The sequence below is a fragment of the Lutra lutra genome, chromosome 5 (assembly GCF_902655055.1).
Source record: "Lutra lutra chromosome 5, mLutLut1.2, whole genome shotgun sequence".
NCBI classification, from domain to species: domain Eukaryota; kingdom Metazoa; phylum Chordata; class Mammalia; order Carnivora; family Mustelidae; genus Lutra; species Lutra lutra.
In genome coordinates, this window is record NC_062282.1 from 150,384,688 (window position 1) to 150,514,675 (window position 129,988).

Sequence of the window (129,988 nt, forward strand, 5' to 3'; positions counted from 1 at the left end):
TCACAGTATTTTAAATCTGTTTATAGGAAGAGCCAAGAAGGGCTGTTTTATTTTTATTTATTTTTATTTTTTTAAAAGATTTTATTTATTTATTTGACAGAGATCACAAGTAGGCAGAGAAGCAGGCAGAGAGGAGGAAGCTGAGCACAGAGCACGATGTGGGGCTCCATCCCAGGACCCTGGTATCATGACCCGAGCTAAAGGCAGAGGCTTTAACCCACTGAGCCACCCAGGCGCCCCAGAAGGGCTGTTTTAATGTCATTGCAATAATTATTTCATTGCAATTACGTTCTACTTATTTAAAACCCAGCATGGCTTTTCTTTCTTTTCCATTCAGATCATATATGGCCCCTCTGAGCCCGTGCTCAGTAAAGAAGTCCAATACGCATCCCTCTATCATATGGCCCCCAAAGATGACTCCTTGCCCCTGGCCATGGCCCAGATGATGCTCCATTTTAGATGGGCCTGGATGGAACTTGCCACCTCAGATGACATGAGAGATGAACAGTTTCTCTCAGCTTGGGGAGAAGAAATGTCCAGGAAAGGGATTGGGGTTGCCTTTTCAGAGACTGTATCTGTGAGTGCGAGAGGCCGTGAGGAGGCATTTGATAATTCATCAGTCGGAGCAACACAACCAGGAGCTCTGGTGGTTGTCATTCATGGAGGTACCACTACCCTGGCGATTGTGAGCTTTTCACAGCCCCTCATGCAAGAACAGCGAAGGTGTGGGTCGTCTGCCCTCACTGGGATGTTGCTCCGAGGCCCACGTTCCAGAGACGATTTGGTTTTCATGGGGCTCTGCTGTTTGCTCATCAGAGAGGAGGTATGCTGGAATCAGAAACATTCCTTGGGAGATTCCATTCTTCTAAATACCCAGAGAACATTTTTTCAGAAGAGTTTCCGGTATGCAGCTCTTGAGTCCTTGGAGGTGGTGGCACCCCTTGAGGAATATGAGTGCTCCCTGAATGATTCTTTGGACAGGATTCCAGTACAGTATTTTGAAGTGACCACATCTACGTATGGTTATATTGTCTACAGTGCTGTGCATGCCATGGCCCAGGCCTGGCATCTTCCTGATCAGATCGGAAGTAGGATCAGTAGAAGACCAAGTGAAGGATCCAATCCCCGGAAAGTAAGATTGGCTCAGAAATGGTGGGACAGGCACCAGACCTAGTTGGCTTACAACTGCATGAGTTCTTGTGGTTCATGATTTTTATTGTGGCAAAAACCACATGGCCTACATTGACCTGTGAACCATTTTAAAGCATGCAGTTCAGTAACATTAAATACGTTTATGTTGATACACAGGCTCAGTGGTGTAAGTGCATTTATACTCTTGCGTAGACATCACCACCGTCCGTCTCCAGAACTTTTTCATCTTCCCCAGCTGAAAAACTAATTCTCCATTGCTCTTCCTCCAGTCCCTGGAAACCACCATTATACTTTTAATTCTTGGGGGGATATGCCCAGAAGTGAAATTGGTAGGCCATATAGTAGTCTTATATTTAATTTTTTGAGGACCCACTATACCATTTTCCATGGGAATCATACCATTTTCCCAAGGCATCTGCCCCGCTTTATGTTCTTTCAGCAATGGACAAGAGTTTTCGATGTCTGCACAACTTCATCAACAATTGTTATATTCTGTTTTTTTTGTTCCTGTTTTTGGTAATAGCCATCTCTATTGGCCAGTGTTGCCAGAGAGGCAGAATCAACAAACCATATCCATAAAGAAGGATGTACTGTATGTAAAAAGATTTATTAAAAGGATCAGATCCTACCATCTTAACCATCTGTAAGATGGAGATCCGGGAAAGCCATTAGTGTAATTCTGAGAACAAGAGGGCTGATTCATGCATTCCCAAAAGACATAATTATTCACATCTACTATGTGCCAAGCACTGTGCTAAGTTCAGGGGACAATATGGGATGAAATGAGGTATGATGTCTAAGTTTAGGTACTTTCCCCTTTTGTAGAGATTGGTGTTAATCAAAGAACGCCACAGGTATGTAACCATAATACTGTGATGAGGGACATGAAGTGAATTACTGTACAGGGTACGATGAGGCCATAAAATAACACAGGTAAAATCACATGGATGTGTCTTTCTTGGCAGGGAATGCTTTTCTTTTAGGAAGTAACATTAAAATGAACTAAGTGGGAGCTACCTAAGTGAACCTTCTAGCTTCCCTGGGAGTGTTCCCAGCACAGGGATTAGCAGGTGTAAAAATCTGAAGGGTAGGTGGTGTGACTCTTCCAAGGAACTAGAAGCCTCTGCTGCAATAGAGGGAGGGCTGGAGAGTGGTACAGGGTGAGGCGGAAGAGACAGGCCAGTCCATGTCATTTAGGACCCTGGAGGGCATTATTAAGGCTTGGGAACTTTTTTCTAAAAGTCTGAAAGCCTCAGCTTTTTCTTTATGTAATTGGGATAATGGCGTTTAATGTAAAAAAAAAAAAAAAAACAACCAAACTAGGTGTGAGGGTTCAGGGAGTTAGTAAGTGTTTGACTCAAAGACTGTTAGAGAAGAGCTCGTATAAAACTCATCAGATCATGAAGTTTAGGAAAGTTGGCAAATCGATGGATTCATCTCCCTATGGAAAGCCATAAGAACAAATCCTTTTTGTAATTATTATTTATTTATTTAGAGTGCATGAGTGGGGGGAGGGGCAGAGGGCTAGGGAGAAGCAGACTCTATGCTGAGCAGGGAGCCCGATGCAGGACTTGATCCCATAACCCTGGAATTGTGACCTGAGCTGAAGGCAGACACCTAACCTACTGAGCCACCCAGGCGCCCTGAACCCATTCCTGCTGTACACCCTCCTATCCCTTTCAGACTTGGACCAGTACCCAAACGGGGAGAGACATCTGCTTCCCCTGGGCCACCACCTTCCTGGCCATGGCAGAACCCCTGGGAATGACCTGGGCCCGCGCAGTTATTTTCTTCTCTCTCCTCACAGCTCTGGTTCTGGGGGTCTTTGATGAAAGCCAACCATCAGTCTCTCAGCTTTATTCTCCTCATCGTCCTGAACCTTGGCTTCCTCTTCTTGCTCCTTGCTCTTTGCTGGCTGTCCTTCCACAGTGACCTGCCTCCTCCGACAAACAGAGGACTATAATTGGAGTTGTGTTCACGGTAGCTCTTCCCATCATTTTGGCAAAGACCCTCACCATGGATCTGGCCTTCATGGCCACGGGGCTGGGGAGCAGGGCCAGGCAGTGCATGGGGCCTGGAGCCTCTAACTCCTTTCTCATCTGCTCGCTGGTCCCAGGGATGCTCTGTGGAGTGTGACTGGTGGACTCTCCTTGCTTCCCAGACACAGACCTGTACCCCGAGCCTGGACTTGTCAGTGTAAAGTGTAACAAGGGCTCAGCCACCACCTTCTACTGGGTCCCAAGCTACATGAGCATCCTGACCTTGATCAGCTTCTCTATGTTTTGGCAGCCAGGGACCTCCCTGACACCTTCAGTGAGGCCAAGTCCTCATGTGCAGGACACTGGTGTGTTACAGTATCTGGGTGTCCTTCCGAGTATTTTGGGTGTAGCTAGAGGGATGGGTTTCTGTGTCGCCTGGATCTAAGTGTGGACAGAATGTGGATTCCAGTTTGGAGATAGAATTTTGGTCGAGCACCAGAGTGTGCAGTACCACAAAAGGACACTAGGTGGAGCTCCAGTCCCAAGGCTTACGGCAGCAACGGGAAGGCCGCAGTATCGCGGACAGACACCAGGGGGAGCCCCTGAGCAGAGGCTGGCTATCCTCTTCAGGTAGCTTGCTGGTTAGGAGCCCAGAGAAGATGTGAAGGGAGAAAGGCTTGAGGGGGCTTCAGAATCTCTAGCTGGGCTGGTTGGAGAAAGCACTCACACCATGAAACAGTACCACAAAGACTGGGAGAGAGGTCTGATTTTTTTCAGATGCCGAGTCTACCCTCCCACACTTCCAAGACACAGAAACATAGCCTATCCAAAGGAACAAATTAAATCTCCAGAAACCAATCCCAAAGAAATGGAAATATATAAATCCCCAGAGAATTCAAAATAACGGTCCTAAGGAGGCTCAGTTAATGAAAAAGAGAGCAGAGATAAACAACTAAACAAAATTAGGAAAATTGTTTGTCCAGGTCAAATTATTTTACAAAATATTTGCAGAGTACTTTGTTTTTCCTTTTTCTTTTTTTAGGAAAGAAAGTGAAGGCTAGGGTTGGATGCAGATGTTGGGGTGTGAAGGTTCAGCTCTCTACCACAGACCCATTAATCTATCCACTCTTCAATTCATTTAACAAATGCTTGCAGAGGCCCTACTACACAGGTACTGTGTTAGGCAGTGGATTACAGCATGGATTAGTTACCATTCCTGAGCACTCTCAGAGCTCCGTGTCCTCCATGTCTGTAATCTAGGTTTAGGTTAGACATCTTGGCTAGCAAGATATTTAGGATTTACAGGAGGAAGGGAAGGAATGTATTACAAACCTTTTTCCATGATCCACTTTACCTGGCACAGGGCAGCTCATGGGGACTTGCTCAAAGAGCACTTATGGGGGCGGAAGAACGCCTGGGTGGCTCAGTCGGTTAAGTGTCTGCCTTTGGCTCAGGTCGTCATCCCAGGGTCTTGGGATTGAGCCCCATTTTGGGCTCCCTGTTTGGTGGGGAGTCTGCTTCTGCTTTTGAGCTTCCCCTCTGCTCGTGCTTTCTCCCTCTCTCAAATGCATAAATATTTTTAAAAAGCACTTATTGAATAGAAGTTACTGTAGTAATGGAGGCCAGCTAAATGGACCACTTATTTTGCTGGGGTGATTTAACTGCCTGGCTAGAATTTAGATTAGATTTGCTTGTTTCTGAAGGACTTATACTGTCCATGTCCAGAAAAAATGAAGTGAGAGCTAAAATTGCAGACAGTCCAATGATCCATGGCCATCTCTTGGGTTGTGGTCTTAATCTGTTCAGTTCTTCCAATAGTGTGGAACTTTTAAAATGTTTAATGTCATCTGCCCACTGGGTTGTGGGTTACTTATATCTGGTGTTCAGTAAATGTGAGCTGGTTGCCTGAAAATGACTGATATTTCTGGTCCCAGCTCTCCTGCTCCATCTTTAAGGAGTGAGTTTATTTTGAATGAATTCTTCAGTTTTTTTCCCCCACCCTGACATTTTCCTCTTGATTGCATCACAGCTGTGCTTTTGTATTATGTATTAGTATTTCTGTGCCCATTATGGGAGGGAACCCTGTAGACTAAAAGAATCTCAAGGGACATGGGAACTGTATCACAGTATGTTGACATTATTTGGATTCTCATCCCCACAGGCATGTGAAAATAAAACAAAACATATTTATGAGACCGTGGAAAATGTGATCATTGATGTGATAATCGAGGAAATGAAGGACTTACTGTCCATTTCTTTTAGGTGCGACATGGTGTTGTGGTTAGGTTTCTTTTTTTAACATCACATTTAAGTATTGAAATACTTCAAATAGTCGATAAAAACAATACTGATAATACTCAATAATAGTCAATAATACAACACTGCATAAAAATAAGATAGTTGTGGTTAGGAAAAACTACCCAGTAGAGTCAAAAGATAACAGAAAAAATATTTTCAAAAAAACCCTGCTCCTCTCTAGATATAAAAAATTAAGAAAAAGACCAGCCTAATAGAAACCTAGACAAAGATTTGATCAGGAAGGTAAGTCTAACTGGCCCTGCAACATAGAAAAAAAAGCCAATGGTAATACAAATGCAAATTAGCACTGCTCACAGGGGGATTCAGGGAAGATGACAGTTGTGGCATAACTTTTGAATTATTCCAATTTCCTACCTGAAAACAGCAGCTAGAAAGTAAAGCCAAATAGGCGTGGTAACACACAACCCTATTAACCCAGAGGATCCTATCAATATTTGCAGAATACTTCAATCAACAACAGCAGAATCCTCGTTCTTTTCAAGTCCCGACAGAACACATACTAAGATAGACCAGCTCCTGGGCCATAAAACAAACTTCAACACACTTAAAGAACTGAATCATATATACACAGAGTGTGTTCTCTAACCTCAGTGAAATCAAACTACAGATCAGTAACAGAGAGACAACATAAGAATCGCCAACTCTTAGAAACTCAAAAACACATTTCTAAATGCCCCATTGGTCACAGAACAAGTCTCAAGGAAAGTAGAACATACATGAAGTAAAATTAAAATGCAACATAAGAGAATTTTTGAAGCACAACCACAGCAGTGGTGACAAGGAAATTTATAGCACTAAATTCATTCATTAGAAAAAGGGAAAATTCTCCAAATGATAATCTGCCACTTTAAGAATCTAGAATAAGAATAGCAGACTGAACCCAAAGGAAGCAGAAGAAATGGATAATAATGATAGCAGAAATAGGGGCGCCTGAGTGGCTCAGTCCATTGAGCATCTGCCTTTGGCTTAGATCATGATCTCCAGGTCCTGGGATCAAGCTCTGCATTGGGGTTCCTGCTCCATGGGAAGCCTGTTTCTCCCTCTCCCTCTGCTACTCCCCCTGTTTGTGCTCTCTCCTCTCTTTCTCAACTAAGTAAATAAATAAAATATTTTTAACTTGAAGAAGCTGAAAAGACAAGCTGCAAAGAGGGGGAAAATATTTTCACAAGACATATCCTATAGTGGACTAGTATTTACAATTCATAAAGAACTCTCAGCTCGTAAGAGTGAAAGCAAACACACCAGCTAGAAAATGGGCAAAAAACCTGAAGAGACATGTCACCAAAGAAGAAATACACATGGCAAATTAGCACATGAACAGATGTTCAACATCATTAGCTGGTTAGGACTGCAAACTGAAACAGCAGTGAGCTCTCACTACTTTGGGCTGATGTACAGAGGAGACCTCTGGTCAGAGGCCAGACCTGTCATGCAAAGCTCTGCTCAGGGCACATGGTCATGGCCTGGGCCAGCTGATGGCACCCACTGAAAGACTATCAGAAGCACTAAACTACAGACAGAGACAGCACAAAATGCTGGTGAGGACTCCGAGAAAGAGATTCACTCACGTACTGCTGGTGGGAACATAGAATGTTACAGCCATCTGGAAAGCAGTTGGGCAGTTTCTTTACAAAATTAAGCATGCAATTACCATACACTTAGGTGTTTCATTTCTGGGCATTTATCCTACATGACAACTTGTGTTTACACCAAAACCTGTAACTGAATGTTTATAGCAGTTTTGTTCATAAGAGCCCTAAGCTGCAAACAACCCAGATGTCCCAATGGGCAAAGGGTTGAACTGTGGCCCATCCATGTAGCAGAACAGTACTCAGCAATAAAAAGGAACAAATTAATGAGACACGCAAAAATCTCAGTGACTCCTGAGATTAAGGCTAGTGAAAAAAGCCAGCCCCCAGAAATTACATTCTGTATGATTATATATATATATTTCATATATATTTCATATATATGTATATGTATGCATATGTATATATGCATATGTATATGTGTGTATGTATATGCACACACACACACACACACACACACATATATATATATAATATACTATTCTTGAAATGACGAACAGAGAGAAATAGAGACTATCTCAGTGGTTGCCAGGAGTTAAGGAGACAGTGTGTGTGAGAGGGTCGTGCATATGCCCAGAAAAGGACAATACAAAGGATTCTAATGGTGATTCCAGATCCTGTTTGTAACCATGTCAACATCCCAGTTATGCTATTGTACTTTGGTTTTCTGAGATACTACCATTGTGGAAACCTGGATAAGGGTATGAAGGGTCTCTCTGGGACCCCTCTGTAGTAGTATTTGTCACAACTACATGTGGAACTATAATGATCTCAAAGTTTCCCTCAAGAAAAAGGAACACAAGAAATGTGGGGAAACAAATTGCACATACACAGTGATTATGCTGTGTGTGTGTGTTTGTGATATCCTAAAAATATCTCCTGAAGTAAGGAACATCAGCCTCCATTTATAATGGGAGGAACTTAAAGCTCAGAAGCAAAGGAAAGTGTGCTGAAAGTGTGATGGAGAGCATGGGGAGAGGATGATGGGTCCCAAGTCACTGGGCTGCCAACCTCCCTCCCTGCCCCTTGGCTTCTGTAATTCTGGGTCCCATCCAAGCCCCAAGCATAAGGCAGAGAGGGACAAGGTTCACAGTCATGCATTTAATTTGACATTTTATTTTTGTTACATTGGTCTGGGAAAGGAAGGAGTCATGAATGTGGAGAGTTGTGCTATTCCATTGTCTTTCCAATAAAATTGGGATCCAGGCTCAATTATCTTTAATTTTGAATCTGAATCCATGTCAAGGGAGTCCAGCCACAGATGCTGGGTGCTGGGGGCTGCAGGAAGAAAGGCAGGAAACAGGCATGGACTTGACCATGAAGGGTCATGTTTTAGGGCTCCCATCTGGGTACCTGAGGGTCCTTGACGGGGATCCCTTATATGTTGTGGAAGGACACAGCATCCTCTCAGAGGGATCCGGGATGGCACAGGTGTTGGGCTGGTACTTGGAGGTGGGAGGTCAACCACATCAGCACAGGGAGGAGGACCAGGAAGAGAAAAAGGCACATGGAGAACTCATGAGGATATCATCCACCGTTTCCCTGAATCTTTGCCTTTGACCTAGCCATGTCCAGAAGCCATATCCACTCCCAACAAGTCTAGGAGAAAAGTCGCCCAGGCCACAGCCTTAGGCACATTGTTGAGGAGCAAATAGGAGAGAGAAGCAGGTGGACGCTCCAAGCATTGAGTCCTTTGTCCTGTGTATAGAGGGAACATATATGCACAGGGGTGGTCTCCTTGTTCTGTCCTGCTCGGGACAGTGTGAGCGCTGAGCCAGCCGATTCCACTCATGAAAGGACTGTGAAGATGCAAATAGAAGAGACAAACCTGGGAAGACATTGTCTTCCCTTCTGTGTCCTGGGATCCGGTGAAGGGGCTCTCCATCAGAGCAGGACAAAGATTGGCTCCGTGGACTCTGGTTGGCTTCACAAACAATCCAGTAGGACATCTCACATGCTTAGGAACATCTGGAGACCTCATCACCAGCTTTTCTCTGGGCCCCTGTGCTTGGTACACTAGGCAGTTGCTATCTGTGCAATGTGATTCTTCCTCAACTATTTGCATTCAAGGAATCCCTGTTCTTTTTTTTTTTTAATGATTTTTAAAATTAATTATTTCTATTAATATATAATGTATTATTAGCCCCAGGGGTATAGGTCTGTGAATCGTCAGGCTTACACACTTCACAGCACTCACCATATCACATACCCTCCCCAATGTCCATAACACAACCACCCTCTCCCTACTCCCCACTCCCCAGCAACCCTCAGTTTGTTTTGTGAGATTAAGAGTCTCGTATGGTTTTTCTTCCTCCTGATCCCATCTTGTTTCATTTTTTTCCTTCCTTACCCCCCAAGTCCCTTGCCCTGCCTCTCAAATTCCTCATATCAGAGAGATCATATGATAATTGTCTTTCTCAGATTGACTTATTTTGCTCAGCATAATACCCTCTAGTTCCATCCACATCATTGCAAATGGCAAGATTTCATTTCTTTTGAGGGCTGCATAGTAAGGGAATCCCTGTTCTTTTTTTTTTTTTTAAGATTTTATTTATTTATTTGACACAGAGAGAGAGAGAGATTACAAGTAGGCAGAGAGGCAGGCAGAGAGAGAGAGAGAGGAGAAGCAGGCTCCCTACTGAGCAGAGAGCCTGATGCGGGCCTGATCCCAGGACCCTGAGATCATGACCTGAGCCGAAGGCAGAGGCTTAACCTGCTGAGCCACCCAGGCACCCCGGGAATCCCCATTCTTATAGGAAAGTGAATTTCATGGTCAACTCCAGTATCTGGCAAGGAGAGAGGAATATAGAGGCACTTGGGCACAGCTGGGATAACTTTTGAGGGTTTCCCAAAGACCCTCCCTGTATACCGACAAGCCCAAACAGGACTTTGTTCGGTTAGGGGGAGATATAAAACCTTAGGTGAGAAGTTCAGGGATTCAGCATCTGCCGGCATGTGAAGGACCAAACCACACCATCCCAGAGTCAGGTCAGGGAGTTTCTGAGAATCTGGTGGTTATTCACTTCCATAAATCATATGTCAGAGAATACTGGCAGGGCTTCGATGGTTCATTTACTGTCTGCGAGGGCTCTGCCCATGTGGGGTTCACCTCCCACCCCTAATGGGGCCTCCCACCTCAAGATGCCTCCATCATCGCTGGAGCTGTCCCCATCTGGGGCTTGGGGTGAGCACAGAAGGCTGGGGAAGATGAAGGAGGTGGATAGAAGGTTTTCTCTAGGGGCTCTGGGGTGGCTCGGTCGGTTGAGCATCTGATTCTTGGTTTTGGCTCAGGTCATGATCTCCCAGCCGTGAGACTGAGACCCATATTGGGCTCAGCATGGAGCCTGCTTTTCCTTCTCCCTTCTGCTCCTCCCCCAGCTTATGCTCTTTTCCTGTCTCTAAAATCAATCAATCAATCAATGAATCAAATCTCAAAAAAAAAAAAATGTTTTCTCTAAACGTGAACGAGAACATTGTAGCTGAGGCCTTTCCTGCTCTCTCAGTTTCTTTTTCATCCTTTACTTCCTGTTGTAATTTTCTAGTAAATTTTCTAGTAATTTCCATTGGAAGTCACTTTCCAGAAAAAACAAAAGAGGACTATTTACATAGTCAATCATCACTTAACGAATCAGGTGTGATTGATTCAATAATTAGCCAGTCACGGAATTAAAAATGAGAATCATTCTCAACTCCTAAGAACTGATCTAGAAAAAAATATATTCTACAATAATGAAGAATATCAGTTGCTATTAACCAAGACATTACTTCTAAACAAAGCAGAGTGCTCCCTTTTGTCACCCTTGCATTGAACACGTAAAAAGCCAGGGGAGTAGACCATGGACAACAGGACCATAGGACAGTGGTCTGGAAGGAGAAAAGTTCTACGATTACCCGGCTCAGAGCCTGTGGAGTTTCCAGACCTTAGAGCAAGGAGCAGGAATCCCAACAGAGTCTTGGGGTCCTGAGTTGAGAACTTGGCATGAAGATTCTGGAAATCAGTGGCACGTACAGGGTAAGAAAGCAACACAGAGAAAGGGAGAGAGAGCATGTGAGCTCTGGAGATCTACATGGAAGCCCCCCATGCATGAATGGGTGAGCCCATGAGAGGGTGGGGAAAAGCTTGGGCTCAAAAAGAACCAGGAAAGGAAGCAGGTTGGAAAATCCTGGGGTCACTCCAGACTTGGAAAGATCTGTGCCCCTAGCAGCTAGAGTGGAAAGACCCCTAATTCCAGGGGATTGAAACAGAGTGCTCAGAAAGCTATTGCCTCAACTGTGGGGCCAAATTATCCACAGCCCGAAGCCAATTCTGGTGTCAACAAAGTTTTCAGAGCCATCCCCGACAGGATCTGTACCTTTAGGGCACAGAACAAAGCCCGATCTTAGTTAAAGAAATACAGAATATCCAGCACCCACAAAACACTGACAAAACAGAAATACAAGTCACCACCAGCAGAAGAAAATCGGTCGGTAGACCCAGAAATGACACAGACAGTTGGATTAGTGGATAAAGAGTATAAAACAGGCATGAGAAATGGACCCCCTGTGGTGGAGCACAGAGAGGAAGCGGAAACATAAAGAGATAACAGGAAGACACACATGAGTTGAATGGAACTTCTAGAGATCAATTCCCAAAGCCGATGCACGATCCCCTTAAAATCGGGAATTTGAGAGCAATGCCATCAGGCAGGGAGAAGCACCGTTGAGGTCATGGACTCAGGAGCCACACTGCTGGGTTCTTACTCCCAGCTTAGAAAATAAGACCGTGGGTCCCTCCTCAAAGCGGTTACTGTACCATGGCTGGGGTGCCTTCTCTGTCAAAGGAGTAACATCAGCCATCTGCTTTGCAATGAGATGAATTAGATAAATTAATACTTGCATAGAGTGGAGAAGCAGGCGGGCAGGCGTTTTAACGCTCAGGAAAGAAAATGAGGTCCAACAATCCAGCCCTCCTCCCAGAAACACACCAGACCCGGTGTCTGTCCCAACTTACCTCCACTTTTGTTCCTGAGTTCTGTGACTTGTTTTGCTGTAGCCACATGACCTCATCCAGGGCTTGCTGACAACCAGCCCTTACCCTGTGCTGCTGGAATTCAGGAGAGCAGGAAGGCCCCGAGTATAGAAATGGGTGTGTTCCTCTAAGCTCCTGGGGGGCAGGCTCTGAACCCCATGGAGGTTCCGCCTTTACTGAAGGTCCTGGATGTGATCAAGTCAGATTCACCTGACCCACTCTTTTAAGATTAATGGAAGATTTCGTACTTCTTGGCATCTGCAGAAAAGGTCCTCATTGGATCAGCTATACTGGGGTTTGATTGATTAACTGGGACCAGGCTTAACTAGAGATCAAGAGGGCTGTGATTCGAAGGATCTGTAGACCCTCATGACCCCAAATGCAAAGTGAGAAGCCGTGACATTGCCACAGATGAGCCACCCTCCCCTCCACGAGTCAGTGTTAGGACTCAGCGAGGACCTTTGGGTTTGGCAGGAGGACTCTTGGGTTTGACTTTGGAGGGTGTTTGAATGGAGGGTTGGGGAGTCAGGCAGGCTTCAGCTGTTTGGGGGAGCACCGATTGTGGAGGCAGTGTGGGACCCACTTTGCAGATCTTTCAACCTTAGGTTGAAGAGCTTCTGGAGGCAAGGAGAAGGGGGTCAGAGCCTTTTTCTTTCTTTCTTTCTTTTTTTTTTTTTAAAGATTTTATTTATTTGACAGACAGAGATCACAAGTAGGCAGAGAGGCAGGCAGAGAGAGAAGGAGAAGCAGGCTCCCTGCTGAGCAGAGAGCCCGATTTGGGACTCGATCCTGGGACTCCAGGATCACGACCTGAGCCAAAGGCAGAGGCTTTAACCCACTGAGCCACCCAGGCGCCCCCAAAGCTTTTTTCTTAACAGGAGAACCGACTTGAGATTTGAACATGCCACATGAGGGACACAGGGTGGGAGAGAGTGAAGGGAGTGAAGAGATGCCCAGGGGCTGGTGGGGAAGACACAGGTTGGTCAGGAACACAAGCAGTATGACCCTGGCCTTGTCTTTCGACTTCAGGAACTCAGCTGCCTGGGAGGTTTCTGGACCCCACTCAGAATAAAAGTTGAGTCTTGGAGACCATCCACTCCAGTTGTCCATAGTCCTTCAGATTTCTGGCATCTATCTCAGGACGGCGTCTTGAGGAGGCAGGGAAGGGGGCTTTATAAGGAGGGGCAACTTAAGTTCAGGGTTTTCTAGCTCAAGAGGAATCCTGAAAACATCACAGGCTCTTCATTTCCATAGACAGATTCCAGGTCACCCTTTCCTGATGCCCAGATACCAGGGAATCCCCTAATGAGACACCGAAGCTCCCACTCCAGGCCCGTCCTATCCCCCCCACCCAGACTGCCGAAGGGACCATGTTAGACTAAACCCTGACCATGTTACCCCAAGCCCCTCCCCAGATGCTCCCAACAACCAAGTTTCCCTCTCCAGCTTAGCGCCCCTGTCATGCAGCAGGAAATCCAACTTTCAGGATCCCCTTGGCCTCCAAGCTCAGCGGGACCCCACTCAGAGTATCCTCCCCCGGCGTCGCCCTCGTCCCCTGTGATAGAGCCGAACCCCTGTTCAGGGCCCCTCCCTTTGGGTCGATGGGGACCTTCCGGGCTGTTTCCAGAGCAGAGCAAAAACAACTCCTGGATTCTGACCACCACACTCACCACTCTTCTCAAGCAGAAACCACGGACATCCCATCTTCTACTACATGTGCCATTAACTGTTTTGTTTTCCGACATGGGAATGAAAACAGTTCCACGCGCCAAGAGGATTTCCACAACCACAGACATTACATCTCCAGGCGATCCTGCTTCTGTTTGCCCCCGTGGGCCGCCCACCGTTCTGTGACTTTGCAGAACATCCTTCATTCCTTGTGCACCGGACAGCTTCAGGTCAGTCTGTGTGTCCTAATGCCGAGGCTCCGGCCACACTTAACTTCCCTGTTACTCTGTCCACGACTACCACTCTGTTTAGCAGAACTTCCTGGTCAAGTCTAGCTCAGGCCCCCCGTCTACAAATTCAGCAAACTCATGGATCTTTGTGGGCAAGTGAATTCACGTGTAAAACAGTGGCCCAGGCCTGATTCTGCAATGGAATCAACTGGAAGGCATTTCAAAGTCGATCCCTGTGGTTAAAAGTTAATCATCCTGGGCTGGGTCCCAGGCCTTGGTGTTTGTGGAGAGCTGCCTGGGGGAGTCCCATCTGCGGCCTGGGCTGCGATCTGCTGCCGCCTAGAGGAACATCGTGCCCTTTGCCGTGAGCCGCACCTGAGTCCTTGGTACTTCCCACCTACCCGTGCTCCAAAGGGCGGAGACTCTCCTAAAGTCTCAGGTGCTTCTAAGGCACTAGAGGGCAGGGAAACTCTTCTTAAAAAGGGTCCGGTGGACGGGGCCTTGCTGTTTGTTGTCGGAAAGGGAGCTAGCTGTTAGACGCTCTCTGGGGCAGGAGACTTGCGCTTAGTCTAGGAAAAATTTTCTGAGATTTCACGCTTTGAGGGGGCGGTGGGTGCTTTTGGACTTCTGAGGCATTGATTTCATAGAACTTTAGGCTTGCTTGTCTTTCTAAGGATAGGGAATCCTGAGTGTTGAATCCTAAACCTCTTACACCTTAGGGAAAATCTAATTTAGGGAAAACTGTCTCCTTGATCATGAAACATTGACTTACGAGCTCCCTGGATATATTTTTGAAACGGGAAGGGCAATGAGGGGAAATGGCAGGAGGGAAAGTAGCTGAGGGTAATGGAAGGGTGAAGAGGGTAGCGGGTGTTGGCGGGTGGAGGACGGCCTTCACCAAGGAGGGCAGAGATCGGGGTGGCCAAGTAGGGCAGTGGGAGATTATGTACCAAAGAAGAGACTGCCAAGTATTTTCACCTCAGGGACAAAATGGAGCCTCCTCTGGTTTGAGTGACAGGGAAAGTGGAAAAAAGCTCCCACATGGGAAACTAAAGAGAGCTTCGGTGTCCTGTGAGAAGGGAGATTGGGCAGCTGAAAAAAACGTGGGAGAATCTGGCAATCCTTACCTGAACAGTATCTTGGAAGTGTGAAGCAGGTGAAAGCAGTGGGAGCAGACGGGGGAGAAAACAGTGGTTCTCACCGTGCAGGGCAACCTATGCTTCTCAGGTCGAAGGGTCAGTGGGGTTGCAGGTACAGACAAAAGTTCAGTAGGGGTCTCCCGGTAAACATGGGGCCGAGCCTCCTGCCCTGGCCCAACGAAAGGGTCAACAGGAGTCCTGGAGAGGGAAGTGAGTTTCCCCAAGACTTAGCACTGCTGGCCTCCTCAAGGATCTGAGAAGACACTGTTTAGGGATAGAAAGCCACTGATTTTAAAATTCAAGACCAACATGAAGTACAGCTGAGGAAAACTTAGCTAAATCTTGGAGCTCTAGGGAATGGAAGTAAGGGAGAGGAACATGAGTAAAAGTGATGGGGGTTTCAGCAGGGATGGAGGGACAGCAGTGTGCCTGGGTGGAAAGTGCTGCCAACCAAAAGAAGTTGGAGAGAAAAAGAAGGGAATCGTGGGTGTGCGTGGGATCTACTGGGGGTTTCTGCCGAGCTCTGGGCTGGAATGAGCCAGGCATCAGAAGCTAACAGGGAGTCCTGGAAGGGTCTCTTAGAGACAAATACATCAAGGTGTTGGAAGCAGAGAATGGCAGGCCAGGAGAGGGCATTTATGATACTATTATTACCCAAAACCTGAGGGGAGAGGCCGATGGAATAGGTGAGACAAGAGAGCGCAGGGCAGAGGGATCCTCAACATGGTGGAGGAGGGGACCCCAGGTCCTCAGGCAGACACTGGCCACCACCCACAAGTGGCTCTAGGTACCAAGCTCTGGTTTTCTGTGCAAGTACTAAGTTCAAGCATTTCCACTGGCTCCGAACTTGGGCGTATCCTGCATTGAGTCCTGGTGTCTTCTATTGAACATGGGGCAGGAGGGGGGCGGTGTTCTGGGTGGATCAATCGATTAAGCATCTGACTGTTTTCTTGACGTGGGCTCAGGTCGTGGGGTTGAGCTCCCCACTCAGCGAGGAGTCCATTGGAGATTCTCCATCCTTCTTCTGCCCCTCCCCCCAGCTCACTCCCAGCCTTTCTCTAAATCAATCTTTTAAAAAAAGTGGGGGTGGGGGCTAGGTAAAAGGGGCTTAAATCTTACCTGTGACTGAGACAGGCTAGTCCAGCGTTCTCCTTGGAATTCATGTTAGGACTGGGACATGGATTTCATCTGCCTATCTCTTTGGCTTAACCTGAACTAGTATCTGATTGGATAACCGGGAGAAGGTGTGTCTGGCCTCCACTAGGGCAGTGATTAGAAAGGATTCTAGGCCTTAGACCCCCACCTGCACTATATTATCTCTTCACAAATGGCCACCCCTCACTTCTGGATCATTCTGTTTCCTTGAACGTCCTTGAGAGCTCCCATCAAACCATGAAACCATGGAATGACCTGGGTTTTCTTCCTTCTGGAATTAAAATAATCTGGCATTAAGGGCCTTTCCCATGGACCACAGCAAAAATGCATCCTCAGGGGGCGACCCTGTCTTGATTGTCCTTGGTGTTCAGATCAAACCTTACAGGGGTTAACTGGATAGAGAAGGTAGCTTGGGGGTGGGGGGAGGAATGGGCCTCTGATGCTAGGCTTGGTGGCGCTACAGTCCCTAGCAAGTCTGTATGTGTCCACAACGGTCTGACTGAGGTGGGCTGTCCACGTCAGTGAGTCCTAGTTCTATCCCCCGTGCCCAGGGCTTAACACAGAAAAAATGACTCTGCCTAGATCCTGCCCCCTGTAGTCTGCCCAGGGGTGAGATGATGGGGCTTGCTAGTTGACCCATTCACAGACTGAGCTCTCCTAAAGCTCATATTCTCCATGGGAAAGCAATATTAGGCTAGGGCCTGCTGTACTAGTAAATTTGGCTTATTTTAGTCCTTAGCAGAGAAGTGAAGAATAAGTTTGCATGTATGTTAACTAACAAGAACTGTTAGAGAGAGAGATGGGCGAGATTTGGGTCTACATGATAGAGCAGTCATGGTTTTATAAACTTGACCCAGGAAGTGTGGAGAAACAGGTTTGAGACCTAAGCCATTGGATCCTACTCACAAAAGGAAGTTCTGAAGGGAGGAGGGCATGAGGCCCAGACACAAGTAATAGGATTCAGCTCACACAGCCAGGAATGCTGATGGCAAGATACCACTCCACTGACTCCAATCTGCAAGATTGCCTTGAGGGTTAATTATTCTCAGGCAGCAAGACTGTTGCGGGGGTGTGGGTGGAGTGGGGTGGGGGGGGGAGGTGTGTGTGGTTACTAATCCCAAGTCACTAGGAAGCTCTGCTCTGTCCCTGCCCCTTGATGCTCTCCGTATTTTTGAGTTCCAGTCAAGCCCCAGCCACGAGCCAGAGCTAGGGGATCCTCCAGTTTGTTTTACCTTTTACTATCCTTCCACTGGGTTTTGGGAAAAGGAGTCTTGACATCCCTTGTCTTTCAAGTGGGGGTGAAATCCAGTTACAGTTCTGAATCTAGATCCAAGTCCGAGGTGGGCTGTGATGCGTGGGGCAGGGACTGCTTGGAGAAAGGCAGGAATTGAGCATGGAGACGCCATGGAAGGCTCAGGGCTCCCATCTAGGTCTTGACGAAGCTCCATGTAGACCACATGTTAGGGAGGCCAATGGCAGCAATTCCTGGATCCTCTCCCCTCCTTACTGATAGCAGACACAGCAGTAGAACCTCTTGAAATCCTAACAGCTAAATGGATTACAGGGAATTCTCTTCACGCTGGATCTCAAACAGTCCAGGCACTTGGGATCTCTTCCATGGACAGCAGCCGGGGCACCATAATGTACAGATCAAATCCCTTCCTAGGTTCAGGGCAGACACCCTTCATCCAATGTCTACTTGACTGCTTCAGATCAAGAGGACTTTCTCTTGATATCAAGACTTCAGCCACACCTACCCTTTCTCATTGTCTGACTACAGTGGATACAATTCTTTCTTGGGGACTCAGTTCCTCTGTGTGAAGTGCTCACTTTCCATCATCCCCAACTGCCGCTTCCAGTCGGCGAACGGGAGAAGAATGAGGCACAAACAAGTCAGCTACAAGAGAAAGGGAACAGGGGACAACAGTAGAAAAGACTGTTGCCAGTATATGTTTTTCTTAAGGCTATATCTAAATGTGCTTGGTAACTAGTAAAATTTCCCATGGGTTATATTTTAAGTAATACATTGCTCTGAGGGGCAGTTGCGTTTCTCTCTTTTTGTTTGTGAAGAAGTAGAAAAGCCGATTTTGCAGCTTCTTGATTCTTCAGTCGTTGGAGGGATTTTCGCCTGCATCTGAGGACTAAGCATAAAAAGATTATAGCAATAAAAAGAATAATCATTCCACCTATAACACCGAGACCAGTTTGTTTGATCCAAGTAAAAGGGTTTAAGTTAGACAGAATATCGTTAATTCTTTGAGTAAAACTCACTTCTGGAACTGATTATAATGGTGAGTAATACTTTGAATAGTATCTTGAAGTTGTCTAATATCTAAAGTTAGATTAACACCATAATGATTAGCAATATGCTGGTGAATTTTGCTCGAAGATATTTCTTTTTTTTTTAATTTTTTTAAATTATTTTTTTAAATTTTATTTTTTATAAACCTATTTTTATCCCCAGGGGTACAGGTCTGTGAATCGCCAGGTTTACACACTTCACAGCACTCACCATAGCACATACCCTCCCCAATATCCATAACCCCACCCCCCCTCTCCCAACCCCCCTCCCCCCATCAACCCTCAGTTTGTTTTGTGAGATTAAGAGTCACTTATGGTTTGTCTCCCTCCCAATCCCATCTTGTTTCATTTACTCTTCTCCTACCCCCTTAACCCCCCGTGTTGCATCTCCTCTCCCTCATATCAGGAGATCATATGATAGTTGTCTTTCTCTGATTGACTTATTTCGCTAAGCATGATACCCTCTAGTTCCATCCACGTCGTCACAAATGGCAAGATTTCATTTCTTTTGATGGCTGCATAGTATTCCATTGTGTATATATACCACATCTTCTTTATCCATTCGTCTGTTGATGGACATCTAGGTTCTTTCCATAGTTTGGCTATTGTAGACATTGTTGCTATAAACATTCGGGTGCACGTGCCCCTTTGGATCACTACGTTTGTATCTTTAGGGTAAATACCCAGCAGTGCAATTGCTGGGTCATAGGGTAGTTCTATTTTCAACATTTTGAGGAAGCTCCGTGCTGTTTTCCAGAGTGGTTGCACCAGCTTGCATTCCCACCAACAGTGTAGGAGGGTTCCCCTTTCTCCGCATCCTCGCCAGCATCTGTCATTTCCTGACTTGTTAATTTTAGCCATTCTGACTGGTGTGAGGTGATATCTCATGGTGGTTTTGATTTGTATTTCCCTGATGCCGAGTGATGTGGAGCACTTTTTCATGTGTCTGTTGGCCATCTGGATGTCTTCTTTGCAGAAATGTCTGTTCATGTCCTCTGCCCATTTCTTGATTGGATTATTTGTTCTTTGGGTGTTGAGTTTGCTAAGTTCTTTATAGATTTTGGACACTAGCCCTTTATCTGATATGTCGTTTGCAAATATCTTCTCCCATTCTGTCAGCTGTCTTTTGGTTTTGTTAACTGTTACTTTTGCTGTGCAAAAGCTTTTGATCTTGATAAAATCCCAATAGTTCACTTTTGCCCTTGCTTCCCTTGCCTTTGGTGATGTTCCTAGGAAGATGTTGCTGCGGCTGAGGTCGAAGAGGTTGCTGCCTGTGTTCTCCTCAAGGATTTTGATGGATTCCTTTCTCACATTGAGATCCTTCATCCATTTTGAGTCTATTTTCGTGTGTGGTGTAAGGAAATGATCCAATTTCATTTTTCTGCATGTGGCTGTCCAATTTTTCCAACACCATTTATTGAAGAGGCTGTCTTTTTTCCATTGGACATTCTTTCCTGCTTTGTCGAAGATGAGTTGACCATAGAGTTGAGGGTCTATTTCTGGGCTCTCTATTCTGTTCCATTGATCTATGTGTCTGTTTTTGTGCCAGTACCATGCTGTCTTGATGATGACAGCTTTGTAATAGAGCTTGAAGTCCGGAATTGTGATGCCACCAACTTTGGCTTTCTTTTTCAATATTCCTTTGGCTATTCAAGGTCTTTTCTGGTTCCATATAAATTTTAGGATTATCTGTTCCATTTCTTTGAAAAAAATGGATGGTACTTTGATAGGAATTGCATTAAATGTGTAGATTGCTTTAGGTAGCATAGACATTTTCACAATATTTATTCTTCCAATCCAGGAGCATGGAACATTTTTCCATTTCTTTGTGTCTTCCTCAATTTCTTTCATGAGTACTTTATAGTTTCCTGTGTATAGATTCTTAGTCTCTTTGGTTAAGTTTATTCCTAGGTATCTTATAGTTTTGGGTGCAATTGTAAATGGGATTGACTCCTTAATTTCTCTTCTGTCTTGTTGTTGGTGTAGAGAAATGCAACTGATTTCTGTGCATTGATTTTATATCCTGACACTTTACTGAATTCCTGTACAAGTTCTAGCAGTTTTGGAGTGGAGTCTTTTGGGTTTTCCACATATAGTATCATATCATCTGCAAAGAGTGATAGTTTGACTTCTTCTTTGCCGATTTGGGTGCCTTTAATTTCCTTTTGTTGTCTGATTGCTGAGGCTAGGACTTCTAGTACTATGTTGAATAGCAGTGGTGATAACGGACATCCCTGCCGTGTTCCTGACCTTAGCGGAAAAGCCTTCAGTTTTTCTCCATTGAGAATGATATTTGCGATGGGTTTTTCATAGATGGCTTTGATAATATTGAGGTATGTGCCCTCTATCCCTACACTTTGAAGAGTTTTGATCAGGAAGGGATGCTGTACTTTGTCAAAAGCTTTTTCAGCATCTATGGAGAGTATCATATGGTTCTTGTTCTTTCTTTTATTAATGTGTTGTATCACATTGATTTGCGGATGTTGAACCAACCTTGCAGCCCTGGAATAAATCCCACTTGGTCGTGGTGAATAATCCTTTTAATGTACTGTTGAATGCTATTGGCTAGTATTTTGGCGAGAATTTTTGCATCTGTGTTCATCAAGGATATTGGTCTGTAGTTCTCTTTTTTGATGGGATCCTTGTCTGGTTTTGGGATCAAGGTGATGCTGGCCTCATAAAATGAGTTTGGAAGTTTTCCTTCTATTTCTATTTTTTGGAACAGTTTCAGGAGAATAGGAATTAGTTCTTCTTTAAATGTTTGGTAGAATTCCCCCGGGAAGCCATCTGGCCCTGGGCTTTTGTTTGTTTGGAGATTTTTGATGACTGTTTCAATCTCCTTACTGGTTATGGGTCTGTTCAGGCTTTCCATTTCTTCCTGGTTCAGTTGTGGTAGTTTATATGTCTCTTGGAATGCATCCATTTCTTCCAGATTGTCAAATTTGTTGGCGTAGAGTTGCTCATAGTATGTTCTTATAATTGTCTGTATTTCTTTGGTGTTCGTTGTGATCTCTCCTTTCATTCGTGATTTTATTTATTTGGGTCCTTTCTCTTTTCTTTTTGATAAGTCTGGCCAGGGGTTTATCGATCTTATTAATTCTTTCAAAGAACCAGCTCCTAGTTTCGTTGATTTGTTCTATTGTTTTTTTGGTTTCTATTTCATTGATTTCTGCTCTGATCTTTATGATTTCTCTTCTCCTGCTGGGTTTAGGGTTTCTTTCTTGTTCTTTCTCCAGCTCCTTTAGGTATAGGGTTAGGTTGTGTACCTGAGACCTTTCTTGTTTCTTGAGAAAGGCTTGCACCGCTATATATTTTCCTCTCAGGACTGCCTTTGTTGTGTCCCACAGATTCTGAACCATTGTGTTTTCATTATCATTTGTTTCCATGGATTTTTTCAATTCTTCTTTAATTTCCTGGTTGACCCATTCATTCTTTAGAAGGATGCTGTTTAGTCTCCATGTATTTGGGTTCTTTCCAAATTTCCTCTTGTTATTGAGTTCTAGCTTCAGAGCATTGTGGTCTGAAAATATGCAGGGAATGATCCCAATCTTTTGATACTGGTTGAGACCTGATTTATGACCCAGGATGTGATCTATTCTGGAGAATGTTCCATGTGCACTAGAGAAGAATGTGTATTCTGTTATTTTGGGATGGAATGTTCTGAATATATCTGTGATGTCCATCTGGTCCAGTGTGTCTTTTAAGGCCTTTATTTCCAGGTTGACCTTTTGCTTAGATGATCTGTCCATTTCAGTGAGGGGAGTGTTAAAGTCTCCTACTATTATTGTATTATTTTTGATGTATTTCTTTGATTTTGTTATTAATTGGTTTATATAGTTGGCTGCTCTCACGTTAGGGGCATAGATATTTAAAATTGTTAGGTCTTCTTGTTGGACAGACCCTTAGAGTATGATATAGTGTCCTTCTTCATCTCTTATTATAGTCTTTGGCTTAAAATCTAATTGATCTGATATAAGGATTGCCACCCCAGCTTTCTTCTGATGTCCATTAGCATGGTACATTGTTTTCCACCCTCTCACTTTAAATCTAGAGGTGTCTTCGGGTCTAAAATGAGTTTCTTGTAGGCAGCATATTGATGGGTTTTGTTTTTTTATCCATTCTGATACCCTGTGTCTTTTGATTGGGGCATTTAGCCCATTAACATTCAGGGTAACTATTGAGAGATATGAATTTAGTGCCATTGTATTGCCTTGTAAGGTGACTGTTACTGTATATTGTCTCTGTTTCTCTCTGATCTACTACTTTTAGGGTCTTTCTTTGCTTAGAGGACCCCTTTCAATATTTCCTGTAGAGCTGGTTTGGTGTTTGCAAATTCTTTCAGTTTTTGTTTGTCCTGGAAGCTTTTTATCTCCCCTTCTATTTTCAATGATAGCCTAACTGGATATAGTATTCTTGGCTGCATGTTTTTCTCGTTTAGTGCTCTGAATATATCATGCCAGCTCTTTCTGGCCTGCCAGGTCTCTGTGGATAAGTCTGCTGCCAATCTAATGTTTTTACCCTTGTATGTTATAGACTTCTTTTCCCGGGCTGCTTTCAGGATTTTCTCTTTGTTGCTGACTTGTAAATTTTACTATCAGGTGACGGGGTGTGGACCTATTTTTATTGATTTTGAGGGACGTTCTTTGCATCTCCTGGATTTTGATGTTTGTTCCCTTTGCCATATTAAGGAAGTTCTCTACAATAATTCTCTCCAATATACCTTCTGCTCCCCTCTCTCTTTCTTCTTCTTCTGGAATCCCAATTATTCTAATGTTGTGTTGTCTTATGGTGTCACTTATCTTTTGAATTCTCTCCTCGTGGTCCAGTATTTGTTTTTCTCTCTTTTGCTCAGCTTCTTTATTCTCTGTCATTTGGTCTTCTATGTTACTAATTCTTTCTTCTGCCTCATTTATCCTAGCAGTAAGAGCCTCCGTTTTTGATTGCACCTCATTAATAGCTTTTTTTATTTCAACTTGGTTAGATTTTAGTTCTTTTACTTCTCCAGAAAGGGCTTTTATCTCTCCGGAGAGAGTTTCTCTAATATCTTCTATGCCTTTTTCGAGCCTAGCTAGAACCTGAGAATCGTCATTCTGAACTCTAGATCTGTCATATTACCAATGTCCATATTGATTAGGTCCCCAGCCTTCAGTACTGCCTCTTGTTCTTTTTTTTGTGATGAGTTTTTCTGCCTTGTCATTTTGTCCAGATAAGATTTGCTTTCTCCTCCCCTGGAATTCCGCTGTTCTCCTTGGAGAGTGAAGTTGGTCTTGGCTGGGTTTCTTGTTGATCTTCTGGGGGAAGGGCCTGTTGTAGTGATTCTCAAATGTCTTTGCCGGAGGTGGAATTGCACTGCCCTTACCAGGGTCAGGCTAAATAATCTGCCAGGTTTGCTTTTGGGAGCTTTTGTTCCCTGAGCACTTTCCGTAGGATTCCTGAGGACGGGAATGAAAATGGTAGCCTCCCAGTCTCTGGCCCAGAGCAGCTGAGAGCTCGGAGTCTCACTCCTCAGTGTGCCCTCAGAAAAAGCGCCCAACCGCCCCCGTCTCCCTGGCCTCTGGTCACGCTTGGAGAAAAGTGCTCAATTACTCCCACTTGGAGAAAAGCACTTGGTTGCTTCTGCCTCCCTGGCCTCCAGCCGTGTGCTTGGAGAAAAGTGCTCAGTCATTCCGTCTCCCTGGCTTTTGGCCGTGTTCTGAGCTCACCCAGCCTGTGCCCAGTTCAAGGTAACCCCAAGCTGAGAGCTCACTCCTCGGCTTTGTCGCTGTAGCCAGCTTCCCCGCTCTAATACCTGCTAGCTCTATGACACTCAGACACCCTCCGGTCCTTCTGTGACCCTGCGGGACCTGGGGTTATGCTGACCCCGCGTGGGCTTTCCCCTGGTTTAGCCTCTGGAGCGATGTCCCTCAGTGGAGCAGACTTTTAAAAGTTCTGATTTTGTGCTCCGTTGCTCCGCCGCTTGCCGGGAGCCCGCCCCTCTCCCCGCAGTCTATCTTCCTGTCACTTTGGATTCACTTCTCCGCAGGTCCTACCTTTCAGAAAGTGATCGATTTTCTGTTTCTAGAATTGTTGCTCTTCTTCTCTTCGATTTCCCGTTGGATTTGTAGGTGTTCGCAATGGTTAGATAAACTATCTAGCTCATCTCCTACTACCTGATGTCGTCTCAACCTGCTACTTCTCCGCCATCTTGACTCCTCCCCTTGCCTTGTTTTTTAATAGTCTTTCCTTCTGCTGTTAAGAGCCCTCTTTCTCTATAAATGGCTCTGTGGATGTGGGCTGTGGCAAAGGCGTACCTGCTATCAGTATAGATGTTTATCCACTTGCCTGTTCCCATTGTTAGTGCCTTGGTTAGCACAATCAGTTCTGCACGTTGGGCAGATGTCCCAGCCGCCAACAGTTCCGCCCAGACAGTCTCTGTCTCTGTGGTCACAGCTGCCCCCACATACCTGATTCCTTCCCAGACAAAGCTACTGGCATCTGTATACCAGGTGTCATCTGCATTCAGCAGCGGTTGGTCCTGGAGATCAGCTCTGACTCCATGCACCTGAGCCAGAATTTCTTGGCAGTCATGTGGGGAGGGGCTCCCCATCAGGGTTAGGGAGCAGTGTCGCTGGGTTTAGGGCTGTTGGTGCCTGGAACAAAATTCTAGTAGAGTTCAAAAGCAAGCTCTGGTAATGGGTCATTGCTGCTCCATTGGTCTGGGGGTTGAGTACCCCTTCAATGGCATGTGGAGTAGTGACATATAGTTCCTGCCCCATAGTCAGATTATCTGCTCTTTAACCATGGTGGCCACTGCAGCAATAATTTTTAAACATGGAGGCCATCCAGCGGCCACGACATCTAATTTCTTTGAGAGGTATGCCACTGGTCTCTTCCAGGGGCCCATGTATTGAATTAGGACTCCCTTTGCCACCCCTTCCTTTTCATCCACATAAAGATGGAAGGGCTTAGTCAGATCAGGCAGCTATCATTTGGAGCAAGTCCTTGGTGCCTTGTAGGCATGTTTTCTGGTCCTCTGCTGCCAACAGGATATCATCTACATATTGTAAGTCTTCGTGCAGTGCCTCGCCGAAGATGATGGGCAAATTCTTGATTCCTTGCGGTAGTCGAGTCCAGGTGAGTTGGCCATTGATGCCCTTCTCCGGGTCTGCCCATTCAAAAGCGAAGAGGTCTTGGCTCTTTGGGGCCAAGGGCAAGATGAAAAAGGCATCCTTTAGGTCTAGCACTGTATACCAAGTCTTGTCTGGGGGCAAGGTGGAGAGGAGGGTGTAGGGGTTTGGGACTGTAGGGTGCATGTCCATCACCCGTCGGTTAACTTCCCTCAAGTCCTGGACCAGTCTATAATCATTAGAGTGTGGCTTTCGTACTGGCAGCAGGGGAGTGTTCTATGCCAACTGACAAGGCCACAGTATGCCTGAGTCTAGCAGTCGCCGGATGTGTGGGGAGATCCCCATCCGTGCTGTGAGAGGCATGGGGTATTGGCGGACTCTGACTGGTTCTGCTCCTGGCTTTAGTTCAATGTATATTGCTGGCCAATGTTGGGCCAATCCCATTCCCCCGGTTTCTGCCTATGCTTGGGGAAACTCCTTCTCCTGAAGCCAGCTTCTTGAGACGTCTGTTTTTCATGTGGGTTATCCATGGTCATGGCCAGTAGGATCTTAGCCAGGTTCCGAGTCTGACGGTCACTTATCCTAGCCTGTTGCTCCTCCAGGGTCTCTCTGTTGTTGTAGACTCCTTCTGCCACCACTATCAGATCCTGAAGGCTCTTCTCTCCTAGTCTTTTTACCCTCTGTAATTTCCTTTTAATGTCCAGAGCGGCTTGGTTAACAAAAGTCATAACTATGGCAGCTTTGGTCTCTGGGGCCTCTGGATTCATAGGGGTGTACTGTCTGAACGCCTCTATGATCCTTTCTAGGAATGCTGCCGGACTCTCATCTTTACCCTGTCTTACATCATACACCTTGGCCAGATTGGTAGGCTTGCGTGCTACAGCCTCAAGACCTGCCATTAGAGTCTCGCGGTAGACCCGGAGCCTCTCCTTACCTTCTGCCGAGTTGTAGTCCCAAGCGGGGCAAGACAAGGGGAAAGCTGCATTTATGAGATGGGAGTTCTGAGTCGACTGTCTGTTGTCACCCAGGACAGACTTCAGGGCTTCCATCTGGATTCTCTTTCCTCGGTGGTAAAGAGAACCTGTAAGAGCTGCTGACCGTCATCCCAGGTGGGCTGATGGGTGAAAAGAACAGTATCCAAAAGACCAATCAGATCTTTTGTGTTATCGGAGAACTTTGCATGTTGGGTTCTCCAGTTGTATAAATCACTAGTAGAGAATGGCCAATATAACATTGGCTATACCCCTGTTTCATCGGGGGGTCCTATGGTGCAGAAGGGAAGGACAGTGGAATCGGCTGGTCCCAGGTTTGAGTTTGGGGCCACTCGATGGGTCCGTCCACGTATCCCTGCCGCCGGCCCATGCGTGGGGGTCCCTCCATCTGGGAGGGAGAGCAGCACTCCCTCGACAGCCCTGATGCCTCTGCTGGAGGGGCAGATGGGGGTGGGGAGACCTGGTAAGGCGGTGGAAAAATCAGGTCCTCCATGGGAGTGTCCTGGAAGACCAGGTAAAGTGGAGTCTTTGGTTCGGACTCTGCTTTCTTTTAGACTTAGGAGTTGGTTTCCGCAGGGCCAGGAACTTGGGTGTAGGTCCTGCTTCAGGAGGGAGAAAAGGTTTAAGACAGGAGGGAGGATTCTCTATCATGTCTTGCCAGACCAGTATATAAGGTATTTGGTCAGGGTGGCCGTGTGACTGCTGGTGACTGCTTAAGGGGACTCTAACCCCCTGAAATGGTGGGGGACTCAAACCCCCTGGTGACTGCCTAGGGGTACTCTAACCTCCTGAAGCGGTGGGGGACTCAAACCCCCTGCGGGGGCAAGGGACGTCTCCCAAGACCCCCTGTCAACGGCCCGCCACACGTCTGTTTGAGCCAATGTTGATCCAGATACAAGTTGGAATTCCTATGGGTAAAAATGCCGATTGGAACTCTCAAAGTATGCATGCAAATAGATAAAAATGAGTGCACTCACCAGCCAGCTCAAGACCCTCCGGTTTGGGGTCCCGGGAGTCTCCCAGATCTCGGTGCGACCTGCAAATGTTGTACCTGAGTGTTTCCATCCAAGAGATCACCAAAGAGCCAACACTGATGAATCACACGAGGGTTTATTTGACAAGCTTAAGCTTGGGCCCAAGTATACCCGACACAGCGGAGTAGGGACTTGGACTCCGAGCTTAGTTAAGGCAGGGGTATTTATGGGTTCCTGTTACTAAAGCAGGGTGGGGTTTCCTGTTACTAAAGCATGGTGGGGCTTCCTGTTACTAAAGCAGGGTGGGGGTCTCTGGAACTAAAGCAGGGTGGGGCTTCCTGTTACTAAAGCAGGGTGGGGGTCTCTGAAACCAATGCAGGGTGGGGGTCCTTAGAACTAAAGTAAAGTAGGGGAAAGTTCAGCCCTTGGGCACAGGGGTCTGAGATGGCTGCCGGAGCTAAGATGGTTATACTTATGCTAAGGCTAAACCTGAGGTGGGATAGCCTTAAATTTTCTGGGCCTGGGGCACCTGGGTGGCTCAGTGGGTTAAGCCGCTGCCTTCAGCTCAGGTCATGATCTCAGGGTCCTGGGATCGAGTTCCGAGTGGGGCTCTCTGCTCAGCAGGGAGCCTGCTTCCCTCTCTCTCTCTCTCTCTGCCTGCCTCTCTGTCTACTTGTGATCTCTCTCTGTCAAATAAATAAATAAAATCTTAAAAAAAAATTTTCTGGGCCTCCACACTGCCTCTTGACTCTTTCAGTAATTTAAAGGGAAATGGCCATGAATGGCTTCATAAACACCATTGGGATTGCTTGGATCACATCCTGGAGCTATATATTCCCTAATAGTAACTGGGAAATTAAAATATAAGAGATCTAGATCTCCTGCTCGTTCTGCCCTAATGAGGCCTTTTGAATGGCATTTCTTCCTCTTTTCATTACATGGCACTCTCTCACAAGATTGTGGAGTGGATGGCTGTGGCACAGTAACAATTGCTCCCTCCTTTTGCTCTATTATTGGAGGAGGTAGAGGAGGGAATTCCTCTTCTATAACTTCCTTTACAATAACCTTAGTAATCTCTCTTCCCTCTGGAATGGCATACTCAGTTTCTTCCTTCTTAGTTCCTCCTGAACATTCATTTTCACTGTCTGAATCAAGGGTTGGTAAGGGCTCCAGAATGGAGTGAATAAGGGTCCAAGTGGACCATATAGTAATTGGAATTGGTTTTCCTTTACCATGTAAAAGTTTCAACTCATGATCTACTTTTTCCCATGTTTGTAAGTCCAAAGTCCCTAATGTAGGGAACCAGGAGCAGTGCTCTTTGATTACCTTTAAAAGCTCCAAAAGTTGGCTCTCGCTGACTTTTGCTCCTCCTGACTTTAGGAGCTGTCTCAGTAAACATATGTAAGGGCAATATTGGTCTGTGCTCTCTAGATTTCCCATACCCTGAGAAAAGTACCCACAACTCAACAGCAGGAGTAAGACACGGCTGTGCAAAAACTCGCATCGGCGCTTCTTCTCCAGTTTTGATTCAGGTCCCTGTTCAGGCGCCACTTGCTGCTTCCTGACGGCGCATGGGAGAAGAATGAGGCACAAACAAGTCAGCAGCAAGAGAAAGGGAGCAGGGGTCGAGCGTTGAGAAGACTGTCTCCTATTTATTGGAAAATAGATAACAATTAACAAAGAAGCCAAAGTAGTTTGTACACTAACCATAAGTCTTGTAGATAAGAAGAAAGGGGGAATATACATTAACCATAAGTGTTATATGTAGGTAAGAAGAAAGGCAGAATATGCCTTGTCACATAGTGCATAACTTATAGTTGAGGAAGTACATTCAAAGGGATTATCTGATTAACTGCAGGTGATCTCTGGGGAAGGGCAGATAACAGAAAAATGAAGCAGGCAGTGTTTTGCCCTGAGCTGCCCGGGCATTCCCGGCTGCTGGGCTTCCATGACGTCTATCATCCTCTCCCCCAGAGGCCTGTTGCTAGTATGTTTTTCTTAAGGCTGTATTTAAGCATGCTTGCCTGACTAGTACAATTTCTCATGGGTTATATTTTAAGAAGTACATTGTTCTGAGGGACCCTCTTAACTTCTCAAACTCTTTCCCAGCCTGTGGACCCAGGGAACTCCCTATTGGATGAAGACACTCTTTATCCCCTCCATGGACTCCTTGTCCACTTGTGCTTCTGAAAGGAGCTGCACATGAGTGTCTTACTTCTTGGTCCAGCACTAAATCCAGGTCTAGCTCCCTTTCCTGACATGTTATGTTCCGTGTCCTGTGGTATACTAGTTGTGGATGACACACCATCTTTAATGACTTCTAGAATAATCTGCTTCTTGAGGTTTCTTTGCCAGATCCTTGTTATCAGACCAATATCCTTGATGAACACAGATGCAAAAATTCTCGCCCTCTGTCTTGGGGCAATTAGCCTTGCTGTAGATAGGGGCACTGGGGATGGCTGAGGAAGCACTCTCCTCCTCCTGGTCCACCATATGGCCCAGAAGGACCAGCTCATTCCTGTTCCCAGTGTGGCTCCTGGAGAGTAAACTCTGGGGCCCAGAAATGTTTTAAATTCCACCTTCTGTTCAGGATCCATATCTTACTGCATTTGCTCCTGTGGATTTTCCATCAGGTTCTCCCCACCCCCCATGCCCCTCATTCACTTTCCTAGAAATCCTACCTTAGACCATTGGAAGCAAAGCAAAATAGAATATTTTGAATTAATTGTGAAATGGGTCTCATTCACAGTCCTTAACTTCACCACAGAAGAAAGCCAGTGTTACTTAAAAAAACTACAGTGTCCAAGTCCGAACAAGCAAAAGGATGGATGGTGATTGTATCTAAATGAGCAGGCACATAACCCACTACAAGCAGACAATGGGAAATGACAGAGGAGGAAATCCGAGAAGGACTTGAAAGCATCTGATAAACAGACTATAAACAGACTGCTGTGGTGAAGCATTTAGGGAGAGTCTGAGCATAGAACATATGATAAGAACCATAATCAGGACCTAAATTCAATATTGGAGATGCACAATAGAATGAGGGAGCTCACAGATCAGAGCAGACACAAAGGCCCCTTAACATCAGGAGTGTTGCCAGAACAGCCCAGGAAGGCTTTCAGGAGCATCATGTAGCAGCCCCCTGCACTGGAGCCTGAGTGCTAAGTCTATTCCCAGCTCAGAATAGCAGCTGGATCAAGGAGGCCACCACTCTGCTCTGCCAATACTATCTAGAAGGCCTGTCTCAAGGATCCAATACTTCCCTATCTGTAAAATAGAAAACTGTATGGCATGTATTTCTCAGCTGGGAAAATGCTCGTGTAATGAAATGAAAGACCGTCTACTTTCCATTGAGGCTCAAGAAGCCGCCTCCTGGACTGGCCTCCTTTTTCATTCTTGAGTCTGCCTTTTAATCCATCTCTTGGCAGCAACTAGGCTGCATCCAGGACTCAGAGGTGGCAGTTCTCTGTTTTGCTGGAAGTTTGGGAGTAAGAAGGTCCCAAGTGTAGAAATGAGTTTATGGTCTTCTGTGTCTGGCTGTTTCTGATTCAAATGGACGTCTTGCCACTACTGAAAGGGCTTGGGTATGATTTAGACTTGTCCCACACAGAGTGGCCAATCAGCTCACAGGAGGACGATTCTCTCCAGAACCAGTGTCTTGTCCTGGGCATCAAGACCTCCATTCCAGTGAGAGGGTCTGCGATGAGTCTCAGCACTCCCACTTGCCCTGATCTGGGCCCTTCTTTACATTCTCCTGAGTCCTGGCATCTTGCACTGCAAAGGAAGAACACTTCTGTCTCACCCCCTTGATAGGGCAATCCAGGAATCATGTGGTTAATTTAAGGACTGAGGACTTGAGTTACATCTGGGGAAGAGATAGGAAATGGGTGTGGAAGTACCATGGAGGGCTGGGGGTGCAAGGTTCCTATTGGAGACCATAGGATGTTCCATGTGGATCACATTTCTGGGGCCCACAGCATCTCCTCCTAGGGAACAATTCCTGAACTCCCTTTATTCCTCTCACACAGTTTCAGCTTAAGCAGAAATCTTAATTCTGGATTATAAATACACGGAATGAGTGGGATGTTCTTTTCACACTAGAACAAAAAGTCCGAGCATGAAAGGTCACTCCCATGGAAAACCACTGTAGCATTCTGATGGGGAATCTATTTACATTGTCCTTGATATGCAGACCAAACCTATTTGGTCAGAACAGAGGTTTCTTCCATGTCTACTTAGTAGATCAGATCAGGCTGATGCTCTCCCCACCCTGCCCAATTCATGCTCCAGCCACATTTCTCTTCACCATCCTGAGAAATGGAGCATGATTTTCTTAGGAGGCTGATCCTTCTGTGATTGTTGCACATTTCCCTTCAGTGCTACTCATCCAGCTGGCTCCTACCCCTTACTAAGGTGTTAGTCACTTTGTGCGTGAAGCCCTTCCAGACCGTGCCCCTTATAGGTGCTGTCCCCTCGGTCTGTCTTTGCCCTCAGCCAACACATGGTAAAGCCTAGTGTAAGTCCTTGGTCAAGACCCCTTTCCAAGCTCCAGTGAACTCATCCAGCTCATGGATCATGTGTGCAAGTGAATTCAGTTGGCAGAACACTTTCCTAGCCCTGATGCTACACTACGCTTCTCTCAAAGGTCAGTCCCAGTGTTTGAGCTCTCAGAACATTTGGACAGAGGTCCAGGTTTTTTTTTTTTTTTAAAGATTTGTTTATTTATGTCACAGCCGGCGTGACAAATAGACCAGGAAACGTGAGAGTAAGAGGATGGTGAAAAGAAATTAAGAGATAAAGAGATGGGGGCAGGAGGGACACTGAGGATGATGTCCAACAGTGCCAATTTTATTCCACATCTTACAAGCATTTATAAGGCAGACCACAATAGAAGGAGTAATACATCAGTATCTAGTCAGATGACCGCAAGTTCCTGTAACAAGTTTACATTAACTACAAGCAAATCTCCTGATGTCAGGTAGTCACGGTTAATGCCATTAGCAAGACAATCAACCAGGGAGTGGGTTATGGGAGGTACAGGAACAACAAGGACCAACTAAGAATTCATGACCCTGATCACATTGTTCCCTTCTGTAGGGAGAGCGTGTGGGAAGTCACGTAGGCGAGTGCACGACACATAGCACAGAACCCTTTCTCAGTGTTACTCAACTTTCCCGTCCTTAACCCCTTGTCAAGGTGTCCGGACTTTAAAGGAGACACAAGTCAGGGCCTAGTTTGATCCACAACTCCAACTGTGCCATGGCCTCCAACATATTTATTTGACAGAGAGAGAGAGAGAGAACACAAGCAGGGGCAGAGGGAGAGGGAGAAGCAGGCTCCCCACTGATCAGGGAGCCCGATGCAGGGTTCGATCCCAGGTCCCTGGGACCATGACCTGAGCTGAAGGCAGAGACTTAACAACTGAGCCACCCAGGCGCCCCTGGGGTTTTATATTTTGATGTCTCTGGGTGATTTCAGTATTCAGCCTGGGTAGAGATCTACTCCCATAGAGTAATAGCATACACTGTCATAAGCTGCACCTGAAAATGGGGGCCTCTTGTCCTGAGCTGCTTTCAGGATTTTCTCTTTGTCTTTGAGATTTCTAAGTTTTACCATTAGATGATGGGGTGTTGACCTATTTTTATTGATTTTTGAGGGGGGTTATCTGTGCCTCCTGGATTTTGAAGCCTGTTTCCTTCCCCAAATTAAGGAAGTTCTCCTCCATCATTTGCTGCTCTGTACCTTCTGCCCCTCTTTCTTCTTCTGGGATCCCAATTATTCTAATAGTTCATCTTATGGTATCATTTATCTCTCCTTCTCCCCTCGTGATCCAGTAGTTGTTTCTTTTTCTCAGCCTCTTTATTCTCCATCGTTTGGTCTTCTATATCACTAATTCTCTATTCTGCCTCACTTATCCTAGCAGTAAGAGCCTCCATATTTGATTTCACCTTACTAATAGCCTTTTTGATTTAGACTTGATTAGATTTTAGTTAGTTCTTTTATTTCTCCAGAAAGGGATTCTCTAGTATCTTTTACTAAGATTTTATTTATTGGACAGAGATACAGTGAGAGAGGGAGCACAAGCAGGGAGAGTGGAAGAGGGAGAAGCAGGCTTCCTGCTGAGCAGGGAGCCTGATGCAGGGCCTGAACCTAGGACCCTGGGATCATGACCTGAGCCAAAGGCAGACACTTAACGACTGAGCCACCCAGGCACCCCCCAGTTAGTATCTTGATAATTGTCATTCCGAACTCTAGTTCCAACCTCTTACTAATGTCCGTGTTGATTGGGTCCCTGGCAGTCCATACTGCCTCTTTTTCTTTTCTTTTGACACAAGTTTCCATTTTGTCATTCTGTCCAGAGAAGAATAGATGAATGAGAGAACATAATACTAAAAGGGTAACAATGAGACCAGAAAAATACACAGTAAGCAAACCAGAAGAAACCCGAAACCAGGGGGAAAAGAAAGGAAAAAAAAAAAAAAAAAAGAATATGATCAGGCTGGTGAGCAGAACAAAGTCACACACTAGATTTTGGGTGTATTTTGTTAGAAGTACACCCAAATAACAATAGGTTATCCTGTTAGAAGAAACTGCCTCCCAAAATTTTAAAGAAAGAAAAAAACATATATGTACACATACACAAAAATAAGGGTAAATACAATGAAGGGATGGAATATGACTAAAGATGAAAATTAAAAGATTTTTAAAAAAGTAATTGATAAGATGTTGGTTGAAAAAGGAAAGAGGAAAAATGAGAAAAAATAAGAAGAAAAATTAAAAAATTTAACTTTGAAAGACTAAAGAATCATGGGGAAAAAGCCATGAATTCTATGTGCTACATTCCCCTGTCTCTGGAGTTCTGCAGTACTTTGATCAGTCAACTTGGTCTTGGCTGGATGTTCTTGCTGATCTTCTGGGTGAGGGGCCTGATGCCGTGTTTCTCAAATGTGTTTGCCCGGGTGGGAATTGCACCGCCCTTGCCAGGGGCTGGGCTAAGTAATCCGCTCGGGTTTGCTCTTGGAGCTTTTGTTCCCTGAATGCTTTCCGTAGAGCTCTGGAGGATGGGAATGAAGATGGTGGCTTCCCAATCTCCGGCCCAGAGGAGCCAAGAGCTCAGGGCGCCTGCTCCTCAGTGCACCCTCCGAGAAAAGCGCTCAATCCCTCCCGTCTCTCTGGTCTCCGGCCATGCTCTGAGCACACCCAGCCTGTGACTAAGTGTTTCTGTCTCTGGCACATGGCCCCGCCTGGAGTCTCCAAACCCAGCAGATTCCTGCCATGCGCTCCTGCCACTCCTCCTAGGAGGAAGATGAGTCTCCAGATCTGCCACTTGTAGGGTCCCTGCTTGAAGAGCAGTGGCCTGACTATGCCTTGGATCACGGTTTAAGGTTACCCCAAGCCGAGACCCCCCTCCTCGGCTCCATCTCTGTAGCCAGCTTCCCTACTCTGATACCTGGGAGCTCTGCTGCACTCAGGCACCTCCCATCTTTCTGTGACCCCACGGGTCCTGAGACCACACTGTCCCTGTGAGGGTTCTACCCCCCACTTAGCCTCTGGAGCGACGTCCCTTGGTGGAGCAGACTTTTAAAAGTTTCGATTTTGTGCTCTGCTGCTCCACTGCTTGCAGGGAGCTGGCCCCTCCCCCAGCGGCCTATCTTCCTGTAGCCTTGGATTCACTTCTCTGCACGTCCTACCTTCCAGAAAGTGGTTGCTTTTCTGTTCCAAGAATTGCTGCTCCTGTCTTCAATCTCTTGTTCAGTTTGTAGGTGTTCAGAATGGTTTGATAACTATCTAGCTGAACTCCTGTGACCCAATATTTAGGTCCCTTCTCCTCTGCCATCTTTCTCCTCCCCCTGCCATAGCATTCTTTTTTTTTTTTTTAAAGATTTTATTTATTTATTTATTTGTCAGAGAGAGAGAGGGAGAGAGAGCGAGCACAGGCAGACAGAATGGCAGGCAGAGGCAGAGGGAGAAGCAGGCTCCCTGATGAGCAAGGAGTGGGACTCGATCCCAGGATGCTGGGATCATGACCTGAGCCGAAGGCAGCTGCTCAACCAACTGAGCCACCCAGGCGTCCCCTTGCCATAGCATTCTGATGGGGACCCTGCTTATGTGGTTGCTGGTATGTGGACCACACCTTCTTGTTTAACTCTTCAGAACAGTGGTTTCTCCCACATCCACTTGACTGATCATGCTGGTCTTTGTGCATTACTTTATGCATTACATGTCCAGCCTTACTGATGTCCTATACCATTGTGAGTATGCCAAGCACCTTCCTGCTCTCCTCCTTCTGTTAGTTGCATGTCACCCTCCGGTTCTGTTAATCCAGCTGGCTCCCTCCCCTAACAGAGGTGCCAGTCACCTTGTGCAGGAAGGCCTTCCAGATGGTGCCACTTGTAGGTGTTGCCCCCTTAGTCTGTCCTTGACCTCAACCAACATTTAGTAAATCCCAGTGTAACTCCTTGATCAAGCCCCTGTCTCACTGCTATCTAAGCTCCATGAGCTCATGGATCATGTACACAAGTGAATTCACTTGGCAGAATAACTTCCTAGCCCTGATGCTACAGTCAACTCCTCTTGTCCAAGGTCTGTCCCAGTGCTTCAAACATAAGAATATTGGATGGAGGTCCAGGGATTTGTATTATTATTATTATTTTTAAAGATTTTATTTATTTATTTGACAGAGAGAGATCACAAGCAGGCAGAGAGGCAGGCAGAGAGAGAGGAAGGGAAGCAGGCTTCCTGCTGAGCAGCAAGCCCGATGCGGGACTCGATCCCAGGACTCTGGGATCATGACCTGAGCCGAAGGCAGCGGCTTAACCCACTGAGCCACCCAGGCGCCCAGGGATTTGTATTATTGAAAAGTCTCTGGGTGATTTCTACATGTAGCCTGGGTAGAGATTTGCTCCCTAGAAACATTGTGATCCTGTCATGAGATGAACCTGAGAGCAGGGGCCTTGTTGGTCCTTCCCCACCTCCCCTTGCTCCAGGGGGCTGGGATTTTCACACTGATGTTGTAGATTAGAACTAGTTGGAGAGGGACCTTCCTGTGCATTGGGAAATCCTTCTTCAGTGAGTCCAATGACCTGGTCCAGGTGGGGCCAAAATAGCAGCAGGACCTGAAGGTCCTGGGTGGTAGTCATGTGCACTCTGAAGAGCTCTTTATAAAATACCAGAGTAGCTCAGGGAAAAGGACAAGGGTCTGTTCTAGAATCTTCCTAAGATGGACTCTGGAGGTATGTTGCATCTGATGAAGTGACATTTCAGATGTCTCTAAGGCTGTCTGTCTGCTTGAAGACATGTGAGGAAATCCTTGTGTTTGCCTTTTAAAGCTTATGGCACTTCCTCACTGTAAGGGAAACTGTGTGTCTGCAATGTAAAACATTTTCAGTAGAAATAAAATACTTCTGTGTAAATACATCTAAGCTCTTGACTGAATGCTTGAATACAGGGAGCGCTGGTGCTATCTTATAGGCAAAGTACTTGCAGTGAATGAACATACTAGGTTTTAGTGAAAGAGGGTCTTCGTGGGTGAGAACTCTAGGTGCCTGGGTGAGCCTGGGTGCTCTGAAGTCCCTGGAAGTGACTGGAAGTGTTTAGAGAGGTCGTCACCTCAGATTCCTGGGTGGCATAAGGAAAACTGTGTTTCAACAGAGGCTACAGTTTAGGGGAAATGTGATGAGAGCCGAGAGAATGAAACTGGTGCGGGCTAAAATGGCCTCAAACAGTGTCTCAGAGTGTGATGAGAGCCTGAATGTAGGTGAGATGGGGCTGGGCACAGGGGGGCCAGCCACAGTGACCACACTGAGCTCAGGGGGAGTCCCATCGTGATCTTCCACTAGAGACAGCTCTGCCTCCTCCAGTATTGGCCCTCCAGCTGGACAATGTCTCTACTGCCCCCTGGTGGTGGCTGGTACTTCCCACAGGTCTCTGGGAGAAGGGTGAGGAAGAACAGTCTGACATCTGGGTCATCCAGCTGTGAACTTGGGTCAGAGCTGCAGCTGTTCAGTCTTGACTCCTCAGATTCTTCCCAAAATCTAAGGGCAGCCAGTTGTCCCTGGAAGCTTCTGGGTGGGTGGTGGGTTGGGGACGGGTATCAGCCTGGAGCCACTGTAGGTACAAGACCCACTTATCAGCTAAGATAGAGGAATCTCTGTCCTAGTGTACCTGGGGCTGATGGTTCTTTTCTGTGCCATGGAGGAAAGTCTTTGAACAGCTTGGCAGGGCAAAAACTTGGCGCTCAGGGCTAATCGGGTTAAGCCACCCATGCCTCCCCCTGTGTAGAGATGGTTCCATGTATCTGAGCCTGTGCTGATTGCTAACTGATCTGTGGGTGGGCTGCTCACTCTAGGTCCTAGAAGAGCCCTTCTCTGGCTTTGACACATAAGACCAAGGGGCCAAGTTCATGAGGATGTTCATTTTTGGATCCTGGCCATTCAGAGGTGCCCTATAGCAACCACAGAGCCAGTTCGGTTCTCATGAAGCTCCTATTCTTGGCAGGAAGGCAATGCTTGTCAAAAGGCTGAATCCTGATAACTTTGACTAAGCTCCTTAATAACATGGGCAGCTTTTCAAGAGAAAGATTGGGGCAAGTCAGGATCTAAAATGGGAAAAAAGCTCATTCGCTTCTTGCCAGAAATTGGAGAAATTGATGCAAGACATAGCATGACCCCGACCTATCCAAATTACAGGTATACATACATGACACAGAAATGTTCTAATAAGAGATTATTTATGAAACTTCAGCTCAATGTTAATAAGCCAGGAAAGTGTAATACTAGTAAATGAATTTATGATGCTGGCTGGCTGGGAAATGCCAAAGGCAAGATGTAAGAGCTGTCCCCTCTGACGTGCAAGTTGTTCCTTGAAGGTCAGTGAGCCTCTGCTAAGAATGAAAGAGAAAGCAGGGGAGAAGGGGGATAATCTCAAGGCCCCAGGAAGTTGAGGCCCCTCCCAGTCCTTGGTTTCCCTGTCCCTCTCCTCCAATCATGGCCATCAAGGTGGAAATGTAAGGGACTATTTAACTGGAGCAGGCCCCCCTCAGTAGAACAGCCATTTTGTTGTTTATGCAGTGAACTTAGATTGACCCTGCCCCCCAGAGGAACTCACTTAGAAACGTGTCTGGGAAACCGGTAAAATATGGCCGACCAGCCCCTGATAAAGAGCCCATATCCCAGGACGTGTCAGGTCAGGGAGAGATAATAGAGCCCAGAATGCAAGGACGAGTCAGGCCAGGTGGAGACATCCAATCAGTAAAGCACACATACTATCTCCCTGACTACCAAAGAATGTGGGCCCCGCCTTTTGGGCTCCAATTCTGACCAAGGTGATAGGCTAGTTCAAAAGGCTACTATGAGGAAATTAAAGGCATCCATATCGGCAAAGAAGAAGCCAAACTATCACTCTTCACAGATGATATGATACTATATGTGGAAAACCCAAAAGACTCCACTCCAAAACTGCTAGAACTTGTACAGGAATTCAGTAAAGTGTCAGGATATAAAATCAATGCACAGAAATCAGTTGCATTTCTATACACCAACAACAAGACAGAAGAAAGAGAAATTAAGGAGTCCATCCCATTTTACAATTGCACCCAAAACTATAAGATACCTAGGAATAAACCTAACCAAAGAGGCTAAGGATCTATACCCAGAAAACTATAAAGTACTCATGAAAGAAATTGAGGAAGACACAAAGAAATGGAAAAATGTTCCATGCTCCTGGATTGGAAGAATAAATATTGTAAAAATGTCTATGCTACCTAAAGCAATCTACACATTTAATGCAATTCCTATCAAAGTACCATCCATTTTTTTCAAAGAAATGGAACAGATAATCCTAAAATTTATATGGAACCAGAAAAGACCTCGAATAGCCAAAGGAATATTGAAAAAGAGAGCCAAAGTTGGTGGCATCACAATCCCGGACTTCAAGCTCTATTACAAAGCTGTCATCATCAAGACAGCATGGTACTGGCACTAAAACAGACACATAGATCAATGGAACAGAATAGAGAGCCCAGAAATAGACCCTCAACTCTATGGTCAACTCATCTTCGACAAAGCAGGAAAGAATGTCCTATGGAAAAAAGACAGCCTCTTCAATAAATGGTGTTGGGAAAATTGGACAGCCACATGCAGAAAAATGAAATTGGATCATTTCCTTACACCACACATGAAAATAGACTCAAAATGGATGAAGGACCTCAATGTGAGAAAGGAATCCATCCAAATCCTCGAGGAGAACACAGGCAGCAACCTCTTCGACCTCAGCTGCAGCAACATCTTCCTAGGAACATCGCCAAAGGCAAGGAAAGCAAGGGCAAAAATGAACTATTGGGATTTTATCAAGATCAAAAGCTTTTGCACAGCAAAGGAAACAGTTCACAATACCAAAAGACAACTGACAGAATGGGAGAAGATATTTGCAAACGACATATCAGATAAAGGGCTAGTGTCCAAAATCTATAAAGAACTTAGCAAACTCAACACCCAAAGAACAAATAATCCAATCAAGAAATGGGCAGAGGACATGAACAGACATTTCTGCAAAGAAGACATCCAGATGGCCAACAGACACATGAAAAAGTGCTCCACATCACTAGGCATCAGGGAAATACAAATCAAAACCACAATGAGATATCACCTCACACCAGTCAGAATGGCTAAAATTAACAAGTCAGGAAATGACAGATGCTGGCGAGGATGCGGAGAAAGGGGAACCCTCCTACACTGTTGGTGGGAATGCAAGCTGGTGCAACCACTCTGGAAAACAGCATGGAGGTTCCTCAAAATGTTGAAAATAGAACTACCCTATGACCCAGCAATTTGCACTGCTGGGTATTTACCCTAAAGATACAAACGTAGTGATCCGAAGGGGCACGTGCACCCGAATGTTTATAGCAGCAATGTCTACAATAGCCAAACTATGGAAAGAACCTAGATGTCCATCAACAGATGAATGGGTAAAGAAGATGTGGTATATATACACAATGGAATACTATGCAGCCATCAAAAGAAATGAAATCTTGCCATTTGTGACAACGTGGATGGAACTAGAGGGTATCATGCTTAGCGAAATAAGTCAATCGGAGAAAGACAACTATCGTATGATCTCCCTGATATGAGGGAGAGGAGATGCAACATGGGGGGTTAAGGAGGTAGGAGAAGAGTAAATGAAACAAGATGGGATTGGGAGGGAGACAAACCATAAGTGACTCTTAATCTCACAAAACAAACTGAGGGTTGATGGGGGGAGGGGGTTTGGGAGAGTGGGGGTGGGGTTATGGACATTGGGGAGGGCATGTGCTATGGTGAGTGCTGTGAAATGTGTAAACCTGGCGATTCACAGACCTGTACCCTGGGGATAAAAATATAAGTTTAAAAATAAATAAATAAAATTAATTAAAAAAAAAAAAAGCTACTATGGGGTGAATTGTAATTCAATTGGCCACCCGTGTGTGACCTAGCATGACTGTGCAACTTTCTCTGTGTTGCAATCTCATTGGCCACCTGTGTGTGGCCAGGCTCAACCACATGGCCTTTGCTCTATAAAAGTTAGTCTGGGGCACCTGGGTGGCTCAGTGGGTTAAAGCCTCTGCCTTCGGTCAGGTCACGATCCCAGGGTTCTGGGATGGAGCCCCACATCGGGCTCTCCGCTCAGCGGGTAGCCTGCTTCCTCCTCTCTCTGCCTGCCTCTCTGCCTACCTGTGATCTCTGTCTGTCCAATAAATAAATAAAAAATCTTAAAAAAAAAAAGTTAGTCTGTGAGGCTGGGAGGGGTGGCCTTCTCTGTAAGAGGCGGCCCCTGCCGGTCGGTTTGGTTCTCGATGCTTGGTGTGAAATAAAGCTTTGCTTTACCTTCGCTTTGTATCAGTCTCGTCCTTTTGTCCACAGACCCTTCGGAAATGAAAGTAGTCTGCTTCCATTCCAGACTATCTTATGACACTGGCTTGGGGAAGGAATGCTTCGTGATGACAAAGGACTATGCTAAGGCCTTGTCTCTCTAGTGGAATTAGGGTCAGTATTCCAAGATTCTCAAAGCCTCTAGATCTGGTTCACAGGAGAATTTGGCTCCTGCTCCTGAGAGCTGGGAGCCTCTCTTGGGGGCAAACTTGGGAGATGGATCTGGGGAAGACTCAGGCCCTGGGTGCCTGGCTGGATCCTGGAGGTTCTCACCACACATCAATTGCTGGGTTCCCCTGAGCCCCTGAAGGGCCCTAGTCATGTCTGACGTTCATAGCCCAGAGCAAAGTATGAGCCAGGGCCAGAGTGCCCTCAGCCAGAGCAGCCCCTGCAGCCACAGGGCCAGGAATGTGACCCACCCCACTCACTTGGGGGAAATTGGAAAAGACAGCTGGTTTCAAAGTTGAAGTCTGGAATCTGAATACACTGCAGGTGACATGCTAATAATCTTGTTTTTTCCATTTGGAAATCAGGTGTTACCTGCCCAATATGTTTCCAGGCAGTGTTCATGGAGTTGTCTGCTAATGGCCTTCTGGGTGTGACAGAACTCTGGGATGTAGTGGGATTTCTGATGATGGACCTTGAACATGGGCCAGAGAGCTTCCACTTGCCTCTTAACCTTACTGAAGTTCTGGATCCCCTTGCTTCTTCAGCCTCAAGTCACCCAGTGTCAGCTCATCAGCTCCCAACCATGTGGGGAGAGGTTGGTAGTTTCCAGGCTGCTACTCACTTTCCAAAGGGAGGCTCCTTGCTTGAAGCTGAGATCAAAGGTTCTGGAATGCAGCCATGGCTTTCAGCCTCCCTTTCCCTCTGCTGAGAGCTATCTCTGGACCTCAGGGATATGTCCTGGTAGGTTTCCATGGCTGCCTGTAGATTGAGTACAGCCCAGCCAGGCCACTCTCCCTCTTGATTCACTCCAGGATGTGGACCGTTGTTCTCTGCAAGTCCTTGCCTACCTGTATCTGAACGAGGCTTTGACTGGAATACTGGGAGTGCGTGTGCTGTGGCCCAAGAGGAAGATGGGGGAGTCCAGATTCACATGTTCAAACAACTTTCAATTAAATCATTTATAATCTTGCTTGAAACTCCATGTCTATATATTGGATGAAATAAGCACACTTTTGGAAAGTGTTTTCAAAGCTTGTTTATAGCCTCTTCCTTGGCCAGAGGAGCATCCTATTTTCTCTAATAGGATAGAAAGCTCACTCATGATTGGTCTAGCATGGGTGATCCCAGTGAGATATCTGTGGTTGTTTTTAAAGACCGGTCCTGTGGGTTTCCTGACCTTCTTGGGCGTTGCCCCTTCCAGAAGGTCCTCTAGTGTTTGTTCAGTAGGCCCCCTCACCCTGATTGGGGAAGTAGGGTACCACTCTTTGCATATGGTTTCGAAGAGCCCCGTTGGCATCAGCTCAGCCCCAGTGAGGGTTCATTTGCCAGGTCCACCGCCCTGGGATATCACATACATCCTGGCTGGTTTCAAGAAGAAGGTGGGTGAGAGGGTGTCACTGACTCTGACTCATCGTGGAACACAGCACCATGGTGAACCTGTGATACTGTAGGCATGTTCCATGCTATTATACATGGTGCATAATTGTCCCTGGGGTCCAGTGGCAGGTAGAAGGAAAAAAGTAGTTCAGTGTCTCTCTGTATCCTAAACCCCACCCAGGATGCCCCAACATGCACAGGGGAACAGTCTCGGGGAGGTGGTGCCTGGATCCCCCGGTGGTGCCTGGGGCTGCTCCTTCTGTACAACTTCTGCAGGAGAGTTTCAGATAGCTGCTCATGTTTGGGTACCTGGAGTCTGTGGGTATCTGCCCACAATGCCCCAGCCAGTCTGGAGCCTGACTTCCCAGGAACCAGCCTCTAAGTCTAGGTCTGGTCTCACCAATTAAGGTGAAAGATGCCAAGCATGTTGTGGTCTGTAGCTAACTAGTAGGCCACCTTATTTATGTGGTTCTCTTTGGTAACTTATCTTTCAAGGAGCAAGAAGGATGGGGACAGGAATGGGAGAAGTATGACCCCAAGTCTGCCAGAGCCTGAGTTCCAAGTTGTACCTTGACCTTTGTCTTTTCAGAGATTCCTTGAACCTCAGGGTCCAAGTAGAGAGGAAGGTGATTCAAGTTCAAATCTTGTTTTCCCTGCACTGGGTTTGGGGGAGGAGTGGTGAGTTCATAACTCTGATATTCATTTCTTTCTCAAGCTGAATCAAAGTCCTGTTTCCAGTGATAAATGCTTGATCAGGTTCTGGGTGGTGTAGGTTGCTGATGATTGTAAAGGAGGCTCTGTGCAGGAAGAATATGGACAGATAATGACAAGGTGATAGTGCCAAATTCCCTAGGAAGCCAAGGTCCCTCCATGTCTCTTGTCTTTATTTTTTGAATCCAAACTAAGCCCCTGTTACCACAGAACTAAAGGATAATCTAGTTACATTTCATTTTCTGTCATTTTACTGTTTTGAGGAAGAAAGTGTTCATGGAAATCTTTCAAATGGAATTGGGATCTTGGTTCTAATTTTAAGTCCAAGATCTGGATGATGGACAGGGGAGGTGGATCATGCTGGACCTTGGCAGCTACTGGGAGAAAGGCAGGACACAGGCACAGTGAGAACCATGCAGGGCTCCAGAACCAGGCTTTTCCTAAGAATTAGTGAGATTTTGTGAGATTTTGGTTGGTGGCATCTGCATGGGAGGACCAGAGAAGATAGAGAGGCCTAGGGAAACCTCATGAAGACCTCACATATCTTCTTGCTGAATCTTTGCCTGAAGCCCAGGGCTGTATCCACTCTGAACAAGTCCAGGGGGAAAGTCCTTCAAGGCTAATGCTTAATGGGCTGCTTACCCCATTTTAATGGAACTAAGATATAGTAAAATAAAATATTTATGCACGTTTACAAAACAACCCTAGCAACCTTTTAGGAATTGCAGATAAAGTAGTGGGAACATTTTCTTGTGTAAACTGTTTTTGGACTTGGAACTCAAAACAAGCTATTTGGGCTTTTGACTTTAATTCCATCAGGTTCCTTGGTCTCGACTTGCTTTAGTAGCCTTCCACCAGGGATCAAACATGGCCTTTTCCTTGAAGTGCCTGGTTCTCAGCCCTCCAGACATCTGGATGTCATACTGGCAATTCAGCCTTGGGCAAATTCCCTTGGTTGTTCATATACAGGCTGTACTCACCATGGGTATCCAATTCAGCAGCCGATGGGGTGCTTCCTGTGCTTCTGATTCACTCTACTATAATCCTCCTTGTCACTCTCCATAGCCCAGTTCTCCATGGTGTCTGGCAGCATGCTGCTCAGCTGTTGGGCAGGCCAAAGAAATCTCCCAGCTGCTTCTCATCTTCTGGCTTCATCAGATAATTAGTGCCTTCTGTTGGTCCCAACCTACTTGGAATTTTACGGGTGTAATCTGAAGCAGTTCTCATATTTGGAGGGCAGAGAGAGACTGAGGAGGAGGCAGACCACTCCAGAAAGTAGGTGGGCTGGTTTAATAAGACAAGCTTCATATATATGTGTCTTTATTTAGATGGCCACAAGACAAAGATCTCCATACCCACTGACGAGTCCTGGAAGTTTATGGAATGGTCTTAACTTGGCTCAGACACACGTGCTATTTAAGTGTTCTCGACACCTTATACTCCCCAAAATATGTCCTTAGAGCAGCCCCCACAGTGTGGACACTAGGCAGGCTAGACATTCGAAGGACAGGGGAGGAAGTGAGGAGGATCTAACTGCCTGTGTGCTGGTGGAGGGTCAGCAGGGGGCCACCTGTCTAGATTATCTTCTCCATCTCATTCCCACTCAGGAGGCCCAGCCAACTTTTTTTGGATGGAATTGTTCAACTCCCCGGCAGACCATGGACTCTTGTCCATGGGCTCCTTGTCCACTTCATGCAGGAGCTGTACCACCTATTTCCTCTTTTCTCTCTTGGTCCACTTCTGGGTCTAGGTCTAGCTCCCTTTCCTCTGCTCTGTTCCACTCCAGTCCCAAGGCCTGTTGATCACAGAGGATCATATCATTTTCAATGACTTTGAAAATTTTTCAGCTTCTGGAGGTTTCTTCTTTTCCAGCTCTTCTTTACTCTTCATCTTGATTTTTTTCTTTCCCTCGCTTGGTCCTAGGATCCTGTCTCCGGTAGTAAGGGATCTCTGTAAGCTTGCTGATTAGTGTGCCCTGTGTTCTGTGTGGACTGGGCCTCCATAGTGGGTCAGTCTGCCTTGCTGTGGCTCATGTGGCCCTGTGGGACCAGCTCATTCCTGTCTTGAGTGTGGTTCCTAAAGAGAATATGGTAAACACTGAAGAGCTTTAAACTTAAATTCCACCTCCTATTCAAGATCCTCATCTTTCTGCATTTGCTTCTATGGATTTTCCATCAGTTCTTCCAGCTCTTTCACTGGAGATCCTGGCTCAGACCATCTGAGGCAAAGCAAAATACAATATTTAAAAAAAATTGTGAAATCAGTCTCATTCACAGTCTTCACCTTCACCAAAGAACGAAACCAGTATTTAGGGACACCAAATTATCCAAGTTCCAACAAGGAAAATGTCTGATGCTGACATATCTAAAATCAGCAGGCACAAAACCCACTACAAGCAGACAATGGGAAATGACAAGAGGGGGAAATCAGAAGGATTTGAGAACATCTCTGATAAACCCGACTGCTGTGGTGAAGCATTTAGAGAGAGTCTGAGCACAGGACATAAGATAAGAACCATAATTAGGACCTAAATTCAACATTGGAGATGCACAATAGAATGAGGGAGCTCACAGATCAGAGCAGAAACACAGTCTCCTTAACATCAGGAATGTTGCTGGAACAGTCCAGGAAGGCTTTTTGGAGGAGCATGTAGCAGCCCCCTGCACTGGAGCCTGAGTGCTGAGTCTATTCCCAGCTAAGAAGAGCAGTTGGATCAAGGAGGCCACCACCCTGCTCTGCCAAGGAGGGTAGTAATAGCACCACCCACCAGACATGCCTTGAGGATTGAAAATTTCCACACTTGTAAAATACATAACTGTGCATAGCACAGTTCTTCAATGTAAAAATGCTTGCATGATGAAGTGAGACAATCCAGCTATCTTCCCATAAACCCAAAGAACACTGCCTCCCTGGACTGACTTCCATTTTTATTTGAGTTTTCCCTGTGACGCATCTCCAGGCAGCAACATGGCTGCATTTAGGGCCCTTGCAGCTAGCACTTCCTCTGATTTTTTTCTGGAATTTGGGTAGTCAAGAATTCTCAAGTGTGGAAATGTGCTGTTGCCCTCAACATCTGGCTGTCCCTGCTGCAGGGGGAGCCCCAACCGGTAGCAAAGGACATGGATGAGATTGAGCTTAATGCATCCCACATGCAGGCAGAGTAGCTGGTCAGCCCACAGTAGGACAGTTCCCTTCAGAACTTGTGTCCTGGCCAGGGAGTGAGCCCTGGGCATCAAGACCTCTGTTCTAGTGAGAAGGTCTGTGATAAGTCACAGCATTCCCTTGTGCCCTGATCTGGGTCCGTCTTCTGTTTTTCTGAGTCCTGGCATCTTGCACTGTGAAGGAGAACTTCTGTCTCACCCACCTGATTGAGTCAGGCCAATCAGTGAATCCTGTGGTTAATGTAAGGATTTGGGGCTTGGGTTACATCTCCCAAATCACTTACAGGAGCCCATAAACTAGCATCTGATTGGGTAACTGGGAGAGAGGGTGTACATGACCACGATGAAGGCAGTGATAGCACATCACTGGGCCCCATGTGCCAACTGCAAATATTTCTGAGGCAAAAGTGTGCTCAATGTACTTGGGAAGGCACCACCTCAGAAACTTTGTTCCTTCTATGTTGTTCATCACTCCCCAATGCCAGTCATTGAGCTGGCTGCTCCTCCTGGCTCAGGTCATGTCTCCCTGTGCATAAAGACTCTCTCAGATGAGGACATCCTCTTAGGCACTGTGCCCTTAGTCCTTGACCTCAGCTAACTCTTAGTAAATTCCAGTGTTAGCCCTTTGGTCAAGTCCACCTCTCCCACTGGTTTCCAAGCTTGGTGAGATCGATCGTATGTGTAAGTGAAACCAGCTGTAGAACAGCTCCCCAGCCCTGATGCTTCAGTAGACTTCTCTATTTTAAAAGTTCATTCCAGTGATTCAGACTTAATTATCCTGGACCTGAGGCCCAGGAATTTGTGTTTGTAAAAAGTGGGTGATCCAACACACAGTCTGGCTAAAGGTATACTCCTTTAGATCCATGTTCCTTTAGAGGAACATGGCATACCATGTCATGAGCCTACCCTGATGGAGGGCCCTCCTTGGTCCTTTCTGCCTCACTGTGTGGCAGGGGCTGGGGAATCTAGTAATGGAGTCCCATCCAGGCTGGAGACTAGAAATGCCTGGAGAGGCTTTCACAGCACCTTTTTTTAAAATATAATTTTTATTTTTTATTAACATATAATGTATTCTTAGCCCCAGGGATACAGGTCTGTGAATTGCCAGGTTTACACACTTCACAGCACTCACCATAGCACATACTTCCCCCAATGTCCATAACCCAACCACTGTCTCCATATCCCCCTCCCTGCCAGCAACCCTCAATTTGTTTTGTGAGATTAAGAGTCTCTTATGGTTCGTTTCCCTCCTGATCCCATCTTGTTTCATTTATTCCTTTCTTACCCCCTAAACCCCCCACGCTGCCTCTCAACTTCCTCATATCAGGGAGATCATATGATAGTTGTCTTTCTCTGATTGACTTATTTCGCTCAGCATAATACCCTCTAGTTCCATCCATGTCGTCACAAATGGCAAGATTTCATTTCTTTTGATGGCTGCATAGTATTCCATTGTGTGTGTGTGTGTGTGTATCACCTCTTCTTTATCCATTCATCTGTTGATGGACATCTAGATTCTTTCCATAGTTTGGTTATTGTGGGCATTGTCACAGCATCTTCTTAAGTGATTCTGATGTGATGATCCAGGTGGGATCTGAAGGTCCCAAGTGGTTCCAATCCACAATCAGGGTGGGAGAGTTCAGCTTAAAAGGGCTCAGTTGGTCAGGTTTTTCTGGGTTTTTTTTTTTTTTCCCTTGAGAAATAGAAGAGAGTTTTAAGAATCTATGCAACTTGGGGCAGAGGACTAGGGCCTGACCTTAACTCAAGAGATTGAGAATGAACTGTTCCACCAGGAGGAGGAGCTCCGGCAGGTGGCTGCTCTCAGGTCCCAGCAGATGTGCCTACGGCCATGCCAGTCACTGACTAATCTGTGGGTGAACTGCCCACCTCATTAGTTTCTAGCAGAGAGTCTCTGTCTGGCCTTAGATACACTACACAGAGTGTCCTGTCCCCAAGGATGTTCCTTTGAAATGTTGCCATTCATGGGTACCCTCTAGCAACTCTTTGAAAGCTTATCATCTTCACGGAAAAGTGTATTTGTTAAAGGATTATAATTTTAATTCATCTTCACTGACTTTTTAACTGGTAATAGAAGTGTGATGGGTTGTGTACAAGTTTTTCAACAGAAAGACTAGGTAAGCTGAGACCTATATAGTGGAAAAAGACATTCATTTTCATATGATTCAAACAAGATAGGAGGGAGAGAAGAATGGTAGATCTCAAGGCACCTGGAATCTGCACTCCTTCTATGTCCCTTGGTCTCTATCATTTTTTCTCAATATAATTCTGGGTTCCATCCAAGCCACCATCACCAGGATGAAAGAAATGAGGGCCATCTTGTTCAATTTCACTTTTTTTTTTTATGACATTGGGTTATGGAAGGGAAGGAATCCTGTGTATATGGAACTGTGATTTTTTCCACTGTCTTGAGTGCAGAAGAGACCACACTTAAATGGTCTCTAAATTCAAGACCAAAGTTAGCAGGGATCCACATCTTCTGCTGGGGCCTGAGGTTTGCCAGCAGAAGTACAGGAAATGGGTGCAGGGATGACCAGGCAGAACTCAAAGTTCATGAAACCCTTCTTAGTACTTGAGTGTCTTCAATACAGTTTACTTGTGGGGAGGACCCAGGGCTTGACCCTTGGGAACATGGATGGGCCAGTCCTGGAGCCAGTTCTGGGAAGTGGGAGGTGACTGTGTGCTCAGGGAATTTCTGAGTGGAACAGACCCCTTCAGGACTGGCTTAAGTGGCCCAAACCCTCTCCCTGGATCACTGCCTCTTGGACTTGCCTTCCATGGGGGTCATGGTGCCTCTGAATAGGTTGGCAGCAAAGGTCCTCAGCACCATAGCTTTGGGCAAGCTCAGTGGGTTAAGTCCTGTCCAGTTTCCTGAAGACGGGACCATGGGCAATCTCTGGTCTCATAATTCTTCACCCTGCTTAGGGCACAGTGTGGTGGCTGGGCCAGCCCTTGTTGGTCACTTGAAGTTGAATATAGAAGAGACCTACCTGAGGCCCAGAGTCTGCTGCAAGCCTTCTCCACAGGGATGGGCTAGGGTTTACTGTTGGCTGTGCGTATTGTCCAGAGTAAGTTCTGTAAAGTCATCAGCATCTGGGAACATTGTTCCCAGCTCTTTATGGCCCCGGGCTTGGGAGGGCAACTGTCCTTGTCAGGATGTGATCTTCTTCAAGATGAAACTCATTTCCAAGCATTCCCCAGTCTTGTAGGAAACTCTGGATTCCCTAGTCTCTTCCAAGGACTGGCCTGGAAAGGATAGAGAAATGTGGATACACCCTGGCATATCACTCTGTATATGTGAGTGGTTTTCAGAGACTCCTACACTGATAAGGCCCACACATGCCTTTATGTCTGCTGGTGGAAGATGAGAAATACTTAAATGGGAAGACTGGAACCAGCATCACTAGAAGTAACATCCAATGTCTCTACTCACAGGCATATTGGAAAGCATCTCTGTGCCTTGATATTGTTTGTTCAATAATGAATGTATAGAATCTGAAAACCTTCAGAACAGTTTAAAGGATTTTAACTGATTATTGGTCAGGAAGGGATTTTCCTTGGTTTCAGGGAATATTAACAGTCCTTTTGAGGGGCCTTGTTCACCTTTATATCACCAGGACTTTGTGTACCTGGAGCTCTGACTCTGCCCACAAAGTCACAGACTTGTCATCCTCAGAGCTTCCCTGCATGCTGGGAGGGGAACTTGGGGCTGCTGAAGGCCCTGAGGCTGGGGCCGGAAATACTGAGAAAACCAAAAGTAGCTGCTAGTTTGTTGTAACCAGAAGGACCGCCTTGTTTTTTTTTTTTTTTCCTTCCCTTCTGTGTTAGGTGACTCTTGACAGAAATACAAAAATTCTAACTTAAACATAATTTTGCACAAAATACCCTATAATGCCTTGCCTATGAATCTGTTAAAATATAGTACTGAGAATAATCTACCTTATGGATGCTAAGAACTAAAGTAGAAAAAAATCTAAGTTAGGAATCAAGAATTGACCTCAAAATTCTTTCTGAGCTTCCCCTTCTGCCTATGATGGAATAACAAGATCTAGACCCCCTCCAGTGTCAAGTAAAAAGCCAGATGAATGACATCATCTGAATGTCTTAGACACTGGACAAAAGGAGGACGGACAGTGTCTGGAGGCAGGAAGCAGGCTGGGGTCCCTGCGACTACCTGGCTCAGTCTGCAGAGCTTCCAGGAGTCAGTGAGGTGGGGATCCAGGCAGAGAGTGGGGGTCCCCCTGAAGTAAGGAAACTGAGATGAGAACACAAGGAGGGGAAGTCAGCTGGGAGTCCTAGAGCGGACTTCCAGAGAGGAGGAAAGCATGGCTGAATTGGGTGGGGGGTAATATTGAAGAGGAACTGGCAGAGGGGGTCATTGAATCATCTTCAGGACTAAGGGTTAGTGCAGATTGAAAAATTAATTTTCTGGTGTTAAAAGGAAAAGATACTACCTCTCCTTTTTCGTTCAGAGCATCTTTGTATCTTCAAATTGTTTCTCTGCCCATTGGCATATAATCTTTTTAAAAGCTAAATAACCTTTCTGTCAGCTTTTTGTAGACCGGTCTTTCTCTAGTGCCTGGGAACCATCTTCGTGAAATTGCTTTTCACACAGTGTCTAATTTTAAATACTCCATTGAGAAATTTTATAAATTATTCACACAGAACATCTCTTTAATTGTAATCAAGGAAGGTGAAACCCTTAGAATGATCATTCTAGGAGGGTAGAGCTCCAGCAGGTGCTGGGCTGTAAGATACAAACCTACCTCCTTGTCTTAGAATATTAGAGATTATTTTTTTTCAGGAGAGGAAGATGGTGGTGAAGTTAGGAGGACCCTAGGCTGGTCTTGTCCCATGAACACAACTAGATAACTATCAAATCCTCCCAAATACCCCATTTGGCCTGAAACTGGCCTGAAGACTGACAGAACAAACTCCATAACTAAAGGGAGAAAAGAGGCCACCTTGAAGGAGGCAGGGACGTAGACAAAAAGCCAAGATGGAGGAATTCATCTCAAATGAAAGAACAAGATAAAGCCATGACTGGAGATCTAAGCAAACAAGATATAGGAAACATACTTGATGGAGAACTTAAAACAACAATCATAAGGATACTTGCTGGGCTTGAAAAAAGACATGAGTGAGACCCTTATCACAGATCTTTTAAAAAAAGATTTGAGATAGTGAGTACAAGCAGGGAGGAGGGGCAGAGGGAGAGGGAGAAGCAGACTCCCCACTGAGCAGGGAGCCCAGTATGGGGCTGGATCCCAGGACCTGGAGATCACGAACTGAGCTGAAAGCCGACACTTAGCTGAGCCACCCAGGTGCCCCAGAAGATTGTGTGTGTGTGTGTGACAAAAGGAATATGTTTTATAATGGATATCAAAACATGAAGTTCATTATGACCAGTGAACTTAAAGAATCTTATAAGATTCTTTATGGAACTCAAGTGCTGACAGAATGCCCTGATGTTACTAGTATTTGCTCAGGTCAACTTAATATCTTGGTTTCCTCCTTGTATTTTTACTTTTAATCTTCTCCACACTCTTCATCAAAAAGACTTATGATTAAGTCATGTCTTAACCATGCCATTGAATGGGGAATGTACCAATTCGATTTCTTTCTTTCACAGGCTGGAGACTCTGAACTGTTATTACCTGTGGGAACTTGTAGAGCTTAAATAGTGCTCCCATCTGGACAATAAGGGCAATGTGTCCCCTTCCATGACTGCTGCCGGTTTGGCCTGCCTTTGGCAGCTGTAATTGGGGATGGTTGGATTTCCCAGGGAAAACACCTAGGGAGCTCTCCAAGGTCCTGCCAGCACTGCAGTAGAACTCATAAAATATGGAATCTCATAAATGTTGGGCAAAATATAAGCGTCTCTGTTGAGGTCTTCCACAGCAAATTCTAGAACTAGAGCCCTGCTGGCAACATTTGTAAAGCTACCTTCAGGGAAAGAAAGGAATCATCAATTCTCTCTGGACTTTCATGGGACTGTTGATTCCCACCACCCGCCCCCCCCCCCCCCCCCCGAGCAATTCTAGGTTTACAGCAAAGTTGAGTGGAAGGTACAGAGTTCCCATATGGCTTCTATCCCCACACATGCAGAGCCTCCCCCCACTACCAACATCCCACACCAGAGTAGAACATTTGTTTATAATGAATGAACCTACAATCACATGCTTCTGTCTCCCCAAGTCCAGAGTTTACATTAGGTGGTCACTTTTGGTGTTACATTTGCTGGGTTTTGACAAATGTCTAATGACCTGTTTCCATCATTGTAGTATCATAGAGAATAGTTACACTGCCTAAAAATTCCTCCATGCTCCACTATTCATTTCCCTGTCCTCCCAACCACTGATCATTTTTACTCTCTCCACAGTTTTACCTTTTTGAAAATGTCCTGTCATTGAGAAAATACAGTATGTAACTTTTTCAGGTTGGCTTCTTTAACTGAGGAATATGCACTTAAGCTTCTCCGGTCTCTGTTCGTGGCTTGATAGCTTGTTTCTTGTTAGTGCTGAAGAATATTCTGTTGTCTGGATATGCTACAGTTTATCCATTCACCTGCTGAAGGACATCTCTTATGCTTCCAAGCTTAAGTCGGTGGTCTGGATTTTGGCCATCCTAATAGGTGTGTAGTGGTATCTCACTGTTTTGATTTGCAATTCCCTAAAGATGTGTGGAGCATCTTTTCAAATGCCCACGTGCCATCTGTGTGTCTTCTTTGGTGAGAGGTCTCTCCAGAGCTGCCAATTTTTGAATTGTTTTATTTTCTGGGGGCACTGTTGAGTTTTAAGCATCTTTCATGTATTTTGGATAAAAGTGCTTTATCAGGTATATCTTTTGAAAATATTTTCTCCCAGTCTGTGGCCGTCTTCTATTATCTTGACAATGTATTTTGTAAGCATAAGTTTTTAATTTAAATGCAGCCCAGGGTATAGGTTATACCTACCTATATAGGTATAGGGTATAGGTGCTTTGGTGTTGTATCTTAAAAAGTCAAGACCAAACCCAAGGTCATCTAGATTTTCTCTGGTATTTTCTAGGAGTGTTAGAGTTTGGCATTGTACATTTGGTCTAGATTTTACTTATTTGAGATAGAGAGCCCATGAGCATGGGGGGCAGGGCAGAGAGAGAAAGAGAGAGGGAGAAGCAGACTCCCCACTGAGCAGGGAGTCTGACATGGGGCTAGATCCCAGGACTCCGGGATCATGACCTGAGCTGAAAGCAGACACTTAGCTGACTGAGCCACCTGGGTGCCCCAAGACCATCTTTTTTCTTTTGTCCTATTCTGTTGAAATTCAGTTAACATCTAGTATACCATTAGTTTCAGATATAGAGTTTAATTATTCATCAATTGTTTTTAACACCCAGTGCTCATAATATCATGTGTCTTCTTTAATGCCCATCATGCAGATACCCCAGTCCCCCAACCCACCTTGCCTCCAGAAACCCTTAGTTTCCCAAGATTAAGAATCTCTTACAGTTTTTCTCCCTCTCTGATTTTGTCTTGTTTTATTTTTCCCTCCCTTCCCCTATGATCCTGTTTTGTTTCTTAAATTCCACAAAGGAGTGAAACCCTATAATTGTCTTTCTCTGACTTATTTTGCTTTGCATAATCCCCTCCAGTTCCATCCATGTCATTCCAAATAGTAAGATTTCATCCTTTTTGATGGCTGAGTAATACTCTATTTTGTATATCTACCACATCTTTATCCACTCATCTGTCAATGGACATCTGGGTTCTTTCATAGTTTGGCTATTGTGGACATTACTGCTATAAATGCTGGGGTGCAGATGCCCCTTCAGATCACAATGTTTGTATCCTTTGGCTAAATGCCTACTAGTGCAATTGCTGGACCATAGGCTATCTCTATTCTTAACTTCTTGAGGAACCTCTGTACTGTTTTCCAGAGTGGCTGCACAAGTTTGCATTCCCACCAGCAGTGTAAGAGTGTTCCCCTTTCTCTGCATCCTTGCTAGATTTGTTGTTTCCTGACTTGTTAATTTTAGCCATTCTGACTGGTGTGAGGTGGTATCTCCTTCCTTTTTCTTTTTTTGTATTTTTGCTCCCTTCTCAAATACAAATTCACTGTATTAGTGTAGATCTATTTCTGGACTGTTCTATTTCATTGATGTATTTGTCTGCTCTTTTGCTAATACCACAGTGTCCTGATAACTTTATAGTAAGTCTTGAAATCAGGTAGTGTCAGTTCAACTTTTCTCTTTTAATTTGTCTTAGCTATTGTAGATCTGTTTCCTCTCTGATAAACCCTTCAAATAAGTTTGTTGATTTCCACAAAACAGTTTGCTGAAAACTTTATTGGGATTGCACTGAATCTATAGGTCAAGCTGGGAAGAGCTGGCCTCTTGACACTACTGAGTCCTCCTGTCCATGAACAAGGGTTATCTCTCCATTTATTTAGTTCACTGATTTCTTTCATCAGAGTTTTATAGTTTTCCTCATGTAGATCTTCACACATACTTTGTTTTATAGCTAAGTATTTCACTTTGGGGGTTGCTAATGCAAATGTTATTGTTTCTAATTTCAGAATCCATTTGTTCATTGCTGGTACATAAGGAAGTAATTGATTTTTATGTATTAACCTTATATCCAGTAACCTTGCCTATTAATTAGTCCCAGGAGGTTTTGTTTGGGGAGGGTGAATTTTCTTCATATAGTCATGTCATCTGTGAACAAAGACAATTTTATTCATTCCCGATTTGTATTCCTTTCACTTCCTTTTCTTGTCCTATTGAATTATCTAGGACTGCTAGGACGATGTGGGAAGAAAGTGATGAGAAGATGAATCCATCTTCTTCCTGAGCTTAACAGGAAAACCTCTATCACTGTTTTAGTATGATGTGAGCTGTACTTTCTCTGTAGGTTTTCTTTGTCAAGTTGAAGTTCCTCTCTATTAGTATACTAAGTTTATAAAAAAAGATTTTATTTATTTATTTGACAGAGATCACAAGTAGGCAGAGAGGCAGGCAGAGAGAGAGAGGGAAGCAGGCTTCCCACTGAGCAGAGGGCCCAACACGGGGCTCGATCCCAGGCCCCTGAGATCATGACCTGAGCTGAAGGCAGAGGCTTAACCCAGGCGCCCCAGGAATATCTTTACTGTAAGAAAAACATTTGATTATAAAACAAAAGGAATAAAAACTTAATGTTAGAATTGATTTTTAAAATCACAACATGAACTTATGATTCCTTTTTCTTATTAAAAAAAAAAAAGACATAGCCTAACTTTCTAATCTGAAAAGGCATGGAGACAATGATAGTTCAATATCAACGAGGACCCCTAGCATAGATTAAATCTTCTAAATATTATTCACTACTCAAAAGAGCCAAGGGTCCTTGGAGAAAAACAATCTAAGTATGAGGGAGCACATGTACAAGAAAAGGTCATACTAAAATTCTTGGGGATGACCTGGCACGTCAGCAAATTTACTTTAAAATACATCAGCAACAGGGGTGGGGGGGCACCTGGGTGGGTCAGTGGGTTAAGCTTCTGCCTTCATTCAGCTAAAGTCATGATCCCAGGGTCCTGGGATCAAGCCCCTGAGCAGGGAACCTACTTCTCCCACTCCTTTCACCCGCTGCTCCCCCTCTCTTGTGTTCTCTGTCAAATAAATAAAATCTTTATATCTATATCTATATCTATATATATAGAAAGATATATATAGATATAGATATGTAGATATCTACATATCTAGATCTAGATATGTAGATATCTACATATCTACATATCTAGATCTAGATATGTAGATATCTACATATCTAGATCTAGATATGTAGATATCTACATATATAGATATAGATAGATATGTATATATCTACATATGCATATGTAGATATGTATATATCTACATATGCATATGTAGATATATGCATATGTAGATATATACACATCTATCTATATATAGATATATATATGTAGATATATATATGTAGATATCTATCTATATATGCATATATTTAGATAATATATGTATGTAGATATGTAGTATATGTATGTATGTAGATAATATATATGTAGATAATCAGCAATGGAACACCTGGTTGGCTCAGTCAGTTAAGCATCTTAATTGTGGCTCAGGTCATTCTCTCTGGGTCATGAGACTGAACCCTTTGTCTGGGTTCCCACTCATTGGGGAGTCTGTTCTCTTTCTCCCTCTACCCTTCTCTCCCTGCTCTCTTTCTCAAATTAAAAATAATAAAACACATTAGCAAAAAGAAAAGATAGGTGGGGATAATGGTGGCAAATGTTAATTGCTAAACTATGTGATAGGCCAATGAATTATGCCAGATAGATACATGGAGTACATCCAATTCTTTTGCTGTTTGAAAACTTTTTTAAAAATTAGTTTCAGAGGTGGAATTTAGTGACTTATCAGTTGCATATAACACTCAGTTCTCATTACATCAAGTGCCCTCCTTTAATGTCCATCACCCAATTACCCCATTCCCCACCACCTCCCTTCCAGCAACCCCCAGTTTATTTCCTATTGTTAAGAATCTCTTATGGTGGGGCACCTGGGTGGCTCAGTGGGTTAAAGCCTCTGCCTTTGGCTCAGGTCATGATCTCGGGGTCCTGGGATTGAGCCCTGAGTCGGGCTCCCTGCTCAGCAGGGAGCCTGCTTCCCCCTCTCTCTGCCTGCCTCTCTGCCTGTGATCTCTGTCAAATAAATAAATAAAATCTTTTAAAAAATCTTATGGTTTGCCTCTCTCTCAATTTTCATTTTTCCTTCCCTTCTCCTATGTTCATCTGTTTTGTGCCTTAAATTCCATGTTATCAGTGAAATCATGTATTTCTTTCTCTGATTGACTTCTCTTAGCATAATACCATCTAGTTCTATCCACAGTGTTGCAAATGGCAAGATTTCTTTCTTCTTGATGGCTGAGTAATGTTCCAGCATGTGTAGACACCACATCATAATTCATTCATCTGTTGATGAACGTCTATTCTTCTATAGTTTGGCTGTTGTGGACATCGCTGCTATGAACACAGTACAGGTGCCCCTTCAATCACTATCTTTGCATCCTTCAGGTAAATACCTGGTAGAGTAATTGCTGGGTTGTATGGTAGCTCTATTTTTAACTTTTTGAGGAATCTCCATACTGTTTTGAAACTTTTGTAATAAAATTTAAAATGAAAGAAATTTCTCTAATTCTCTAGGAGTATTCGCAAAATCCTACTACAAACACCATACCAAATGGTGAAATTTTGACTCCTTTTGCGATCTGAAGTGATACTTGACTATTTTCTATGACAATTTCTGTTAAAAATTGGGGTAGGGATTCTACTTCATCACGCAAGGCACTGTTGATCTTCTATTATGTCTGTTTTTTTCTTTTATCTTTATTTCCTTATTCTATTTTTTTAAAAAAGATTTTTATTTATTTGACAGACAGAGATCACAAGTAGGCAGAGAGGCAGGTAGAAAGGGGGAAGCAGACTCCCTGCAGAGCAGAGAGCCCGATGCGAGGCTCGATCCCAGGACCCTGGGATCATGACCTGAGCTGAAGGCAGAGGCTTAACCCACTGAGCCACCCAGGCGCCCCTCCTTATTCTATTTTGAATTAAGTTCTTAATTTGGACACTTAACTAATATTCAACTTTTCATTATTTAAATATCATCATTTCTTTCTTTTTTTTTTCCCAAAGATTTTATTTATTCATTTGATAGAGATCACAAGTAGGCAGAGAGGCAGGCAGAGAGAGAGGAAGGGAAACAGGCTCCTTGCTGAGCAGAGAGCTCAACACGGGGCTTGATCCCAGGACTCTGGGATGATGACCTGAGCTGAAGGCAGATGCTTAACTGACGGAGCCACTCAGGTATCCCGCCATCACTCACTGTGTCAGTCTTTTTAATTACACGCATCCTAGTGGGTGTGAGGGACATACCATTTTGGTCTTTCAACCCTTTAAAACTGCTCGTGGTTTGTGTCTTTGACCAAGAGGTATCAGTGCCCACCTTTCCGTAGCTTCCATCTTTGTCTCAGGTGACTAAGATTGAGTCCCAATTTTAGCTTTAGCTCTTTTTCTTTTAACAGCCTGCCATTTTCAAAGCTCATTTTCATTAGAGGGGACAGGTACTCTGCAAACACACTACAGCTAATGTAATGCGCTGGTCAGGCCATTTACATCAGCACATCCTTACACAAGCACTGCTTCACTAAGTCCCATAACATTCCCATGGATCAGCAAGAACTCTGCTCCCATTTTCTCTGGGTGGATAAACTGAGATCCAAGGAAGATAATGTGCGTGCCCAAGGTCTTCAAAGTGAATCAAAATTTTTATAACCGCTTTCTAAGTATGGTGTGGTCAGAGAACACGGTATGTAGGCTAATTTTTATACATATCCCAAATGGCCTTCTCAAGACTGTGTATTCCAATTGTTGATGGCCCAATTCTGTGTACTCATTTGCTCAAATGTATTACCTGGGCTGTTTAAATGTTCTGTATCTTTGCTGATAACATTTGTGTGTTTGGCCAATCAGTAATAATGTTCAAAGATCCCAGAATGATAGATGATTTGTCACTTTCTTGTCAAAATTCTATCAATTTCTGCTTTGTAGAATCCATGAACAGGAGGATGGTTAAAATAACTGAGGTTTTCATATCCTAATATGTAGCCACAAAAACTGAACAAGACAACCTGTGTGAATATTAAAACCTAATACTGAACAAAAGCCAGATTTATAAAATGCCTCTGGTATGACTTAATAAAGTTTGGACAAATACAATCTGTTATTAGATGCATACAGATATAGAATTTTTATATCTTTAAATTCTTATATCTTTAATGCACATTTTTATTATACTGGAAGACCCTTAACTATTTAAGTCTTAAAAGTCTATTTCATCTGATAGCAGTATAAGTATACCAGATTTTTTTGGTTAGCATCTGCCTGATCTTTACATAGACTTTGAAACTTTCTATGACCTTACATTTTAAATTTCTTTTTAAATGCATACAGCTGGATTGTTATCAATGTTATCATTACTCAATCTGACAATCTTTTTACCTCTTATGTTTAGTGAATTAACAATTGATTTTCATATATTTGGATTTATTTTTATCTTAATTCTCTATGTGATTTTTTTTTGCATATTTTTCCTTTCTTTCCTTTTTTTATATTCAGTTCACTATTTTGCCTGCTTCTGATTTTTTTTCCTCTAGTTTGGAATTTACATACTCTTAGTGGTTAACCATGACATTTTAGCATGTACAGGTAATTACCAAAGAAAAATTAAACAAAAATGCAACAATAAGCTTTTAGCTTTAAAGTTTCATATCTATTTCTATGGTTCAATATTTCAAATACTTTTTGGCTTCACTAGACAAACACTATATTACTACTTAGGACACATATTCATTTATTGTACCTTTCTATAAGCCACGCCGTGCTTCTGGGATCACTTCTCTTCTGCAGTACGGTTCCTGGAGTATTTTGATATTATGGTCTGCACTGGGCATTTTATGTTCTATAAGGACAACTGTAAAAACTACATATTGCTGAAACCCACAGGTACTTTCCTATCCATACCTTGTTTTATGTCTTTTGGACACCTTAAAAGTCACTCCAATTGTGGGAATCCACAAATATTTGGAACTAAACAGCACCTCTATAAATAATCCATGGGTCAGAAAGGAAATAACTAGGAAAGAATATTATGAATGACTCCAACACATTTGACAATATAGATAAACTGGGTGAGTCACTGATTACCAACACTGACTTAAGCAAAATTCAATTTCTTGTTATAGGTCTATTCAGGTTATTAAATTTTTCTGCAAATTTTAAGAAAATTGAATAATTAAGCCCTTTACCCACCACACAAAAATATTTGGAATAAAAATGTAGACTAACAATAAATGGGCATGAGAGATCTTATTAGGACATGAAAATGTTCTAGGGGCTCCTGAGTGGCTCAGTGGGTTAGGCATCTGCCTTCCACTAGGTCGTGATTGAGTCCCACATGGGGCTCCCTGCTCAGTGGGGCATCTGCTTCCCCCCTCTCCACTCATGCTCTCACACTCTCTCTCTCTCAAACAAATAAAATCTTAAATGTTCTAAAACTGAGTTGTGGTCACACCACTTTAGAAAGTTACTAAAACCCAGGCAGAGAGGGAGGCTGCCAGCCCGGCACTCTCCACCTGCTGTCTCCCAGCGTCAGCACCGAGGACCGCAAGTGCACCAGCACATTGGGCATGGACTTCCGCTCAGTCACGGGCAAGAGGCCAGAGCAGCCCCCAGGAAGCCCATGACTTTTCTCCCTGTCTGCTGGCAGCCTATGGAAGCTGGGGCGCTGCCTGTCCACATCCCCAGGTGGTTGGTCTAAAAGCGCTGTGTCCAAGTGCCCAGGAGCTTTAGGGCCTGCTGTTTATCCTCCCGCTCTGCTGTCCCTGCAGCAGAAGGCCGGGGCCCTGTGCCCTCTGATTCTTCTACCAGGTGCTCCTCCCAGGTAGCACGTGTAGGTGCCAGCTCAGCCTCACCCCAAATGTCCCCGGTGCCTCCTGTGCCCTCTACCTGTGCTATGGTCTGGCAGTGCCCACGCCCTCTCAGAGAGAATGCTGAGCCTCACTGCTGGGTGCAGGAGGAGAGATTTCGCCACCTCTGGGAGGAGGAACCTCTACTCTTTGATGCACACGCATGGAGTGTGTTTATCTGAAAATGGGTTTACCTTGCAAGAAGCAGAGATCACTGCACCCGCACTGGTCAAGATCATGAAGGCCAGGGAGGGTCACCAAGATGCAGCAGATCATGACTCTTCAGCAAGTGTCTCAGGTCGCTCATGTGAAATGGGAGAGGACTGTTGGATAGAAAAGTGAATTTCTGGCCTTTAGAGCAGAAGATGAGAAAACTTCAACTACCTCAGATAAAATGACAAAGAGTGAAGTGACTGAAGTCCAAACAGGTACCACATTAGATTTAATCCAGAAAAGAGTAAAATATTCATCGAATAACTGTATTCATTGAAAATAACTGTACTCATGGAATCCATGGAAGTTGCTGGAAATGAGGACAGAAAAACAGTGCTGCTCGCCCAGCAAGCTCAGGTCCCCACCCAGGGAGACATCAAGGTTGCCCACCTCCAAACCGTGCTCTGGTCTCATAAGCCTGATAATATGAAATGTTAAGCAGGGTCTGTATTTCATGGGCCTAACAGCAACTCTGGAGTTTTATCTGTATGGATATAACAAACTATTTAAAGAAGAAAAAGAAAGTTACTAAAAACCACTGATAAGAAAAAAGAAATCACAATGAAAAACTTACTCCATCCTCTGAATCACAGCTCCCAAGGGATTTTCTTCTGACTCCTGTGGTCACTCCTGAGTCTCCTACCCAAGTCCCTCTGTGCCCGTTGTTCCATAGATGTAAGGTTTTATAAAGCTCTATTCTGAGCCTTCTGTTCTTTACAATTAGCAAAGAGTAGTCTTTTTGTTCTCAAAAAATACCCATGACTTTACATATGGGTTTTATACTGAAAAACTGAAAATTTCATTGCCAGCCTAAATGTCTTGACTAAGGCCTAAAATGCTATTTGCAGCTAGCTAGCTATTGGACATATGTGTGATGCTGTATTGCTAATACAACAGATCTGCAAATAAAACGCTCATTTTAAACATACAAATAGAGAAGTACTGCGGAAGATGCACAAACCTTCCCAGATTGCTTCTTGCCTTCCCACTGCTACTCCACCCACCACCTGTGTGATAACCACTCAGATTCAGAGCCCAGTCTCTAGGCTTCACGCAAACTCATCTAAACCATTCAGGAACGGACAGTGATTGGCATCTCAGCCGGGATTCTCCGAAGTGCAGCCCAACCGAGTGGTCCCACAGCTTGTGAACAGCAGGCAAGGGTCCCAGTCAGCATCTTCCCGTGAATAATGGGATATCAAAAGAATTATTTTTACATCCTTAATAAGCCTGATGAAAATACCACATTCCAGCCATCTCCCTTTTGTGTTTTTAGCCACAGGAGGACTTTTTTGTTTGTTTAAACTGTAAGACTGACACTCCTTGACTCTATCCCAGAGAATTCAGGGCCAAGGAGAGCAACCAGATAGGGCACTCTAAAAGGGCCTCTTCTTACAAGTTGGCTCTGATCCCAGGCCTGTCATCCTTGACCATCCATGGAGAGGAGCACTGAGACTCTGGAAAGAGAAGGACCAGGCCTGCAGGTCATGGTTATGGGTTCAGGGCAGCCCAGATCCCTCCAGATAATCCCATCTCCCAGCAGGCCCTGAGCCCAACTCAGCGGGTAGAGCCAGGGAAAAGCCTGAGAGGAGAAGTTGAAGAAGGCCCCCTGCCTGTGGCTTTGTTGACTGTCACTGTGACCACCCAGATCCTGCCTCTGCTTCTGAACTCAGGGCAGGACCGACCTTCAGTGCCCTGAAGTGCTGAGTTCATGGACTCACAGCTCTTACATCACAGCATCCCTCCCCTGATCTCCTTGGGAAGGCCCCGGAGGAGCTGGGATGGTTTGTACCTTCAGCTTTGTATTTCCGGGTCATGCAAAGATGGCTGCCACAGCCTACTGGGTACAGATGAAAGCAGTGTCCTGGATGCTTCTCCTACAAGCCCTAGGGAAAAAGCCAGTCAATAAAAATCCGAGACACACACTTACTTAAAGTACACACACAGTGTCTGAACAATTCCCAGTCAGTGAAGCTGCTCACTTCAACAGTAAGAGGGGGGAAATCCCACAATCACTAGGTGTCCATCCATGGAGAATCCAGGGCTGAGTTGCTGGAAGCAGGAGGGCTTCTCCATTGCACACTCTGTGAGAGGGACCCACAGGCAAAGTGACAAGAGGAACAGAGAGAACATCACAGCAGCTTCCTTCCCTTCCCAGATCCTGGCCTCCAGCTAGAAAATCAGGAGGGACTGAAAGTAGCTCCAGCTGCCCCCAAGGAGAGAGCCTCCACTGGTGTTGGTCCCACTGGGCTCGTTACACTCAACTCTGTGATGTTGAACACAACTGAGGAAATGGGGGCTTGCATCAGGCCCATGGGACTTAGACAGTGGTCAAGGGATAGAGGGCAGTTGTAAGACTCTGCTTGTGCTTATGGAACACTTCCAGGGGGTGGCTCAGTGGCTTAAGCCTCTGCCTTTGCTCAGGTCACGATCTCAGGGTCCTGGGATCGAGTCCTGCATCGGGCTCTCTGCTCCGCGGGAAGCCAGCTTCTCCCTCTCTCTGTGCCTGCCTCTCTGCCTACTTGTGATTTCTCTGTCAAATAAATAAATAAATAAAATCTTAAAAAAAAAAAAAAACATCACTTCCAGGGCACTTGCTCTGGGGAGTAGGCAAGCATGGGTCCCTCTGCCACCCACCCTCTTAGTGCTTCTGTCTGGTCTAGGCAGAGTCACTCCTGGCTCTGGGATCATCCTGCAAGAGCACTGCACCTGCATCTGCAAGACATGCTCAGGAGTTCCTGGGAATCTCCTTTCTCCAGCCTGATCCTGGGGACAAAGGCAGGATGCTCTGTGCTCCCTACCCCACCCAAAGGAGGAACACCCTGACCCTTGCCTTCTTCAGCTTCAGTGACTTTAGAGGTTATAAGAAACACCTATGGGGGGTGACAAAGCCAAAGAAATGTCAGGGTGGCCTAGTCTGCCCCAATGGGACCCCAGAACATGGTGGACCAAAGTCCTGCCCTTGGAAGCTAAACCATACGGGAACCCTCTCTCTTCCAAGACCACTTAGAAACACAAACCCAGGAAACCTCCAACCTGATGTGGACATCGTGACAAAGCCCTTCCTGAAGATTCTTCTAAGAGACCCAGCTGAGTTAACAAAAGAGAACACAAGTTGTTTTTCCCAGTCTTAACGTGTCCCTTTCAGCCTAGCATTCTTTTTTCTCCCCCTAATAGTACAGTTCCCTCAGGGGATCGTGCAGTGCCATCTTGAGCCTCAGCGCTTCTGGCTGACCACGGAGAAGTCTGTCAGCCCCTTCTGCCCAGCCCAGCTCTGCAACTTGGGAAGACACTCCAGAGACCATGAACCTGTTCTTATGGGAGACTGAGAGGTATATCCAATATTCAAGATGTTTGTCTCATTCCCATAATACCTACTAGTCAAGAGTTCAGTGGAAGGTATGAGGAAAAAAATCGTGAAATGTTTTCCCCAGTATCAAGCACCATAATTTGGTTCAGGGTTTGTGACTGCTGAGTCCCCACACACAGCCCTGCAGTAATCTCAGGCCCTTCTCCAGCATGCAGGTTCCCTCTCTGAGATTTTGGAGCCGGGCTTTCTGATGCTCCACAGTGGTCACATCCTAGGGAACCCTGAGGATGAGCTCCTTTCCACTTGTCATCTACTACTTGCTTTTTCCCGTGTTTTAAGGTAATAATACATTTGGGTTTTAGAAATTTAAGTTCATTAAATAATAATTTAAAACATCTTTTTAGAAAGGATAGAGTAGGATATAGCTAAATGGTAGGATTAGTATCACTGCTAATACAAAACATAGATACCAATGAACAATAAGCACAATCTGCAAGGTCAACATCATACTTGAAGTCAAACACCCGAATGTTTTTCCCCTTGCCTCCCCCTAAGAACAGGAACAAAAAAAGTTAAGGGTATCCCCTTACTGCTTCTCATTAATATTATACTTAAGTTTCTGGCTAGAAAAAGGGGCGGGGAAGACATATAAAGAGAGGGAAAGGGTAGCATAGGGGGAGAGAGAAAGAAAAACAAAAAATCCAAGGCATTCAGGTTAGAAAGAAGTAAAATTATTTCTATTTGCAGATGGCATAATCTTGTATAGAGTAAATCCAAAGGAATTTACTAAACGACTATGGAAACAGACGATTTCAGCAAGGTTGGAAGATACAAGATTGTGTATAAAAATCAGTTGCATTTCTTTAACAGTAAGCAATATGCAAATGAAATTAAGAAAACATCTTGTTGACAGCAGCATTGAAAAGAACAAAATACTTAGGAATAAATTAACAAAAGTGTAAAACTTGTATATTATGAACTACAAAATGAAGCTAAAAAAATTAAAGAAAAAAATGATCTTAAAAGAATGAAGTTGGAGGATTCGTGCTTCCTGATCTCAAACTTACTATAAAACTATAATCATCAGGACAGTGTGGTGCTGGCATGAAGACAGATCACCGAAATAGTATTGAGAGTCTCCAAATAGACTCTTACAGTTACAGTCACTTGATTTTGGTGCCATGATAATTCAATGGAGGAAAGAATTCTCTTTTCAACAAATGGTTCTAAAATAGAACCAGATATCCACATGCGGAAGAATGAAGTTGGACCCCTACCTCCTACCACCAGTGAGAATGAACTCAAAATAGGTTCTAGACTAGGGGCACCTGGCTGGCTCAGTTGGAAGAGCATGTGACTCTTGATCTTGGGGTTGTGAGTTCAAGCCCCACGTTGGGTGTAGGGATTACGTGAATAAACTTTAAAAATAGGTCATAAACTTAAATGTTAAAGCTAAAGCTCTAGAATCCTTATAAGGAAACACAGGAGTAAATCTTTGTATCCTTTAGTCAATGGTTAACGGTTTCTTTTTTTTTTTTTTAAAGATTTATTTATTTATTTATTTGAGAGAGACAGTGAGAGAGAGCATGAGTGAGGAGAAGGTCAGAGAGAGAAGCAGACTCCCCGCGTAGCCGGGAGCCCGATGCGGGACTCGATCCCGGGGACTCCAGGATCATGACCTGAGCCGAAGGCAGTCGTCCAACCAACTGAGCCACCCAGGCGTCCCAAGGTTAACGGTTTCTTAGACATGACATTGAATCAAGTAAAAAGAGAGATGGGGGAAGAGAGGATAAACAAAATCTGATATATCCATATAATAGATTATTTACTAATAAAAAGAAATGAAATGCTGATGTATTTCATAACCACAGATGAACTGTGAAAACATTACAGTAAGAAGCCAGAAAATTAAAAAGAACACGTATTAGAATTGGGAAGATGGGGGAGTAGGACCCTAAGCTCACCTCATCCTACGGATACAACTAGAGAACAACCATATTAGCATAAATAACCCAGAAAAAGACCCGAAGACTGGAAGAACAAACTCCATTACTAAAGGCAGGGCAGAGGCCACACTGAAGAAGGCAGGAAGGTAGAGATGCAGCCTGGGAGCCAAATGGACCATGGCTATCTGAGCTGCAGAGGGAGCCAGTGGCCTGGAGGAGGATGGAAAACAGACTCACCGGGGAGCCCACAAATAAGGACTGATTCTCTACAGTATTTGCTTGGAAAGTGAGTTCTAAAAACCGGCAGGACTTAAAACCTGGAATTTTTATTGTCGTTGTTCATAAGTTTTTTTAATTATGTTCAGTTAGCATCATTAGTTTTAGATGTAGTGTTCAATGATTCAGTGGTTGCATATAACACCCAGTGCTCATCACAACACTGCCCATGATCCAGCCTAGAATTTTAAATGCCAGCAGGCTCAGCTCCCGGAGAGCCCTGACAGCATTCAGAAGTGGAGCCCCCACTCTTAAAGAGACAGCACAACAGACAGCCCCTGCAGATACAGCTTAGAAAGAGCACTTTGAAAAATGCTAGGGGCAGACAGGGGAGTGATTTGCTCCACTTGGAGTGCTGTCTGGAGAGACAGAGATCATGGGTAGACCCCTCTAGGAAAAAAAAAAAAAAAAAAACAGCTGCCAGGCACCCTTTCTCTCCCCTGCCTCACACCCCCATCCCCAGCATACACAAGAACCACCCGCAGAAACCAGGGGAATGCTGGACACTCACTGCCTAACTTGCTTGCACCAAGCCCCGCCTCCCATGATTCAGTGGATCCCCCCTTCCCAGTCACATTCCCCTCAGTCCTGGCATTGTGAGCCCCTCCTTCTGGAACCCAGCGTAAGCCCTGCCACCACATCTCTTGACCCAGGTGTTCTGTAGGATGTTGGTTCTGGCAGTGGTGGGGGCAGGTCTCATTTTGCAGGCAGACCACCTCACACTTCACTGCCCAAATAGGCAAGCAGAGCCTTTGCATACGACTGGACTGAACAAAAAAGGGACCGAGACTCAAGAGCAGAGCATGTGCAACACACACAGGAGATACTCTCTGAAGACCAGGCCCTGGGGAACAGGGCACACTACACATCAGAACAATACAGAGCCTCTTCTTCCTAAGGGCATTAAGAGCAAGAGAAGCAGCTGATTTGCCTAACACAGAGAGACACAGAAAGTCAGACAAAATGAAGAGAACGAGAAACATCTCCCAAATGAAAGAACAGAACCAAACCATAGCAAGAGACCAAAGTGAAACAAACGTATGTAATAGGCGTGACAGAGAATTTAAAGTAATGATCATAAGCACACTCCTTGGACTTGAGAAAAGGGTAGACATCATCAGTGAGACCCTTAGCAAAAAGATTTTAAAAAACCAATCTGAGATGAAGAACACAATTAATGAAATTAAAAATACACTGGATGGAATCAATTGCAGGCTAGAAGAAGCACAGAAATGAATTAATGACCTAGAAGACAGAGTAATGGAAAATAATCAAGCTGAGCAAATGAGAGGGAAAAATTATGCAAATTGAGAATAGTCTTGGAGAACTCAGTGACTCCATCAAGCATAACAACATTCACATTAGAGGAATCCTGAAAAAAGAAAGGGGGGGCAGGAAAATTGAAGGCATAATAGCCAAAAACTTTCCTAATATGGGGAAAGAAACAGATATCGGGATCCAGGAGGCACAGAGATCCCCCACCCTCTCCCTCTCTCCTCCCTGCCAGTTACTCAGCCCAAGGAGGTCCACACCAAGACATACAGTAATTAAAATGGAAAAAGGTGGTGATAAAGATTTTTTTTTAAAGATTTTATTTATTTGTCAGAGATCACAAGTAGACAGAGAGGCAGGTAGGGAGAGAAGGAAGCAGGCTCCCCTCTGAGCAGAGAGCCTGATGTGGGGCTCGATCCCAGGACCCTGGGATCATGACCTGAGCTGAAGTCAGAGGCTTTAACCCACTGAGCCACCCAGGCGCCCCGATAAAGAATTTTAAAAGCAGCAAAAGACGACTGTTATGTACAAGGCAAACCCCAGTAAGGCTATCACTGGATTTTTCAGCAGAAACTTTGCAGGGTGAAATAAAGTGGTATGATATATTCAAAGTGCTAAAAGGAAAAAAGATCTACAGACAAGAAAACTCTATCCAGCAAGGCTCTCATTCAGAATAGAAGGAGAGCTATAGTTTCTCAGATAAAAGTAAAGGAATTCATGATCACTGAATCAGTCCTACAAGAAATATTCATGGGGATTCTCTGAGTGGAAAGGAAAGACCATAAGCGAGAGTATGAAAAGTAAAAAAACACAAAGGCAGTAAAAATATTTCTATAAAAATCAGTCATGGGATTACAAAATAGAAGAATGTAAAAATAGGACACCCTACACCTAGAATGTGAGGAAGAGAGAAGAATGGGTGTAAAGTTAGGTGACCATCAATTTCATACAGACTGCTAGATGCAGAAGACATTACACACAAAACTAATGGTAACCACAAATCAAAAAACAGAAGCAGATACATTTAGATCCTTCTCTCTGTTTTCTTTGCATATCACTAAAGAAAGCCAATAAACCGTCAAAGAGAGCAAAAGAAGAAAGAATCATAGAAAATTTATAGAAACCACAAAACAAGTAAGAAAATGATCATGAACATATCTATTGAACATAAACGTCCTCACCACCGTCATCAAAAGACAGTGACAGCGTGGATTACAAAAACAAGAGCCATCTACATGCTGCCTGTAAGAGACTCTGCAGATTGAAAGTGAGGGGATAGAGAAGTACTTAGCATGCAAATAAATGCCAAAAGAAATCCACCCAAGTAATACTTACATTAGACAAAATACTTTTTAAAAAAGGACTGTAACAAGAACTAAAGCAGAACATTACATAATAACAAAGGGACAATCCCACAAGAGGATATAACAACTTAAATACACATGCACCCAACATGGGAAAACCTAAATACAGAAAATAGTTAATAACAAATATAAAGAAACTATTCAATAGTAATACAGTAATAGTAGGGGGGTCTCACACCTCATCTACATTGACAAACAGATCAGCCAAACACAAAACACAAACAGTGGCTTTGAATGACACACGGGAACAGATGGATTTACCTGAAATAAAGCAGAGAAAGATAAATACCATCTAATCTCACCCATATGTGGGATTTAAGGAACAAATGAGCAAATGGAAGAGACAGAGAGAGAAACCAACAGACTCAACTCTAGAGAAAAACTGATGGTTGCCAGATGGGAGGTGGGGGTGGGGTGGATGAGATAGGCGAGGGAGGGGTTAAAGAATACACTTAGCATGATGAATAAAATGCCTGAAATAAAACAAAATGAAAATAAATACCAAGAATTGTGAGGACTCACTGAGAGTGTCTGATCTGGAGAAGGCTACTCCTTGCTGACCTAAATAGCTCCCCAGAGATCTCGAGACCCGTGCCCCAGTGTTGGCCAGGCCATTCCCAGTGGGCCGTGCTCTTAAGCCATACAGAGTTTCAGAGGGAGAAGGGTACCTGTTCCTGCTCTGGCAAGGCTTCTCCTCATGGGCCGTGATGCAAGCCATGTAAGGGTCCCTGGAACACTAACACTAACCCTCAGAGCAGCCCTGCGTTCCTGTCACACTCATGCCGTCATCCCCTAGCTACTCACCCCAGCATCAAGGGACCCAAGCTTTCAGCTGATACCCAGCTTTTACTTGGAAGGACGGACTCCACAGAGAACCAACTTGTAGAAAGGTCCACCTCAACTAAATTTGTACTTTATTCTCATCAACCCTTTGCCTAGACAACAGTATACTTGATCATTGGTTTGTAGTAGGTAATTTCTTTAATTAGTGGGCTAATTAAGAGACATTCTCTTACATCCTATTGGCTTGTGAGATGTTACAGTTATAATTTATAATTCCTGCAGTGAACCTGTGTTAAATAAACTCTTGGCAAAGACAAAAAAAAAAGAAGACCATGTGTTATGTAATTCCATTTATACGAAATGCCAATAGACAAATTTATAGAAGCAGGAAATAGATTAGTGACTACCTAGGCCTGGCAGGGGTGGTGAGTGGGATGAGAGTTCTGCTAATTGGTATAGGGTTTCTTTCTGGGGTGGTGAAAATATTTTTAAAGAAGATTGTGATCATAGTCAAATAACTCTGAATAGGGGTGCCAGGGTGGCTCAGTCGGTTTAATCCATCTGCCCCTCTCCCCACTCATTCTCTTTCTCTCAAATAAAATCTTTTAAAAAATTAAACTTAAGGAGCGCCTGGGTGGCTCAGTGGGTTAAGCCACTGCCTTCGGCTCAGGTCATGGTCTCAGGGTCCTGGGATCGAGCCCCGCATCTGGTTCTCTGCTCGGCGGGGAGCCTGCTTCCTCCTCTCTCTCTACCTGCCTCTCTGCCTGCTTGTGATCTCTCTCTGTCAAATAAATAAATAAAATCTTTAAAAAAAAATTAAACTTAAAAACTCAGAATATATGAAATGCCATTGAATTTTACATTTAAATGAGTTCATTTTATGGCATATGAATTATATCTTAAAGCTTTTTATTTATTTATTTATTATTTATTTATTTTTGAGAAAGAGAAAATGGAAGGGCAAACGGAAGGGCAGGGGACTGGGGGGGGAAAGAAAGACTATTAAGCGTGGAGCCCAATGCACGGCTTGATCTCACAATGCTGAGATCGTGACCTGAGCTGAAATCAAGAGTCGGATACTTTACCAGCTCAGTCACTCAGGTGCCCCATCGTAAAGCTTTTTAAGAAACACATAATTGCTTTTAAAACAATTCAAAAGATGGCTTACAAGTTTCTATTAATATAAAATTGGGGGTAAATGGTAGAGTAGTAGGGGGACACTGGGCTTGCCTCATCCCTCAAACACAGCTAGATGAATGTCCAGTCACTTGGAGCACCTAGGAAATCGACCTGAGGATTAGGAGAATGATATGCACAACTAGGGTGAGAGCATGAGTTCCTGGGGAGGAGGAGGGCAGAGGCCCAGGAGCTGACAGGGTGGTTCATTTTCTGGGTACACGCACTGGGAGAGAACGTTCCCTTTCCTGGAGTACATTTGGAAAAGGGTATATTGCTTCTCCAAGGACAAAGACCTGGCAGGCAACACTGAGCGGCTGTTCATCGGCCAGGGACAGAGGCACATGGAGGGCAGGGATCCTGGATGCTGCTTTTCATGGTGCTTCACCATTGACTCTGGGCACCTGTGCAAGCATGCCACTGTTTTTCTGGGACAAAACAACACCAGACACAGCACAACCGGCTCTTCTCCAGAGGAGGGGAATGGGTCTGCACCATGCCAGGTCTTTTAAGATCTGGAGTTTTGAATACCAGCTGCATACATTCTTGCAGAAGAGCTGTGGCACCAGCGGTGCCGACGGCCCTGGGTACTGACAGAGTGAAGGCAGGGACCCGAGAGAGGCCTGGGACACATGAGCAGAGGTTGCTTGCTTTTCTGTGAGGGCTTCCCAAGCAGCAGTGGGCAGGAGATTCCCCCGTCTGGAGATGAGAGAGTGGAGCAGAGCTATTTTCCCTGCCGCCAATGGGGCTGGACTTCGGTGAGCAACACAGCACCCTAGTGGAGGCTGGAACCGCTTGCACAGAAACCCTCCCCCACTCACCAACGCACCCTGCTCCCATGCCCTGCAGGGCCCTGTCTGACTGTGAATCAGCGCGGAGAGCCTCTCCCCCAGAAGAGCCGTACGGGCACCTCACATGCACCAAGTCTACTGATCACAGAATGCTCCAAAGCATCCTCTTCGGTTCTGGTGGAAATAGGACCAGGCTTTCTCGCTCTCTCTCTCTCTCTTTTTTTTTTCCCCTCTTTCTTTTTCTTTTTAATAAGGCTTATAGTTTTTTATCGGTTTTCTTTTCTCTCTCTTTGGATCAGGTAGCTTCCTTTTTTTCCTTTCTTTTTCTATGGAGTCAGGATTATAGTTGTTTGTCTCTTTGTTTTTGTTACTGTTTCTTTTCCTTTTTTCTCTCTCTCTTTTTTAAAAACAGGCTTATTTTAACAAATCAAAGCACACCTAAAGGCCCAGACACTCTCCACTGCAAGCAAGGAGGAACTCTGCAGAGGACTGACCTGTGGGGAAGAGCAGCCAAACACCAGAACACAACAACACCAGAAACACTTCCTGAAGCACCAGACACTGGACAGTGCATGACCCCTTCTTAATATAGCATTACTCTCAGGAGCAAGAAACATAAAATGAGAAGACAGAGGAACTCCTGCCAAAAGAAAGATCAAGAAGAAATCATGGCGAGGGATTTACTCAAACATAAAAGCAATATATCTGAACAAGAATTTATTTTATATTTTTACTTTTTTTTTTTTTTTTAAAGAGAGAGCACATGCAAGCATGAGCCGGAAAAGAGATGGAGGGGGAAGGAGAGGGACAGTCAGACTCAAAGCTGAGCACAGAGCCAGATGTCTTCCCAGCAGAATTCTACCAAATATTTACAGAAGAGTTAATACCTATCCTTCTGAAAATGTTGCAAAAAAATAGAGAAGGAAGGAATACTTCCAAACTCATTCAATGAGGCCACATTACCTCAATCCCAAAACCAAAGACTCCACTAAAACTGAGAATTACAAACCAATATCCCTGATGAACATGGATGCAGAAATTCTCAACAAGATACTAGCAAATCGAATCCAATAGTACATTAAAGTAATTATTCACCACAATTAAGTAGGATTTATTCCTGGGCTTTAGGAGTGGTTTGACATCCACAAATCAATCAGTGTGATACACATTAATAAAAGAAGAGACAAGAACCATATGATCCTTTCAATAGATGCAGAAAAAGCATTTGACAAAATACAGTATCCTTTTTTTTCTTAAGATTTATTTGACATTTATTTGACAGCGAGATCACAAGCAGGCAGAGAGGCAGGCAGAGAGAGAGAGGGAAGCAGGCTCCCCGCTGAGCAGAGAGCCTGATTTGGGGCTTGGTCCCAGGACCCTGAGATCATGACCCGAGCCGAAGGCAGAGGCTTAACCCACTGAGCCACCCAGGTGCCCCTACAGTATCGTTTCTTGATAAAAACCCTCCACCACATAGGGATACAGGGAATATACCTCAACATCATAAAAGCCATATACAAAAGACCCACACCGAATACCATCCTCAATGAGGAAAAACAGAGCTCTTCCCCTAAGGTCAGGAACATGGCATGTTCACTCTCACCAGTGTTGGTCAACATGGAACTAGAAGTCCTAGCCTCAATCAGACAACAAAAAGAAATAAAAGGCATCCAAATTGGAAATTGGAAAAGAAGAAATCAAACTTTCACTCTTTGCAGAAGACATGATATTCTGTAGAAAAACCAGAAAGACTTCAAAAAATTGCTAGAGCTGATACAGGAATTCAGCAAAGTGGCAGCGTATAAAAATCAATGCACAAAGGTCAGCTGCATTGCTACGCACTAACAATGAAGCAGAAGAAAAAGAAATCAATGAATCAATCCCATTTATGATTGCACCAAAAACCACAAGATACCTAGGGATAAGCCTTACCAGAGGCGAAGAATCTTTACTCTGAAAACTATTGAATGCTTTTGAAAGAAATTGAAGAAGACACAAAGAAATGGAAAAACCTTCCATGCTCATGGATAGGAAGAACAAGTGTTGTTAAAATGTTGATACTACTGGAAGCAGTCTACACATTCAATGCAATATCTCTCAAAATTATATCAACATTTTTCAGAGTTAGAACAAACAATCCTAAAATGTACATGGAACCACAAAAGACCCAGAATAGCCAAAGTAATGTTGAAAAAGGAAAGCAAAGCTAGAGGCATCATGATTTCAGACTTCAAGCTCTATTTCAAAGCTGCAGCCATTAAGACAGGATGGTACTGGCACAAAAACAGACACATAGGCATGGAACAGAATAAAGAATCCAGAAAGGGACCCATAACAGAAATGGACTATAACACGGTCAACTAATCTGTGACAAAGCAGGAAAGACTAACCAATGACAAAAGGACAACCTCTTCAATAAGTGGTACTGGGAAAGTTGGACAGCCAGACGTAGGAGAATGAAACTGGACCATTTTTTTACACCACACACAAAAAATAAATTCAAAATGGATGAAAGACCTAAATGTAAGACAGAAGTGCATCAGAATTCTAGAGGAGAATACAGGCAGCAACCTTTTCAATTTTGGCCACAGTAACTTCTTGCTAGACACGTCTCCAAAGGCAAGGGGAACAAAGCAAAATCAACTCTTGGGACTTCATCAAGATAAAAACCTTTGGCACAGCAAAGGAAACAACAAAACTAAAAACAACCTACAGAATGGGAGAAGATATTTGCAAATGACTTATCAGATAAAGGGCTACTACCCACAATCTATAAGGAATTTATCAAACTCAGTACCCCAAAACCCAATAATCCAGTCAAGAAATGGGCAGAAGACATGAACGGACAACATACAAATTGTCAACAGACTCATGAAAAAAAAGGTCCACATTATTGGCATGAGGGAAATAAAGATCAAAACCACAATGAGATATTAAATGGCTACAAGTAAGTCAGAAAACAACAAATCTTGGCAAGGATATGGAAAAAGGGGAACCCTCTTACACTGCTGGTAGCAATGTAAACTGGTGCAGCCACTCTGGAAAACAGTATGGAGGTTCCTCAAAAAGTTAAAAATAGAGCTACCCTATGACCCAGCAATTGTCCTACTGGGTATTTACCCAGAGGATACAAACACTGTGATCCGAAAGGGCACTTGCACCACAGTATTTATAGCAGCAATGTCCACAATAGCCAAACTATGGAAAGATCCCAGATATCCATTGACAGATGAATGGATAAAGAAGATGTGGTGTGGGGGCACCTGGGTGGCTCAGTGGGTTAAAGCCTCTGCCTTCAGCTCAGGTCATGATCCCAGAGTCCTGGGATCGAGCCCCACATCGGACTCTCTGCTCAGCAGGGAGCCTGCTTCCCTTCCTCTCTCTCTGCCTGCCTCTCTGCCTACTTGTGATCTCTCTCTCTCTGTCAAATAAATAAAATCCTAAAAAAAAAAAGATGTGGTGTGTGTGTATGTATGTATGTGTGTGTGTGTGTGTGTGTGTGTGTGTATATATATAAATAAAAATAAATATAATGGAATATTATATAGCCATCAAAAAGAATGAAATCTTACCGTTTGCAATGATGTGGATGGAACTACAGGGTATTATGCTGAGCGAACTAAGTCAATCAGGGAAAGACAATTGTCCTATGATTTCACTCACGTGAAATTTAAGAAACAAAACAGAGGCTCATAGGGGAAGGGAGGGAAAAATAAGACAAAATCAGAGAGGGAGACAAACCATAGAGACTTAATTCTAGGAAACAAACAGGGTGGCTGGAGGGGAGGAGGCAGGTGAGGGGATGGGTGATGGGAATTAAGGAGGGCACTTGACGGAATAAGCACTGGGTGTTGTATGCAACTGACAAATCACTAAACTCTCCCTCTGAAACGGATTATACACTACATGTTAATTAATTGAATTTAAAGAAAATAAAAAAGAAAGAAGCACCTGCCATAGACAAACTCTTGCTCAATAAAGTGTTGCTGTTATTATTAGGGGCAGGGGTCCTGCTTAATTCGTTTTGTATTACTCCCCACACTCTTGATAATTTTGTCACTCACTTGATATTCATCAGAAGCTAATTTCTTTGAGGGCACCCAGGAAACACAGAGTCACTCTTCGCTTTGATGGTGAGGTTGCTGAGGATCAGAGGCATGGGGTTGCTGACACTATTCCTAACGCACCAAGCTCTGCTCAGAACCCAGGCACTTTGACCCTTAATCCAGAGCTCTTTCACTGCCCTGTACTCAGTCTTAGGGAAATCAAGAGGTAGTCGGGACCAGAGACTTGTTCAGGGGAATGTATAGAGTGGTTCACGCTCATCCTTTCTGGTGCTTCCATGACCCAGGAAGGGGAAGTGAGGACAGGGTTTCAGTGGGAAAACTGGGAGGTGGGGAGGTATACAAATGAGAAATGATGTGGTAAGAGCACGGGGTGGTAGGTACAGCCATTATACGACTGGCTACAAGTAGTTTCTGAAATGCTCTTTTTAACCAAAAACAAGAAATTATCAGTTACCAATATAAACGTTGTCTAAGAGACACAGTTTAAGTGTGTATATCTTAGAAAAAAAAAAGATTTTATTTTCGAGCATGCGCCAAGTGGTGGGGGGGCAGTGGAGAGGGAAACAATCTCCAGCAGACCCCCGCCTTGGGGCTCCATTCCACAACCCAGGAGCTTACGGCCTGAGCTGAAACCAGGGCTCAGAGGCTTACCCAACAGAGCCACTCAGGCGCCCCATAAGTGGGTATTTCTCTGTAATTATGATTATAGCATTTAGTGAATCATTTTTCTTCTTTCCAGGTTTACTGAGGTATAATTGACAAATTTAAAAAGCTGTATATATGGGGTATACAGTATGATTTAATATATGTACACACTGTGGAAGGATTACTACTATCAAGTTAAATATCACATCCATTACTCAATGGTGCGTTACCATTGTGTGTGTGTGTGTGTGTGTGTGTGTGTGTGTGTGTGTGTGTGTGTGTGTGGTGAGAGCCCTTAGGATCTACTTTCTGAACAACTTCCATGTTTACAATACAGCATTATTAAGTAAGGTCACCCTGCTAAATGTTAGATCCCCAGAACTGATTTATCTCCCAAGCCATGTCTGCATAAATGTGCATGAATTCAAATCCAACTATAGTTAATTAACCATTCCCTTGAAAATTTCCATTTTTAGTGAATTACATCCCATCTTCACAGGGCCGCAGGGAGGTGATGAGGTCAGGAGGGGGAAGTGCTCATGAATGGGAGTAGTGCCTTATGAAATATCACCCAGAGAGGTCATGTGAGGACACAGTGAAAAAAACAGTGGTCGATGAGGAAGTAGCCCTTCACAGATCAAAATAGTGCGGTTCCATGATCTTGGACTTCCCAGCTTCCAAAACTGTGAGAAATAAATGTAAGTTAAAAAAAAAAATCTTCAATGAACACTCAAACTATTTCATTGTTGTCACTTGACTTGCATTTACCACCTTATGACAGGTTCCTTGAAGTGTAATTATTCCATGAAAGAACATGAATATTTATGACTATTGGTACATATAGCCAAGTGACTTTTCCAAAGAGTTGTGTTAATTAACATGATCAGCAATACAGGCAGGAAAATAAGCTTCACAGCATCACTGTACATATTGCATACTGTCACTAAAATCTATCTTGCAAAACAATAAAACAAAAATAAGTCAATTTTGCTACAAAAAAATGACAAAAGAGTACCTCATGGATTCCCTGTCAACTCTTCTGATGATCAGTGAACTTCAACATGTTCCTGCATGGTTTTTTTTTTTTTTTCTTCCTTATGAATTGTTTTTCATTGTGTAGAGCAATCCCGTGCATGAAAAGACATTTAGCATTTCTGGCTTCTGGGCAAGAGATAACAACACAACCTTTTAAGTGTTGGTCAGTGGGACAACCAAACCTCCCCCACATATTTTCACATACACGTTTATGAGATACCACTGGCTACTGATCTAGTTTAAGGCCTGGACCAAACACAGGCCTAAGTATCTATTCCAAGCCTTCTTTTTCTTGACTTTTATCCTGGTTCCAGTATCGCCTTCACGGGCAAGAGGAGGCCTCTTGCCAACAAAGAGTTAATAAGGCACCCCCAAGAAAAGGTGTTGTCTTTGTAACCTCACTGACAGGTTTCTCCTCTGACACCCGGAACAGAGTTTATCCTTGGTCTTCACCTACATTAGAACTCCTCTTGTCAAAAATAAGCACAGAGATCAATGGAACAGAATAGGAAACCCAGAAAAAAAACCCCCCATAATTATATGGTCAATTAATCTTTGACAAAGGAGGAAACAATTTCCAATGGGAAAAGGACAGTCTCTCCAATAAATGGTGTTGGGAAGACTGAACAGCTACATGCAAAAGAATGAAACTAGACCACTGTCTTACAGCACACACAAAAATAAACTCAACATGTATTAAAGCTCTAAATGTGAGACCTGAAACCATAAAAATCCTAGAAGAGAGCACAGGTGCTAATTCCTCTGACATCAGCGGTAGCAACTCTTTCCTAGATATGTCTCCTAAGGCAAGGAAATCAAAAGCAAAAATAAACTACTGGGACTCCACCAAAATAAAAGGCTTCTGCAGACTGAAGGAAACAATCAACAAAACTAAAAGGCAACCTATGGAATGGGCGAAGATATATGCAAGTGACATGTCAGATAAAGGGTAAGTATCCAAAGTTTATAAAGAACTTACACGATGCAACACCAAAAAACCAAATAATCCAATTAAAAAGTGGACAGAAGAATAGACATTTCTCCAAAGAAGACATCCAGATGACCAACAGACACATGAAAAGATGTTCAACATCACTCGGCATCAGGGATAATGCAAATCAAAATCAGAGTGAGATATCACCTCGCACTTGTAAGAATGGCTAAAATCAGTAACACCAGAAACAAGTGTTGGTTAGGATGTGCAGGAAAGGGAACCCTCTTGCACCACTGATGCGAATGCAAATTGGTGCAACCCCTGTGGAAGCAGTACAGAGGCTCCGCAGAAAATCGATTACCATACGATCCGGTAATTGCACTACTATTTACCCCCAAACTACAGAAACACCAATTCAAAGGGATACATGCACCCATGTGTTTATTTCAGGCTAACTGAAATAGCCAAATTAGAAAAGCAGCCTAAGTGTCCACTGATAGATGAACGGATAAAAACGATGTGGTGTACACACCATAATGGAATATTATTCTGCCATTAAAAAGAATGAGATCTTGCCATTTGCAATGACATGGATGGAGCCATAGAGTATTATGCTAAGCAAAATTAGTAGCCAGAGAAAGATAAATACTGTAAGATCTCACCTCTTATGGGGAATTTAGGAAACAAAACAAATGAGCAAAGAAAAAAAAGAAGGAGAGACAGAGAAAAACCAAGAAACAGACTCTGAACTCTAGAGAACAAACTGATGGTTATCAGAGGGAAGGTGGGTAGGGGATGCATGAAATAGGGGTTGGGGATTAAAGAATACAGTTACCGGGGCACCTGGGTGGCTCAGTGGGTTAAAGCCTCTGCCTTCAGCTCAGGTCATGATCCCAGGGTCCTGGGATCGAGCCCCGCATCGGGCTCTCTGCTCAGCGGGGAGCCTGCTTCCTCCTCTCTCTCTCTGCCTGCCTCTCTGCCTACTTGTGATCTCTGTCTGTTAAATAAATAAATAAAATCTATAAAAAAAAAAAAAGAATACAGTTACCATGATGAGCACTGAGTAATGTACAGAATTGTGGAATCACTATATTCTACACCTGAAACTAATCTAACACTGTATGTTAACTACAGTGGAATTAAAATTTAAAACTTAAATAAAAAAAAGTTTTCAAACATTTATTTATTTGACAGAGGTCACAAGTAGGCAGAGAGGCAGGCAGAGAGAGAGAGAGGAGGAAGCAGGCTCCCCGCTGAGCAGAGAGCCCGATGCGGGGCTCGATCCCAGGACCCTGGGATCATGACCTGCGCTGAAGGCAGAGGCTTTAACCCACTGGTTAAAGGCACCCCTGCCCCAAATAAAAAATTTTAAAAAGGAACTTCTTTTCCTTGGATGAAGCTTTGAGCCTCCCGGAGGATGACCGGGTTCGGCCAGAAGCTGTCTCTCACTTTTGGCCAAACCGTGGTAGCAGAAGACGGAGACTCTAGGAGAGGAGGCTGGGAAGGAGAGCAGGGTGGGAGACTGGAGTTCAGGTGACAACCCACACTTTACCTCTAGGCAAAGAATTGCTTAGGCCACCCTGATCTCCAATATGAATGTAATCCTGCTATTTCCAAACCAAACACACTAGCGTCTTCATTACAGTCTTTCCATAGTATACAAACCATTTTGATAATAAGCCATAAAATTCCTTTGTTGCCTTATGCTAACAATTTTTTGGGGCCCTTTTTTCAAGGATCCAAGATTCTTTTATAGGATGTCTATCCACTCACGTCTACCCTTTTCATCAGGGTTCTCAGGTTGGCCGAACACAGCAAAGGCGCTTCAAGGAAAGCATAGATTTTTGTTTCAGCGACTGGAGGTCCAGAATTCTTGGATTACAAAAGATTCCGATATGTCATTTGCAAATATCTTCTCCCATTCTGTCAGTTGTCTTTTGGTTTTGTTCACTGTTTCCTTTGCTGTGCAAAAGCTTTTGATCTTGATAAAATCCCAAAAGTTCATTTTTGCCCTTGCTTCCCTTGCCTTTGGTGATGTTCCTAGGAAGATGTTGCTGCGGCTGACGTCGAAGAGGTTGCTGCCTGTGTTCTCCTCGAGGATTTTGATGGATTCCTTTCTCACATTGAGATCCTTCATCCATTTTGAGTCTATTTTCGTGTGTGGTGTAAGGAAATGATCCAATTTCATTTTTCTGCATGTGGCTGTCCAATTTTCCCAACACCATTTATTGAAGAGGCTGTCTTTGTTCCATTGGACATTCTTTCCTGCTTTGTCGAAGATGAGTTGACCATAGAGTTGAGGGTCCATTTCTGGGCTCTCTATTCTGTTCCATTGATCTATGTGTCTGTTTTTGTGCCAGTACCATGCTGTCTTGATGATGACAGCTTTGTAATAGAGCTTGAAGTCCGGAATTGTGATGCCACCAACTTTGGCTTTCTTTTTCAATATTCCTTTGGCTATTCGAGGTCTTTTCTGGTTCCATATAAATTTTAGGATTCTTTGTTCCATTTCTTTGAAAAAAATGGATGGTATTTTGATAGGAATTGCATTAAATGTGTAGATTGCTTTAGGTAGCATAGACATTTTTACAATATTTATTCTTCCAATCCAGGAGCATGGAACATTTTTCCATTTCTTTGTGTCTTCCTCAATTTCTTTCATGAGTACTTTATAGTTTTCTGAGTATAGATTCTTAGTCTCTTTGGTTAGGTTTATTCCTAGGTATCTTATAGTTTTGGGTGCAATTGTAAATGGGATGGACTCCTTAATTTCTCTTTCTTCTGTCTTGTTGTTGGTGTAGAGAAATGCAACTGATTTCTGTGCATTGATTTTATATCCTGACACTTTACTGAATTCCTGTACAAGTTCTAGCAGTTTTGGAGTGGAGTCTTTTGGGTTTTCCACATAGAGTATCATATCATCTGCGAAGAGTGATAGTTTGACTTCTTCTTTGCCGATTTGGATGCCTTTAATTTCCTTTTGTTGTCTGATTGCTGAGGCTAGGACTTCTAGTACTATGTTGAATAGCAGTGGTGATAACGGACATCCCTGCCGTGTTCCTGACCTTAGCGGAAGAGCTTTCAGTTTTTCTCCATTGAGAATGATATTTGCAGTGGGTTTTTCATAGATGGCTTTGATAATATTGAGGTAAGGGCTAGTGTCCAAAATCTATAAAGAACTTAGCAAACTCAACAGCCAAAGAACAAATAATCCAATCAAGAAATGGGCAGAGGACATGAACAGACATTTCTGCAAAGAAGACATCCAGATGGCCAACAGACACATGAAAAAGTGCTCCATATCACTCGGCATCAGGGAAATACAAATCAAAGCCACCATGAGATATCACCTCACACCAGTCAGAATGGCTAAAATTAACAAGTCAGGAAATGACAGATGCTGGCGAGGATGCGGAGAAAGGGGAACCCTCCTACACTGTTGGTGGGAATGCAAGCTGGTGCAACCACTCTGGAAAACAGCATGGAGGTTCCTCAAAATGTTGAAAATAGAACTACCCTATGACCCAGCAATTGCACTGCTGGGTATTTACCCTAAAGATACAAACATAGTGATCCGAAGGGGCACGTGCACCCGAATGTTTATAGCAGCAATGTCTACAATAGCCAAACTATGGAAAGAACCTAGATGTCCATCTACAGACGAATGGATAAAGAAGATGTGGTATATATACACAATGGAATACTATGCAGCCATCAAAAGGAATGAAATCTTGCCATTTGCGACGACGTGGATGGAACTAGAGGGTATCATGCTTAGCGAAATAAGTCAATCGGAGAAAGACAACTATCATATGATCTCCCTGATATGAGGGAGAGGAGATGCAACATGGGGGGTCGAGGGGGTAGGAGAAGAGTAAATGAAACAAGATGGGATTGGGAGGGAGACAAACCATAAGTGACTCTTAATCTCACAAAACAAACTGAGGGTTGATGGGGGGAGGGGGTTGGGAGGGGGGGGGGGGTTATGGATATCGGGGAGGGTATGTGCTATGGTGAGTGTTGTGAAGTGTGTAAACCTGGCGATTCGCAGACCTGTACCCCTGGGGATAAAAATATATGTTTATAAAGCTGTAAAAAAAAAAAAAAAAAAAAAAAGAAAGAAAGGATGAATCCCCAAGTTTTGTAGCAACATGGACGGGACTGGAAGAGATTATGCTGAGTGAAATAAGTCAAGCAGAGAGAGTCAATTATCATATGGTTTCACTTATTTGTGGAGCATAACAAATAGCATGGAGGACAAGGGGAGATGGAGAGGAGAAGGGAGTTGAGGGAAATTGGAAGGGGAGGTGAACCATGAGAGACTATGGACTCTGAAAAACGATCTGAGAATTTTGAAGGGGTGGGGGGTGGGAGGTTGGGGGCACCAGGTGGTGGGTATTGTAGAGGGCACGGATTGCATGGAGCACTGGGTGTGGTGCAAAAATAATGAATACTGTTATGCTGAAAAAAATAAAAAAATTAAAAAAAAAAAAAGATTCCATGGCAATGAATTTTAAATTCCAAAATAAAGAATCAGAAATGATTTATAAAAAAAAATCTACCAGGATTCCTCTTTCAACTTCAGCTTCTATCCTTACATCAGGAAAAAGCTGAATACACTGGAATTCGAGGACTTTCCTTAGATTTATCAGAAAATTAAGGTCACAGGGCAGACCGCCACCCCCAAATCTGGACAATCGCGCACACACAGGGAATCCTAGCCAAGCTGGGTCTGCCTGATCTTGTACTGTATGCACGGTACGGACAGTACAGCCAGTACCGATGGGCACACTTACAGGGCACCTGATGAATCAGGCTGAGTGTGATTCACTCACACTAGACAGAGTGTTAAAAGCTCCTGGGAATCAGTCCTTGGGGGGGGGCTCAGACTTCCACGGATTTTACTTCCAGGACCCCCACCAGGTTCTCCTAGGGAAAAGAGAAAAATCCACTCATGTTTTGGCCATTGGAAGGGGAGAAAGTAACTTTTGAAATATGCTATGGGCTTTCTCCATAACAAAAGCCTGCACTGTCAGGGAAATTACTCTACCAGAACTATATATTTTTTTAAGGTTTTACTTAAATTCCAGTTATTGAACACAGTGTAATATTAATTTCAGATGTACAGTATAGTGAGTCAACACTTCCATACAACACCTGGTGCTCATCACAACACAAACATGCCCCAATCTCCATCACTTGTTTCCAGCATCCACCCACCCACCTTCCTACCTTAACCTCATTTGATCTGACCAAAGGGAAATAAGACAACTCCAAACACCTCTAGCTCTCTTGCTTCATGTAAGGGGAGGATAAAAAGCTAAGAAATGCTTCTAAAAGGTCAGAGCAAGATGACAGTGGAGGGGAAAAAAAAATCAGAAAACTGAAGCCTTTAGCACTTACAGCTATAGTAAACAGTAAACGTAATCCCCATGACCCCTCAAGTTGCTATGACCTGAAACATCATGTCTGTCTTTCAACACAAACCTATAAGGCTACTGGCAAAGGATACAAAGTCTGAAGAGACAAAGCAAGCATCACAGCCAGACTGAGATAGGACATATTTTGATATTCTCAGGACTTTAAAATAACTATGACTAACAGGTTAAGGATTCTGATGGAAAAAGTAGGTAACAAGAAAGAACAGATGGCTAATATAAGCAGAGAGATGGAAACATGAAGAATTAAAAGGAGACGCTAGAAATAAAAAACCCTGTAAGAGAGATGAACAGAGCTGAAGAAAATAATCAGTGAGCTTAAAGGTAAGTCAGTAGAGATGTTTCAAACTGAAATGCAAAGAGAAAAAAAAATTTTTTTAAAGATGTTATTTATTTATTTGACAGAAAGAGACACAGCGAGAGAGGGAACACAGGCAGGGGGAGTAGGTGAGGGAGAAGCAGGCTTCCCACCACCCCGACCCAGAGCAGGGAGCCTGATTCGGGGCTTGATCCCAGAGCACTGGGATCATGACCTGAGCCGAAGGCAGACACTTAATGACTGATACACGCAGGTGCCCGGAGGAAAAAAAAAATTTAACTGAATAGCTATCCAAAAAATGTTGGACAATTACAAAAATTATAACACTTAGGGGTGCCTGGGTGGTTCAGTGGGTTAAGTGGCTACCTTTGGCTCAGGGCATGATCCCAGGGTCCTGGGATTGAGTCCCAGGTCAGGATCCCTGCTTAGTGGGGAACCTGCTTCTCTCTCTGCCTGCCCCTCCTCTTCCCTTCCCTCTCTTCCTGCTCATGCTCAGGTGTTCTCTCTCTCTCTCAAATAAATAGATAAAATCTTAAAAAAAAAGTATAACATTCACACAATGCTCCAATTGAGATACGAGGTAATCCAATGGATAAAAAACCAAGAAACATCTTTTTGTTGCCAGAAAGAGTCTTAGTTCAAACCTAAAGACATGTATATGCTAAATGTGGCATACCTAAAAAGATATGCCATGTAAATGAAAAAAAAAAAGTTGGGGTAGCAATACTCGTATCAGAAAAAAAGGACTTTAAAACAAAAACCGTAACGAGACAAAGGAGGGAATTTCATAATGAAAAAAGGAATCTATCCAACAAGAGGGTGTAACAATTGCAAGTATCTATGCACCTAACATAGGAGCACCTAAATAACACATTAGACCTGGTAGACTGAACAGATTATATAGACAGAACATTCCATCCCAAAAGAGCAGAGTACACATTCCTTTCAAGTGCACATGGAACATTCTCCAGGGGAGATCACATATTAGACCGCCTCAGTAAATTTAAGAAGACTGAAATCATATCAAGCATCCTCTCCAACCACAACTGTAAGAAACGAGAAATTACAAGAAAAAGTGGAAAAACAAACACAAATAGATGGAGGCTAACCAACATGCTTCCAAATGGGTCAAAGAAGAAATCAAAGGAAATTTTAAGAAAAAGAGAAAAATGAACATGGAAAAACAATGGTCCCAAGTATTAGAGACACAGCAAAAGCCGTTCTAGAAAGAAAGGTTATAGTGGATGGGGAGGAGCAAGATGGAGGAGAAGTAGGAGACCTAAATTTCATCTGGTCCCAGGAGTTCAGCTAGATCAAACTATTCTGAACACCTACAAACTCAACAGGAGTTGAAGAAAAGAAGAGCAGCAACTCTAGGAACAGAAAAGCGACCACTTTCCGGAAGGTAGGATGTGCAGAAAAGCGAATCTGAAGTGATGGGAAGATAGACCGTGGGGGGGAGGGGCCGGCTCCCGGCAAGCAGTGGAACACAAAATTGGAACTTTTAAAAGTCTGCTCCACTGAGGGACGTCGCTCCAGAGGCTAAGTGGGGGTGGAGCCCTTGCAGGGACAGTGTGGTCTCAGGACCGGTGGGATCACAGAAAGACAGGGTGTCTGAGTGTGGCAGAGCTTCCAGGTATCAGAGCGGGGAATCTGACTACAGAGACAGAGCCAAGAAGAGGCTCTCAGCTTGGGGTTACATTAAACCGTGATCCCCAGCACAGTCAGGCCACTGCTCTTTGAGCAGGGACTCCATAAGCGGCAGATCTGGGAGACTCACCTTCCTCTCTGGGAGCACGCGGCAGGGATCTGCAGGGTTTGGAGACTCCAGACGGGGCTATGTGTCAGAGACAGAGACGCTTGGTCACAGGCTGGGTGAGCTCAGTGCGCGGCCAGCTGGAGACCAGGGAGACAGGAGTGACTGAGCACTTTTCTACGAGGGCGCACTGAGGAGTGGGGCCCTGAGCTCTCAGCTCGTCCAACCCGTGATTGGGAGGCCGCCATCTTCATTCCTGTCCTCTAGAGCTCTACAGACAGTGTTCAGGGAACAAAAGCTCCTGAGAGTGAACCCGAGCAGATTGCTTAGCCCCGCCCCTGGCAAGGGCAGTGCAGTTCCGCCTCAGGCAGACATTTGAGAATCAGGGCAACAGAAGATCAGCAAGAACATCCAGCCAAGATCAAGCTCACCTATCAAAGAAAACTGGAAAACTCAAGAGATACAGGAATACTGCACCCAGAATTCCTGGCTTTTTCCCCCATGATTCTTTAATCTTTCGAAGTTAAATTTTTAAATTTTCTTTCTTTTTTCTTTTCTCTCTCTCTTTTTAAAAAATTTTTCCCTCTTTCCTATTTTAATATTTTGTCTTATGAATACCTTTTTAAAAATTTTTTAATTTTCATTTTTATAGTCATATTCTTTTTTTTAAAGATTTTATTTATTTCTCAGAGAGAGACAGTGAACACACAAGCAGGCAGAATGGCAGGCGTAGGTGGAGAGAGAAGCTGACTCCCTGCCAAGCAAGGAGCCCAATGCAGGACTTGATCCCAGGACTCTGGGATCATGACCTGAGCTGAAGGCAGTGGCTTAACCGACTGAGCCACCCAGGTATCCCTACGGTCATATTCTACCCCTAGTTGTATTTAACCTTATTGTGTGTGTGTGTGCGCACGTGGGCCTGCGTGTATGTATGTATATGTGTGTGTGTGTGTATAATTTATTTTTCTTTCTTTAAAATTTTGCGATAGTTACTTCTAACAGACCAAAATATACCTTAAATCTAGTATCTAGCTTTGTTCTAGTCTTCTGCCTGATCACATTCTCTTTTTTTTCTTTTTAAATTTTTTTCTTTTTTCAACCAACTTCTCAATTCACTTTTTTAAAATCTTTTTTAATTTTCAACTTTATAGTCATATTCCATCTCTTCATTGTATTTACCCTTATTTTTGTGTGTGTATATATATATATATGTTTTTCTTTTTTTTAATTTTGGGAGGCAGTTTCTTCTAACAGGCCAAAAGACACTCCAAATCAAGTGTGTGGCTCTGTTCTATTCACCAGCTTGATTGTATATTTTTTTCCTTTCTTTTCCCCCAAGTTTCAGGTCTCTTGATTTGTTGAGTGTGTATTTTTCTGGGGTCCTTGTAACCCTTTTAGGATTTTGTTCTCTCATTCATCTATTCGTCTCTGGACAAAATGACAAAGTGGAAAAATTCCCCACAAAGAACAAGAGGCAGTACCAACTGCTAGCACCTAATCAATACAGATGTTAAATGAAAGAATTCATGGAAACAAATGAAAATGGAAACACCACTGTTCAAAATCTTTGGGATGCAGCAAGGTGGTCCTAAGAGGAAAGTATATAGCCATACAAGCCTTTCTCAAGAAATAAGAAAGGTCTCAAATACACAACCTAACCCTAACCTAAAGGAGCTGGAGAAAGAACAGCAAAGAAAGACTAAACCCAGTAGGAGAAGAGAAACAGTAAAGATCACAGCAGAAATCAATGACATAGAAACCAAAAGAACAATAGAACAAATCCATGAAACTAGGAGCTGGTTCTTTGAAAGAATCAGATTGATAAACCCTTGACCAGACGTATCAAAAAGAAAAGAGAAAGGACCCAAATTAATAAAATCATGAATGAAAGAGGAGAGATCACAACCAACACCAAAGAAATACAAACAATTATAAGAACATATTATGAGTCACTATATGCCAGCAAATTAGACGAACTGGAAGAGATGGATGCATTCCTAGAGACATATAAACTACCAAAACAAACCAGGAAGAAATAGAAAACCTGAAGAGACCCATAACCAGCAAGGAGATTGAAGCAGTCATCAAAAATCTCCCAACAGGGGCGCCTGGGTGGCTCAGTGGGTTAAGGCCTCTGCCTTCAGCTCAGGTCATGATTCCAGGGTCCTGGGATCGAGCCCCACATCGGGCTCTCTGCTCAGCAGGGAGCCTGATTCCCCCTCTCTTTCTGCCTGTCTCTCTGCCTACTTGTGATCTCTGTCAAATAAATAAATAAAATCTTAAAAAAAAAAATCTCCCAACAAACAAGAGCTGAGGGCCAGACAGCTTCCCACGGGAATTCTACTAAACATTTATTTTTTTTTTAAAGATTTTTATCTATTTATTTGACAGAGAGAGATCACAAGTAGACGGAGAGGCAGGCAGAGAGAGAGAGGGAAGCAGGCTCCCTGCTGAGCAGAGAGCCCGACGCGGGACTCGATCCCAGGACCCTGAGATCATGACCTGAGCCGAAGGCAGCGGCTTAACCCACTGAGCCACCCAGGCGCCCCTCTACTAAACATTTAAAGAAGAATTAATTCCTATTCTCCTGAAACTGTTCAAAAAAATAGAAATGGAAGGAAAACTTCCAAACTAATATTATTAGGCCAGCATTACCTTGATTCCAAAAGTAGATGAAGACCCCATCAAAGAGAATTACAGATGGATGCAAAAATTCTCACCAAAATACTAGCCAATAGGATCCAACAGTACATTAAAAGGATTATTCACCATGATCAAGTGGGATTTATTCCTGGGCTGGAAGTTTGGTTCAATATCCTCAAACCAATCAGTGTGACACAATACATTAATAAAAGAAAGAACAAGAACCATATGATACTCTCAATAGATGCAGAAAAAGCATTTGACAAAGTACAGCATCCTTTCTTGATCAAAAGTCTTCAAAGTATAGGGATAGAGGGGACATACCTCAATATCATCAAAGCCATCTATGAAAAACCCACAGCAAATATCATTCTTAGTGGGGAAAAACTGAAAGCTTTTCCCCTAAGGTCAGGAACAAGGCAGGGCTGTCCACTATCACCACTGCTATTCAACACAGTACTAGAAGTCCTAGCCTCAGCAATCAGACAACAGAAAGAAATTAAAGGCATCCAAATCAGCAAAGAAGAAGTCAAACTCTCACTCTTTGAAGATGATATGATACTTTATGTGGAAAACCCAAAAGATTCCCCTCCAAAACTGCTAGAACTCATACAGGAATTCAGTAAAGTGTCAGGATATAAAACCAATGCACAGAAATCAGTTGCATTTTTATATACCAACAAGACAGAAGAAAGAGAAATTAAGGAGTTGATTCCATTTACAATTACACCCCAAACCATTACATACCTAGGAGTAAAGCCAACCAAAGAGACAAAAAATCTGTACTCAGGAAACAATAGAATACTCATGAAAGAAATTGAGGAAGACACAAAGAAATGGAAAAATGTTCCGTGCTCATGGATTGGAAGAAAAAATATTGTGAAAATGTCTATGCTACCTAAAGCAACCTACACATTTAATCCAATTCCTATCAAAATACCATCAACTTTTTTCAAAGAAATGGAATAATCCTAAAATTTATATGCAACCAGAAAAGACCCCAAATAGCCAGAGGAATGTAGAAAAAGAAAACCAACGTTGGTGGCATCACAATTCCAGACTTCAAGCTCTATTACAAACCTGTAATCATCAAGACAGTATGGTACTGGCACAAAAACAGACACATAGATCAATGGAACAGAATAGAGAGTCCAGAAATGGGCCCTCAATTCTATGGTCAACTAATCTTCGACAAAGCAGGAAAGAATGTCCAATGAAAAAGACCATACCTTCAACAAATGGTGCTAGGAAAACTGGACAGCCACATGCAGAAGAATGAAACTGGACCATTTCCTGACACCACACACAAAAATAGACTCAAAATGGATTAAACACCTCCATGTGAGAAAGGAATCCATCAAAATCCCTGAGAACACAGGCAGCAACCTCTTTGACCTCAGCTGCAGCAACTTCTTCCTAGAAATATGGCTGAAGACAAGGGAAGCAAGGGCAAAAATGAACTATTGGGACTTCATCAAAATCAAAAGCTTTTGCACAGCAAAGGAAACAGTCAACAAAACCAAAAGACAACATACAGAATGGGAGAAGATATATGCAAATGACATATCAGATAAAGGACTAGTATCCAAAATCTGTGAAGAATTTACCAAACTCAACACCCAAAGAACAAATAATCTAATCAAGAAATGGGCAGAGGACATGAACAGACATTTATGCAAAGAAGATATCCAGATGGCCAACAGACACATGAAAAGGTGCTCAACATCACTTGGCATCAGGGAGATACAAATCAAAACCACAATAAGATACCACCTCATACCAGTCAGAATGGCTAAAATTAACAAGTCAGGAAATGACAGATGCTGGCGAGGATGCGGAGAAAGGGGAACCCTCCTACACTGTTGGTGGGAATGCAAGCTGGTGCAGCCACTCTGGAAAGCAGTATGGAGGTTCCTCAAATAGTTGAAAATAGAGCTACCCTGTGACCCAGCAACTGCACTATTGGGTATTTACCCCAAGGATAAAAATGTAGTGATCTGAAGGGGCATGTGAACCCCAATGTTTATAGCAGCTATGTCTACAATAGCCAAACTATGGAAAGAGCCTAGATGTCCATTGACAGATGAATGGGTAGAGAAGAAGTGGTACAAAATGGGCAGAAGACATGAACAGACACTTCTCCAATGAAGACATACAAATGGCTATCAGACATGAAAAAATGTTCATCATCACTAGCTATCAGGGAGATTCAAATCAAAACCACATTGAGATGCCACCTTACACCAGTTAGAATGGCCAAAATTAACAAGACAGGAAACAACGTGTGTTGGAGAGGATGTGAAGAAAGGGGAACCCTATTACACTGTTGATGGGAATGCAAGTTGGTGCAGCCACTTTGGAGAACAGTGTGGAGATTCCTTAAGAAATTAAAAATAGAACTTCCCTGTGACCCTGCAATTGCACTACTGGGTATTTACCCCAAAGATACAGATGTAGTGAAAAGAAGGGCCATCTGTACCCCAATGTTCATAGCAGCAATGGCCACAGTCATCAAACTGTGGAAAGAACCAAGATGCCCTTCAATGGACGAATGGATATGGAAGATGTGGTCCATATACACTATGGAGTATTATGCCTCCATCAGAAGGGATGAATACCCAACTTTTGTATCAAAAGGACAGGACTGGAAGAGATTATGCTGAGTGAAATAAGTCAAGCAGAGAGAGTCAATTATCATATGGTTTCACTTATTTGTGGAGCATAAGAAACAACACAGAGGACATGGAGAGATGGAGAGGAGAAGGGAGTTGAGGGAGATTGGAGGGGAAGATAAACCATGAGAGACTATGGACTCTGAAAAACAATTTGAGGGTTTTGAAGGGGTGGGGGGTGGTAAGTTGGGTGAGCCTGGTGGTGGGTATTTTGGAGGGCACATATTGCATGGACCACTGGGTGTGGTGCATAAACAATGAATTCTGATACACTGAAAAGAAATTTTAAAAAAATAAAAAAAAGAAGTGGTGCATATATACAATGGAATACTCTGCAGCCATCAAAAACCCAAAATCTTAACATTTGCATTGACATGGATGGAACTACAGGGTAATAAACTAAATGAAAGTAGTCAAGCAGAGAAAGACAATTATCATATGATCTCACTGATATGAGGAATTTGAGAAACAAGACAGAGAATCATAGGGGAAGGAAGGGAAAAATGAAACAAGATGAAACCAGAGAGGGAGACAAACGATAAGAGACTCTTAATCTCAGGAAACAAACTGAGGGTTTCTAGAGGGGAAGGACTGGAAGGGGTGGGGTGGCTGGGTGATGGACATTGGGGAGGGTATGTGCTATGGTGAGTACTGTGAGTTGTGTAAGACTGATGAATCACAGAGCTATACCCTGAAACAAATAATACATTATATATTAATAAAAAAAGAAAGTTTATAGTGATACAGGTCTACCTGAATAAAATAGATCTCAAATTAGCCATCTAACCTTACAAATAAAGGAACCATAAAAATAAGAACAAAGCTCAAGGTTAATAGAAGACAGGAAATAATAAAGATCAGAGACCAAATAAATGAAAGAGACTTTAAAAAAAAACAGAAAAGGTCTATGAAACCAAGAGCTGGTTCTTTGCAAAAATAAGACAAATTTGATAAATTTTTAGCCAGACTGCTCAAGGCAAAAAGGGAGAGGACCAAATAATTAAAATCAGAAACAAAAAAGAGATAACCAACAATACCACAGAAATATAGAAGATTATAAGAGACTACTACTAAAAATTATATGCCAACAAAGTGGAAAATTGATAAATTTGTAGACACATACAATCCTACAAAACTGAATCAAGTAGCAATAGATAATCTGGACAGACCAATTACTAGTAACAAAACAGAATCAGGAATAAAAAACTTCCAACAAACTAAAGACCAGGACCAGACTGCTTCACAGGTGAGTGAATTGTACTAAACATTTTATTTTATTTTATTGTACTAAACATTTAAAGAAGAGTAATACCTATGCTTCTCAAACTATCCCTGCAAAGTAAAAGATAAATTCCAAATTCAGCATCACCCTAATACCAAACTAAAGACGCTGCAAAAAAGTAAAACTACAGGCCAATACCCTTGATGAAACTAGATGAAAATATCTTCAAAGAAATATTAGCAAACTGAATTCAAAGATACATGAAAGGATTATTTCATGGATTGCAACATCTATAAATGTTGTAATCTATCAATTTAATATATCCAATTAACAAAAGGATAAAAAATCATAAGATCATGAAATAGATGCAGAAAAAACATTTTATGAAATTCAACATGTGTTTATGATATAAATGCTCAACAAAAGTGTGTGTAGAGGGAACACACCCCAACATAATAAAGGGTCATAAATCACAGACTCACAGCTACCATCATACTCAATGGTGAAAACCTGATTTTTCTTTAAAATCAGGAAGAAGGAAATTCACTCATGCCACTTCTATTCAGTGTAGGACTGGAAGTTGTAGCCAGGGCAATCAGACAAGAAAAAGAAACAAAAGGCATGCAAATTGGTAAAGAAGAAGTCAAACCATCATTATTTGTAACTGATACTATATATAGAAAATCATAAAGACCCCAGCAAAAACTATTAGAAGCAATAAATGAATTCAATAATATTGACTATACAAAATTAATATACAGAAACCTGTTGTGTTTTCATATACTAATAACAAAGTTGCAGAAAGAGATATAAAGAAAACAATTCTATTTATGACTACACCAAAAAAGAATAAAATACTGAGGAATAAATTTAACCGAAGAGGTAAAAGACTTACATTCTGAAAACTGTAAGACATTGATGAAAAAAGTGAAGTCAGCACAAATGCAAAGGTATACCATGCTCATGGAAGACTTGATATATTAAAATGTCCACACTACCCCCAAACAATCCAAGGATTCGATGGAACCCCCCTCAAAATTCCAACTATATTTTTCATGTAACTAGAACAAATAATTCTAAAATGCACCACAAAGAACCCTGAATAGCCAAAGCAGTCCTGAGAGATAACAAAGCTGGAGGTATCACAAACTGATTTCAAACTACACTACAAAGCTATAGTAAACAAACACCATTGTACTGGCACAAATATAGACACACAGACCAATAGAACAGAATAGAGAGCTCAGAAATAAATCCATACTTATACGGTCAATTAATCTATGACAAAAAAGATAAGAACATACAATGGGAAAAGACAGTCTCTTCAATAAATGGTGTTGAGAAAACTGGACAGCTACTTCAAAAGAATGAAACTGGACCCCTTTCTTACACCATACAAACAATTAAACTCAAAGTGGATTAAAGACATAAATGTGAGACCTGAATCCATAAAAGTTCTAAAAGAAAACACAGAGAAATAATTTCTTTGACATCAGCCTTAGCAACATCTTTCTGGATAAGTCTCCTAGGCAAGAGAAACAAAGCAGAAATAAACTATTAAAACTACACCAAACTAAAAAACTTTTACACAGTGAAAGAAACTAAATAAAATGACAACGCAACATACTGAATGTGAGAAAACATTTGTAAATGATATAAGCAGTAGGAGATTAATATCCAAAATATATAAAGAATTTATGCAACACCCAAAAAACCCACAAATAATCAGATTAAAAAATGAGTAGAGCACCTGAATGGACACTTTTCCAGAGGAGACATAGAGATGGCCAACTAACACATGGAAAGATGCTCAACATCATTAATCATCAGGGAAATCCAAATCTTAGCCACAATGAGGTATCACCTCCCACCTGTCAGAATGGCTAGTGTCAGAAAGACAAGAAATAACAAGTTCTGGCAAGGTTGTTGAGAAAAGGGAAGCTTTGTGCACTGTTAGTGGGAATATAAAGATGCCACCACTGTAGTAAAGAGTATGAAGTTTCCTCAAAATTTAAAAATACCATGCATAGAATCCAGTAATTCCATTACTCGGTATTTACCTCAAAGAAACAAAACCAATAGTTCAGAAATATATATATATATATATATATATATATATATATATATATATATATCTGTATATATATATATATATATACACACACACACACACACATACATACATACATATACATACACACATACATACATACATACTGAAGCATTATTTACAATGGCCAAGATAGGAACCAAACTAAATGTCCATTGATAAATAAGTGGATACAAGTAGATGTAGGTGTATACAGACACACACACAATTGAATATTACTCAGCCATAAAAAAGAATGAGACCTTGACATTAATGACAACATGGGTGGACCTAGAGGGTATTATGCTAAGTGAAATAAGTCAGACAGAAAGACAAACACTGTATGATTTTACATATATTTGGAATCTAAAAAACAAATAAACAACAAACACAAAACCCCAGAGAAGAGGGGTGTGGAACATGAGCAAAATAGGTAAAGGGGATTAAGAGGTACAAACTTCCAGTTACGAAATACATAAGTCACAGTGATGAAAAAGTATAGAGAATATAGTCTATAATATTATAATACTGTCTGGTGACAGATTGTAACTACACTTATAATGGTGAGTACTGCATAATGTATAGAATTGTCAAAACACGACATTGTACACCTGGAACTAATATAGCATTGTATAGCAACTATATTTCAATAATAATAACTTAACTGAAAAAAATCTGGGGGACTACTGTTTGTTCAAAGTAATGAAAGTAACAATGTGTTACAAGATTATAGTATATGGATAAGTTAAAGGAATGATAAAAATGTCATAAGGAAAGGATATGGAATTGGGAATATTCTTATAAAGTAACTGCAAAACCCATGAAACAGCCTAGTATTAGATGAAAGTAGACAGAGATGAAATGAAAATGTATATAGCAAACTTTAGGGCAACCAATAAAAATTTTAAAGGAGTATAATATGCTAAGAAAGGAGGAAAAAAATGGAATCATATAAAATGCTCAATTAAAACCAGAGAAAGCAGAAAAAGAGGAGGTTTTTGTTTTTTTTTTAAAGAACAGACATAATCGATGAGAAAAACTTATAACCATATTAAATATTAATCCAAATAAATCAATCACTTTCACTGTGAGTGGCCTAAGTATACCAATTAAAAGAGACCATCAGAGTAGATTAAAATAGGAAAAGACTCACTATATACTGTCTATAAGAAACCCACTTTAAATACAAAGACACCTATAGATTAACAGTAAAGGGATGGAGAAAGATATACCATGCTAACTCTAATTAAAAGAAAGATGGAGAAGCTATATTAATTCCAGACAAAGCTAATTTCAAAAGTAGAAAAGTTATGAGACAAAGAGAGACGTTACATCATGATAAAGGAATCAATTCTCTAAGAAGACATTAATAATCCTTAATATGTATGCACTTAAGACAGGGCATCAAAATATGTGAGACAAGAACTGATAAAACTGCACAAATATTACATTTGGAGAATAAAATGTGTCTTTATCAGTAACTGACCCATCCAGTTGGCAGAAAATCAGGAAGGACAGGGTTTAACTAGATAACACTATCAATCGGTTGGACCTAATCGACAGTCTATAGAATATTTGAGCCAACCACAGCAGAATACACATGTTTCTCAAGCTCACATGGAACATTCACCGAGATATTCTACATTCTGGGCCATAAAAACACCTTAACAATTTTTTTTTTAAAGAAAGTGTGAGCGTTCGTGGGGTGAGGGTAAGTGAGGAGAGAGAGAGAGAGGATCTTAAGTAGGCTCCACGTCCAGCACAGACCCCGATGCAGCGCTCAATCTCACGACCCTGAGGTCATGACTTGAGCTGAAATCAAGAGTTGACAACCAACCCACTGAGCCACCCCGGTGAACCAACAATTTTCTTTTAATGAAAATCATACAAATTGTGCTCTCAGATCACAATGGAATTGAACTGGAACTCAATAACTTAAAGGTAGCTGGAAAATACTAAAAAATTTAGAGATTAAATAACACACTTTTAATAACACTTGGGTCAAAGAGGAAAGCAAAAGAGGTCTAAAAATATTTTTACCTAAATGAAAATGAAAATACAGCATATTAAAATATGTAGGATGCAATAAAAACAAGGCTTATAGGGAAATTTATAGCAATTAATGTATATATTAGAAAATTAGAAGTTTCTAAAATCAATAACCTAGGCTTCCACCTTAGGAAACCAGAGAAAAATGAGCTCTATAAACTCAAAGCAAACAGAAGAAAAGAAATAATAAAAATTAGAACAGAAATCAGTGAATTTGAAAATGGAAAATCACTAGCGAAAAATCAATGATCACCAAACATTAACTTTTTGATATAACTCTATCAGGGCTAACCAAGAAAAAAAAAAGAGAGAAATCACAAATTACAAATACACAAATCTCAGAAATGAAAGAGGGATCACCACTATTGATCCCACAGACATTAAAAAGAGATATTACAAACAATTCTATGCACCCAAATTTAATAGATTCAATAAAATTCTCTGAAAGACACAAAACTTACACAATGAGAAATCCATACTCTGAACAGAGCTGTATCTATTAAAGAAACTAAAATAATAACTTTCTAAAAAGCACAGATGTTTTCACCAGTAAATTCTGCCACACAATTGAGAATGAAATAATACCAATTCTCTACAATATCTTCCAGAAAATAGAAGCAGAGAGAACTCTTGCAAACGCATTCTACAAGGCCAGAATTACCCTAATACATAAACCAGGTGAAGACTTTACAAGTAAACTATAGACCACTACCTTTCATGAACATAGTTGCAAAAATTCTCAACAAAATGTTAGCAAATGGATCCAAAAATGTATTAAAAAATTATACACCATGAGCAACTAGGGTTTATCCCAGGCATGCAAGGCCAGTACAACATTTGAAAATCAACTAATTAGGGACGCCTGGGTGGCTCAGTGGGTTAAGCCTCTGCCTTCAGCTCAGGTCATGATCTCAGGGTCCTGGGATTGGGCCCCGCATCGAGCTCTCCGTTTGGTGGGGAGCCTGCTTCCTCCTCTCTCTCTGCCTGCCTCTCTGCCTACTTGTGGTATCTCTCTCTGTGTCGAATAAATAAAATAAAATAAAAATCAACTAATGTCATTCATCATACTGATAGGCTAAAGAAGAAAAATCATACAAAGCATGTATATAAATGCATAAAGTCATTGAAAAAATCCAACACTTATTCATGATTAAAACCAACAAGCTAAGAATAGAGGGGGACCTCTTCAACATGATAAAGAAAATCTACAGAAACCTATAGCAAACCACACATATCTAGTGATGAGAAACTAGATCCTTCTCCAAAGGCTGGGTAGAAGAGAAAGATGTCCACTCTTCGTCAACTCCTATTTAACCTTGTTCAGGAATAAAATCAGGGGATAACCAAGCTGGAAGCCGAAGAAGTTCAAAGTACCTGGGTTTTTCAACAGCTTGGAGGAAGCATGCATTCAGCAATCCACATGGTTCATCTCAAAGTATCGTAAGGAAAATAAGCACTAATTTATCGCTGATTCAGTGCCCAAATGTTCAGTTCCAGCTCACCAGCCCCACAACAAAACGGAGCCCAAGCCATCCTGGAGAGGATGCAGTGGTATCTTTTGCTGATGGAGAATGGGTAGCCAAAGAAGAAGGAGAGTGTTCAGCAAGACAAAGGACAGAGGTCAGATCAAGGGATTCTCTTCAGGATGACCTTCCTTTCTTTGAGAAGCTGCCAAGCAGGCAGTGTTCCTTACCAAACCTGTCTCCAGAAGAGCTTCCACAGAAGACAGCACTAGCAAATGAGGAGACATTGCAGTAGATCTGTGCCCTTGAAAATGAACTTGCTGCTCTTAGAGCTCAGATTGCCAAAACTGTGACCCAGCAAGAACAGCAACATGTCATTCCAGGTGACTTAGATCCTACCACATCTGTTACTACACCACCATCCTCTGTCCCTCTCCCGCCCCCGCCCCCACCTCCCCCAACCCTCCCCCACTGGGGCTCCCGACCTGATGAAAGAGCGAAGAGAGAAAAAAAAACTGTGCTGGAAAGACCTTGGTTAAGAACAGTCCAAAGAAACCTGATATGACAAATACGTTAGAGATCCTTAAAGATATGAACAGTGCAAAATGTCAGTCAGTGAAAAGTTCAGAATAGGATATAAAGCCCAAACCGGTGAATGTTACGGACCCTCCTGCCCTCATACCAGGGGATCTGAAAAAGGCATTTGCCTATCGATATCGAAGCCATAGTCAAGGTGAAATCCAAAACCTGCATCAGAGGCCACCTCAGAACAGAGTGCTGTTGGGGCCACACATGTCGAAGTCTACAGGAAAAATGAAGGCTTTAATTGAAAATGTTTCAACTTCCTATTAGACAGTGAGCAGAGAAAAACTATCCTTGTTCCAGCTGTTGGTTAGGGCTGTTTGATGAGTGGAAATCAACACAATTTAGTAAATACCTGAATTTAGTATTCAGTGGTCTCCTTTACATCTCATCAGACTCAGCAATAACAAAAGTACTCTAAGTCTGTGGGTTGTTTTTTTTTTTTTAAAGATTTTATTTATTTGACAGACAGAGATCACAAGCAGGCAGAGAAGCAGGCAGAGAGGAAGCAGGCTCCCTGCTGAGCAGAGAGCCTGATGTGGGGCTTGATCCCAGGACCCTGAGATCATGACCTGAGCCCAAGGCAGAGGCTTTAACCCACTGAGCCACCCAGGCACCCCGTTTTTGTTTTCTTTTTTTTAAATGAGAAGATTAGTTCTGAACTTTCCCATAATGTGTATTCAGACATGTGCTTTCTTTTTTTCCAGACATGTGTTTTTAATGTAGTCAGGATGTTTAGGTTTCTAGTCTTGAAAATAATTATATAGATTTCAGAAGAAAGGACATTTGTAGAGGGGTTTTTAATTCTTAATACTAACTTATCTCTGCAGATATTTTATATGCATATTTTGGATATAAAATAGTATGTAAAATTTTTTTTTTTAAGAATTTTTTTTTTAAAGATTTTATTTATTTATTTGTCAGAGAGAGCAAGGGAGAGAGAGCGAGCACAGGCAGACAGAATGGCAGGCAGAGGCAGAGGGAGAAGCAGGTTCCCTGACGAGCAAGGAGCCCGATGCGGGACTCGATCCCAGGACGCTGGGATCATGACCTGAGCCGAAGGCAGCTGCTTAACCAACTGAGCCACCCAGGCGTCCCTGTAAAATTTTTTTAAAGTTGCGATTAGCCCATTTTTATTATTTTTTTAAATTTTTTTTTCAGCATAACAGTATTCCTTGTTTTTGCACCAAACCCAGTGCTCCATGCAATCCATGCCCTCTCCAATACCCACCACCTGGATCCCCCAACCTTCCACCCCCGCCGCTTCAAACCCCTCAGATTGTTTTCCAGAGTCCATAGTCTCTCATGGTTCACCTCCCCTTCCAATTTCCCCCAACTCCCTTCTCTTTAACTCCCCTTGTCCTCCATGCTATTTGTTATGCTCCACAAATAAGTAAAACCTTATGATCAATTGACTCTCTCTGCTTGACTTATTTCACTCAGCATAATCTCTTCCAGTCCCGTCCATGTTGCTACAAAAGTTGGGTATTCATCCTTTCTGATGGAGGCATAATACTCCATAGTGTATATGGACCACATCTTCCTTATCCATTCATCCGTTAAAGGGCATCTTGGTTCTTTCCACAGTTTGGCGACCGTGGCCATTGCTGCTATAAACATTGGCAATTCAGTAACGTGGCAGGATACAAAGTCAATGTACAGAAATCAGTGGCTTTCTTATACAATAACAATGAAAATACAGAAAGGGAAATTAGAGAATCGATTCCATTTACTATAGCACCAAGAACCATAAGATACCTGGGAATAAACCTAACCAAAGAGGTAAAGGATCTGTACTTGAGGAACTACAGAACACTCATGAAAGAAATTGAAGAAGACACAAAAAGATGGAAGACCATTCCATGCTCTTGGATCAGAAGAATAAACATTGTTAAAATGTCTATACTGCCTAGAGCAATCTACACTTTTAATGCCATTCTGATAAAAATTCCACCGGTATTTTTCAAAGAGCTGGAGCAAATAATCCAGAAATTTGTATGGAACTAGAGGAGACCCCAATCGCTAAGGAAATGCTGAAAAACAAAAATAAAACTGGGGGCATCACATTACCGGATTTCAAGCTTTACTACAAAGCTGTGATCACCAAGACAGCATGGTACTGGCATGTGGTACAGACACATAGACCAGTGGAACAGAGTACAGAGCCCAGATATGGACCCTCAACTCTATGGTCAAATAATCTTCGACAAAACAGGAAAAAATATACAGTGGAAAAAAGACAGTTTCTTCAATAAATGGTGCTGGGAAAACTGGACAGCTATATGTAGAAGAATGAAACTCGACCATTCTCTTACACTGTACACAAAGATAAGCTCGAAATGGATAAAAGACCTCAACGTGAGACAAGAATCCATCAGAATCCTAGAGAACATAGGCAGTAATCTCTTCGATATCAGCCACAGCAACTTCTTTCAAGATATGTCTCCAAAGGCAAAGGAAACAAAAGCCAAAATAAACTTTTGGGACTTCATCAAGATCAAAACCTTCTGCACAGCAAAGGAAACAGTCAAAAAAACAAAGAGGCAACCCACGGAATGGGAGAAGATATTTGCAAATGACAGTTCAGACAAAAGGTTGATATCCAGGATCTATAAAGAACTCCTCAAACTCAACACACACAAAACAGACAATCATATCAAAAAATGGGCAGAAGATATGAACAGGCACTTCTCCAATGATGACATACAAATGGCTATCAGACACATGAAAAAATGTTCATCATCACTAGCCATCAGGGAGATTCAAATTAAAACCGCATTGAGATACCACCTTACACCAGTTAGAATGGCCAAAATTAGCAAGACAGGAAACAACATGTGTTGGAGGGGATGTGGAGAAAGGGGAACCCTCTTACACTGTTGGTGGGAATGCAAGTTGGTGCAGCCACTTTGGAGAACAGTGTGGAGATTCCTCAAGAAATTAAAAATAGAGCTTCCCTATGACCCTGCAATTGCACTACTGGGTATTTACCCCAAAGATACAGATGTAGTGAAAAGAAGGGCCATCTGTACCCCAATGTTTATAGTATGTAAAATTTAATAATGACATCAGTGAGGGTACTGTTACCATCATTAGTGGCCATTGATCATTTACTACTCAGCGACAGAACAAGGTTGTCGTAGTGAAATATTTAGGATTGGAACCTTTTTGCCTTGAATAGGACTTTTACTTTAGATTCTCTCATTTCCTTGGAGATGGGGTTCAGGTAGGAACCAGATAGATAATGTTCACTGCTGAAAATTCCATAATGCTTTCATTTAAAGGAAAGTCAAAGACTATGAAAGCTGCTTTCACTTCAGTGCTGTCCAGTGCTGAGGGAAAAAAATGTGGTTTTCACATACTGAGAAATCAAATTATTGAATTAAATCTGTAACAGGAGGGTGCCTGGGTGGCTCAATGGGTTAAAGCCTCTGCCTTCGGCTCAGGTCATGATCTCAGGGTCCTGGGATTGAGGCCCGCATCTCTGCTCAGTAGGGAGCCTGCTCCCCACCCCCACCCTCTGCCTCTCTGCCTGCTTGTGATTTCTGTCAAATAAAAAAAAAAATCTGTAACAGGAGAAAACCAGAACATACCATCTTTTTTTTTTTTTCCGAGTTGAATAAATGGCATCGAAAAGATGACTTGTTGCTAAGTTAATACATAATGGAAATAACAATATAACAGAGTTTTAAGATTTTTAATATTTGTCAAATATAGTAGCTTTATAATGAAACCTTGAATAGGCGAAAGAATTTCCTATTAACTTGTTCATCATTGGTCAGAATGTTGTCCTGTTGAATTACATTAAGCAGCAAACCTTAGGTGCTATTGGAATTGTTGTAAGTGATCATTTGTGAATGCTTGGTAAATCTTCATGGTTTTCTGTATTTCTGTTAAACTCAGCTATAGTTAATGCCAGAATCTCCTACCATGAGTAAATATTTGATTTACTTAAATCTAGTAAAAAGAAGTGGAGATAGGAAGAGTAGACACTTACTTTTAAGTTACTGAAAATATGTGCAATGTTCTCAATATTAGCAAAGGTTATTCAGCTTAAATCTGAACTGTGACTGGGTGCCTGGGTGACACAGTGGGTTAAATCCTCTTCCTTTGGCTCAGGTCATGGTCCCAGGGTCCTGGGATGGAGCCCACATTGGGCTTCCTCCTCTCTGTCTCTGCCCACCTCTCTGCCTATTTGTGACCTCTCTCTCCATGTCAAATAAATTAATAAAATCTTAAAAAAATAAAAAAAGAAATCAGTGGTATTTATATGAACTGTGAAACACCTGAAAAAGAAATAAATAATCCTGTTGACAATAGCATCAAAACCAATAAAATCTTAGGAATACATTTAACCAAAGAAATGAAAGAGCTGTGGAAAAAAATATATAAAACTTTCATGAAAGAAACTGGGAAGAAATAAACAAAAATCTATTCTGTGTGCTGGGTTCAGAATTAATATTAATAAAATGTCCATACTACCCAAGGCCATCTATAGATTTAACGCAGTCACTATCACCATTCCAATAGCATCTGTCACAGAAACACAAGAAACAATCCTAAAATGTGTAGGGAACCACAGAAGACCCTGAACAGCCAAGCAATCATAAAAAAGAAAAACAAAGTTGGAGGCATCACATTTCCGGATTTCAAACTATACTACAAAGTTACAGTACTTAAAACAGTAGGATACTGGCATAAAAACAGATGCATGGGCCAAGAGAACAGACTAGAGAGCCCAGAAATAAATCCTCACAGTTAATGGTAAACTAATATTTGACAAGAGAACCAAGAGTCCTCCATGCGGAAAGGCAGTCCTTCAACAGAGGGTGCTGAAGAACTGAATACCACATGCAGAAAAATGAAATTGGACACTTATCTTACACCCCTCACAAAAATAAACTGAAGAGGATCAAGGACGTAAGCTTAACACTTGATATTATAAAAGTCTTAGAAGAAAGCATTCATGAAATAAGTCAATCAGAGAAAGACAAATATATGATTTCGTTCATGTGTGGAATTTAGGAAACTAAACAGAAGAACACAGGGAAGGAAGGAAAAATATGATGAACTCAGAGAGGGAGACAAACCATAAGAAACTCTTAACTCTGGGAAACAAACACGGCTGCTGGAGGGGTGGTGGGTGGGGGATAATATTCCACTGTGTACACTGGGTGACGGGCATTAAGGAGGGCACGTGATGTGATGAGCACTGGGTGTTAGAGGCAATTGATGATTCACTAAATTCTACCCCTGAAACTAATATACAGTATGTGTTTAAATGAATTTTAAATAAAAAATTTTTTTAAAACAGAGAAGAAAGCATTCAAAAGAAGCTCCTTGATATTGGTCTGGGCAGCATATTCCCTGGATAGGACACCAAAGCATAAGAAGGGAAAGGAAAAGTTAATAGGGGGACTATACCCAAGTAAAAAGTTCCTGTTCAGCCCGAAAGCAACAAACCACAAGATGAAAAGGTAACCTACTGAATGGGAGAAAATACCTGTAAATCATATACATGATAAGGGGCTAATAGCTAAAATATATGAAGAACTGATAAAAATATATAAAGAACTCAACCGTAAAACAAAATCCTATTAAAAAATGATCAGAGGAACTGAGTAGAGGTTTTATTTTCAAAGAACACCAATTAATGGCCAACAGAAATGAAAAGATGCTCACCACCACCGTCAGCAGGGAAATGCAAGTCCAAACCACAATGAGCTATCACCTCCCAACTGTTAGAATGGCTGTTAACAAGAAGACAAGAATGACAAGCGTTGGCGAAGATGTAGAGAAGCCTTGTGCATGGCTGGGGGGAATGTAAATTGGTGCGACCACTACCAAGAACAGTATGGAGGTTCTTCAAAAAATTAAAACTGGAAATACCATATGACCCAATAGTCCTACCTCTGTTGTATATATGTTAAGGAGAGGAAATTAGGGTTTCAGTGAGATTATTTCCACTCCTGTGTTCACTGCAGCATTACTCACAAAAGCCGCAACATGGGAACAACCTAAGTGTCCTTCAGTGGACAAATGAAGACACGGTATGTGTGTGTGTACACAATGGAATATTATTCAGCTACGAGAAAGGAGGAAATCTCACCATTTGTACAGTATGGATGGAATTTGAGGGCATTTCGCTAAGTAAAAAAGACAGAGTCCATCAGAAAAGTCAAAAGACAAATACTGTGTGATGTCACTTAGATGTGGAATCCCCCCAAAAAGAAACCTGAACTCAGAGCAGAATAGTGGTGACCAGGGGCCATGGGGTGAGGGGAAATGGGGAGAGGTTGATCAAAGCGTACAAATTTCTGGTTATAAAATGGGGCGCCTGGGTGGCTCAGTGGGTTAAGCCTCTGCCTTTGGCTCAGGTCACGATCTCAGGGTCCTGGGATCAAGCCCTGCATCAGGCTCTCTGCTCAGCAGGGAGCCTGCTTCCCCCTCTCTCTTTGTCTGCTTCTCTGCCTACTTGTGATTTCTCTCTCTGTCAAATAAATTAAAAAAAAAAAAGAAATGGGAATTATGTGAGGTAATGGGGTGTTAGCTAAGGCTTCAGTGGTAATCACTGCACAATATGTGTGCAGCAAATCAACACGTAATACACCTTAAACTTACACACGTTTATTTCAATCACATCTCAATAAATCTGAAAACAAAGGCTTACTGACATGCCAATGATCTTGAACCTGAATCCAAACAGAAGTTAAGGTCTGAATTCCTTTAAGGAGAAGTCAGCAAGTCTAGAGGCCCAACCAAATATCACTTAGTGATAACAACATGCATGCATGTTCCCAGAATATACTATTTTTCCTGATGATATTGCAAGCTACTGCATCCCTAGAGAGGCATGAAAATATAGGGCCTTGTAAAATTACCATACTCTATGGAAATTTTAGCTAGGTATAGAAATTAGAATTTAAAAAATAGACAGTATTGAGGCAATAGAATTCAATTCATAGAAGTAGCTCTTTTTAGTTGATTTTGGTCAAAAGGAAAAAATCATTTATGTATTTACTGTTGTCTGCTTTTTGAAGAGGTTAAACACTCAAGAGATTAAGCTCTATTAGGTTGGTAATGGAATTGAACTTTTTTTTTAAGTTTTTTTACTTTTATTTATTAAGCAGGCCCCCCACTGAGTGGAGAGCCTGATGCAGGGTGATTCCGGGAACCTGAAACCATAACCTGAGCCAAAGGCAGAAGCTCAAACCCCTGAGCCACCCAGGCACCCCGGAATTGAACTTTTTTTTTTTTTTAAGATTTTTTTATTTATGTATTTGACAGACAGAGATCACAAGTTGGCAGAGAGGCAGGCAGAGAGAAAGAGGGAGGCAGGCTCCCTGCTGAGCAGAGAACCCAATGCAGGGCTCGATCCCAGGACCCTGAGATCACAACCCGAGCTGAAGGCAGTGGCTTTAACCCACTGAGCCACCCAGGCGCCCCCGGAATTGAACTTTTAAAAGTAATTTGTCAGATAAGCTTGCAAAAGGAAGACATCTTATTTTAAATCCATACATTTTGATTTGTTATTAAAGTAGTATGTGAATATTTAAAAGAAATGATGATTAATACTCAGAATATTTAGTAAATTCACAAAATGAATAAAGTTATGGGGGTTCAACTCCAGGCATAAAAGCTCTTGGACATTAAAGAATCAAATGGTAGATATTAAAAATTATAAAAAATTATATTAAGATATTAAGATATAATTAAGATATTAAGATATTAAAATTATTTAAAAATTATTTAAAAATAAAAATATCCTATTAAAAATAGGATGATGGGGAGGGAGAAATCCATGAAAGATTTGGTAAAGAAAAAATGTAATCAGGGGCGCCTGGGTGGCTCAGTGGGTTGAGCCGCTGCCTTCGGCTCAGGTCATGATATCAGGGTCCTGGGATCGAGCCCCGCATCGGGCTCTCTGCTCAGCAGGGAGCCTGCTTCCTCCTCCCTCTCTACCTGCCTCTCTGCCTGCTTGTTCTCTCTCTGTGTCAAATAAATTAAAAAAAAAAAAATGTAATCAGCAAGTATAACAAAAAGACAGAGAAACAGGAAATAGGAGGAAAAGCCTAGAAGCCTAGAGGACAGATCCAAGAGAGCCAATGCCACTGAAAGAAATTCCAGAAATAGAGAACAAAGAAAGCCAAAAGAGACACAATTTTATGCAAATATTTCAGAATTTAAGAATAGAGAGTCACTGGAATGAAAGGACCCAGTACCAGTACGTGGCAGATGGAGTAAGGAGAGGTGTTTTCACAGCCACATGGGAAATACAAAAACCCCAGAAAGGAAGAGAAGATCTGGAAGCCTTTAGGGAGGTATGAATTAATGCATAGGATAGCAGTCTCCAGAAAAACAAGACAGGATCTAACTGATTATGTGATTGATTTGAAAGTTCAGAAAATAATCTTAGTTAGGCATTTTGTGTTCTTTCAGAGCAACTGGGAGAACAATTAGAAAAGCAAGGGAAGAGGAAAACAAGAGGTAATTAGATGATCCAGAAAAAAATCCAAATGTTACAGGAGATGAAATGCAATAGTAATATACAATTTCTGGCTGTGCTAAATAAGGTTTACAGTTGTAAGGGCCTATTTAGCCAGAGTGACTCCATCTTGGTTAAAAATCATTTTATTGTTTGTGCAGTAAAACTTAAACCAACCCTGCCCCCCCCCCCCCCCCCCCGCCCGCGAGAAACTTACTTAGAAGCAAGTCTGGGAAGCCAGTAAAATATGGTCAGCCAGTTCCTGATAACAGAGCCCAGAATACAAGGACAAGTCAGGCCAGGTGGAGACATCCAATGAGTAAGAAGCACACATACTCTTTCCCTAACCACCAAAGAATGTAAACCCTGCCGTTTGGGCGCCAAACTTGAGCACCAATTCTGACCAGAGTAATAGGTTAGGTCAAACAGCTACTACAGGGTAAATTGTAATTCAATTGGCCACCTGCATGTGGCCTAACAGGACTATACAATGTTACAATCTCATTGGCTACCTATATGTGGCCCGGTTTTTGCTCTATAATAATTAGCCTGTGAGGCTGGGAGGGTCGTTCTCTTTGGGAGCAGCCCTGGCCGTTCAGTCTGATTCCTAATGCTTGACATAGTTTAAAGCTTTGCATAACATAACTTTAACTTTGTTTACTTCTAATGCTTGGCATAGAATAAAGCTTTAAATAACTTTCATTTTGTCTCAGTCTCATTTCATTTAATAATGGACCCTAACACAGTGTTACAGAATTATTAACACTAACTACCAACTTAATCAAAATTTTCCTGTAACTATACTGGGAAGAGGATAGCAGGAACATGGGTAGAGAAGAGTTAAATCTTCATCTACAATTACGGAAAGTCTGTATTTTATATTACTGGGGATGGGACTAGTAGCAGGTTGTTTTTTTGTTATAAGCCCAAGAGTAGCCTTATAAAAATAGTAAAAGCTGCTTCTAAATGCCATTTTAAAAACCTGTAAAAAAAAAAAAAAAAGCTATTACTTCGGGGCGCCTGGGTGGCTCAGTGGGTTAAGCTGCTGCCTTCGGCTCAGGTCATGATCTCAGAGTCCTGGGATTGAGCCCCGAATCCGGGCTCTCTGCTCAGCAGGGAGCCTGCTTCCTCCTCTCTCTCTGCCTGCCTCTCTGCCTGCTTGTGATCTCTCTGTCAAATAAATAAATAAAATCTTTAAAAAAAAAAAAGAGCTATTACTTCAATCACAATAAAAGTAATTTTAAGATAATTGTTGAAGAAATGAACAGATTCAAAAAGAGGTGGTGTGGAATCCAGATCATGGGATGGAATGGCTGGGACAGACTCTGTACTGGCTCAGTTGGAAGAAGATATGACTCAAGATCTCTAAGGTTGTAAAAAAAAAAAAAAAAAATCTCTAAGGTCGTGAGTTCGAGCCCCGTGTTGGGTGTAGAGATTACTGGGGAGGGGGGAACACTTAAGAAAGACCCTGAAATTCGGACAGTCCTCTTGAATAAGGTAGAGGAAGCACAGCCCAGCAAGAAATGGAAAAAAATCTGTTCTGATGGCTGCCCTCTGTGTGTCTGGCATCCTGAATTTCCACTGGGTGGTTCATCCTTCCTCTAAGAGTAGAGAGCAAATAAATAGGAAAATATCCAAGTTTCTCATATGAAGAAGGAAGAGGGGTAGGGTTAAAGAAGAAATAAAGATGGTACATAAGAATGGTATACCTAACAGTAGTCAAAGAAAATGTAAACAAGAAAAAAAAATACTCTTGCTTCTTGTTCACTCATAAAATTGAGAATTCCAATGAAATTGGCAATATGGAAGAAAACACAGGAAGAAGCAAAATTAAACAGACCAAAAAAATGGAACAAAGAAGAATACCTCGGAGGCCTTGGATCTAGACGGTTTTACATTTTAGAGAAGACGATTTCCATTTCATAGATTTTTTTTTTAAAGGAAAAAACAAAAGATGTATAATGATCCAGCTTATTATGCAAAGGGAATCCATGATACCTACAGGTGAGTGAGAGGAACAATTATCCCAATAAATGAAGCCAGATAACCAAACAGAATCTAAGGTACAGTAAGAGAATGACCAATATAATCACGTTGGACTTATCCCAGGGAGTCACAGTAGGTCTACTGTGATAGACCCTATATGGGGTTCTCTATGGGGGGAGAAAGATCATTTCAATTTAAGTCTTGGTGAAGCCTCGCACAGTTCCCTACTTTAGGTATAAATGAGCATGTGTCCATACACACATGCTTAACAAGACTAGGATGACGGTTCCTTCCACGTCAAACTATCTAAATCAAAGCAACATTCCAGCACGGGAGACACCTCCACACCACCTGGGCAGAATCACAGGGCTCCGCTAGCACCTGTGCGCCACACGGTTCAAGGCGTGTTAGCCAAGGCAGCTGAACTTGAAGCTCCAGAAGACGTAAATATCTTGAACTTTTCCAACAGTGTGGAACAAGGAACAAATAAAAATAAGGTAAGAATTCAGAAAATGGTTCAGCAAGGGGACTGATAGAGGAACAACAAGCAGAAGGTTTCCTATCCATGGCTAATACAACAATCAAGAAATGGGGGCGCCTTTGTGGCTCAGCTGGTTAAGCCACTGCCTTTGGCTCAGGTCATGATCCTGGAGTCCCAGGACGGAGTCCCCACTGGGCTCCCCGCTAGGCAGGGAGTCTGCTTCCCCTTCCACCCTCCCTCCTCTCATGCTCGCGCTCTATCATTCTCTCTCAAATACATAAATAAATCTTTAAAAAAAAAAAAGTGGGGTGGAGGACGGGAGGTGGGGATCCCTACTCACGGAGCAACGAAGGTTGAGTCCGTGGAAGTAATTCCAATAAGCTGCGTGAGAAAATGATGACAACTCCAAGCGTTTCCTGAAAATTAGAAACCACGAACCCGAGAAGCAGGTGTTCCACGACGGCGGGGCTCCGAAATGAGACAGGCAGCGTCAAGGTCAGGAAAAGACCGAGGGACGGCAGAAGGGCGCTCAGGAGGTCCTGTTTGGAGGCCGTCTCGGAAGGGGGTCTCTCCCCTGCTGCTCCGGCCCGCGCTGCTGCCTGGGATCCGCGGGGGAATCCAAGCCGACCGCCCTCTTACCAGGACCGCCGCCGAACCGAACCCAGCCAGCCAACTGCTTTCCAAGTCCGAGGCAGCTCCCCGGGGCGATCCCGGCAAGCGCGCGCGCGTGGAAACGCCGCGGCGCTTACTAGGGATTGCAGTCCCTTTGCGCTCTGCGCGCATGGACGCGCACCGGTTCCGCAGAAGTAGCGGGCGCGGGGCGGAGCTAGTCGGGCCCAAACCCCTCCAGCTGGGAGCCGAGCCCGGGAAGGGCGTGAAACCCAGGCATTCGGAACGGTTCTCAAGGCTGAGATGGAAAGCACAGGAGACGCGCAGACCCCCAAACCTCAAAGTCCAGGTCTGCTCTCAGAAGGACACGGCTGCTCTGGCCCCCGTTTGTCTGTGGGTGTGGTGTGTGGTCTGCGCGTGTGTAAAACAAACCCACAATGTATGTTGAGAAAAAGTAAAATTTGTTCACCAGCCAGTCAGTCCTCGCTTTTCTAGACCTAGGATTCTCAGAGTGCTGTTTGCAATTCGTACTCAGCTTGTCAATATCTACAAAGGAAGGGAGGAAAAAAAAAAAAGCCTGCGGGGATTTTGATTGGAATTGCATTGGATCTCTGGATCAAATTAGGAATAACTGACCTCCTAAGAATATTGAGGCTTCTGAGTAGTGAAAACGGTATATCTTTTTATTTATTTATTTTTTTAATTTTATTTTTTATAAACATATATTTTTATCCCCAGGGGTACAGGTCTGTGAATCGCCTGGTTTACACACTTCACAGCACTCACCATAGCACATACCCTCCCCAATGTCCATAACCCCACCCCCCTCTTCCACCCCCCCTCCCCCCATCAACCCTCAGTTTGTTTTGTGAGATTAAGAGTTACTTATGGTTTTCTCCCTCCCAAACCCATCTTGTTTTATTGAAGTTTTATGTATTTGTGTTCATCAGAATTTTGTAGTTTTCAGCATACAAATCCTGCCCCTATTTTATTAAATGTATACCTAAATACTGAATTTTGTTACTATTTTAAATCATGTTTTTATTATTCATATTAAAATTGGTGTATAACACGGTCTGCAAACCTTGGGCCAAACCTGATCTCCCACCTGTTGTTGTTATTTTAAAATAAAATAAAATAACAAAAAACTAAAAAAATAAACATGATGACCTCAAACTTTTTTTTTTTTTTTTTGGTTGCTGTTTCTCACGATATCTTTCCAATTATTACTTTTATCCCAAAGTTTTTCAACCTCAACACTGCTGAAATTTTGAGATAATTCTTTGTAGCGGGATTGTTCTGTCCAGGGTAAGATGTTCAGCAGTGTCCCCAGCCTCTCTACGCACCAGCACCTCCTAGTTCTGAAAACCAAAATGACTCCAAACATTGCCAGCTGTATGCTGGTAAGCAAAATTACACTTCTCCTCCTTTATAACTACTGTTTTAACCTACCCATGTCTTTCTATTTAAAGTAAGTTTCTTGGGGCACCTGAGTGGCTCAGTGGGTTAAGCCTCTGCCTTAGCTCAGGGTCCTGGGATCGAGCCTCCCCATCAGGCTCTCTGCTCAGCAGGGAGCCTGCTTCCCACCCCCCTCTCTGCCTGCCCCTCTGCCTACTTGTGACCTTTCTCTCTGTCAAATGAATTTAAAAAATAAATAAATAAAGTAGGTTTCTTGCCGACCACCTACAGTTGGGTCTTTCTTTTTTTCTTTTATCCAATCTAACAATCTCTTGTCTTTACCCGGTAACATTTAGGCCATTAATATTAATGGTGTTCATTGGCATGGTTGGATTAAAATCAATGTGCTTGCTAAGTGTTTTTTATTTGTTTTCTCTTCTCCTCTTCTCTTGCCTTTATGGATTTAGTTTTATTATTTCTTTTCACCTCCTCAATTGACTTATTATTGATTCCTTTTTTAAATACTTCATTTGTAGTGTAAGTACCTTTAAGTGCTTATTCCCAATTCCTCCCTTCCATTTCTTTGTCATTGGGTCACACACCTCACTTTAAAATATGCTACACATACAGAAGACATTGTTACAATTTTTGCTTTAAGCAGGTAGCTTTTAGAGTGATAAAAATCAGAAAAATATTTTACTTGGTCTTCATTTCTTCTATTTCTAATGTGTGTCATTTCTTTGCGTAGATCTAAATTTCCAACCTATTTTTTTAACTTTAAACAAAATTCACATTTTATTTAAGTTGAAATAAACTATACAAAATTGATCTTCTTCACCAAAAATAACAGCAATATTTTCTGTATTATTCCTAGATAAACCACAAAACACTTATTTTTGTAGGTTTTCCAGGTTTTGTTTATAAATCAAGACGAGGCAGTAGATATAGTCATGGAAAAAGACAGAGGAAAACAGACAAATCAGTTGTCAGTATCCATGGCCTCTGATCCTGCCTTGACCATGAACAGAGGTGTTCAACATATACCTGCTAAAAAGCTTATAAAGTCGTTGGTGTTTCAACATACACGTGCTAAAGAGCTTATGAAGATGTAGGCTCAACAAAGGAATGTAAACAGCAACAACCCAATGTGGAACAATGGCAGGCTCTCCCATTCAAACTTTAACTGTAACTTGTTCTGTTAAGTTCATTTGATAAAGACAAAATCTCTACTGCAATCCTTGCTTGGCAAGCTCACGTGTTTCTGTCTGGTAACTCCCTGAACTGTCCATTACAGATTTTTAACATACTAACACTCCCACTACTCAAGGGTCACTCATGAGCTTCTTGTAACATTTTCTAAAATGTATCCCTTCCCCCCATACCTCTTCAAAATCTTTATCTTCTAAGAAGTGATAACTCAATACCCGACAATTGGATCCAGTGATAATAAATGTTATGTCTAAAATGACTTAACTAAAACAATTCCCAAGTGCCACTAGCAGAAATCCCATAGAAGTGTAATGTGGCACTTTCAATGCTATCTTCTGGAAGAACAGGTATGTCTCCAAAGCATGAGAGTTTAAACAGGGGCCATTTAAATAGGCAGATTATCAATGGCTAATATGCTCAATGAGAGGTCAATATGTCAAGATATTCAGTGATTAAGTGGCCTACATATACCTGACAGCTTTTCTGTAAGATGTTTTCAAATTTCTCACAGATTTTTCCAAATATCAAACATAAGAGAAAGCCTACTTTAAACGTTTCTTAGGTATTTTCAATGGTTTCTGAGTTATCTGTAGGAAGCTCTGACTTAGTTGTATAGAGTTTGATATATGTGTCCACCATTAAATCGAGATCATGTTTTATGTCAAAATTTATGTTAAGCAAAGTCAAGTTACTTGACCTTTGGTCTGTCAAAGTGTTCCTCAGGTATGCTTTGAGATGCTTTCGCCCATTTTCATAGCGTTCGTTCTCAACCTTCATCACAGGAAGAATACATAGGACTTTCAGCAATGCATAAACATTAGGAAAAAACTTGATGTCTGGTAGATGGAGGCTTCATAAATGGTAGATGGAAGTTCTATATCTTTCTCTCTGTGTTTCCATTTGATTCTCCAGCAATGCAGCTCAGCTGAGAGTGTGTCAGGATTGGGCAAGTCAGTTCTGTACATGTCAGCATGGTGCTCCTCTGATGTATTAAATTTGAGCTGTCCCATGATAGAGGGTACAAGAGATAAGCATTTAAGAGCTTTGAGGTGCTGTTCTGAGAATATATCTTTCAGTTCCTGAATAATGTGTTCCACTGTTGGAACACTTAGAGTTTCTTTATAGTAACTCTCAGAGGTGAGCTGAGATTCCAGGTTACCGTGCTGGGCTCTGCGGAATTTCCCAGGGAGTTTCATCTGAATATCAAGTTTAGTTGCCAAATTTGTGGCTTCTTCGAACCAAAATTCATGATGAACTTCAATATTTTCCATCACTTCATTTAGTGAATGCAGCACTGCAGTCAAGCTACTGGCTGCAAAGAAGACGTCAGAGGTCTGCCCTTGGAGATTTTTCCCCAAGGCTCTTGTCAAAGATAGAACATTTTTAAGAACAACAATGGTAACGATGAAATCAAAATCTGTTACTGCACTGCAGAGTACAAAAGCTGGACCAGCTATATAGTTATTCCACCTAATATTTGTATCACTATTTATACCATCTAAACATAAAACAAGTGCTTCTAGGAGGTCCACTAAAATTTCAAAAGCATCATGCCTGATTTTTTTTTGTTTGTTTCTTTTAAAGATTTTATTTGTCAGAGACAGAGAGAGCACTCACGTGTGAGTACCAGCAGGGGGAGGCACAAAGGGATAATCAGGCTCCAGGAACAAGGAACCAGATGCTGAACTGGATCCTGAAGCTCTTGATCCCAGGATCCTGGGATCATGACCTGAGCGGAAGGCAGACACTTAATAGCCTGAGTCTCCCAGGTGTCCCTGTTTATTTTTGTTTTTTCCTGAATCACTTACTTTCACGTTTCTTGTAGAGTAGGTCTGCTGGCAGTGAATTTCCTCAGTTATTGCTAGTTGTGAAATTATTTCTCCTTCACTTTTGAGGGATATTTTCACTAAGTAAAAATTCTGGATTGACAGCTTTGTTTTTCAGCACTGTAGAGATACTACCATCTTCTTGCTGGTACGTATTCTGATGAGAAGCTGCTGTACTTCATAGCCTCGTCCATCTGTAGCTAATGGGTCTTTTTTCCCCTCTGGCTGCCTTCAAAGATTTTGTTTTTTTGTTTTTAGCAGTTTGAATATGATGAGTAAATGTGATTTTTGGTGGTGGGAGAGCTTTCTATCCTTCTCGGAATTTGTTTTCATCAAAATTTATTAACAAAGATGTCAAAAGTCCAGAAATAAAAGAAGACCAATAATCAAAGAGTACTTGGTAAAAGTTTATTGGTACACACCGAAGATGTTTTGCAAACTGGGAGCACGCAAAGGAAAATATGGAATGTGGCTCAGGGATATGTTGTAATAAAGCAGCTTAGATAGTGAGAAAGCAGTGACTGGTTATTCTTCACAGTGATTGGTTATAATAGAATTTTCTTAGGTGATAGGGAATTGATCAGTGATTGGTTTTGCTTATGATTTCCAGAGGTATTAGCAAGAAACGACCCATGTCAAGTTAGACTTGCAAAATAGGCTAAATTAAGCTTTGCTTGTGTGACTAAACTGGTTTTGCTGGCTCAGGAAATTTCCCAGGTTGGTCTCTTTGTTTTTTATTTTAACAAGGGTATGGTAAGGCCAAATACAAAGCAGAAGGAGAGAATGACCATGAAATTATAAAATTATTGTATTCTAGTTTCTTGGGAAGAACACGGCACTCTACTGACCTGCTCAGGGGACACTCTGGGGTCAGTCATAAGACAGAGGGAGAGGGAGGAAATGTGGACTAGTGTCTTTTTTGTGGTTTCTTCCAGAAGGAGGAGGGAAGAAGGAGGATCCAGGATTGGCTAGCTGTATTTAAAAGTGGCACCCTGGGGCACCTGGGTGGCTTAGTGGGTTAAGCCTCTGCCTTCGGCTCAAGTCATGATCTCAGGGTTCTGGGATCCAGCCCCACACCAGGCTTCTGCTCAGCAGGGAGCCTGCTTCCCTCTCTCTCTGCCTGCCTCTCTGCCTACTTGTGATCTCTCCCTGTCAAATAAATAAATAAAAATCTTTAAATAAGAAATAAAAAAATAATTTTAAAAGTGGCACCCTTGTGACCTCATGCTGTGCTAGGAATGTAGGGACGTTAAATGGTTATCTTCCCTCCCTAGTAGTTTACCTAAAGTAATTGACATCCATCTTGATGATATTAATGCATCAAGTTACAGAAATGATAAAACACGCTTGATACAAAGTTCATCGAGCTTGTGGGATTGGTGGTTTTGTGTCTGTCACTAATATGGAAAAAAATCTCAGCCATTATTTCTTCAAATATTATCTCTGTCCCATTTTCTCTTTCTTCTTTTTCTGGGATTCCAATTATGCATATGTTAAACTGTTCCATATTGGTCCACAGCCCACTTTTTAAGGCTTGTTGTGATGAACACCCAGTGAGGTTAATGGAAGAAAATGTCTCCAAGAGGGTGTGTACTTTTCCTTTTTTTTTTTTTTTTTAATGGTTTCCAGGGGATTCATATAATGCTGTTAGGGTATACTCACTCTTCACCAATTTGTCTACTATCCTAACCAACCTCTTCTTTCTCCTGTCCTATCCCAGGCACTGGCTCTCAGATTTCAGGCTAGTGGGTTACTCTATGACCTCAGCTTCCAATAGGTTCAAACAAAGTAAAAAAATCCCGATGTTACAGCAGCTCTTTTTTATAGCAAGAATGAGAGCTACCCTTCTTCCAGCTCTCCACAGTCAGGTGGAAGTCAGAATTCTGACCACTGATTTTTTTTTTTTTTAAGATTTTATTTATTTATTTGACAGACAGAGATCACAAGTAGGCAGAGAGGCAGGCAGAGAGAGTGGGGGAGGGGGGGAAGCAGGCTCCCTGCTGAGCAGAGAGCCCGATGAGGGGCTCGATCCCAGGACCCTGAGATCATGACCTGAGCCAAAGGCAGAGGCTTAACTCACTGAGCCCCCCGGGTGCCCTGCCCACTGATTTTTTTAAAGTTATTATTTACTAACTGTTCTGTGCTATGTTGTATCCTGCAAAATTCCTAAACTGGAGTCCTCACTATGGTACCTCAGAATGTGACTTTATTTGGAGATAGGGTATTTTCAAAAGTAATGAAGTCAAAATAAGGGACTTAGGTGGGCCCTCAGCCAATAGGACCGGTGCTCTTATAAAAAAGTGGAAGTTTGGAGACAGACACATACATTGGGAGAATGCCACATGAAGACAAAGGCAGAAATGGGGTGATGCTTCTGTAAGCCAATATTGCCAACGAACCACCAGAAGCTGGGCAAGAGGCATGGCACAGATTCTGTCTTACAGCTCTGAGAAGGAACAAACCAGCAATGTTGGACTTCTGGCCTCTGAAACTGTGAGACAGCACATTTCTGATCGTTCACAATCATCCTAAGGCCACGGTTTACCTCAGGTCTTACTCTTGGTGTTGCCCATTCTGTGAGTTTAGACAAAGGTATAAAGACCTATAGAGTAGTTTCACTGCCCTAGGAGTCCTCTGTCTTCTGCCTACTCATCCCTCCCTCCCCTGACAACCACTGATTTTTTTACTGTCTCCATAGTTTTGCCTTTAGCAGAAAGCCACATAGTTGGAGTCATAAAGCCTTTTCAGACTGGCTTCTTTCACTTAGTAATGGGCACTTAGGTTTCCTCTATGTCTTCTCTTGATTTACAGGTCATTTCCATTTAGCACCAAGTAATACTCCATTGTTTGGATAGACCACAGTTTACTTATCCATTCACCTCCTGAAGAACATCTTAATTGGCAATTATGAGTGAAGCTGCTGTAAACATCCCTGCGCAGGCTTTTCTGTGGACATAAGGTTTTCTTTTCTTTCTTTCTCTCTCTCTCTTTTTTTTTTTTTTTTTTGGTGTTTTAGATAATGTCTATTTATTTATTTAAATATTATTTAGATAATGATTATTTGAAAATAAACATTTTCAAAACTACCTAAAGGAGTTTTCAACTCCTTTCGGTAAATACCAAGGAGCGCGATCCTATGACAAGACTGTTTAGTTCCTTAAGAAACTGCTGGTCTTCCAAAGTGGCTGTGCCATTTTTCATTCTCACCAGCAGTGAATAAGATCTCCTATGACTCCACATCTTACCCCAGGATTTGGTGTTGGTGGTCTGGATTTCAGCCACTCTAATAAGGAGTGGAGTCGTTGTTTTAATTTGTGTTCCCCCAACATCTGGTTAAAGCAATTCCTGTTTGTAAGCCCCTTCATTTGTGCCACTTGGTAGTAACAAAAGTTCTAGCAAAAATGGACACTTAGTAGAGGAATGTAGCTCAGATATCCAGGTTTATGACTTGGGGATATTTTTCTCTTTGACTGATAGAATCAATAGTTGATTTCTAAGAATTTCGGTCAAGAAGTAGTTAGACATGGTTGCATTTTTAAATGCACTGCATTTGCCCTCAGGAACATGAGCTTCTTGAATATGTTGAGCATGCCCTAACTAGATCCCATGCAACTTCCCAGTGGGTGATTCATGGTTGCCCTGCAAGGGCAGAGACCTTCAGCAAGTCAGCTTACATTCCCAAACCTCAGTTTCTGCATCTGACAAAGGGAGCCTGCTTCCTCCCTGCCCCTGCCTGCCTCTCTGCCTACTTGTGATCTCTGTCAAATAAATAAATAAAAATCTTTTTTTTAAAGATTATTTATTTATTTCACAGACAGAGATCACAAATCAGACAGAGATCACAAGTAGGCAGAGAGGCAGGCAGAGAGAGAGAGGGGGAAGCAGGCTCCCTGCCGAGCAGAGAGCCCGATTCGGGGCTTGATCCCAGGACCCTGGGATCATGACCTGAGTTGAAGGCAGAGGCTTTAGCCCCCTGAGCCACTCAGGCACTCCATAAATAAAAAATCTTTAAAAAAAAATCTACAGGTTTAATGAATAAGCAATTAAAGTTTAGATTGATTTTTAACTGCCTCCCCCTTTCTTATTCCCATGAAGAAAAAGGATAATAAGTGCAAGTCTTGGCTGATCAGAACTTTCACATTCTAAGGAAAGATTTGGCCCTGTGCTCTGCTCCTGGGAAGTAACCTCTAAGCCGTTGGTTGGAGGTTCTCTCCTATCCTTGTTTACTTGGAGAACTTGGGTCACACCAGACAGTGATGGGGCTTGAGCCAGGCGGTATGGCCTTGACCTCCGCAGTGGCTGGAGACTGAAGGTCAGGTGCATGGTTGGTAAGTTATGCCTATATAACTGACCTCCAACTACAGACACTGGATACTAAAGTTCGGTGAGCTTGCCTGGGTGGTAATGCTTGTTGTCCACACACTGGAGAACTGAGCACTGCCCACAACAGCATTCGGAAAGGACAACTGGAAGTTTGCTTGTACCTGTTGGTCTCCTGGACAGGCCCTGGCGTGCTTTTTCCTGTGGCCGATTTGAATCCGTTTCCCTTTGTAGTAGTAAACTGTCGCGGTGAATAGAATGGCTTTCCTGCGTTCTGTGAGTCCTAGTGAATCGCGGCGCCTGGGAGTGGTCTTGGGGACCTTGGAGCTGCACCCCCCATCACTGCCTACCTACACAGGCTGTATTTAGGACTCTGACATTCTTTGGGAATAGGAAAGACATAAATGAGATTTCTGTGCAGATGGATGGAGGGCTGACAGGCCCAGTTACAAATGAGACAAAAGATGCACAGCTCTACCGAGAATGCAGAAACAAGGGAGCACACCTTACGCTTCCTATTCAATGAGATTAATAAGGTCACATCACCTCCTCTTTCTGGAGACATTACCAACTATAAAATTTTGTTACAATAGTGCAAAGCTTGGTAATGACCATACTTATTAAGACAAACACCAACAAAAACAGTATCATGCAAAGATCCAGAGTGTGTGGTAAAAGAGAGCTGAGGAGGGACAGCTTACATTTCCGACCTGACTCTGCTTAACAGTGGCCAGTGAAAGGCAAGACTTGACAAGGGGAGATATGAACTTCTAGAGTTCTAACCTCTACGGTTCCATGAAAATTTACTAGCCTCCATGACATCACAAAATCAGGCTAGAGTCCATCAGGTAGCCATTGATAAGGCAGTTTGGAGAATTTCCTTTTTTTAATAAAGATTTTATTTATTTATTTATTTGACAGGGAGAGATCACAAGTAGGCAGAGAGGCAGGCAGAGGCGGTGGGGAGGGGGGGAAGCAGGCTCCCTGCTGAGCAGAAGCCTGATGTGGGGCTCGATCCCAGGACTCTGAGATCATGACCTGAGCCGAAGGCAGAGGCTTAATCCACTGAGCCTCCCAGGTGCCCCTGGAGAATTTCCTTTTAAATGAAAAAGTTGTAAGCTCTATTATCCCCACTATCTCTCTTGGGGCTCCCGTTGCAGCCCTGTCCTACAAGGAGGGGGCTTCAGCCCTGGTGGAGACCCCAACAGCCAAAGGGAAGCTACAGTCTGGAGCCCCATACAGGGGCCCTCAACTCAATGGGCCTGGCCTTAGAGCAGAAGGAACCTCTATTGCACCCCTCCTCCTCAGCACTTGGGGCCCGAGGCCACTAACGCTGGTCTACCAAGGTTGGAGCAGAGGGGAAGCCTGCCCTGCCTAGTCTGGAGTGGGCAGAAGAGAAGGGCTTCCCCCAGGGCTATCCCAGGAGTCCACAGCTGCTGGGAATCCTGGCACCCAGCTACTCCCTGTTGGGTCTCACCCCATCTCAAGGTCCAGGAAGCAGCTGCCCTAGAATTCTGGGGAGAGCGATGAGGTAAGGCTACAACCTGTAAGCAGGACCTTACCATGTGCCACTGGGGACTAGACAGCAAGGAACAGCCAGGTGGTGTTCCGTTCCCCCCTCAGGAGAGGTGGCCTGGTGGTGGGGACAAACACTGATTGCCAAGCAGTGACCAACCCTCACAGTCCCCAAGGAGGACAGCCTGTTAGCAGCAAGGAAAGGCGATCAATGCTGAGGCTGGTGCCCAGGTCCATTTTCTGTGCCCTGCCCCACCCTGGCACGTTATGTAGTAGGCACAGGTCAGGTGGCCTTCCGCCCCCACTCCCCCCTAGCCCGACCCCCAACCAGGTCCAGAAGTTAGAAGGGTTCCTGAGATCTGAGCACAGGAAGTAGATCCCCTACCCAAAGGCAGCTGCCTCTATGAATAGGAGGCTAAGTGCCCCCCACCCACACCTGTCGGGACCCGGTGGCGAGGGGGGGTGGTTAGGTGGGGGGCGGGGTAGGGTCTGGGGGCGGCATTCCCACAACTCAACAGACCTGGAGTAAGGAACAGCACTGCCTTCCTTCCCTGGCTACACCCGCCGCCCCAGACGCAATCTTCACCTAAGGACTATTTTTCCCCTTTAAAAGAATCACTGTCTACCTCCCAAGTCACCCTGCAGTCAAGGACGCACAGCCTCGCAGCCGGGGAGACGCGAGCGCAGACCAGGGCTCTGTGAGTTAAAGGCTCTGCGGAGACAGGACGGCGGCGGTGGGGGAGGTGGTCCTGGGCCGCCACCCCAGACGGCCGGGAGTGTTCTGTCGTGAGTCCCCGGCTCACAGCCCCCCCTTCCCCGTTCCCTTCTCCGGGCTGCCTGCGACAGGCAGGGATGGGGGCACCGAGCTCAGCCAGGAAGCTGCCCTGGGAAGCGGGGACGATTACACCTAAGGGTGGCAGCCGCGGGAGAAGAGCAAGACAATCTCCCGCCAGAACGGCCAGTGTCCCCGAAGGCCCGTGTTCAGAGCGGGTGGCTCCCAAGAGCTTTGGCCAAGGGCTTCTGCTGGTGCCTGTCTTGAGCTGGCGCTGCCGGGACGCTCCCACTCCTTCCTCTCCTCCCCCCAGACACTCGGGTGGAAGCGCCTGTAGGTGCGCTGGGAGCAGGGACAAGGTCGCCGAGGTGGGGGTGGGGTGGGGAGGAAGAATCCCCCTTTGGTGTCTTCTGTTTTTTTTTTTTTTTCTCTGTCTGAGGCTGGGCTCACGTGGTCCTCCCCGTCCTGGTATGTCCTGGCATCTGGCAGGGTTTCTTGGATTCAAGAGGACTCCCCACATCTGACCCCCATCTTGACGCTAAGGTAGGCAACTCACAAATGTTTGCACAGAACTAGCTTTCTAGTTGCCTTATCTGAGAAGTCTTAACAAGAAGCAGAAGTGTTTATAAAGGTGCAGCGGGGAAGGTGGTGGTGGGAGTCACGGGCACTGAGCAGGTAGCTGGCTCTTCCCCACTGCTCTCAAGGTAGATGGCTTGGTCAGGGGTCAGTTCTGTCTTTTGGAGATGGGCAAGAGGACCTGACCTCTTTGACCTTGGGGTCCCTGTGACTGTGACGGAAGGGCCTATGTGGTGGAGAGGCAGCTGTCTACACCCATGTGTCCCCCCTTCACCTCCCTCACCTGGCCTGGGATCTTGAGGGGTCCCTGTTCCCCTGACCCTGGAGTGCATGGGCCCATTTCACCCTCGAAGATGCCGAAATCTTCCAGAGGTGTTCTGGCTGCTAGTTGGGATAGCCTACACCAACTCTCTGGGTCCCATTTGCTGGTACGAAGACACCAGGGCTCAGATGGACCCAGGTGTCCTGCAAATAAATTGATAAGTGCATGATTTGAGTACCCTAAACCCCAAAGCCTTCGGCCATGTGGCTTCCTATACTTATCCAGACACTAGCCCCAAACACACACACACAGTCTCTCTCTCTTTCTCTCTCTCTCTCTGAGTCACCCTGTGGAGCTGACCTCTACTTTTATTCCACTTTGGGCTTCTTAGTTGGGTGCTAGTAGAGAAGTAAAGGACCACATAGGCCTTTAGATGCCAAGTGTTAAGGGGGGCATAACTCAGAGGCTGGTGGGAGGGAAGAGAGGAGGGACCTCAGCGGAGCAGGAGCTTGGAAAACTGAAGCTAACCGCCCAAATAGAAACAGGGCAAATTCTCAAGAACCCCTCTTGCTGTTGGAACTTCAGCCTCACCGTTTGCACCTAACTCAGAAAAGAGAGAGTGGAGATACTGGGAAACCGGGAAAATAATAAGAGGTCTGATAAGCCCCCCCCCCCCCCCCACCGTACAGTCTTAGAGCCTGGCACCTGGGCCCCTAGTGTGGGCCCAGCACTTGGAGGGCCCTGTCTGGTCCCCCTCTACCTGGTGAGAAGTTCTCAGGGTCCCAGCCAATGCCCCATTTCCCAGTTAGGTCTCATACCCAGGTCCCCAGTACAGTGATTCCTTGTCTGAATGGCCCTGATCCCCTTTCTAGGGTCTGCAAGATATAGTCCCCAGTTCCATCTTCCTGAAGGCTGAGCCTTGGTCCCCAGGGAACCAAAGGGGGGCGCTGTTTGTGTGGGTGAGTAGTGTAGACGACACCTTGATGAGCAGTCTGAGTACACCTCGAACTGGAGAGGTCTTTCTGGGCACAGCAAGTAGGGGCTGGTAGAGATGTCAGGCAAGCAGTGGACCGGGGTCTACACTTGTCCTCTTGCCAATCTGGGGAGCCAGGCGTCCCCATTGTGAAGGAAGACTGAAAATGTGGGTGGAAGTCAAGTCTTCTCAAGACTTGCTGTCATGGGTGGCATGCTGGCCACGTTTCGGGGACAGCGAGCTGCGAGCCGGAGAGCTGCATCCTGCAAGGCGGCCAGGTTCGGTGTGCACTGGCCAGACAGCCCGCAGGCCAGAGATGCGCCACACTCCTTGGGAGAAGTGGAAGCACTGCCTTCTGGCTCCCGGGTAAGGTGAGGCCGGTGGAGCCAGAAGCCGCCCCGACCTGGAGTCTTGCGGGTTACCGCTGGTCCCTCCATGAAATGCTCCTGGCAACTGAAGCTTCTCTCGGCAGCTGAGTGTGTTACAACCTCTGCTTTCTTAGGCCTGGTTGGTAAATCGGGATAGCCGTTCGCCTCCGTTGCGCAGAAAGGTACCTGCCGCCGGCAGAGGTTACCTTGGACCACGCACGTGCACGGCCTGCGCCCTCCCTGCGCGCTCACAGGACCCACCTGGAGGGTCTTCTCCACCCTCATTCATTTCCCACCTCGAAGACGAATTCCTAACCTTTTCTCCCTCGAGTGGCTGCTTTCCCCTTTGGTTGGCGGGGAGGTGGAAGGGGATGTTGCTGCTTGTAGGACTGGTTTTTTTCTTTTTTAAAGTTTTTTAATCTATTTTTTAGGTAGTCTCTACACCCAACATGGGGCTCGAACTCATGACTCTGAGATGGAGCCGCATGCCCTACTGACTGAGCCAGCTGAGCTCCTCCTTTTTCTTTCGTTTTTATTCCCAACTGGGGTGCAGATTCCAACCCTCTGCCAGTTTTAAGAGTATCTCTTCTCCCAAGAAGGAAGGACAGGGAAATGAGAAGAGTTGAGGTGCACCCTGCCCTTCCATTGGGCTTTACAAGAAAACCTGCCAGGACCCCGTGATGCCATGTTAACCCTTAAGGCTCCAACGTGCCAGGTCATTCTCCCGCACTGGAGGCACCGGGGCTCCCAGGTGATCCTAGAGAAGGGGCCCATAGGGAGCAAATGCCCTCCAGAAACTGCTGGTCTGCGATTTTTACTTAATCTATATGCATCCTAACATGCAAGTTGTTTTGCACAGTTAAAACTTTATATAAACGGTATGATATAGTGAAAGTACTTTCCTGGGAAAAAATGCTTTTTGCTCAACATAAGGCTTTTGGAATTAATCCAGGTTAATACACACATAAATATACTGTCCTATATGTTTATACACACACACACACACACACACACACACACACACACATATAATATTTTGAGTAGACTTGTTACAAAGAGTACTTTTGTAATTTATAAAACTCCTATTGAGATTTTAGATATATGTGTGTGTGTATATATAAAGAACTTTCCTGAATGACGTAAGAGGAGTCTGGAAAAAAATGACAGGACACATCTGTACTTGGATAAGACGACTTAACATTTTAAAAGATATCAATAATCCTTCCATTTTCACAGAATTATAACCCTAGGATGGCGGTGGTGCCAGAAGGGACAAGCTAACTGATGGAAAGAACCAGCCATCAACCACTGTCTTGCATGTAAAGGAGAAACTAGTGTGTGTGAAAAAGTGGGGCTTCACAAATCAGTGTCAGACGACCAGATACACTCGACTGGTAAGACTGGCTGGCTGGTCAGGAGGAAATTACATGAAAACTGTGCATGACTGCACATCCTAAGATAAAGTTCAGATGATTCAAAGCGAAGTGTTTTGATCCAAATCGCGGAGGGAATGTGGCTGGAGCTGATAAAAATAAGGGGAGAGGTCTCGGCAGGGCTTCCTCAGCCAAACCACCCCCTGCAGAGAATGACCCGTGGGAATATTTCTCGGGTTCTACCAATTCTGCATAACTGGTAGCATTCCAGGGGCTGAAAACAGAAGTTACATATGATACGTACCGACAGCATTAGGGCTTAATTCTCTCAGGAAAACCTTGCTCAGAAATGCTAGAACACAAGTAACAAATAGCGAAGGACAGCCACCACACATCTAAAAAGCGACTTCTACCCCTACTGCACAAGGTGCCCTCGATCACTAAAGAAAGATGACTCTACCAATACACAAATCCAGAAATACCTCAAAGAAGCCAGACAGGAAATATACAAGTTGCCAGTAAACATGACACTGTTTCCCCTCTCACTAGCAGCGGTGTAAGTGAAAACTGACAAATAAGCAGTAAGGAGACATCGCCCTCAGGGGACAAGAAGGTCAAAATGGTGCAGGTCAACAAGGACGTGCTGAAACCAACACTGGGGGAGTTTTGGAGGCTGGCGGCATGTTTCTGGAAGGCAGTCTGGCCCAAGCAGATAAATCCATGGGAGGGCGAAGGCACAGTACAGAGGTTTTGACTCCAGACTTTTATATATATAAAATTTTATAAATAACATGACTATCCATTCCTAGGGGCTTGTTTAAGGATTTTTCTATGGGCCTGCCAATAAGTAAGTATGCACATTATGAGTAAAATACCTTATAAGCCATAGGATATATAAATGGGGCCACTAATGAGGCCGCGCCAGGTTTCTGTGAGGAGGGCTCAGACCAAGGGACTTCCCAGTGGGTTCTTTCCTGGGAATGACCTCTTGCAAGCCTTAAGACTCCTGGCTGGCATTTGGAAAAGTCAGCCCTGAATCTCATTGTTTCTTCTCTATCAGAAAACATATATGTTATGACTTGCAATCGATTTCAAAGTCAGGTTGAAGGTAATACTGAAGACTCAGATCTTATTTTTTTTATTGTTTATGAGATATTGGAGAGCTGTTCTGTGATGATCAGATTTTCAGGGTCCTGTTGGTAAGGGGAAAGTCTGGAGCTAAGGGAGCCACTGAGGAGGACCAGTTAGAAGATATGTGGCCAGAAAAGGCAAAGTGTCTGCCGGAATGGAAAAGAGAGGAAAAAATTCAAGAGGTATTCCTAGAACATTAATGAACAAAAGTGAATGTCTGATTTGGGTGGCGGGTGGGTGATGGAGAGAGGATGAACAGGTAGACTTTGAATCGAAAGCCTTATTAAAGGCAGCTAGAAACTGCTGCGTGAAGATCTTCAACTGTGATCTTAATCCACATAGCCCCGAAAGTTCTGTCATGTTCAATCACTTCCATTCACCAGCAGCAACAACTGCTTCCGTCGATACCCACCCTTCCACCGGTCACCTCCCCGGAGGCTTTTTACTTCTATCTTCTAGTAGGTTCACCTCCCTAAATTCCCTTAACTAATGAATGACCTGTGGGCCTTCTTCAGCATGACTTCCCATCTCTAAATTCCCAGTCTCTGAGCTGTCCCTCACTAAATTTCTACTTGAACCTTGGAAGTAAGGGAAGCCACCCAACTTTCTGTGCATTTCACCAGGGCCACGGGCTGGGGGGTGGGGTGGATTTCCTTATCAGTACCTGTCTGACCTTAGTTCCAGGACTTTGGGGGCTCAAGGCTGAGGGGAAGCATGGTAGGGGGTGGGGGGCAGGGCAGATGGCCAGTGGGCGTTGGAGGCAAGGTGGGATACCAGTCTTCAGGCTGGTGGGGTCGAGCAAAGGAACTGCCCGTGGAGGGCTGAGAGGGAAGGGTGTGGTTGTAGTGGTGAGGGAAGCAGGTCATGGGTGGAGGCGGTGTTGGGTAGGAGTAGGGGCAAGCAGGGGACTCGGGCAAGAAACCAGAGAAGGTGGCAGGAGACAGATGGGCCAGTGGCTGGAGGAGTGACCGCTCTTGCTTCCTCTGCTTAGCTCTGCGGTTCTGGAACCAGACCTGAGGGAGGGGGAGAATAGCCACATCAGAGCCTCTCTCAAGTAGGGACACTCTCCCCGTCAATGACAGAAGCTTCAGGTACTGAGCATAAGCCTCTCCCGCACCGCAGAGGAAGGAGAGCTCTTCCCAGAGGCACAGCTGAGCTGGGCCTTCTCACAAAACAAGACGCAGACCGTCACCCCCAACCTGTGTCGAAATTTGCTCTACTGCAAATCTGGGAGAGTCCGAAGTGTCAGCTTCCCATGAGAAAGAGATAAACCATGACACCAAATGATATTTTCCCTCCACGGGAAATAGGAAACATCCCGGAGGGTTATTAGAGATTAAGACTGTGGATGAGTTTAACTGTTAGAGATGGGGCTGGATTTCGGGTAGGGTTTGTACCTAAGATTAACTATCTCAATGGTTCGGATGGAAGGAACAGCAGGCAGGCTGGGTTTCAAGGCCATGGTTAGGGACAAGGCTACGTGGGCATGCAAACAATTAAGACTGTATTTCTGTTGGAATTCACATCCAGTTAAGGCTGAGGGTAGGATGCTGAAATTCAAGTTAGATCAGGTTAGAGCCTGTGTTCAATTCAAGGGACATTCCGGAAGTAGGTGAGGCGGTGTAGACCATGGGTCAAGGCTGTGTTCTGGGGAACGCTCAGGGGAAGTTCTAATGCCTAGAAGAATTGAGAGCCCAGCAGTTCCCAGGTACCAGATCTGCATCTCTTCCCAGAAGAGGAGGGGGATCCTGGGGCCTCACCTGGATTCTGGCCTCGCTGAGGCCTGTGTCCCGGGCCAGACCCTCTCGGGCCCAAATGTCGGGGTACTGATTCCTCCCAAAGGCTGCCTCCAGCTGCTCCAGCTGTGCGGGACTGAAGGTGGTACGGTGGCGGCGTCGGGAGTGTGGGCGACCCCTCTGTCCTCTGTGGGGGGACAGCCTTGGTCTCTGCACTCCTACACCAGAGAGGCTCCTGTAGGGCCGAGGGCCGGTGTCTGAGGAGGGAGGGGAGGCAGAGGTTGTGCGGAGTGGACCCACCTGTCCCCCTCCCCAGTTTCTCCTCAGTGCTCCACTGCGCCTCGCACACTCTGCCCTGACCAGAAACCCTTCAGCTCTGAACATAGCTCAGCCTTGTCCTGGCCTCACCTCGCGGTGCACTGACCTGCGCCCTGCTCTCCATATACGCTGTACAGATAGACTCGCTTCAACCCGGGGCCCTGCCCGCTTCCCCTCACTGTATGCCCACGCCCATGGAACATTCCCGTGCAACAGGCGCCCTTCCTGTGCCTTTCACCTCTCTGAGCACATGTACCACCCTCCAGGGTCTCAGCCCACGTGGCTCCTCTTTGCTCTGAACCACTAACAGACTGTCCTTGTCTTTAAGGCCCCGGGTCCCCGCTCTCCAGGCTCACACTGAGCACACACCCTCTCGAGAGACTGCTCCCATTCTCCCAGGCCCTTCACCTGGGCAGATGCAACATTCCTCACTCTTGTGCTCAGGCCCACCCTCCCCTTACATGCATTTCATCTTCTCTCCTACCCTGGCCCTGGCCTGGGCCGCCGGGCTGCGGAACCTGAGCTCGTGGGAAAGGCTTGCCTCTCCTCCACACAGGCTCACTAAGCCCCCACACTAATTAGTCTGAGAGCCAGCCGGGGAAGGGAGAACACGGAGCGAAAGGAAACACCTGGAAGGGACACACTGTGAAAAGGAGATGTCTGGAGCTGAGGCACCCGTCCCCATGGGGACCAAGGGTGTGGCTCCCACCCAGGGCTCCTGGTCCGCCTGGGGGACACACATGCATCGAGCTGCTGGTCACAGGGGATCCCAAGCCCCGGCCCCTCCAGCTGCCCATCTCAGAGGAGGCTGTGCAGTGGGCGACCCAGGGGCTCGGGAGTGAGGGCCCAGATGTCATCACCTCCACCCCCACCTCCAACTGTGGGTGCTGCTCTGCAGCCCGTCCACGCTGGGGTCTTGAGTCCCGTCTGCGAAGCCAACGACTTGTCCCTCCCCACACTTTCTGAGATGCCCAAGGTTTTAGCATTCTCAGATTTGTTTTTTGTCACCTTCCTCGTGGGGAGCCACTGCCCTCCAGGAGCCTAAGCGTGGAGCACCCCCACCCCCCCCACCTGCTGCCTCCTCAGGTCCAGCCCGGAGATTCACTCACCGGCCGTGGAGGTCAGAGTCCCAGCGGCGACGGGGTGGC

General features: G+C 43.7%; 1 protein-coding gene and 2 pseudogenes across 1 annotated transcript in view; 1 reads left to right on the plus strand and 2 right to left on the minus strand.

The window, feature by feature from the left end:
* The first annotated feature begins 37,305 nt into the window (after positions 1-37,305).
* LOC125101227 (mitochondrial fission regulator 1-like) lies at positions 37,306-99,898 on the plus strand (annotated as a pseudogene).
* Positions 99,899-113,227: 13,329 nt separating this feature from the next.
* Positions 113,228-115,043, minus strand: LOC125100997 (52 kDa repressor of the inhibitor of the protein kinase-like; annotated as a pseudogene).
* An 11,357-nt stretch (positions 115,044-126,400) lies between these two features.
* PROP1 (PROP paired-like homeobox 1) overlaps positions 126,401-129,988 on the minus strand; it is a 3,664-nt gene continuing 76 nt past the window's right edge. Inside the window, exons 1-3 of the mRNA XM_047730623.1 lie at positions 129,950-129,988; positions 128,547-128,779; positions 126,401-127,799 (exon numbers count right to left, since the gene is read on the minus strand). The exon at positions 129,950-129,988 is cut by the window's right edge and continues 76 nt beyond it. Coding sequence (XP_047586579.1) covers positions 127,461-127,799; positions 128,547-128,779; positions 129,950-129,988 — 611 coding nt within the window. The 3' untranslated portion in view covers positions 126,401-127,460. The remainder of the gene's footprint in view (positions 127,800-128,546; positions 128,780-129,949) is intronic.